Consider the following 144,179-nt stretch of genomic DNA (forward strand, 5'->3'; position numbering starts at 1 on the left):
CAACTAATTACAAATCCATCTATCAGTAGCTTTGCCTAGCCCATTTTACCAGCTTGCTTGCAAGGATGTCACGGGGCACCCTGTCAAAGGCATTACCGAAGTCAAGGATGCTACATCCACAGCATTCCCTTCATCTATCAAATATGTCACTCTATCAAAAATTTGAGGGGGTGGGGGGGGAGAGATTAGTCTGGCATGACTTGTTTTTGAGAAACTCATGTTGACTTTTAGTGATCACGTATTCCCTTCTAAGTACTTACAGTCTGTCCCTTTAATGATCTGCTCTAGAATCTTTCATGGTATTGATGTCAGGCTGACTCGGCGGTAATTGTTTGGGTCCTCCTTTCCCCCCTTTTTGAAGATGTGGACAGCATTAGCCCTCCTTCAAGTCTGCTGGGACTTCTCCTGTTCTCCCATAATCTCAAAGATTATTGCAAGTGGTTTTGAGATTACTTCTTCCAGTTCTTTTAAACCCTTTAGATCAGTTTGTTACAGTAGTTCATCAGGCCTTGGAGATTTGAATTCATTTAAAGTAGCCAGGTATTCCTGTACTACCTCTATATTCATTCTATGCTGAATTTCCCCCACTGCATCTTCTGTTCCATTTCCCCCTTGTTGAGCACTGTTTTTCTTTTGGGAGAAGACCAAGGAAAGACTAGTTTGGTCTTTTCTTCATTCCCTGTCAGCATTTTGCCATCTTCTACAAGCAGTGACTCTATCATATGTTTTCTTCCTTTTGCTAGACATAACCAACCCCCCCCCCCTTTTTATTGTTTTTAACCTGTCTGGCAAGTCTGAGTTTGTTCTGCACTTTAGCTTCTCTGAATTTGTCCCTTCACATCCTGCTATTTGTTTGAATTCCTCTTTGGTGATTTCCCCCTTTTCCCATTTTTTGTACGTATTGCTTTTAAATCCTAGCTCAGTTGAAAGGTCTTTAGACATTCTTAGACGCCTCCCATTGTTCCTTCTCATTGGAATGGTTTGAAATTGTGCCTTCAAGATCTCACTTTTAAGAAACTTCCACCCATCATGTACTTCCTTCTCTTTTAATATTCTTAACCATGGGATCACACCCAGTAGTTTTCTAAATTTACTGAAATCAGTTTTCTTAAAGTCTAGAATGTATGTCTCGCTATGCTTGGCATCACTTTCCCACTGTATAACAAACTCCAGTGGAACATGATCACTCCCACCTAAGGATCCTACCACTCCCACCTCATTGACCAGGTCATCATGGTTGGTTAGGAGCAGATCCAAAATAGCCAGTCCCCTTGTGGCCTATACCACCTTCTGGACCATGAAATGAACTGTTTTCAAGCTAAGAATAGGTGAAGGCCATAACATTCCCTCTGACTGAGAAAACGTATTCTGAGCATCTTAGATCTCAGTTGCTTGTTAAATACTCACTTTTTGAGGTGTCATAACCACCACTCTTGGGATTACACTTGTACTCTATGAATGCTAAAAGTAGGCACTTTTATTGACTGATTGGTGAAGCCTTTGGCTATCTGCAATACTAGCCATTTCTCTTCCCCGTAACAGCTTATTATACTTGGATATTCTGCACAATCAGATCAGTGACAAGATGAATTCAGATTTGCACAAAAGCAAGGTGTGTGTCTGGATGGGAAAGGAATAGCCGGGTGCTCTAGAAAATAATGTTGCTTTGTATGTAATTACTATGTCAAAAGATAAACCTCTGGGTTGTCCATGTTGAGCAAGTATGCAGTTAGCTTATCTGAACTAAGAATATGTGAGTCATTTCAGTGCTGTTCAGTATCCCACATAAATTGGGGGAGGAGGCTTGCATTCTAGTGAGTCAGAATTAAGTCTGACCTCTGGTTAACTTCATCCTCAGAGCGACTACAGAGCTCTCTGGCACAGCATATCAAGAACCTGGATAACTTCTTCAATAAAAGTGCACAGAAAGTGAATCTGGCCCCAGATTCAATGCAAGAGGGTGGTGATGAAACCAATCGAGACTGAACATGGGAGATTTTAGTAGCATTCTTTCAAGTCCCCCAGTACAGCCCAGTTCACATTTTACAGTGAATGCTTGTGTAATCTATGCACACTGTGTACTTTTTTCTTTTTAAACGTGTTGAATACTCGTATTCAACGCACCTACAGTTGCATCCGTGAGTTAAAAATTTAGCCAGGCTAGCCTGATCTCCTCAGATCTCAGAAACTAAACAGAGTTGGGCCTCCTCATTATTTGGATGGGCGACCTCCAAGGAACGCCAGAGTTGTGACACAGAGGCAAGCAATGGCAAGTGTCTCGTCTTAAAACCCTACAGAGTTGCCTTAACTCCACTGTGACAACTTGAGGCATCAAAAAGAGAAAAAGAAAGCAAATCCAGGTACTTGTCCCCAATGTTATCTTTATAATGTAAATGTGCTCTGCCTCCACTGTAACATGTGAACAGGGTTACTAACTAATATGAAACACTGACTAGTGTGCGTGTGATAAGTTATAAAGCTGCATCCTTCCATCTGAACAAATCCAATAATCCCTCCGACTTTCTGCTCCCTCCACTCAACAAACGGAGACGGATTCAGCCTTTGCCCCAACCGTGCGTTCGACTCCCCCCTCCCAGTTGCAAGAGGCGCCCCGGCACCACGGAGCCAAATTCCGCTGGTCACATGACCTTTCACCCTGCCTGGGTCCAGGCGCCAGCGGGAGTCCGCCCCTCCCCCTTTCCCTCCAGGGCTTCGCCGCCCTCGCCCTCTTCCCAGCCAGCTCCCCATCCCCCGCCGGTTGCGTAGCAGGGGAGGGGGCTTCGCCTCTCCTTAAGCCCCACCCACGCCGCCCTCCTTCTGGGTCAGGGTCCGAGCGCTCTTAAAGAGGCAGGCTGCTTGCCGCGGGACGCCCAGCTGTCGATGGGAAGCCGCCGGGCAGAGAGTGGGCAGACCCGCGGGAGGGCGAAGGATGGCAGCAGCAAGGAGGAGGGGGACTGGGCAGCCCAAGGGCAGGACAGGCAGCCTGCCGGCGGCGGGCACTTGGCGAGGCGGGGGGATCGGGCGGCTGGGCGGCTGGGCACCGGAGGCAGCCTGCTGGGGGTGGCCGCGGGGGCATCGACGCCGCTCGGGCTAGCTCCACCACCCCCGCCTCCCCTTTCCCCGCCGGGGCGAGTCTGGGGTCCCCTCGAGTCCTTCTAGGACGCGCCAGGAAGACTCGCAGCCCTTGGGGCGCAGACTGCCTCTTGGCGCCCCGGGGGATCTTGGGCGTGCCGAGCCTTCCAGGGGGCCCCGATGGCGAGTGACGCCCCCCATGCCCTTGGAGGGCCCGGGCTGTACTGAGATGCTTCCACGAGGGGAGCGCTGGCGGGGATCGCACCGCCTCCTGTCCTGGTGCCCTTCCTCTCCCGTTTGATTTGGGGGAAGCGGGAAAGTGGCGAGACCCCCCCCCCCCGCCGCCCGCCACTCCTTGCGGGCGCACGGAGACCAAAGCCAGTGGCCTCCTCCAGCCCTCCTCCAACCCTCCTCCTCCGATCCTGGAGCGGAGCCCGCCCAGACGGCTTTAATTGGTGCCACCTGTCCCCTCCCTGGCACTGGCCGGCAGCCTCGGCGCCAAGTGGCAGGACGGCAGCGGAGGGGAGGGGATGGCAGCCCAGGCGGCCCCGCGCAAAGCCGAAGACATCTGGCCGCCGGGGCGCTGCGCCGCCCGCCCGTCCGCCCGTCAGCCCGCCCGCCTCCTCCACCTGGGCCGGCCAGAGGGAAGAGTGAGCGAGTGAGGAGGAGGAAGATGAAGAAGGGCGGGGGGAGGAGGCGACACTTGCTGGCATCCCGAGCGGGCAGCCTCCGCCCCGGGCGTTTATTCCCCACCGAGGAGCCCAGGCGGGAGCCGCCTCCGCCCTGCCCGGCGCTCGGGATCCCGCCGGCCCCCCTGTGAAGGACGCGCTTCTGACAGCAGCAGCAGCAGCCGCCGCCAGCCCTGCCCGCCCGAAGGAGTTGCGCCGGGGCGCGCTCGTGTCTCCTTGCCGGGGAGCCGCCAAGATCACCTTCGTGCCGGGAGCGAGACAGCCGGGGATGCAGCCCGCCACAGCGCTCGCCCGCTGCTAGTAAGTAAGCCAGCCCGCCGCGTTACCTCCTGCGCCTCTTGCTCGCGAGGAACCCCAGCAGCGCGGACGTGACCGGCGCCGTCTCTTGTCCCAGATCCCATCTCAGAAGCGCGTCTCCAACTTCGGAAACCCCAACGCAGAACTTTTGAGAAAGGCCCGGCACCCCTCGCCCCCCCGGTCCGCCCTTGGGGTCACCTCCTAGCCCCGCTCCTCCAGCCCCTCGCCCCGCTCGTCCCGGAGCACGAGATTAGCCGCGATCTCCCCCGCGGGTCACGTTAGGGTGCCTTTCGGTGCAATCCGAAGAGGGGCGAAGCCCGGTCTGCGCTCGCATGTCTTCATCTTTTTAATCTCCGAGTGTCAGTATTTACATCCCGATCTGGCACCTTGCGTAACATCGCATGAGGCAGGACACTTTGCATGCATTTTGGGTTAATCCAGAGGCGACCTTTCAAAGCTGCGCTCGCTTCCCCCCTCCCCCTCCTCTTTTTGTGCCTGTCTGAGCTTGAGCCCCGCAGGGAGGGAAGCCTGTCCCGGTGACAAATGTTTTTTATTGCTTCCCCGCTTCTGGCCTTGCTCTCCAAATGTCTCTGGTTCTGCGTTCTCAATCGGTATTGATAATGCTTTATTTTTGTCTCCAACTGTTGCTGCCGGAGGAACTAACTGGGAAGGGAAAGGACGTCCTCGTGATAATATTTATCTTCCCCTCAGAGAGATGGCGCGGGGAAAGAGGGGGAGAGGGACGTTCACCCTCTTCCGTGGACCTCCCTCCACCCTAGTTGGTAGAACTGGCAAAGGCCAGATGGAGTGATGGAGAAAGACATCTGGGGGGGAGGGCAGGTGGCAGTACAGAAAAGGGAGGACAGTGGTGGTAGTGGTGGGAGGTGCAATGTCCAGTAGCTTCACCCTCTATCTCCCTTGCTTAGCCATCCTTGTCACTCATCCAAGTGAAGACAGAAGTAGGTTTGAGGCAGTGGTGGGATTCAAATAATTCAACAACCGGTTCCGGAGGTGGGATTCAAATAATTTAACAACTGGTTGTTTGCAAGCACCATTTTAACAACTGGTTCTGCCGAAGTGGTGCGAACCGGCTGAATCCCACCACTGGTTTGAGGAATGGGGGTTGCCCGCCTTCCGCCTTTTCACCCTTTGAATTCTCTTTTGCATTTTGCAGGCATAAATCTCCGCAACTCTGCCTCATGTCTTATACGGTAGTTCTTTTCTAGATGATAAAATGAAATAGCAGACCAGTGGTAGCTCAGAGACTAGTGGGGGAGAGGGGTTGATGTGACATCTCTTTGTCACATTCCCCTTTCCACGGTGACTATGAGGGATAGGTACTCTAATGCATCTGATAAAGTTAGCTCTCCCACTCACAGACCGTTGACACTGAAGCAGCTGTACTGAGAATCCTACTCAGGTCTATCTATTCGATGGGGCTTGCGGTCAGGAAAGACTACACTGATAATCTCCCTGCCCATGCTTGCTTTTCCGTTATGACTATGTAAGCGTTAACCCACTAGATGCTCACTTCAGTGCCCCTGATAAAGTGAACTCTGACTTACCGAAGCTTTTCTTGGAATAAATTGTGTTAGTCGTTAAGGTGCCCTTGAACACAGAGTTTTATAGTGAAATGGTGGTTTGATCATGACTACAAAGTGAAGCAGTTAAGCCCCATTCTTTTTTAGTGGGGGAGTGAAAAACATAACACTCTCAAATCTCTCCCACTGAAATCAGTGGGACTTAAAATGACAAAGTTTAAGCTGGCCCTGAACAAATATTTAAATGCTGTAAGGAATTCTGTTTGTTCCTCAGGCCACAGAGGAATTTCCACAAAGGACTGTGACTGACCTATATGAAGTCCTAGAGTAGGATTGGAAGGCATATTAACATAGCAGCCCTAAGAGAGTAAAGTAGCCCTGGGAAAAATTCCATGGAACTGCATGAGTTCCATGACGGAATAAAGGCTGGTAAGAAAGAATCTGGAGGGGCCTATTGGGAGAAGATGGCCATCTGTCTGGGCTGAAATGGACATTGCAGAAGACAAAAGCATGAAATGGCTAGCTGAACAGCTATCACTTTCAGAGGGGCACAACTCCCATTCATTTCAATGTTCAGGAGTTATTTCTGTAGCAACTTTCTTCTGCATAAATATGTTTAGGACTGCACTGTTGGTTTCCTTTTCTCCTATCCTTCTTTCTTTGCAATCTTTGCCAGTCCATGCTACCAGGGGCGTACCGCCCACAGGGACATAGGATCAAATGTCCCTGGGCTGTGGCCAGTTAGTCACACGGGGGGTGAAAAATTACCCCCACACCTTCCTCCTTCCCTGATGACGTGGTGCAAAAAAGTTGTTTGTTCATGGTGGGGGAGGGTGGCTGGCCATATGGGGTGGGGGGGGGGGATGAACTCAGATTTTGTATTGGGCTACATTTTCCCTAGATACGCCCTGCATTCTACACCTTGATAGAATGACACATGAAATTTTTACAACAGCACGAGTAACATTATGGTTGCTAACAGAGATGCTTTTTAAACAAATCACAACATGCTCATAAATTACCCTCCTCAAACCATACTTTGCATGCAGGACGTTGGCAAAGGTACATGGTCTGATGCTTTTTATTGGAAAAAGAAATACTGCCAGACATACCAGAACAGGTTGCTGGGTTCCCAAAATGTAATCAACACTTTTAGAAGACAAATCTTGGGTTCTGATAATAAAAAGTATCCAGAACTCTTCATTTTCTGGCTGCCTCATAAATGTTAAGTGCTTGTATCTAACTTCCCCTCTAATTTCCATGGCACCAGAACTGGGACCATCATCTTAAGAACATAAGAACATCTTCGTTATTTGGGAAGGGAAATATTAGCAAATGTTCATCCATACTTGAAAAGTACAAAAGTACTTGAATATATTCTGCCTTGTCCCAGGGTCTGGACTATTTCAGACTGGCCACACTAAACATAGCAGCACTGGCTGCCCAATCCATTCGGCTGATAATCTCCCTTTTAAATAATTTCCCTAAATAAGTACTTATGTGATGCTTATTTAGAGGGCTTTAGGAAATATGGATTAAAGAGGTTATATTTCCTCTCTCTTTTTAATACACTTTTGAAAAGTACCATCAGGGGAAAAATGATTTGCAACATACAGAACATGCAGGCCTGGGAAACAATGTCAGTTCAACCCCCCCCCCCCCCACACACACACAACACACACACTTGTATTTCACTGGAGAAGGAAGGAACTGGCAGAATTGACTGTGTGTTGTTGGAGCCACCTGCCATGGCTCTTCAGTGGCTAGCAAGGAGGGAAATGGACCCAGGGATTTCCGATCCTCCTGAACTGAACTGCGGCTCAGGCATCCACCTGCCTGCTGCTTTTCCTCTTAAAAGCTTCCTTCACAGGCTGCCTCTTTTTTTGACAGTGCTTGTGTCACTCAGCACTCAAAGTGGATTGATTTAAACAGAGGCAATTTGCATCATTGATTATTAATCAAGTTTGGATTTTGAAATGCACGGATTTTCAGCATAACTATGCATACTGATTGGCAGTAGCAATTAAGACACATTGTGTGGCAAATAAATGGAACTTTTCGACAGCCTGCGAACGTAAACCGACATTATTGCTATGCAGTTCTATGGAGAGTGGGCATAAACCAAAGTAACTCTACATAGGATTGCACTGTTAGCCACACAGCCCATATGCCTTTTGCGCTGCAGAAATATATCTGCTTAGAGGCAAGAGACAGATTTGTGGTTGGTGTTCTCTGCAAGGATACTTAGCATGATCACATCCTTGAAAGTGAAAGCTTATGAAAATTTATTTGGAAGTAAGTCCTATTGAACAAAGCGGGGCTTACTTCTGAGTTGAGATGCATAAATCAGACAACTACTTATCCAGAGGTTTCCAGAAACAAGGGCTGGCAGTTTTTGGTAAGTGGTCAGTTGGAAAGTTAATATCCCAGCTACTTGGTTGGCGGTCATGGCATAGGAATAAAAAGATAATTTGGATGATGCAATGGATGGTCCTGGTTAGTTATAGGATGGTGTCACCAGTATTGAATACCTGTGATGACTTGCCTAGTCTCTATGTCACTCACAATAACAAATACTGTACATGGCAGAATGTGTTATTTGCAATCCTTAATCCCAGAAGCTGAACATTTCTCAGTAGTTTTCTATTACATACAAACGTAGCCTCTAACTTAATATATTGATAGATTCAATTTTGAGGAATTTAAATTTAAAATGTTAGTAGTAAACTCAGTTTTTCCTTTAAAAATGAGATGCTTATGTTAATTTTAAAAGAATCTGATTTAAGGAAAAATCCAATGCTACTACTAATTTTCTGTTTTTTAGAGTATTATCCACTTTGTTGGCATATCAGTAGAGCATCTTTGAGTTAAACACAGTTGGAGCCTCAGAGTTCTAAATAACTTTCTGTGCTCAGATTTAAATCACATTCAAATAGGGTAAAGTCATCCAGGTGCAAGAACAAGCAAACAGCTTGATCTTAGTTTTAGATTAGGTTTAAATCAGCCTAAGATATTGACTATATATGTGACTTTAGGAATGCATCTTTAAGTTTCATTTTGCCCAAAGTTATTTTTGTGTGTGGACACACAACCAGTTTTACAGTCTGCAGCTCCTGGTTTTTCCATTTTCCCTGTTGCAGCTTTTTTTCAGATAATGATATAATGGCACATACTTGTTATTACTCAAATTTAACAACAAATTCAGGTAGCTAAAGAAAAAAACAACTCTGTTTACACTCATTGTCATCTTCCTGAAGACTTAATTAAAGCACAGGTTACTTTTTCAGTGTTTTGAATGTTCTAAGGACATAAATCCCAGTTGGTGGCATGGGGCGCTCCTAGCAGAATGCTTCAGTAAACAGGTTGCTGTTTTCCTTGATCTCATGTGAACAACCTACATTTGGTCTTTTCTTAAGGGACATTTGATAATGCCGAATATGGACAGGTGAAAACCTGGAGTGAACACAATGACCTATTCACAATCTTATTATTGTTTTAGTTGTGTTTTCCTCTAGCTCATAATGGCATTCAAGCAAGTTAATGCACCAGCGAAAAATAGGTGTATTTTCTATAATGATGGGAATCTACCCTTTTGTCTGTCCTCGTTGTGTGCATTCCATTAAACAGGCAGGCTGGCTGATGGGAAGAAATACCTTCCCTATCTACTTTGGAAGTACTAATTCCATTCCTGAGTTTGTCTTTTGTCTATCAGTGGGATAATTTATCACCTGTGAGCTTTAGTCCTGTCCACACCACTTCACAAGCACTGGATAAGCTTGCTCTAAAATTCCCTCTCCCACTACTTGATAAAGGATGTTAACAGAACACAATTATAATGGTCCATGTTAACAGAACAGCAACTATAATGGTCTATTTCACATGAGATCCATTTCTTACATAGCAGTCAGTTCATGTACAGCTTGCATGTAGCTCATTGAGTGTGATGCATGCTTAGTGTCTGTTTTGATAGGTGTACGTGCTGCAAGAGTCTGTAGTTGGTAATGGTTTCCTTCTTCATGTGTAAGCAGTAAAATAGAACCATCTTCTTCACACATGGGAGCTGAGCAGTTTCCAAAGCACAGAGGAATTCTGGTTTGGCAGATCAGGGAGCAATGTTAATCAGGCCTGCTGAGGAGAAAGTCTCATTTTATTTGAGGGGGTTTACTCCCAGGAAAGTATCCTTAAGATGGCATCGGGTCCTTCTAAAACCAATGAGACTTCAGTATCTATGTGAAACTGGACCTGACTTTGGGGGGAAAAATCACTAACTTGTCATAGGCAGGTTATCGCAGACAAAAGCTCACAGTAGCCAGAGGAAATAAAAGTCTTGCCTCTCCCCTCCCCCCGCCCATACACACAATGCCATAATACTTTTCAGTTCTGTACAACTACACTGGCTTTAACCACTCAACTATCCTTACTTTCCATATACAGCAGAGCAGACTTAGGCAGGAATGGATTGATAATGTCCTGAGGTGATAGCATGAACAGTACCACTTCACACTGCAAGTGGGAGGAGCCATTTTTAAATGTTCCACTGTGTAACAAAACCCCTTCCCCATGGGGAGAAATGCAAAGGAATATAGAATCTCTCTCCGAACACTATTTTTTTATTTGCTGGGAGGATTAAAAAACAAACATGGGGATCATTCGGGAACGGGATTTCCTCCCAACTCCACAATCTCAGAAATCTACTACTTCCTCATGTTGCCACATGTGTAGCCCAGACATGATTTTCACAACAACCTTGTCTGCCTACTTGTTTCCTATTTTACAGGAGAGGAACTAAGAATGACCTGGTCTTCTTTCCAGTTCATCCTCACATCCAAAGTCAGCTGCTATTGAGTGATGTATTTTGGCTATGTATGTAGCGGGGGTTGGTGGGGGGGATGTCCAGTGACGCTTATTTTTTAGAACATTAATTAGCTGCCTTGTGGAAGTCAACAATGATAAAAGCAGCCAAAAGATCACAATTTAAAACCTCAGTTAGGACTACCACTAAATAAAAACTGAATAGTCAAAGAAAGTGCTTAATTAAACTATTGTCAACTGCCTGCTGAAGACTGAAAGTTAGGAGGCCAAGTGCACCTCTGTGGGGCTATTGTTCCACAATTATGGGGCTGAGGTTTACAGTGGGCACTGTCTCCATGAACTTGGAAAGCCTTGACACAGCATTATAGACTTTACTAGAGGCTCTTCTGTATTGTATGCACCACTAGTTTTCCGCTGGCCTTCTCAACCCGGATTGGATAGAGCCACTCAAGTGGCTCTTCACCTCTAGCTAGCTCAATAGGCAAATCTTACATTGCAGAGGAGTTCAGGTTTAGAACTGCTGTGTGATGAAGAATGTCCCCTTGGTGTTCTACTCTGTTTATTTGCTGGAATGATTGGCAAGACAGAAAGGTTTTTTTCGATACTAGAACTGGGGTTCTGTAGACTGTTATGAGACTTGATTGAGGATAGCTGCTCTAAAAGGGAATGACTTTGTTTGGACTGTTGGGGTGACTACACCCACTGTAAAGCTGAAAAATTAGAACAAATGGATTCTCTGGCTAACTAAACCAGGTAGGCTGATTTAGTTGTAGTCAGTTTCTTAAAGAGTAACTAATCTGAATAGTTCTCTGAAGCAAAACAAGTTCTGGTCTGGTTCGACTTTTGAAGGTAGCTTTCAGAACATATGCCACATGTCACAAGTCTCTATGCTAGGTGATCACCCTAGGCCAGGGGTAGGGAACCTTTAACACTCAAAGAGCCATTTGGACCCGTTTTCCATTGGAAAAGAAAACACTTGGAGCCGCAAATAATTTTTGACATTTAAAATAAAGATAACACTATATATATTGGGGGTTTTTTTACCTGTTGCTCCGCTCATTCTGAGAAGCGCATGGATGCGCCCGCCCTGCTGCCTGCAGGGCAGGCAAGGATGAAGCCGGTGGCTCGGCCTTGCCGGCCGCTGGGAAAGTGCCCACCCTGCTCCAACGGGGCGGGCGAGAGGGGAAGCCCGCAGCACGGCCCAGCCGATTGCGGGCAGTTGGTGCGCCCGCCCTGCTGCCTGTAGGGAGGGCAAGGATGGGGCCGGCGGCTCGGCTCGTGGAGCCAAAGTGCAAGGGCAGAAGAGCCGCATGCGGCTCTTGAGCCGCAGGTTCCCTACCCCTGCCCTAGGCTGATTTTCATGCTGTGTTTTTGTTAATTGAATCACTGTTGACTGAAAGGAGTAGAGTAGTTGATGATGGACGTTAACCAAGATGAAGAAAGTAGACATCCTTCTGCTCAGGATGTGCTTTCAAGAGTTTATAGTAATGGTCCTGAGCTTTATCCAAAGAGGACTGTTCTGGATTAATTTAAGCTTCATGTGTAATTATACCTCCATTAATTAAATCTCAGTTATCCGAACATGTAGATTATTTCATAGTCAATGCATGTTTTCTGTATGAATCAGATAAGGATCACCACGTAAAAATGTCATTCATGCCTATTTGATTTTCCATATTCAGACATTTCAGATATTTTCTGGGATATCTACTTTGGACCAAACGAAAGAGACAAAGGATGTCCTGTAAGAGAATAATTCACTCTGATTGGTCCAGAAACCACTTCAGCTCCTGTTTACCAATCAACCATCAGCTTTTCTGTTTTATTTTGTGAACATACATAGTGCAACCTTGTGCTAGGGTCAGATTTAGGCCCCTTCCCACATGCAGAATAATGCACTTTCAATCCACTTTCAATGCACTTTGAAGCTGGATTTTACTGTGCCGAATAGCAAAATCCACTTTCCAACAATTGTGAAAGTTGATTGAATGTGCATTATTCTGCATGTGCGGAAGAGGCCTTTGTCTGGAAACAATCCATTTCCCCCCCCTTTAGGTTATTGGAAACTGGGAACAATTGCCTACTTAGTGTCCTTCCTTCTTCCTTTAGTTCTAGGTGCTGTTGAAGATCACCTAATGTAGGTACCACTGGTTTGTTTTCAGTGAAAATGAAATATCTTCTTTGGTTGCTTGTCATCCAGACTATACAGTGCATATAGCACAATATCATACTTCTAGGCAAGCCACACTTCTTTGCACTCTTGTTCCAGAGGATTTTAAAGGTATCTCTACAATAGAATGCTCTGTGTTACACCTTTCTAAATCTACAGAAGTTAATGAGCTTAGAATGGTGTAGGGTGTAACTTGGCTTATAATGACACAGTAAATTTCCAGGACTTTGGGAGGGGAACATGGCAGTTAAGGTAGTAAAAGGAATGTAAGTTTATAATGAAATTGCTTCTTAGCAAAAAGATTTTTTTGTGTGTATGTGGGGGGGAATTATAATTTTCAAAATCAAGACATTACAGGAGTGCGTGTTCTGAACAAGGCAGGAGATACCAGTGAGATCTGGAATGTCTGTGATATTATGATGCCAGCTCAAGGTGTTCCAGCTAAGTAATATAGTTTGTGCTCCTGAGTCAGAATCCATGTATCATCTTTATGTCAGATTCTAACCACATATTGTCATTAAAGGTTCTCATAGATCTCTTTAAGAATAGTAAAGGGTCCTGGCTGAATTTCAGCAGAAGTCACTCGTATGATGTTGACCTCAGTTTTTCATTTTGTACTGACAGTCAATGTGGTATAGTCAGTGGCGTAGTGCCAAGGGGGGGGGGTTGCGCATGCAGGCACGTGCCAGTGCGGGGGCGTAGGCATTCTGGAGCAGGCAGGAGCATGGCCGGTGTGCAGTTCGCACGTGTGCCCTGGGCGCAGTTCCCTCTTGCTCTGGCCCTGGGTATAGTGGTTAAGAGTGGTGGACTCTAATCTGGAGAACTGGGTGTGCACTCCCACACATGCCAGCTGGGTGACCTTGGGCTAGTCACAGCTTTCCGGAGCTCTCTCAGCCCCACCCACCTCACAGGGTGTTTATTGTGAGGGGGGAAGGGCAAGGAGATTGTAAGTCCCTTTGAGTTTCCTACAGGAGAGAAAGGGGGGATATAAATCCAAACTCCTCTTCTTCTTCCTATTCCTCCACACGAGTGGCGAACTCTTCTTTGGTGAACTGGATTTGTTTCCCTGCTCCTGTGCACTAAGCCTGCTGGGTGACCTTGGGCTAGTCACAGTTCTTCAGAACTCTCTCAGCCCCACCCACCTCACAGGGTGTTCGTTGCATGTGGGGGAGAGGAGTTTGCAAGCTGTTTTGATGCTCCTTGAGAAATGGTGACTTCCTTCTCCGATCCTGTGCCTGGCATTTGGTGGTAGGGCTTGGTGTTCAGATGTTCAGCACGCAGCACATTCTAGCCATAGTGTGAATGTGCATTGATCCGTGGACTTTATCTGTCAGTACTTACCTTTATTTCAAGTTAAGGTGGATCAGATACAGGGATGGAGATGAGCAAAAAGGTGAACTCTCTGGCCCCATCCCAGCAAAGCACTCAAGTATGATCATTAACATTATGCCTTTGAATAATCCCATTGAAGTCTGTGCTTACTTTGGGCACATGCGTAATTGCTTTGCTGGATTGGAACCAGGGTTCAATGTCAAAAAGTTGAATGAGATCTTTTAACTATGTTGACCTTTCTGTTTACAACCAGCACAAGAATATTGAATCCATGTGTGATCTCAACAAAATTCAGATGCCAAAGCAGGCACTTTAAAGTCTTTATATCTCCCCAACAGCATACAGACACCCAGAAAATATATCTACATTATACATCAATATCAGTTGTATATCAGTTGAACTGTCATGGCATTGCCAAGTAATTCCTGGCATTGTGAGGATGTTAAAAGTTTGACTAGAAATCTCTTTATCTCTCTGGATAAAAAGTATGATCATTAACCCAGCTATGCCTGCAGAGTAGGTACAACTGTACACAGATTATGTGCCATATTTGATGTGTTCAAGGAAATTATACTATTATCACATTATGTTTCTTTCTGGTTTAAGATGAGCTCCATTTCTTAGGTTTCTGGTTCTGGTCCAGAAACTGACTTTAAAAGCCACACACAAGATTCCCAACTCCATTTCCCCCCTTCTAATGGTAGAGTCTGCATTGGCTTGCTCATTGCCTCTCCTCTGGCTGCCCCAGTTGGGTTTGAGTTGAGTGGCTGTTTGGTTGGATTAGGCGAGTGGTGAAAAAGACAGGTGTGAGTTTGCAAGTCAGCTCCTCTTGTACTCCCACCAGATAGGCCCAAGCATAATGGCCCTTGTCTTGGACATGGCAGTCAACCATTTGAGAGGAGGCGACAGGTACACCTACACCTATCACCATTGTGATATCTATCACATGGCAGGGTGGGATGTTAAAACAGCCCAGGAGTGAGCAGAGCTGGGCTACCATCTTGGACCCAGGCAGGGTGATGCAGAAAGAGGTGTACAGCTAACCAGTTCCCATCATCACTGATGCCATGAGCTATCTCTTAGTGCTGGTGCTTTGTGATTTCCCTGCCTCCTGTTTCTTCTCTGCAAATACACTTTAAATCATTTCTTTTCCTCCACCAAAGCTCTGAAACCAAGTGAACCATAAAAGGCAGGGGCATGGAGAATGGTCTCAGAAAACATTTGCAGAGTAAAACTGAAACAGGAAATTAAGCATCCCCTTTTTTTTGACTCGCCCAATTTCCTCTGTTAGTATCTCTTTCTGTTCACCTTCCTTGTCACTTTGGTGAACTTGGGTTAGGCTGTTTGAACCATGGGGTGCCCACTATAGATCAGGTGACTCTTTCTCACCACCGACACTGTTAAAAAACCTTGTGTTTGTCTTCAGATCCAGCCTTTCTGTTGAAGGGAGGAGATAATTAAACTGATGTTTTCTCCCAGCATGGAAATTCTTTGCAGTCTAGTTGCGCTGACCCTTGATACAGTAATCTTGGGGCAAGACTACTGAGACCCTTGAAAGCAAACCAGAACATTCCGTTGGTCCAAAATGCAGCAGCTTCACTACTGTCGCGGGTCAGTCACTTTGTACACATCACACTGGCTGCCTGTTTGTTTCCCATTTCAATTCAAAGTACTGATTTGAAGCCTTTCATAGCCTGTGGACCCATAGGCTTGAAGAATTCTCTCTGTGTGTATGAATCTTTCCATATGAGGCAAGGCTGCTTGGCCAAGCAGAGTTTTTTATCAGTCCCCTCCGCAGATATGTTAGAATAGATACTTCCCAGCCTCAAGCTTACATTGTGGTTGTTTCCATGTTGTGGAGCAGCCTTCAAGAGGTTCTCAGAAGGGCCCCTTCCCTTATGGTACAAAGCCGAACCACTTCAGAAGGCATCTGAGGGTGGTTAAAGCAGCAGAAAGCAGAGTATTATCCTTGTCTGCCTTTCCGTGTCTTTATAGATATTGTTGCTTGAACTGCTGTTTTTATGTTGGTCAGATACTTCTCTGAGCTGTTTGTGTGACAGAAGAATGGGATAATAGTATTTAAATAAATAAACAAACCTCAAGGGTCAGGGGAAAGGCAAGTAATTGTTTTCACCCTGCTAGGATTTTTCGGATTCTTCCAGTGCCTAGTGCATTCTGTCACTTCAGGCAGCTGCTTACATTGGCTATTGGGCTGAGCTGGTCCTGACCCCATGCTATCCTGCCCAAAAGCCCCTCCCCCCAAATTAGGGAACCATCTGGAGCAACATACGACAGAGCAGAAGGTGGTGAAGGAAATAAAGGATGCTGTGGTGCACGCATTCAATTGTGTAGATGCACCAGAGCATCCTTTAATTCCTTTTCTGACGCATGCATGAGGATCCTTGGATCCTGGCCATTATTTGCATAAATCCTTCAAAATACCGTCTTACTATATTTGACCACCGAGACCCAAATTCTCTTTTCATACTGATTTCTGCAGTAGGACAGCAAAGCATTTTCATCACTTGTTACTGAATTCGGATCTCATGGCATTTCTTTCTCTCTTGATAATAAATAATATTATTTTTGACTCTGTAGAGATGATAAAAGGGGTATAAGAAGAAAGCTGTAAGTTTCTGCAGATTCCCTTTAAATTAGAGCCTTTAGGCTTCAAATTGAGAAGTGCCTTAAAATCATTACCTCAGTTTGCAGGACATTTGTGACTGAAAGAGCTTGTCATTTGGAATTGAAAGCTGAAGACAAGGTAATCTAGCTGACATGTTAATTAGGATTTTTTTCCTGTTCCTCTTTCGAGACAAGTGGCCGTAGCCACTTCTGCTTTCTAAGTTTTTCTTTTCTAGTATCTACTTTTTTGGTTGAACAGTCTGTAATCCGCTGACATTGGGTCAACTACAAAAAACAAAAAAACTATCTTAAACTTGTTTATTTAAAAATTTTCAATGCCTCCATCACTACAGAGTGTACTTAAAAGAACTACACTACATAGTTTACATTAAAAACAACCTTGCATAATTTATTTATTTAATTTATTTATTTATTAGATTTTTATACCGCCCTATCCCCGAGGGGCTCCGGGCGGTGTACAACAATAAACATAATAAAATGGCAAAATCTTTAAAAGCTGCGATAAAACAGTAAAAGCTAAATCTTATAAATACAATACAATAAAATACAATAAAATACAATAATAAATATAATACAATAAAAATACAATAATAAATATAAATGGCATCCAGCTGCTCCGTATTTGAAATCCTCGCCCCAAGAGGGAGGAATGGCAGGTCCCAGATGTAGAGGGCCATGAGGCAGAGGGCCATGAAAGGGGGAGGCACCATCAGCGGCCGGTTCCTCCAAAGGCCCGGTGGAACAGCTCCGTCTTACAGGCCCTGCGGAACTCACCAAGGTCCCGCAGGGCCCGGACAGTTGGAGGAAGAGCGTTCCACCAGGCCGGGGCCAGAGCCGTGAAGACCCTGGCCCGTGTGGAGGCCAGCCGCATCACCGAGGGGCCAGGGACCACAAGTAGGTTGGCCTCAACTGATCGAAGAGGCCGTACAGGGACATTTACTATGTTATACAGTGTGACATCGGCTGCCAGAATTGGAACCACCTAGCCTATCTGCTATTACTTTGAGGCAGCCAGGGCCAGACTCCTTGCATGCCCAGTGGTTGAAATGCAATACTTCAGGGCACTAATAAACCTTGCACAATTGCAGCAGGTACCCCCCCCCCCCCAATTAAAAACCCTATGGCAACAGCTCCATTAGGGCAGTCCTGCAGGAATCCTGTGATCAGGAGGAACTACTCACCTTGCCCTTTGGGTTTACAGTGTTGACAAAGAGCCAGAATTAGCATTCCCTGAATTATCCCTTTGAGTTGTCTTCTCCAAAGGCATCCTGGAAAATACAGTATTTGAGAACAGAGTGACCACATGGAAAGGAGATCACATGCATCTCCTGTACCTATAACAACGGTGTAGAACACTATTGTGCCATGTGGCTGCAGCTCAGGAGGTCCTGTGCTGCATCCTTGTAATTGTAAGTTGGTACCAGATCTGGAAAGGAAGAAGACCATTGGTGCAGAAAAGAGGATTTTAGCAGGTACAGCATAGTACTGTGAAGAAGAGAAAAGTGGCACTTCCTGAGATTCTGTGGGAGGTTCAGAAGCCCCTGTCCTCCTTTGTATCTGGTCATTCATGTGATCTTTACCACATTGCAAAAGAACTTCCTTTTTATTGAAGTACTTGTTTTGAACTGGTTATTCGTTTCAGAGGATTAAGTTGGATCCAAAGTAATAAAGATATTGAGATGTCATTTCAGGCAAGTTCACTAGGGCAGTGGAGGATGAGAACGGCTTTGAGCTAACCTAACCAAGAAACCCTTCTTATATTTAGATTCTGTAAAACTTTGCCAAACATGCAAGTCTTAATGGCTATCCTGAAGTCATTTATAAAAATTCAGTTTTAGGGTTTTGGCCCTAAACAAACTCTTGTAGGATATAAACACATGCTTGATTTGTCCTAAGGGTCTCTTGAGCCAAGTCTCCCAGAACCTGTTTTGAAAACCAAGGCATATTGTGGAACACTGTTACCATGAATGGGTTCCATGGATATTCCCAGCAACACAGAGAATGATAGTAAGAGCCTTCACAGAAAGGATTAGAGGACAGAACTCTTAAGGTCCTAGGAAGCCTTGAGCACTGGCATGTCTTTCCAACAAAATTAATTCCAGAGGGGTAACAATGTTAAGTCTTTTGCAGCAAAGTAAAAAAGAAGTCTTGTGTCAAGAAGAAGTCTTGTAAAAAAATAAAAAAGAAGTCTAGGTCTTTCATGGTCTAGTAGCGCTTCATCGGCTGAAGTGAACATCAGTTTCCATGCGCATGACAGGGGTGGGGGAATGCTGAAAAACTGTGCTGCTAGCAAGCCATGAAATGTAAGATTTCTCTCTGCCTCACTATATGCATGAGTGCGTGCATACTGGTATTCATCTCTAAAGATGAAGATTTCATTTAATATACCTGATGAAGTGGACAAAGAAAGCTTATGCTTCGTTTTTAAGATGCCAGAAGACTCTGTGTTTTTGATAAACACTAACCTATGGTACCTAGTGCAGTCCTCAATATGTTTATTCAAAAGACAAAGGTAGCCCTGACCAATTGTGGAGCGGCATCGTGTCCCAACCCCAAGTTTCTGATACATTAGCAACATGTGAGATCTGTGGCGACAAAGCTTTGCCTACAATGTTTTGAAATGTCCTTGAGGAGAAATTAAAACTGGCCTATCACAGATTTAAGAGACTGAGTTTTTTTTCCCTTTGCTCAGGTAGTTGATGCCAGATCCCCTATAAATTATTGATCACAGGACTAAAAATACTTGGAAATTCACAGCAAGAGTGTAAAAGATTCTTTCTCTAACGGGCCGGAACAGTACATAGGGAGTCCTCAATGTATGCTGTGTGTTTGTATGTATGTGAGATGTTATATGGCCTTCCAAGTTTAACCATGAACCTCAATGGGAGCTAGAATTGGGCTTCTGTTTGTATTTGGGCCTTCTCCATTTACCTGTACTGAGGATTAGGAAGATCAGGGAGTTTCTAGGACCTAATAACTACTCCTAGCTTATAGCCCTTAAGTTACTGTGCATTTGAGTTGACACAGAAGAAACAGCAGTTCGTGGGCTGTATCCTTCTCCCCCCACTTTTTTTAAAAAAGGCTGCCCAATCCTATCTCCTCCTGTCCATTATCAAGTATATGCACAACTCCAGAAGCTCTTCTTTTATTCCAGCTATACACTTAAAATAAAAATTCCTTAGGCATAGGACAAATTATGATGACTGTGATACAATGCCATAGATACAATGTATAATACAATATCCTGCAATATTTCTGGGTCCTCTGGTAAAGTATACCATAATGAGGAATAGTTTAAAAGACAGCTTAATACAAACAGCAACAAAAACATCTTGTGCAGTGTTGTTCTAGAACTAAGGTCATGTGATGTCAGGGCAAGTCTTCAAACACTGTTAAGTATAAGGGAACATGTCTGGCAGCCCCATCTAAAGGGCTGGGTGCCTGGATGAGGTGCTCCACTCCACCCCACCATTCCCAAGGGGGCTTCCTAGTGGTGTCAGGAGGCAAAAAGCACAAAAAAGCCTCTGGGCCACTGGAAAGCCTCCACTGGGCTTAGTGGCCTTCAGTCCAAAGCCCCAGACACTGTGGGGGTGCTAGAAGGCTGGCGCTGTGGTCTGCACCACATTCAAGTGCCTTGGAGGCCTGTGGCGGCCACCCACAATTGGATCTTCTGCCCCTCTGCTAGGGCAAGTGCCCCAGGAAGGGCAAACTCACGGGTGCAGCCACATGCCACCTCCAGCAGTGAATTCAGCTCCTTCTCTTTGGATGGGGTTGTAAGTTATAAAGTCTATCACTGTATGTCCTGATTGCAGAATCAGTTTTCTGACAGTTTCTCTTTGTGTTACAACTGTATTTATTTGGAGCACTGTTTATCTGCCTTTCTCCACTGAAGGACTCAAAGAGTGGAGTGTCAGTAATTTCTACTAACAAGAGGCTGTACTTCAAGCACGAAAGGTAGGCTGCCAACTCTGGGTTTGGAAACTCCTGCATATTTGGGAGTGGAGGGTGGAGTTTAAGGAAGGGAGGAACTGGGGTATACTACCATAAAGTCTACCCGCCAAAGCAGTCTTTTTTTCCAGTCGAACTGATCTCTGCAGTCTGGATATCAGTTGTAATTCCAGGAGAACCATAATAAAAGTGGGGTAGGTCGCTCAGAGGTTAACAATCCAAGCAAGCACCTGTATGGCTACTAGTATTATTGTACCAGTGTCTCTAATATTCAATAAACACTTAAACAATTATACAGAAGCTTTTAAAGGTCTTTTTCTTTGGCTAAGGGAAAAGTTTTGGGGACTAGGCCTGGTGGCAACCACTGGGTGACTTAATGTAGGGTTTCCAGCCTCCACATAGTGGCTGAAAATCTCCTGGGGTTACAGATAATCTCCAGAGACAAGGGAGATCAGTATTCCTTGAGAAAATGGTTACTTTGGAGGGCGAACTCTAAGGCATTATATTCTGCAAAGGTCCTCCCCTCTACAACCCCCCCTTCCCAGGCTCCACCCCGCCTCAAATTTGCAGATAATTCTCAACGAGAGTTGGCAACCCTAGACTTAATATCACATGGCTTGCATAATTCATCCAGGCCCAGCTGCTGGCTGTTGAACAGTTATCACCCCATAAAAGCCAGTGTGGCTCAGTGATTAGAGTTTTTGACCAGGATCTGAGAGACCCAGGTCTGAATCCCCACTCTGACTTGAAAGCTCACTGGGTTAGTTCTCCACCCAACCTACCTCACAGAGATTATTAAGAGGATAAAATGGAGGAGTGATATAAGCTGCTTTGGGTCCCCATTGAGAAGTTAATGAAGCAGATAAATACTAAAACTGAAGATGGGGGCAGGTAAAATGTTGGTTGGTGGAAACAGGGAAAGGTGAGGCTATGGGGATTGTCAGGAGAAGAAATGGGATACAGAGGAAGTGAGACATCTCCTGCGAGTCATTGTGAGTTCTGCATTGTACAACAGGGCTTGCCTGGCTGCTAGCACTGTGTGGAGTTTTCTAAAGGAGAGGCTGCCAAGAGGAGGGAATGAGGGAAAGCTGAAGACAGGGAAACATATAGAGGTAGATTGGATGGTGGGTGGAAAGGAGAGAGGAAGCAGGAAAAGAGGAGAGACTATGGGAGTTTCCAGGGAAAGTAAAGAAGAAATAATGAGGCTGGATTTCCAATCTTCAGGTGGGGCCTGAAGCTCTCCTGGAATTATAACGCATTTCTAGGTGACAGAGATAATTTCCCCTAGAGAAAATTAATGCTTTTGAAGGTGAACTTGATGGCATTGTATCCCACTAAGGTCCTTACACTGAGGTTAATTAAGTATTCTGCAGCAGGTTCATGTCTACAGTAGGTAAATGTCTTGTCTTGGAGGTTTTCTCCTTGTTGTTTGACAGCCAGCTTTTAAAGCAAATCCTTAACACCAGATCAGCCATGCTGTTTTCCTTCTTGGAGAGCTGTCAAATGTACCTGCCATTACTGGAAGACTGGATTGCCAACTGTGCAGAGGCATAGCTGGGCCAGAGTGTGCCTGGTACACACTCTGTGTTTTCCACCCCGCCCCCCTCCACGGTGTCCTGCCTCCCACCCCTTGCCCCACACCCACCTACGCGCACGCACGCGCGCACGCACACACACACACACACACACACACACACACACACACCCTTAGTTTAGCCTGGAAAAGTGGCCTGCCCCGTTCAGGCTGAAAATGGCCTGGTGGGAACTATGCTTCCCATGAGACCCCGGGGCTCGCAAGGTCTCCTTGGAAGTGTAGTTCCCACCAGGCCGTTTTCAGTCTGAAGGGAACAGGCCGCTTCTCCAGCCTGCACTGTTACAATAAGGTAAGTGTGGGGGTGAGGGGTGCCTTGGGGGGGGGGCAGGGGAGTGGGGTGCCACAGGGAGATTGTCCACCCCCCAGGCATGCACCTGGTGCAACGTGCACCCCCACCGGCCCCCTGGTAGCTCCGCCTCTGCAACTGTGTGCAGATAACAATTTCCAATAGAGGCTTAGTGTGTAGAAATAGGCAGTTTCCATGGCATGGAAGTAACCAAAGGCAGTTGGCAGCCCTTCATGAAGATGGTTTTGTTTTTCTGAATAAATAAATCCAAATCTAAATAAGATCTAAATAATCTAAATCTAAATTCATATCTAAATTAAAAAGGCATGTTCAAAGGACCCACAACTGCTGGGTGGTCCTTTAAAAACAGGTGGGGACAGAGAAGGCAGAGTTGCATTTTGTGCTTGAATTTCAGGATATGGAGAAAAAATATCTGGCCGTTTTGGTAGTGGCTTGTTATTTAAAGGGATGCCAGTCTCCAGGTGGGACCCAGGGACAGAGGCATAGCTAGGGGAAATGGAGTCTGGTGCTGCCCCCCACCCGCTTCGTTTGTGTTTTTTGTATTTATTTATTTATTTATTTATTTATTTTTCAGATTTTTAGACCGCCCCATCCCCTAGGGGCTCTGGGCGGTGTACAAAACGATAACCATTGTATACAGATAAAAACAGTTAAAACCTTTAAAAGCAGCAGTAGATAAAGGACTAAAAAGCATAATTAAATTAATTTGTAAGATGGCGTCCGACAATCTAATTTCACCCTCTTTCAGAGAGGGAAGGGCAGCAAATCCCGAGATGGCAGAGGCACAGATGTAAAGGCCACGGGAGGGGCCTTTTTTAGTTTTTTTAGTTTTCGGCCTGCAGGGGGCGTAGTTATTAGGCTAGCAGTATCAAAATTTCAGGGTATCTTTAGGAGACTCTCCTGATGATACCTCCCATAACTTTGGACTTTCCAAACCAAACTTCACCAAACCTGGCTGGTATCAGCAGGAGACTATCCTGATGATACCACCTAAGTTTAGTGAAGTTTGGTTCTGGGGATCCAAAGTTATGGACCCTCAAAAGGTAGCCCCATCTACTATTAGCTCCCATTTGAAACAATGGGGGATGGGGCACCTTCTTTGGGGGTCCATAACTTTGGATCCCCTTAACCAAACTCCACCAAACTTGGCTGGTATCAGCAGGAGTGTCACCGGACGATATCCGGAAATTTTGGTGCCACTATCCTAAAAACTGCGCTCCCTGCTGACCGACAAACACTAAAAATATCACAAATACATTTCCCCCCCCCCCAGGTGCGCACCTGGTGCGATGCACACACCCCTGATCTGTGGTAGCCACGCCTCTGCCCAGGGACCTGCTAGAATTACAGCTCTTCTCCAGACTACAGAGATCAGTTTCCTTGGAGAAAATGGATGCTTTGGAGGGTGGACTGAACGGCATTGTACCTCACTGAAGTCCCTGTCCTCCCCAGGTTCCACCCCCAAATCTCCAGGTGGCCTTTTTCTTTAAGGGAGCAACAAGGAGATAGTCTTTCATGCAGTTTAATATCTACCAGGAGCCTCTGGGAGAGGTCATTGGAGATTTGCAGTGAAATGTATCTGATCTGATTAGGCACATATTGGATCCAGAAATGATGATGGACATAGCAAGCTTCCTTAGAACTCTTGATCAGTCTGGATTGTCAGTACAAAAAAAGAAAGAGTTGGGGAGTGAAAAGATATTCCATAGCATGGTAGAGAAATTCCCAGTCTGCAGTTTGAAAAAGTTTCAAAACAGATGTGTTGCAAACATAATTGGATTAGGTATGTTGGGTACAAAGGAAGATACAAAATGCCCCAAAGGCTAATTGGATAGAAAAACAAACAGTGGTTGCCCTTTGAGAATGTAAAAGACAGAAGTTAATTAGGTATCTACTGAGTACTAATCAAAACACACAGATCCCTGGTAAGAAAGATCCAGAACAATGTGTTCAGCTGGTTTTGGATACATTTCTGTTTCCTCTGAAGGATCAGTCAGTCTCCTGGATGGTCATCCCACTTTGCATGTAGAACTTGCAATTTGGACAGAAATAGAGGTTCTTTTGAGAAAACAGCCATATAGTACAGAGGACCTCACCGGTGAATATGTCTCTTGGCACTCACTTGTTTCTGGAATCTTGGGGCCAAGATCCAAAAAATCTTGAACAGAACAGAAAACATACAAACAAAGCAGGAAGCAAGCTGTTTAGCAAAGCACTGAGCTTCTCCTGGACATGCATGTCACAGACCCGCACCCTTAGCTTGGCCTTGGACCTAGACTTTCTTATCCTTCTTGGCAGCCTCTCCTTGAGGGCCCCTGTCCTCAGAAACTGAAACCAAATGGTATTTCTTCCTCAAAGGAATCAGCTGATTCTGCCCCCCTACTTCCCCATGGAGTTGTCAGCAGTGGGTTGGGAAATAACTGGAGATTTTAGGGGCAAAGCCTGAGGAAGGTGGGACTTCAATGAGGTATTGTGCCATAGGCTCATTCCGCACATGCAGAATAATGCACTTTCAAACTGCTTTCAATGCTCTTTGAAGCTGTGCGGAATGGCAAAGTCCACTTGCAAACGAGTTCTTGAAAAATTAGTGGTTTTGAAAGCAGCGGCCTATTAGCTGCGTGTGCTTGGAAGGGAGCCATAAGAGTCCAACAACTTCCAAAGTGGTCATTTCCTCCAGGTGAACTGATCTCTGTTGGCTGGAGATCAGTTATAATAGAGGGAGGTCTCCAGCTATCTGGAGGATGGCACCCTTGTCCATGCAGCCATTTTGTGTTATTTCTAAAATTCCAGAAGAGCCCACAGACTGAACAAGGTTGGGGCCCCCCTGTTGCTTCTGTTGGTAGAAACCAAACATCCAGTCTGCTCTCCCTAAGTGGCACCTATTTTGGTGCCACTGAAATGTCTTTCATTTTAAACACATTCATTTATGACCGCACAGCACAACCCAGCAAAATCTTGGTGATGGGATAGCGGAGGTTGCAGCTTTCTTTTCCTTGGTCTTTGGTGCATGTTTAGCCGTTACAGCCGCTTGACATGTAGCCATTAGAAGATAATATCTCCGTACCCGAAAAGCTTAATGTGCTGGATTCTGCTAATCAAATGATGTTGAAGTCATAAGAACAGGAAAAGCCAGATTTTTCCCCCTGATGGTGTACTGCTCTTGTAATAGCAGCAACTGTGTGTTTCATACTTAAATAAAGTCTCGCCATTTATTATTTGTAAAATGAATCCCTCTCCCCCCCACCCCCCAAATAGGTTAGCTTTGTACTAAATTGAGTCTAGTGCCTCATTTAGTAATTGTGGGGTATTTTGGAATGTCGAGTTCCTTCCAGTTGGAAGTAAAATAATATGCCCATGACCATTAAACGAGAAAAGTACCATATTTAATCCTAATTTAGAGAGCAGGTCTTCTCTGAATTTGGCTGAAGTGGGGATTCAGTGGCATTTCCTCCAAGGAAAGTATTCTGAGGACTGCAATTTTAGTATTCTAGCCTGCTGAGTTAGGTATAACTGTCATGCCCTCACAGAGGCTTTTGTTATTTCCCCATTAAGCTTTCGTTTCCCCACAGTTAGCATGGTTTTAGTTCTTTGTTAAGTCTTCTAAGGGAGGGTATTTTAGTTAACCGCTGTCCCTTTAAGACATTTCCCAATAGGCAGTTTCCTTTCTTTACCCAGCGATCCCCTGTTTTAGTTGTAGCCAGCCAGTCAGAGTAAGGTGCAAAGGGTAGCTGGAGATCGGAATATTCGTGACCTCCATATTATTATATGGTGGTCCTTACAGCACAAGTTAAGTTTAACAGTAATTAGATCATGACAAAGACTGAATGAACTGAAAGGAAGCAAGACACAGTGGACTTTCTTGAAAGCAACCAAGGCCGCTTCCGCACGGCTACGCTGGGGGTCGGGTTGGCGTACATGACGCCGACCCAACTCCCCTGGGACCGTTCGCATGAACGGTCCCGGTAATGACCGGGAAGACAGCTCTGTGCTGCGCCGTCGCCCGATCAACTTACCGTCCCTGCGACCGTCTGGCGCATCGCCGAGGCCAGGGGACACCCCCCCCCTGCCATTTGCACGGCAGTGGCTTTTCCCAAATGGGAAAATGGCGGCTTTGCACCACTGGGGAGGAGCAAGGGCGGCGCGGCTGTGAAGCATCTGCGCCCCCCTTGCGAACAGCTCCCTCGGGACAGCATTTTTGCCATCCCCAGGGCACTGTAAAAGGCCCGTGCGGAAAGGGCCCAAGAGAAGACACAGTCTACAGCTTCAAACCTGCTCAAGACAAGCAAGTACTCTGACTTAAATAGACCCAAGGGAAGAGTTAGGATCTTGTTCCTCTCAAGTAATAAACCCATTGTAAGAACTGTTGAACCTGGCTTGTGTCTCCCCCACTCTGTCCTAGCCAAGTACAGGGCACCAAAAATAGATTCACTTGGGGGGCAGAACAATAACTCTTAACTATATTGCAATATAACCTTCTTTATCCACTCTGTTCTGGAGTTCGCTGTTGTCTTTCATCGTAAAACTTGGTTTGATTTCTTTTTCAAATGATGCAAAATAACCCCCCCTTTCCAGACCTGATCCTTAATTCTTTAGAACAAGTGCTGTGGCTCAGTGGCTCAGTTGGTATGCAGAAGGTCCCAGGTTCAATCCCTGCCACCTCCAATTAAGAATCAAGGAGTACATAATGTGAAAGACCCCTACCTGAGACCCCAGAGATCCACAGCCAGTCTGAGCAGGCAGGACTGACCCTGATGGACCAAGTGTCTGATTCAGGGCAAGGCAGCTTCATGTTACAAGCATTTCTACATCAAAACCCTTTAATCTTTGGTGAAATAGAAGCAGAAGTAATTAACTCCAGTACATTCATTATGGCTGGTATTAACAATGCAGAAAACATTTGCAAGAACATCGGGATTGGTGGGGGGGGGGGCGGCCCTAGCACTGTAATTGTGAATGGTCTGGGTGTTTTTTTATATGAACTATCAAAGAGGTAAAGAACGAGACTTGGAGGACAAGAGCCTACGAGGCTGGCTTGCCATTTGTTCATCATTTTTCGTAATTGTTCATATTTCAGTTGTATGGCCCATAATGCGAGGAAAATTATGCTGCAAGATTGGCCATCTTTTTAATTGTCCTGGGCGATTTCTCGGAAAAGATACAATCACAATGGAAAATGCTAACTTTGAATAATGGCAGGCTGTGCAACTCGGGAGCAGGCTACATGCTTTGCATATGTAAAGGCTCAGGTTGAATTCTTGGCGTTTCTTGTTTAAAGGCTCCTAACACAGTGCTGGGAACGACTCTTTTGAAAAGCTCCGGACAGCCAGAGTCGATACTGAGTTGTCTGACTTGGGATGTCAGTTTCGTACAATGAATCACAAACTGCGTATTCCCCTCTTTGGTGAATCATCTATCAATTTAATATTATATTAGTGGCCTGTTTTCAGCGACGTAATTAAAGCGATATTACTAGATGCCCATAACTATAATGTGGTCACAACAGTCACTTTGATGTCCTAATTTGTTTTGCCTTACTGATGCAGAGAACGTCTCGGCACAGACTCTGGTTCGAACACGGCAAGCTTTGTTGCACCCGAAGTGTGCTTTAGAGGCTAGTTAATGCCTCTGACCTTGCGTGCTTGTGAAGTAGCTAAGCAGGGTGGGCAAGTGCTAAATAGCAGGAGGCGCCGAAAATGCGAGGAGGTGGACCCCTTGAATGCAGCATTTCCCCCTGTCGCTTTCAAGACAGCTTCTTGCATCGGTCTGGCTAGAACTCAGTAGGGAAGGGTCCACCCAGCAAGAGGTGCATCTTGCTGCAGAGCGAGTGTATCTGGAAATCAAGTTTTTAATTACAGTTGGTATTTCCAAGGCTCTTGCTGGCAGCTGACATCTTGCGGCAGCAAAAGGAAACTGGCATTTGTGACTGCTGTGGAGCAGGAGTTCACCGTTCCACAGCAGAAGTGTCTCCTGCCCTTTCCAGGTCCATTAAGGTTTTCAGGATGGATTTTACCGTTACAGCTAAGCATCTCATATTTCAGTGATCAAATGTTAACATTCAGGTCTGGGCTATAAAGCCAGCATTGGAATGGGAGAGACAACACAAATGCTGCTTGTGATGCCCAAAGTTGCCAATATATATTTTAAAAAGCAGCTTTTAAAGTAGCCAGGCATCCAGAAATTTGGCACATGAAACTTTTCCGAGTGTTGAGGTAAAGTGATGGGAAATGCTTCACTTGCTACGTTTCTGCCTGCCTCACTGCAGTTAAAAGCCCCAAAACTGAGCTAGTAAAAAAAGTTGGCATCTCCAATTATAACTGGCTCAATTATCAGTCACTGTTTTTATCCTTCAGCACCGCCCCCCCCCCCGCCCCAATGGGGAATGCTTTAATAGTGATATGAGACCAGAAGAAACGATGCTGTTCTCAGCCTGCAGATGTAGAGATGGGGAAAAGTTTGACATGCTGAATTTCGGCTTGGTATGCCACTTCAGAAGAGACTGAAGTCCTTCCAGAAAAAAAAAAGACCACTGTAATTAAGATCTCTGCTGATCTCTCAGACTGATTGTGGAAATTAAAATTGGAATGTGCTTTGATAGCCTTCCAAAGCTTCTATTACCATCAAATATTGGGCAGAACTGAATCACAGAGCGCTGTCCAGTTCCTGTTGATACAGAAGCCTCTGGTGGCCCATTCTGCACAGCACAAATAAGACATCCTGGGGAGTCTTTAAAAAAACGTCCTCCTCAATTTTTGTCCGGACAGCACAGACAAAAAAATGCATCATAGAGGCTCCCCCCCCCGCCATTTTTTCTCACTCAACTTTATAGCTCTTGCACCCAACATTTTACGGTGCTGCAGTGATTCTCCATGCCTGCAGCTATTTGTTGAAGGTTTCACCAGGGCATTTGCTCTGCAGGCTCCACTGCTGGGGGCCTTTTCAGTCTGAACAGTACATGGTTGTACTCAGCTCATTCTCCCAGTTCTGGCAATATGTAGTCCCCCCCCCCCCCAACTTTAAAAAAATGTTCAATGAGCTGTCTTCAAAGACATGCAGACATTATTTCAGGATTCATTCCACTTTTCCTGTCGGGTCTGTGTGCCTTCAAAGACAGGTCGTTGAAAATAAAAAAAAGGGAAAACTAAGTATTGCTGGAATCGGCTGGACGAGCTGAGTACAGCCATGTACTGTTTGGGCTGAAAAGGCACCCAAGCAGGGCAGCCTGCAGAGCAAACTTCCCTGGGAAATCTTCAGTAAATATACCCTGTTCAGGATAAACATGCCCTGTTCAGGAGATCTGTGAATTCATCTGTTAATTCCTGGATCTTTTCTGTTGTGGAATAGTCTGCTTGGGTCTTAATGCCTTGGGGACAGAACTAGGTAAGCACTGGGACCCCAGCGGAGCATTCTAGAACAAAGATGGTCCAGGAAATAACGGATGAATTCACAAATCTCCTGTCCCCTTTATCCTGAACAGGGTACAGCTGTGGGCATGGAGAATCCCTGCAGCACCATGAAATGCTGGGTGCAAGCAGTGGAGAAAACTGACAAGAGTTTTAACGGTCAGGTGGGAAAAATAAGATGCCTCCTCAGTTCCTGAGCTCTGCACAGCCAGAGGAGATGACTTGCATACAACTTGGGGGAAAAAAGGTCAGTAGTTTTGTGTCCTCAAAATAGGGTGGCTTGAGCTGAAATAAGACATTCTGAGGACATCATGGGAAAAAGTTAAGTGGAGTTCCTCCGCCAGATGCGTTTCCCGATGTTCTCAGGATGTTTTATTTGTGCTGGACCCTTGAGGGTTTTAAACAAAAAAATTACATACATTTCTAATAATTTTTGGTGAACTACCTTGAGCACAATTTTATTTACAGTGGTGAGTCATAAAACCATGTAAATAATGAATGGGATGAGAACCCCCCCCCCCACATGTCAATGATACTGTGTTTGTAATGGATGCTCAACTGAGATCCACTCGATACTTTTGAATATTCTAGATGAACAATTCTCCCAATCCCATTTTCATGCCTTTTTATTAGAGTTTTGAGCATCAGGAGATTTTGTTGTCGTAAGTAAGATTTCCAGTGCATTCCTAAACAGAGTTACATTCTTCTAAATTTAGACTCTATTTACGATTGCACTGCAAGGCTGTGGATATGTTGGATGGAACATTAGATTTTGTGCATGAAACTTTTGTTTGGTCACATTCTGCCTCCAGACTCAAAAGAAAAACTCCTGCCCCTTGAGACTATTCTCAGCATTTCAGTTCACTTTAGCACTATACATATGATACATTGATGTTCATTGTATGTATGGAATGGATTTGAATCACTCCTAAAAACTCTGCTGTATGTGTGCAATCAGCATGTCATGCACACAGCCTACATATGCGCCCTCATTACTGACTGATCCTTCCTTGTGGCTGGTTTGTTTTGCTTCTGGTGGACTTTGTGAAATTGCCCCGCTATTACTCTGAAAGGGCCTTCTGGGGTCTGCACCAAATGTCCCAATTGACCTTTAGGGAAGACCTGCAAAACTGTATTATTTCAGAGTATACTTGTGCCCTTTCCACACAAGTTGTGGCTATGCTAAACTCCGCTGCTTCATATTGATGTATTTGGGGCTATGTAGGGATGGGTGGAGGATGATGATGTATGAGTCTGAAATTGCATGAGTCTGAAATTGTATGAGTCTGAAATTGTGTGCATCGAGGAATGCTGCTGTAAATTTCGTTGTGCGTGCACAATGACAATAAAATGCTTATGCTTATGCTTATGCTTAAGTTGTTTATTATGCATCTTGTGGCCAAGTACTACATTTTTTCCTTTTAATTCCGTATGGTTTTTCCTTCATTTGGTTCTGGATTTTTCATTTTTCCACCATTTTTCCCAATCACTTTTACTGTGATTTTTCTTCCCTATCCATGTTTGAGCCAGTTTCTTTTGAGCATGTGATCATGCTGAAATGGTATTTATTTCTGCAGCTTTCCAAACCCTGGGCCCTTATCCATGACCCCATGTAGCTGCCCATCTCCCCTTCAGCCATTTTCTCCTCCCTCTCCTCCTCCATTTTTGAAAGGATTAAAAAAAAATCCTCATTGTCATATCAAACTAGTAATGTAATGTTCAGGCCGAGAAACACACAAGCAGGGTCGATTAGATCAGCTTTGCCAATAATTGAACTTGCAGTGAAGAAGATAAGAGTTTGAATTTCTATGCTTTTCTCATCAGTAACGAGTTTCCAAGCACAATGCTTCCCTCCCTCTCCCTACAACAGATACCTTTTGTGTTGTAGATGGGGCTGAGAGAGCTCTGAGAAAACTGTGACTGGTCCAAGGTCACCCAGCTGGCTTCATGTGTAGGAATGGGGAAACAAACCTGGTTCACCAGATTAGAGTCCACCATTCATGTGGAATAGGAGGAATCAAACCTAGTTTTCCAGATGACAGTCCATCACTCTTAATCACTACACCATGCTGGCTTGTGAAATAACGGGGGGTGTGTTGGGGGGGGGGGGACAGCCACTACTCTCACATGGCAACAGTGGTTTTGCATACTGATAAGAATGGCAAAGCATCGTTAGTCTTGGGATGTCTTCAAATAGTCCTTAACATTTTGAGAAGCCATTCTAGGAAGCGTAGGTTCTCCTATTCCTTTCAAAAACTAAATTTGGACTATTAATTCCTGTTGTCTTTGAATTTATGATAGGTGAGTCATTTCAACAGGACTAGGGAATCAAATCCAGTTCTTTTAACCACTACGCCATGCTGACTTTAGTTCAGGCAGAAATGCAAACAAGCAGGGTTGGTTTGTGTGTGTGTGTGCACATGGGGGCTCTACAATGTAATATTAGGGTACAGAGACAAACCAGGTTGACTGTATGAGCTTTGTCAATTTTTTCTCTAATTAGCAATGTAAAGTTGAGCTGAAGACACACTGGGTCCACAGTTAGGAATGAGTGAAATTGATAAGTGAAGTTGCTTTTTCAGGAGGAGGTTGACAAGGGACTGCTGCGTAATAATTGAATGTTAAATGTATTGTCAAAGGCTTTCACGGCCGGAATCACTGGGGTATTGTGTGGTTTCCGGACTGTAGCATTTTCTCTTGACGTTTCACCTGCATCTGTGGCTGGCATCTTCAGAGAATCCTCTGAATATGCCAGCCACAGATGCAGGCAAAAAAATCAGGAGAAAATTCTACTAGAACACAGCCTGGAAACCACACAACACTCCAATTGAATATTACTGCAGCTTTAATTTGGCCAAAAATATGGTACTTTGTGAATGGGGAGTGGGCTTCTGTTCTTTCAGGTAATGGTGCCTGAAATTTTTTTTGCTTCCATGTTCAAACACCTTATTCACACCCAAGTACAGTTGCCGAACTTCCCTTTCAGTCCAATGTAGTTGCTGAACCTCCCCTTTCCTTCCTTCCTCCTCCTCTCCTTCTTTTGCAAATGAAATTGAAAAGAATGATCTTTGTCATATCAAACTAGTGATGTAATATTGAGGTAGAGATATCAATTAGTATGGTCAATTGGATCAGCTTTGTCAATTTCAGATCAGACTACCAATGTCATGTTAGTGCAGAGAGTGATTTTGAAGCTGGGGGCAATTGAAAAGAGTACTAGGAGTAATTGCTGCATGTGATCAGGGACTGCTGCATTAATGATTGTGCATAACTGCAGATCAAATTTGGCTGAAAAATGTAGTTCTGGACGGGGAGCACCCTGCATGTTTCTGTTCCTTCACTTGCTCCAGTAGTTGTTTTGACTCCCATTTTGGGATGGTAGTTCTCAACAGTAGAAATGAAGGATCAGACATTTTTGAAATGGTGTTTCAAAATGCAGCTGTGCAGTAACGCTAGAGCGCCTGTGCAAAAGGAAAAAGGGGGGAGGGTTGTTTTGTGTCATGGATGACTTCCCACCACCACCAGCATCATGGATAATATGTTTTCAGCAGTAGTGTGTGGAATAACTGCAGCTGAATAGACTGAGAGAAAAAACCCAAAACGACGGAGGAAAGGAGGTGTGTGGAATGACTTTACAGACAACGTTTCCAAGGCATTCTGGGAAAATCTATAGTAAGCTGCGCATGTGGAAAAGACCTTGGTTAAAAATGTTTACATTGTTTTTGTACAGTGAAGGTGCTGGAGTTTATTGCGATTTGAGGTGTTCATTGTAGTAGTTTTTTTATGTGGTTTACAAATAATCGTTATGTTTTTAAATATTATTGTTAGCCACTGTGGGCCTTTTGGAAAGGTGAGATGCAATTTGTAAAAAAACAAATTAATAAATGTTCTGGTAGAATGCTTGATAGATGCAAATTAGTTCAACTCATCACTTCCTTTCGGTAGTTTGATTGACAAGAAATGTTAGTCCATGAAGCATGTCATAGAGAGAAAAGTTGCATTTGGTAAAACGTCCTCTCGTATGCAAAGGGATCCCCTTTATCTCTGGTTGCAGTGGTGGGATCCAAAAATTTTAGTAACAGGTTCCCATGGTGGTGGGATTCAAACTGTGGCGTAGCGCCAATGTGGGAGCTGGTAGGCGAGGGCACGACAGGGGCGGGGCTGGGGCATTCCTGGGCGGGGCTGTGGCAAGGACGCAGCCGCTGCGCCGGTCCTTGGGTGGGAAATGCACGCAGGCGCAGGCTGCCACGCACGCTGGTGCACCTCCTGCTAGACTGCTTCAAGTTCTGTGCGCTACTGCTGAGAGGAGGGGCGTAACTAAGGCAAAAATCACATGGCAAAATCACCAATTAGTAACCCCCTCTCAGCACACACAAATAATTAGTAACCTACTCTCGGGAACCTGTGAGAACCTGCTGGATCCCACCTCTGTGTCCAGCGCCTTGACCCTCTCTAACTATCTGACTCACTGATAAGTCCTCCTCTGTCACTGAGGCAGGAAATAGCATACAGTCCTTCATTTCCAACAGCAAGAGGGCAAGTACAGTGGAAGGAAAAGAAGAGTTTGGTTTTATCCCCTGGTTTTCTTTCCTGTAAGGGGACTCATGGTGGTTTACAAACTCCTATCCCTTCTTCTCCCCACAACAGACAGTCCCCTGTCCCCCCCCCCCTTTCCTACTGCCTGTGGCCAGTGGTGGGATCCAAAAATTTTAGTAACAGGTTCCCATGGTGGTGGGATTCAAACTGTGGTGTAGTACCAATGGGGTTGGGCGAAGCACGACGGGGGCGGGGTGGGGCAGTCCGGGGGTGGGGCATTCCTGGGCGGGACTGTGGCAAGGACGCAGCTGCTGCACCGGTCCTTGGGCGGGAAACGAATGCACGCAGGCGCAGGCTGCCATGCACGCCGGTGCACCTCCTGCTAGACTGCTTCAAGTTCTGCGCGCTACTGCTGAGGAGCGGAGGAGGGCCGTAACTAAGGCAAAAATCACGTGACAAAATCACCAATTAGTAACCCCCTCTCGGCACACACAAATAATTAGTAACCTACTCTCGGGAACCTCTGAGAACCTGCTGGATCCCACCTCTGCCTATGGCTCCTCTGAGCAGGTGATGGAGATTTCCCCCCCCCCAAAAAATGTAGTACTTCTTCCAATAAAAAGTGGCAAGTGGCATAGGATCGACCTAGGAATTGCTGGAAACTCTATGGTAAAACCCCTAACACAAATATACTGCTGAGTAATGGCCCTTGTGAACATGGGCTTTTTTGGATCTAGAAGAGTTGGGCATTCTCTCAAGACACGTCCCTGATCTTGATTCTCAGAGGTTGTCTGAGGAAAAGAGGGGGCCACACTTATCCAAGGGCTGTAACCAGAGGTGGGATCCAGCAGGTTCTCACCAGTTCCCCAGAGTGGGTTACTAATGATTTGTGTGTGCCGAGAGGGGGTTACTAATTGGGTCCGCTTTTCCATCTCCACGCCCTCGCCTCCCCGAGAGGCATACTGCCTTTGAACGGGAAGGTTCCATATAGCAATTGCGACTAATAATGTAACTCCCCGAACTGGGTTAATCCCTTTCAGGTACTGCAATTCATTGATTCTCAGCCTTTCGTACTTTTATCTCACCAGTCTCTATCAAAGAACTTGAGTGTTTCACCATTGCTGTGTTCAGATTTGTGAGTTGGGGCATTTTCTATAATGTGATGATGATTTAGAAATGACCTGGTGCAAAAAAAAAATTTGGGGGTCATGGTGGGGTGGCTGCCCATGGGGGGGCATCCAACTCAGGTTTTTCCCAGGGCTCAGGTTTGCCTAGGTACTCCTCTGCCCCCTTTGCTGGTGAGGGAACCTGTTACTAAAATTTTTGGATCCCACCACTGACTGTCACCTCCTTCCTTTTGAATCAGCACCAGTGGTATTGGGGAGGGAAGGAAGTCGAATTTGTTGCTGTGGCAACCACTGAGGTGGGGCAGGTAACTAGATGTGCTTCCAGAGAGCCCCCTGGGAGTTAATGGAACCCATCAACTAGAAATCTCTTGGCAGGGAGGAAAGAGGGAACAGATTATATTATTGGCCACATTCTATTACAGAAGTAAAATGTACATATGCACAACATTTCCAGAGGGCCCCTCTTGACTTAATTTTTTTTTTAAAGAAACGTGTTCTGGTTGATCAGTTGACATCACTCAACTGGCTTCCTGAAACTGACTTCTGTTGGGATCGAACTCAGGTCGTGAGCAGAGCTTTGAGTGCAGTGCTGGAGCTTACCACTCTCCCCCATAGGGCTCCTTACCTTTCAGACTAAAAGTGCACTATAAATGGCACGACTGAAAGGCCAGTTTGTATGCTATATTATTTTCACATATTTTGAAAGTTTTATTACCAGTTTTAATCCCTGTGGAAATGTTCCTGATAGTTTTTCTTGTCCGAATTTTAAAGTTGTGTTGTTTTTATTGTCCTGCTGGTTTTTTAATGCTGATTATCTGCCCTGAAACTCTACAAAAATGTAGCGGTGCCTCGGTTTTTGTCGATAATTCGTCCGAAAGGAATCGACGAAAACCAAAATCGACGAAAACCGAGGCACCATTTCCCATAGGAATCAATGTAAATCCAATTAATCCGTTGGAGGCACTCCCAAAAGTGCCTTGAACGGATTAATTGGCTTCCTCAAACCCCAGCCGGGAGGCAGAGGGAGCTCCTTATTTGGGCAATGACATCAGGGGGTGTCACTGCCCGGTTTTCGTGGACTTTTCGTCCGTTTCGGTTTTCGTGGGCTTTTTCTGGGCAAACTTTTTCTGCGTTTGAGGACGAAAACCGAGGCAATCGACAAAACCGAGACAAATTTTGCCCAGAAAAAGTCGACAAAAACCTAAGTCAACTATAACCGAGGTACCACTGTACATACTTATATAAAAATGTGATATATAAGTTGATAAAATTAGTATGAAATATTTAAGGCCCCCCCCCCACCCCCCCCCCCCCCACCACCACCACCACCCCCACCACCCCCCCCCCCCCCCCCCCCCCCCCCCCCCCCCCCACCCCCCCCACCCCCCCCCCCCCCCCCCCCCCCAAACACAAAACGCCCCCCCCCCCCCCCCCCCTGCGGCGCCCCCCCACCCCCCCCCCCCCCCACCACCCCCCCCACCCACCCCCCCCCCCCCCCACCCCCCCCCCCCCCCCCCCCCCCCCCCCCCCCCCCCCCCCCCCCCCCCCCCCCCCCCCCCCCCACCCCCCCCCCCCCCCACCCCCCCCCCCCCCCACCCCCCCCCCCCCCCACCCCCCCCCCCCCCCACCCCCCCCCCCCCCCACCCCCCCCCCCCCCCACCCCCCCCCCCCCCCACCCCCCCCCCCCCCCACCCCCCCCCCCCCCCACCCCCAACAGATGCAGGCGAAACGTCAGGAGAGAATGCTGCTAGAACACGGCCATACAGCCCGGAAACCACACAGCACCCCTGTGCAGTTCATGCTTGTGTTATTTTGTAATTGCTTATAGTGGCTTTCATGATCTACTGAATCTGAGTGGGGATATTGGATTAGCATGCCCTCAAACACCTTGGCAGTTTTGGGCCTGTTCATAGGCTGTGTGGGTAGGAAAAATGAAGAGAACGAAACATATTCCCAATCTGATAATTTTAGGGACATTCTGGGCCAGGCTGGTAGTTTGGCGGGAGGGCTGTATGGCTGTCCCAGAGACCTTCGGTCCCTTTGTGTAAACTGATCCAGATCCTATGCAGGCAAAGTTAAGCTCTTCAAATTACAAATGTTGTGGGAGGCATCCATCTTGCACCAGTATTTTCTGTAGGAAATAAGGAAAGCTTTAAAGTAAAATATTCATGTACACACACAGTTGAGCACCAATGTATATGTGCCTGGGAAACTTGGGTTAATCAGGTTTCCCAGCAGCATGTTTAAAGATGCATGTACATGCATATTTTACCTTGACACACTCCACGCTCGCAGCAAATGATGCCACTGTAAGGCTGATGTTGTGATTGGAATGCGTGGTGCTGCTCTATGTTCCAGTGAAATCAGTGGGTCTCCCATGTGGTGTCCTTGAGGTCAGGGTGCCAGGGTCGTGCTAAAATCTCTTCTCAAATTGCAGGACTTTTTTTTTTGTCCTTTGTTGTATCCTCCAACTGCCACAACTACTTTTGCAAAGCAGTTAGAGCTAATTTCGTTTCCTTGAAGTGTTTTAAATATTTTATTGTTATCCTTGGTGCTTAATCTTTAGAGTGGATGGATCTGAAGGGTTCTATCAGGCTGTGGGATACAGTTGATTATTTGAAAGGGGCTGCAGGCTGCGTTGGCAGCTGACAGCAGAGGAACATCCAGAGTCATAAAAGGATGAGGAGAGGGGAAACAATATTGCCACACGACATCATTTTAAAAGAATATGAAAAATGATCAAGGACACTTGGAGTATAAGGTCAAGAAGAGGAGAGCAGGATTTCGGTTAAATGCTTACAGAGTGGGAAAGAGCAAAGGGAGTGGGTGGGATTAAAAGGTGAGTCTATTTTCTATGAAAATGGAGAAGAACCTGGCAGATAATTAATCTTCAGGGAAAGTCCATCACCCAGCATATATCAGATTCTATTTAAACAGGTTCTACTTTCACATCTGCCTTTTATTGGAAGTGGAATCTAGAAAGGTATAGAGTGACGTGTAAAATGAAGTTGTGTAGTTTTCGGGCTGTATGGCCGTGTTCTAGTAGCATTTTCTCCTGATGTTTCACCTGCATCTGTGGCTGGCATCTTCAGAGGATCTGATGAGAGTAAAGCAAGTCGAGTAAAATTCTTTTGTCCATGAGTTTTGTTTGTTTTTTTCAGTTATGATTATTCAATGTTTTTTGTTGTGTCTATTGTTTTTGATACATTAGTACCATTTTGGGGAAGAACTTCTCACAGGGCTCTTCCCCAAAACAGATTCAGCCCTTTTGATTTCCCTCAATCTGGGTTTTACAAAAAATTGCTAAACTAGTGATCTTTTTGGAGAACCTGAGTAGAAGTGGCTTCCGCTTTACTTTTCCCACCTGCCCCTTGATTTTCGTGCCTCTCTGCAACTGCCCACAAACTTACTTTCATTTCTGCTGCCGTCTGCCATTGGAGTCTGCCATTGCTGTTTGCTGCCCCTCTTTTTACCACAGTTCACCAAGCACGGGGTGGGGGTGGGGATTCTCTGACTGAGCTCCCTTTAAATGTCCCAAGCACGGGGGGGGGGGATTCTTTTTAAAATTTTGGATGAAACCAATGGATTGCCATTGAGATACATGAGGATTTTTACCTCTAGCTATGCATTCCTTAGGGGGAAAACAGAGGCGTAGATCCAAGGGGATGGAGGTGCGATGCACCAGGCGCGTACCCCTGTGGGTGTGTGGCAAGGCTGTTCCAGGATATGCTGGGGGCATTCTGTGGAGGGACGGGGGCATCCCAGGGCAGGATGGGGCGGAGGATGCACTGGTGCACCGGTTGCTTCCCCCCTTGTTATGCCTGGGGCGGGGGGGGGGAGTGTTCTTGTGCACAGGAGCCACAGCAACCTGGGCTGTTCGCAATTGCTTTCTAGAGGGGTGAAATCTCTAGTGCAAACGCAAACAGGGGAAAACGGGTTCATTAATAACAAGTTGCATATGTTATTAATATGCTGTGAAGAAACCACCTTGGATGAAAATCCCTTCATGTTCAGTAGAGGTTATAATATGTGCATAGGATTGATGCCTAATAGGCCTACCCTCCAACTTCCCTTTCTTGTGTATTTGCTTCTCCCTCAAAGCTTCTGCCATCCTAACCTCTCACTGTTCTGGCAAATATCAAAGATGTTAACAAAAATGCAACCTCCCCAAAGTTTGCATTTGGTAAACATTGGAAAACGTAATAACGTTTGTACAGGGCTTTGCACAGTTTACTGTGACCACAGGAGTTCAGTTTTCTATATGCAGAATAAGGAGAGCTGAGTACTCTCTGTTTTTAAAATTCAGAACTTCTGGATATTCCCTCCCCCATAATCTTTTCCCTCTTCCCCATACTTTCCTTTCTGTCCTGTGTAGTTTCCACTGTCACTCTCTATTTCTTCATGCCTTTCCATCCCATTTCACTCCTCATGAGCTCCGGATTCCTCGGCACTCTCTTTCTGTCAGGTTGAGCTCCCTATCATTTCTTATGCACGCCACTGAGGCCTTTTCATTCTCCACATCCAAACGAACGTCTCCTTTTTGTGATAAGTGCCACAGTTGAGAGATACCTTCATCTAATGCCTCCATTTTGTTCCCAGTTGTCCCCCGTTAGCCCTTCCATCCATCTCAACAGTTTTAATTACAATGTCTATCCTACATAATAATATTTCTCTCAAGTTGTGTAGTATTCTTCTTCATGCAGTTGTACTGGACTATATATAATAATCGCCTCCACAAGAAAGTGTGTGCAGTTTAGCTGAGGTTGTATAAACTGTTCCAATTATTCTTAACCTCTAATCCACTACTTCCTACCAAGTACTTCCTACCAACATTATACACCCACCATAAGTTAAAAAAATTTTTAGACATTAAACAACCCTCCAGAAAAGGCAATTATATGAATATAAAAATATTTATATCCCTAGTAGTGTTAACAGCCCAGACAAGTCCATGCTTGTAAGAGTTTAGAAGCGAAGGATGATTGGTACTTGAATGGGGAAAAAGTCTTCATATGTAGAGGAAGGTGATAGCAAATAACCTGTGCTCATTTGATGCCTTGGAAGTTTCATGAAGTTCCACTTCATGGTTTTGTTGTCAGTTCCACTTCATGGTTTTGTTGTCAGTTGGTTGTGATTTGGTGGCATACTTTACTGTATGATATATGCACATACATTTAATGAGAACCTGGTGCCTGATGGACAACTCCTTTATGTTAGGTTTGGCTCATTCCGCACACGCAGAATAATGCACTTTCAAACTGCTTTCAGTGCTCTTTGAAGCTGTGCGGAATGGCAAAATCCACTTGCAAACAGTTGTGAAAGTGGTTTGAAACCGCATTATTTTGCGTGTGCGGAAGGGGCCTTTGATTCCCGTTTGCTGCATGCTGCTTTTTAAAGGGTCTGTAGTGGGCTAGCCTGATCTCGTTCAATCTCAGTAGGTAAGCAGGGTCGACCTTAGCAAATATTTGGATGGGAGATATGATATCCAAGGGATTCCAGGGGCATGATGTGGAGGCAGACAATGTCAAACCACTTCTGAATGTTTCTGGCCTTGAAAACCCCACCAGAATCTCCACAAATCAGGTATAATTTAATGGCGAACATCTGGGATTTTATCCTCTATGCGGAAAATAAATTATCCATCTAAAGCAACGCTCATCTAATGACTGTCAGATACTGTTGCAAGTTGGGGTGTGTGTGTGTGTGGAGGGGAAGAGACTGCCTGAAATCCTGAAGCCCACCACCCACACACTTACTGCCGAATATCCAGAATGCCTCTGGAGATTTGAAGCTTGTCCCCTGGGGACTGTATAGCTCCAGTTAAGAATCACTGGTGCATACAAGATTAGAACACACTTTCCAGATTACAATATACCATGAGTGGTAATGAAGAGCACAAAAGATCCGCTATGCTTTGAAATGCCATGGCCTGGATAGCGAAGGCTTGCCTGATCTCAAAAGATCTTGGAAGCTAAGCAGGTCAGCCCTGGTTGGTACTTGGAGAGATGATAACCAAGGACTGGAGATAACCAGTGTTGCTTTTCAGAGGCAGACAATGGCAAACTTCCTCCAAATGTCTCCTGCCTTTAAAACCCTACAAGGTTGCCATAAATTGGCTGTGACTTGATGGCAAAAATGGGGAGGGGTCTGCTTGAAGCACCAAAGTCACTGGTGTACCTAAGGGGGTAGGAGGGGTCAAATGAAGAAGAAGAGTTGGATTTATATCCCCCCTTTCTCTCCTATAGGAGACTCAAAGGGGCTTACAAACTCCTTTCCCTTCCCCCCTCACAACACCTTGTGAGTTAGGTGGGGCTGAGAGAGCTCAGAAGAACTGTGACTAGCCCAAGGTCACCCAGCTGGTGTGTACAGGCTAATCCAAAATTCCCCAGATAAGCCTCCACAGCTCAAGTGTTGACCTTTAAGGCCTTATGTGGCCTGGGACCCTCGTACCTTCGGGACCGCATTACCCCATATGTCCCTGATCTACTGGAGGTCCCTGGCCCCTCAATGATGTGACTGGCCTCCACTCGGGCCAGGGTCTTTACGGCTCTGGCCCTGGCCTGGTGGAACACTCTTCCTCCAGCTGTCCGGGCCCTGCGGGACCTCGGTGAATTCCGCAGGGCCTGTAAGACTGAGTTGTTCACTGGGCCTTTGGAGAGACCAGTCGCTGAATTGTGCCCCCTCTGTTCTCCTGTCTGAGGGTCCTTTTACATTCTTTGGACCCACCGTGCCCCCCTCCTCCTCGTTAGGAGGATTTTTAAGTAAGGTTTTTGCGGGTCACTGTTTTTATGTATGAATCGCTGTTTTTGAATTAGTATTTTAGAGTTGAGTGAGTGCTTAATGCTAGGTATTATTTATTGGTTGTTGTTTACTCGCCCCTCTTGTTACTTGTATTTTATGATGATTATGTTGTACACAGCCCAGAGCCCTTTGGGGATGGGCGGTATACTGAAATTGAATGAATGAATGAATGAATGAATGAATGAATGAATGAATGAATGAATGAATGAATGAATGAATGAATGAAGTGGCAGAGCGGGGAATCAAACTCAGTTCATTCAGATTAGAATGAACCACTCTTAACCACTGTTCCACTGCTGCTCCCAGGTGTCATTTGCCTAAGTCATGTAACGGGGCATTTTGGTTCCCCGCATCTTCCCCTTCCCTTAGCTTGCCCCTCTCTGAAGCCACTCGCTGCTGCTTTCCCCTGCCCCTGCTTTCCCTGCTCTGTCCAGCCCATTGTTGCTTTTCCCCACCCCCACCTGTCCAGTCTTTCCTTCTGTGTCCAGCCCTCCACTGCTTTTCCCTGCCCACCCTGTTTTCCCTGCTCCATCTGGCCTGTCACTGCTTTTCCCTGCCCCCACCTGCCCACTCTTCCTTGCTCCGTCTGGCCCACTGGGCTTTCCCCCACTGCCATTCATCCACTCTTCCCTGCTCTGGCTCACTGCTGCATTGCTTTCACAATGGGGCAGATCACCAGGTAGTTGACTGGCCCTTGTTGGGAGTGCTTGACTCACCCTGGCTGGGGAGGATGGTGCAGCACCTGGTGTTTGCCCTGGGTGCTGTTTTATCAGAGTACGCCCCTGATCAAAGTGCAGCAAGGGGGGAAGAAGAAGAAGAAGCAGCAGCAGCAGCAGCAGCAGCAGCAGCAGCAGCAGCAGCAGGAGGAGGAGGAGGAGGAGGAGTTTGGATTTATATCCCCCCTTTCTCTCCTGTCAGGAGACTCAAAGGGGCTTACAATCTCCTTGCCCTTCCCCCCTCACAACAAACACCCTGTGATGTAGGTGGGGCTGAGAGAGCTCTGAGAAGCTGTGACTAGCCCAAGGTCACCCAGCTGGTGTGTGTGGGAGTGTACAGGATAATCTGAATTCCCCAGATAAGCCTCCACAACTCAAGCGGCAGAGCTGGGAATCAAACCTGGTTCCTCCAGATCAGAGTGCACCTGCTCTTAGCCACTACGCCACTGCTGCGTAGGAAGAGTGGGGGGGAGGGCTGGAAGAGTTGGGGGGCAGGAAGAGTTGGAGGGGGGGCTGGTACTGGCCTTTCCTCTCTCTGTAGACCTGCCTAACTGCTAGCATTTGTAAGCAAAGCATTTGTACCTTAACACAGGATGGCATTTAATCATATGGGAGGAGGAAATGTAGCCCAAAGTCCTCACTGCCCTGTCTTACAGCATGTACCAATCGTGGCTTTCTCCCAGCCTGTCAAGCACTGCTTTGGAGAATGAAATAGTTTACACTATCAATCAATCTTGGGGTTTTTTTTTATGATCATAGCCCAGCTGAGATTGACACACAGAGAATCATAGTAACTTACACAAATAAGACCTATTCTTATAGAAAATTAGAAAGTCCTGCCAACGTCTGAGACGTGCAATGATTGACAGAAAGTGGAAAGCACAGAAATGCCAATTGGGGTGATTTTGTCTGGTACAAAGATGGGTTAACTGTTCTTGCTGGATGATGTCCCTGTCACATACAGTTCTGCGGACTCAGTCACTTTGCTGCCCCCACCACCTCCTGTTGCCCCCAAAATGAAACCCAGCAGTGAGGTGCCAAAATAACAGACATATGCTGAAGGGTTGCTTCCTGATGTTCCCAAACACTAGAAATTAGAAGAGTCAGCATCATGTAATGGTTAGAATGTTGGATTAGAACCTTAGCCTAAACTTACCTGCAGGGTTTTGTTACAAGGATAAAGTATGTGTGTGGGGGGAGAATAAGGGAATAAGCTGTTTGGGGTCTCCAGAAGGGAGAAAAATGGGATATAAATTTGTGTGTGATGTGTAAAATAATACTGTGTGGGTCTGGAGCATTCATGATGATGAGTAAGTTTATGTAAGATCTTGATTAGTAAATGTATGGCTGTTCATCCCTAGTGTATTCTGAGTTTAATAGATTCTAATATTATGTTCTTTGTTCATATAGTTAAGGCAACTATGTTTTTACTCTTCTAGTGGCCAGGTGCTCTTTAGCTTAACTTAGTTCAGTTTCTAAGCATCAGCATGGATATCAACTTTTGTAAACTGCTGTAAAATGCACACAGAAATGTGTTATTTATATAACGTAACACATGGCATTTACATTTTGCAACTATCGCATTTTTATCCTTTTCTTTCTCAGGGCACCCCCCCAGTGTTCTCCCCTTCCTTATTTGATTCTCCAAACCACCCAGCGCAGGAGGTTAAACCAAGGAAGAATCTTCACTACCATAATTCAAGTTGCAGTAATTGCCTTGCCCTCAGAAGCTGGATCAGGAGCAGCTTCCATAGTTATAAATTGCACGATCAATCTGATGTGAACTGAAGGATTGGTGGACTAAATGTGGGTTAACTGGGACAAGGATTAGAAAAGGAGCAATTGCTGCACCACTTTTTCCCACGGAAACAATCCATATTTCTAAAGGGATGGCAGGGAGGCATCTGCAGCCTAATTTTTTTGTAGGTAGTTTGAAAATGTTGGAGAACGTGATGTACTTTCTGCAGGGAGACCGAAATCTAAGATTTATGCTACAGCGTACTCACTTTGCATATTTGCAGTAAATTACCCATTGGACACCTGATTACCTGATTGCAATATTTAGGGAGGGGGCAAGTGGCCAAAATGTGCCACCCCCATGACTGAAAGGAAGCGTTTGGATGAAGTGGCTGATGCAATGGTGGCAGGGGCATGAGGAATAGGCAGTGGCGTGCCTTTACAAAACAACCCTCCCCCTGCGCCCAGCCTTCAGCTGGACTCCCCTGCCCCTGTTGTGCTCCCCACTGAACTCCCCTTGTCCCCTGCTGTCCTCCCCCCAAAACTACAAACTTTTCTTCAAGCTGAACAAGCCAAGGCCGGCAGCACACTGAGGGCAGGAACAAGGCCCGGGAGGGTGCTCTGGCCTGGCCTGCAGAGGAGGAATGAGGGAAGGGGCGAGTGGCCAAAATGTCCCCCCCACATGACCCAGGGGAATGGCACATGAGTCATGTGCCCCCTCTTGTCCCCTAGACATACCATTAGGAATAGGGTTTGCACAAATTCTTTTTTTTCCCTTCAAAATTGCACAGTCTAGAAATGTGTTGGGCTTTTAAATCTGGCAAACCTCAGAAGCCAACGGTGTGACAGATGTTGGGCTTTTGTTCTTATGACACATTAAAATAGGAAATTTGGGGTGTGTGGTAAAAATATCTGCTCTAATTAAATCATGTATTAAACATCCCTTTCTGCCTTAATAAACAGGTGTACAGTATGGTGTATTGGGACTAAAATGCATTTGGTCAGCAAGGCAAGCAGATTGTTCCTATAAATTTGGAAGAGGAGGCTACAAAGGCTAGGAAAGGATAGTCTTCTTCAATCTATGCCACCAAAAGACCAATGTAATGAAGAGTTAAAAGCTTCATTTGAGCGGAGAGGTTCTGTTAGCGGGATAAGAAGCACGGATCTTCCTCTCTACACTGTAAAAGCCGGAAAGAAAACCTTGTCAGTTAGGTGACTTGCCAGCAGTGATGTCAGTGAATGTTAAGCACAGTGGCGATAATCTGTTGTGTGGAAGAATCACCTGTAGAATGGATAGGATGGGAAAAATTTTTGCCTCTTAAATATTTGATTGTCAACTATATGAAGCAGCGGACAATGTAGCCTCAAACCATTTCCGTTTGTTGCCTCTGGCTATTATGTATGTTAGAGGAGTCATTCCTAATCCAGATACTGAAGAAGAATAAAACTGAAAAATACAGCTGTGTCACTAGAGAATGCAGAGGCAAAGTCTGAGCTGAGGCTGAATTAGAATAACTACAGTAGGTGCTTAAAAAGAAAGAATAGTTTGCAATGGGAAAGAATGGAATGAGGAAGAAATGGGAATGGCCACAGGGTGGCAGTAAAGGGTAGCTGGGCTGAGACAAATGTAGTGGAGGACTGTTTAAAGGGAAATCTTGGAAGAAAGAGGTTGTGGGCAGGGACAGAAAAGGGGAACGGGAGGCTAGAGGCAGGAGAAGTGATGACTAGAGCCTAGGGATTAAGGGATGCAGCAAACATTTGAGGAAAAGAGAATCTTGGGGCGTCCATAACAAAGTTCTGGTAAGGATGGATGGTTGAGATTTGGGAAGAGTGAAACTGGTAGGCACATGGGGTAGAAGATGAAGATGGAACTGAGGAAAAGAAGGAACAGACGAGGTTGGGTTAAGAAAGAGGAAAGTTGTTATTGGGGTTCCCAACCTTTTTGAGCCTGTCAGCACTTTTGGAATTCTGACACAGCTCGGTGGGCTCAGCTGCAAAATGGCTGTCACAAAATGGCAGCTACATGACATGGAACTAGCTACAACAAAAGGCTGCTGTAGCTTGCTTTCTGTCTCAGAGTGTAGATCATTGGGCTGTTCTCGCAGCTGCTGCCAAAGCAATGTTTGTAAAAGTCTGCCCAGCCTATCAAATATCCAGTGGCCAATTATAAGCCTTGCTTGGCAGAGGGCCCACTTTAAACCCTTCCACTCACTAAAACTCTTAGTGGGCATCAGGAAAGCAGTTGGTGGGCATTATAGTACCCAAGGGCATCACACTGGGGAACCCGAGGGCAGAGCCAAGGGTAGAGTTGCCAGAAGATCTTGTCTAAATAAGGGAAGCAATTGCTCTGTAGAGCTGTACTAACTTTATTAATATAGGACCACACCCCCATAACCATTGTAATGGTCTCCATCATACTTTAAAATGTAAAGATAAAAAGTAAATGCAATGAAGAGGTGTTTGAACACAGTGTGCAGAGCTGGAAACAACTCCTTGGTAACGAAAATTGTTGGTGCTGAATGTATGAAATGACCTTGTACTCTGAGTGCTGTCTAATTCTCATCTGCTGGAAAAGCACTTCTTTTGCAGCTCCTTCACATTCTGTTGTCAGGCCTTTTTGTTGTTGCCTTGTCTGATCCTGGTTTATTTTTCTTCTGGGTTGCAGGGACTCCGTGGTGGACATGGGCAGAGCTCTGACAAACACCCTGGTGCTGTCCATGGTGCTGGGCAGTTCAGCTGTCCTAATGGATACGTTGTCGCCAAGCCCTGGGGAACCAGTGGTAAATGTGGCTGTGGTTTTTGGAGGCTCTTCGTACCCTCTCCACGTACGCAGTCGACTGACTCAACAGAATTTCCTGGACATTCCTCTGGAGATCCACCCTGTCACAGTGGTAGTGAATGACACCAACCCAAGTACTCTCTTGACCCAAATCTGTGACATACTTGCCAGCACAAAGGTCCATGGAATTGTCTTTGAGGACAACATTGGCACAGAAGCCGTGGCTCAGATCCTTGACTTTATCTCATCCCAGACCTATGTACCTATCATCAGCATCAGTGGAGGATCAGCTGTGGTCCTGACACCCAAGGTGAAACCTCTTCATTGTTCTGGATGATTGGGTTGAGAATGGGAAGGGTAGGACATTTATAAAAGCATGGCATAGCGCTTAAGAGCAGCGACTCTAACATGCAGAGCCAGGTTTGATTCCCCACTCCTCCACATGAAGGCTGCTGGGTGACCTTGAGCCAGCCACAGTTCTCTCAGAACTTTCTCAACCCGACCTACCTTTCAAGGTGGCAATTGTGGGGTGCGTAGAAGGGAAAGTGATTGTAAGCCACTTTGAGAATCCGTGAAGGTAGAGAAAAACAGGTTATAAAAACCAACTCTTCTTCTTCTTCCACTTATCCCAGTGCTGTCTACCAGCTTCTAGAAATTTGTACCTACTAAATATCTGGCTCCTGTTATACAACTTGCAACTGTTCAGGCTTCCCTCCAGTCTGGCAACTAAAACAAACAAGATGAGCAGCCAGTATTATGGCAGAGAACTCTGCAGACAACGGGAATCCATTCAGCTTATTTAAGCTGTAGAAATTCCAGCAGGTAATGGGTTAAGCAGGTAGTGACATTTGCAAGACAAGCAAGGAATCCAGGAACAAAGCTTTGGCATTGAGAGGCTGAGCTAGGATGCTCCATCAGCATCTCCTGCCTTTATGGTGCTTCAGCTCAAGTATGGGCTGTGGTTCTACCTAATGGCAACGGTGGTTCTGATTCCACTCATGGTGCTATATTTGGTAGACATCCAAATGTAGCAATGGGCCAGCTTTTTCCCGCCTTCCTTTTCATTAGGGGTAGCAACATCCTTAGTGGCTTTGCTTTTGTATTTGGAACAGCAGCCAGAAATGCAGGATTACAGCAGGCGAATACTTTCTGCGATAGAGATACAGCAGTCACAAAATTCTTATCTTCTGAACTCCTCCATGTCGGGCAGCTGCCCAACGGTACAAGAACAGTGCAAAAACAACAGTTTGAAATCCTCATGCCCATTGGTTCAGATGACACTGTTTTGTGAGGGCACTGTTTTCTAGAGCACTGACTGTGAAAAGTGTTGAAGTCCACAGGAAAGACATCTTTAGCGGGAAGTGCTGGAAAGGTTCTTATCTGTCTACTTATAGAGAGGGCATGTTTGCAGTGAATCTCCTTCATTCAGAATCGAATGGACTGGAAATTTTATGAATGGTAGTTTGCTGGTCCTTGACTTTGGCAGATATTTATAAAAGCATAGCGTAGTGGAGATCCTTCGAAGATCTGCCTGCACATTAGGCAAGATCATCGCAACAACACATGATGCTTAGGACACACTTTGTTCTTGGTATAAATTCAATAGCCATTTATATTGGTTTACTGTACTTTTGCCAGCAAATAGATTCCTCTGGCATGGTGTCCCTTCTTTCCTTCTCTTTGCTTGCAGTATGTTATAAACTAGTTGACTTGGATTAATTTCTAGGGAATTGGTTGTGTGGTGTGCACAAATGTTTATACATTCATCCACAACTGGATCTAGTAGGAGGTGGGAATAGATTATTTTGGTATCAAATGGTGACCCAGATCCTGCTCTTGCTGCTGAATTTTGTTGGTTTGAGCATTACTGCCATCCATTTAAAATGCTTCTATTAACTCCTAGAATTCTGTCAGATATACCCTTTATAGACCATAATTCTCCATCCAAGCTGACCCAGGCTGCAGACCAATTTGCTATTCAGGCAGGGGCAAAGCGAGGGGGAACTGCGCCTGGGGCATCCACGCGCCACACCCCTCCTGCAGCACTGCCTGCCCTGCCCCGCGATGCCCCTGGAACGCCCCTCCACAGCCCGGCCACACCCCCGCTGCAGCACTGCCCAGGGTATCATGCTCCCCATCCCGTTGGCGCTACGCCACTGTATTCAGGTGTAATTTTTCTTAACTGTTTTGTCCTGCAGTTCCTTACAATCACGGGATACTCTAAATTTCTCAACATATGGAAGGATAAAGATCCAAGTCCTGACATTGAGCATTTTGCTCTCTTATGCTCTCTTGGTCTTGAATGGTTCTTTCTGTGGACATAGGAGCTACAGGTTTTCATCCCATCATTCAACCAAGAGCATCATTTGTATGTTACTACGAAAACTGTCTTGGCAGGAAAATGAAAATCAGAAAACCCCCTTCCGATTACAGAATGTGCAGTAACTGTCTTGTATAGTACTGAAGTGGAGAAAACAGAAAGTCTTGGTTCACATGAGGGAAGGAAGGTGCATGGCCAACGATGTTGCCAGTAAGAAATGTTTGTTCATTGACTTCAGTCAGATTGTGTAAGTGTATACCAAAGAAATTAAACATGTATTTCCAGTGCCGCCAATTCTAATGTTAAGAGCAAGCCATCCTGCAGCCCTTCAGAAGAATTCTGATGAGCTTCAGGCAGGCAAGGGTGGATACAATCCCATGTTTCATCCCAGCCAAGCCATGTCTGCATTTTAAATAATCTGCTCAGGGCACATGCAAATAGATGGCACTGACTGCTGTGGGGTACTCTGGTTTCTTACAGGTGGAGTGCGCACTGGGCTATTATTTTTAGTTTGCTTGCCTGTCACAGAATGTCAGCTGCGGTTACTGTCATCTGCTCATAGGCGAATGTGCAAAGTGTTTCTCTCTCTCTTCTAAGCCATGTTCACAGCCACTGCAATTTGGTTTATTTGTGTAAAACTGACTCTGGATTGTTATGTGTGATATTTATCTGAGGAAAGCCCTTTAAGACATGATTAGGAACAATCAGGGTGCGCTTGGATCAGCCTTGTCTCTTTTGTCAGCCCCCGCTGATGCTCATCCTCATGTCAATGTTTGTGCCACAGAATAATCCAGGGAAATGTCCACAAGATGACTGATAATGAGTTCTGTCTCTCCAGTTGAAATGGTTCTGGATTTTTAACAAGACATTGCTACTGAGCCTTGCCAAATTAAACCAAGCCTTCTAGAAGAGCCAGTGGCTAATTCGCTCACCTCATTAAGGTGACTTTAAATTGATTCCTGTGGTGGCTGCTTCTATGTGCTAGCAATTAATTCACCACAGCCTGTCACTTGAGGTTTTATTGTCACCATGCCACCACAAATGCCCTAAGGTGTGAGTTTGTGGCACTGTGTGGACAGGTAGTTCCTCTGTGTGATCAGCCCCTTTGGATGAATGATTTACTTATTATAGATGCCACAGTGACTGCAACATGACCAGTTTCACATGTGTACCTGTGGCGCCTGGGTTATGTCCAGAGGTGGGATCCAACCAGTTCTCACCTCTTCTCTAGAAGTAGTTACTAATTTTTTCTGAGTGCTGAGAAGGGGTTACTAAAGCAACCTCCCTGCCCAATAGGGACTGGAGGTGCGTGTGTGCGGCGGCGCCACTGTTTGAATCCCACCACCATCAGAAACTGTTATTAAAATTTTTGGATCCCACCACTGGTTATGTCCCTTTCACTCAGCTGCCCAGATACGTGTTAAGTTTGTTCTCCCCTCCCTTGTAACGCAGAGTAATGGAAGGGTGCTTCTTGTCACTGGCTGCTGCTGAACGACTTCAAGGAAATGCAAAATGTGATGATGCCTTCTCACATTTTCCAATCACTGCATCCAAAAGCAAAGTGAGAGGGGAAACTCAACACAGGGTTGCGGTTTTCAGGAGCAGCCCTGTATACCTTGTCACATCTGCCCTGCCAATGTGTTGTGAATCATTCTATACTGATAGAGGATCCAGCATCAGCATAGCCCAAGTCTGCAATAGTGCTCTTCATGGTGCCTCATGTACTAAATTGTTGGGAAGCCTTTTCTTAAAGAGAACCATCGGTTATCTTTAACAGGTCTGACAGTACCCATTATTGAAGCCTCCTTATCATTTGGCTTCTTCAAACATCTCAGCAACATACTCCAAATGATGCCTTTGACCTACTGTTCATGTGTGCAAGAGAAAAGTTAATGCAGTAATGGCCGTATCATATTCCCTCTCTCCAGCCACCCATTCATTACATGCATTAGTAGCAGGTCACAAGCAAGCACTTCATGGATTACACACAGGAGAGTCTTTCTGCTGTGTACCTTTTTCAGGAGGCAAATGGAAATACTTTAATGCATGTGAAAGCATGCTCAGGTTTCCCTTAATCTATTTTTATGGGGAAACTTCATTCAAGATGACAGTTTGGCACTATTAAGCTATGAAGAGAACTGTCCCAAAATTATAACTGTTCTTCTTGAGCTATTTCCCCCCCAAATAATTATTAAATTATTTGTTGCAAGGCCAAAACAAAACAAAAAAAATCCCACACTCATGCTAAAAGCATGGCTTTTAGATATCTCAATGCTTTATTTCACTGTGTATGGGTTGTTAGCTACCTTGGGCACCCTATTATGGTACAAAGGCATATTTTTGATAAAGACTAATATTATGAATGATGGGGAAAGCTTTTCACTTTTGTAATTTTAATATAAAAGGTCACTAAAGATATAATTAATTTTATAGGTTTATATTCTATAGCACAAATTGAGGCTTTTATAATGATAGCATAAATCATCATCTACGAAGTGGGTGGTTCCTCTCTGCAACTTTTTTACATGGCTGAAGGATTCCTTTTCTGTAGTCATGTGCAAGTAGAGTCAAAAGATGGGTTTCCCAGTGTAACTATATTAACCATAAAAATGCACCTCTACAGGCAAGATCCGGCTATATGTCTACTTGGGAGTAAGACCATTTTAATAAAGTGGTCTACTTCTTCACCTTTTCTTTTTTCCTTTCTTTTCATTCCAATTACATACCTCCTATTCCGTTTCATATTGGCTAGTTTTTTGTGGGAAAATTGTGAATTATCAGTTTTTATTGCTTTAGGGAGATGATTGACTTGACTTCTGTTCACTTTTATAGCCATCTAAATTTGCTGCAAACTTTCCTTTTAATTTTATTATTATAAATCATCATAGCATAATCTTTATAAATCCTAATAACATAATCAGTGGGGGGGGGGGGTAGCGGCAAATAAGAATCTTGTCAGTTGCAGCCCCCCAACTTTGGAACATCCTCTCCTTGGAGACCAGTCTGGTATCAGTGCAGGTAAAAACATATCTATATTCCCAGGCTTTTAGTTAATAATTTTTCTGCTCTCCCTCTGCTGGTGAATAATTGTTTTATATCTGACCATCGATTGCTGATTGACTATTGCTTTTTAAAAACCTTAGCAACTTAGTTTTTTTTTTATTTCTCTGCTGTTTTGTTTTTAACACTCTGATTGGATTATTATGTTCTGATTGGGTTTTATGCCCTAATTATTTTATTTATTTATATGGATTTAATGTGTTACCCCTTCCCTAGGTTTTAGATTTAATATTTTAATTGTAATGTATATTACTGTGTATTGAAAACTTTTCTATGGTTCGGTTTTCAGGGTATAAATATTTTAAATGTTTTCAGCAAATAGAGTGTGAAGTAGTAATTTATATATATATATATAAAAGGCTAGTCGTGGTGGCGGCAACTCAGATTCCAGCCAATTGTCATGCATGATGCTTCCAGCCAATTGCCATGCATGACTCACTTCCAGCCAGTTACCATGCACACATACCTTGGGATGGGGCTTACACAGAACTGGTAATAAAACAACACAAAGAAAACAGCAGAATGTGGCAGTTACTTGCTCTATGCACAGCAGATTGGTTAGATTTTGAAATCTGATGAGACTGGGCTAGCTTGGACCATCCAGGTCAGGGCATGCCAGGTAACCCCAAAGTATAACTGGGGGGAGCATTTTGAGCTGTAAGGAGGTGAGAGAGTGCCCTTCTACAATGCTTTGAAAGGAGAAGAGAGTCCACTAGGCTACATTTAAAATATAAAATAAATAAATTTTACTGTGTAGGTTGGTCCCCAAGCCCTGTGTGTGTGTGGCAGTTGGCTGGAAGTGAGCCGTTGTCACCATGACTAGCCATTTACATATATAGATTCCTTTTTGGTTACCCCTGTGTGCCCAGTGCGATCAAGAACAGCAGCCATCTTGGGGAATATGACAGGTGAAGGTTAATAACTAACACATTTACATGATACATGAATAGCTCACTCCAAAGAAGCTTGTAGTATAACTCATATGTATTTAACTCAGTATTAAAATATTCTCACAAAGCAGCATTTGTACAAATTCATAGGACTACTCTGAGAAGTAAAGAACTCCCCAAAATTTATGCTTGTCTAGCTGAAAGCTGATAAATAAAGGCCTAGGATTTTGCCAACCAGTAAAGAAAGCCTAAATTTCAGAACATACCCAGTTTTTCACCACTGTTCTCCAAAGTAATGTTAGGGCTACACCAATTGTTCAGACATATTCAGTGATGTGGTCCTTGTGAATTCCATTGAAGTAGCTATATTTACGTTTTGGATTAAATGCATTCTTCCTTATGCTTACAATGTGTAAGGTTTGAGTTTAAGCAAAGGAATAAAAACCAGGATTCACTGCAGACTGTGCTGCTTTTTAATACCTTCTCATCTTTGTGGTCGTCTTCTGTGCTGTGCTCAGGGTTGCAAAGCCAGCAGCATAGCAGCAGAATGCCTCGAGTCTGGACTTATTTTATTTTATTCAGCGTATAGGTCACCCATTCCCCATGGGCTCAGAGTAGCTTACAACAATGATGAATAACAATACAACAATGAAACGTCCTTATCCCATATCTGGCATTATAAATCTCTATAAGGGATAAAAATCAAAAATTTAAACTAATCCCCATAAAATCAACATTCACACTCCATACATTAAGGAAAGCAAGGGGAAGGAGGAAAGGGAAAAATGGAAGCCAGCTAGATGGAGACCTTTGCTGTTGTCAACCTGCAAAATTCTATTAAGTCCTGTAAGGCCCGGGTCTCACTTGACAAAACATTCCTGGGGCCAGAGCAGAGAAAGCACTGGCCCTGGTCAAGGACAATTGGGAACCTTTTGGATCAGGAGCCACCAATAAATTAGTATTTGCCAAGCGTAAAGCTCTTTGGATTGCTCATTTTGCAAGGAAGAGTCTTCAAAACCTTAACTGACCTACACTGGATCACAGTTATATATTTTGTTCATTTTCTATAAGTCTTCTTGGCTGCAGTTAGTTGTCATAGGATTATTTTATTACCTTCCAAATGAACATCCTATATTTTTAACATTTGCACAAGGAACATCCATCTTCTCTTGGCATCTCAAAAGCCAAGACAGAGCCTCACTACCAATTGTTCTCATGCCAACTCTTTGTATGGGATGGCTTTTTTCTTAAAAAGCAGTTTATTTGGAAAGAACCATAATTTGCTTTGATTTTTTTTTTTTTACTAAATGTCCATACAGCTTTCTGCAAAAAAGCAGGTAATACAAATGTTTGGAGGATGGATGCAGATTAGTTAAAAACTGATGATGCAGATGAGAATAAAAAGCAGAGATACCTGGTTCAGGGGTAATGTGAATAGATGGCAAGAAGAGACTGAAAAGCAGATACACTCCACAGGTGAATTGTTCCTTTTTTATTTCAATACTGCAGGAATTAAAAATTATGACCGATACATAGAGAGTGAGAACATACGACTTGGTTGTTTTGGCTAATTGGTGACAAAAACTGTCACAGTGTAGAAAATTTTGAATACTGGGAAATGTGTAAAAGTTTGTGTTGGAAAAACTTCGGAAAGGATGAAGGTTCATTACTGGTTTGTGGCACTTTATTTTTTAAAAGTGTGCATTGGATGTTTGAGCAATGATTCCAAGAAAGATCTTGCCTTTCATGTAGGTTAATATGCCAGCATAGCATGGGATAGATGGTCGTGAGAAACCAAAAGCATCAGGAATGGTATTTAGGAATTGGAAATAGAACACCCAACTTTAAAGGAACTGCCAATGATACAGGACATGGGGCTGATTCAGGATCAGAGACTGGCAGAAGTTTTTCCACCCAAGGAACACAAAATGCTAGATTCCCTTCCCCACTTCCCCAGGATCAGCATTTGGGAAGGGGTTTGAGCTGCAGCAGGATGGGAAAGGCAAGAAAGTCATTCTCTGTGAGTGGAAATCTCACAGAAACACTCCAGAGGATCCAAGCCAAAGACGTGATGTTCAGAATTGTCATGGATTGTAGTGGTGAATGTGTTTCTCTCAAAAAATGGAAATGGATATGAGGCACAAAATGGGTTCTGCAGAGCTGAGCAATCTCATGTGGGGAACAGGTGTCAAATCAGCAAACCAAAACCCAGTTGCTGGCCTCTTAGCTGTATGCCGTAGCAACCAGTCTTATATTGAAAGGGCATGGAGATCAAGGCTATTTTAAAAAATTGAAACTGCTTATTTTTTTAAAAAGAAACCCCTTATCTATACATTTCTACTTGTTACTTCATTTTCTTCTCCTCTTGTAGGAACCCGGCTCTGCGTTTTTACAGTTGGGTGCCTCAATCGAGCAGCAGATCCAGGTGATCTTCAAAGTCTTGGAGGAGTATGACTGGAGCTCCTTTGTTGTTATCACCAGCCTATACCCAGGATACAATGTCTTTCTGGATGTGATACGGTCCTTCACAGATGCCAGCTATTTTGGCTGGGAGATGCAGGAACCCCTGACCTTTGAGATGACTCAGGACGAAGGCGATACTAGAATGCAGAGGATGCTGCGTCAGATCGATGCTCAGGTGATGATTGTGTACTGCTCACGGGAGGAGGCGGAATATCTCTTCCAAGTGGCAGAGCAGGTTGGCTTGATTGGACCTGGTTATGTCTGGATTGTGCCTAGCCTGACTGTGGGGAACATGGATGTCCCACCCAACTCTTTTCCTATTGGCCTCATCAGTGTGGTCACCGAGAACTGGAAAATGAGCCTAAGGCAGAAGGTCCAGGATGGTGTGGCTATCATTGCCCTGGGAGCAGAGAGCTATTTCAAGACCTACGGCTACCTCCCTACGGTGGGCAGAGACTGCAAGACATCTCCTAGCACTCCTGCAAACAACACTTTTTACAGGTCAGAATGGGTAGCAGCCAATGAAGGGGCACAATTTCAACATGTCGCCGTAGGCACGCATCAGAAATTAAAATTCAGCTTGCAGAGATTTTATGTAATTAAGCCTAGAGATTTTCCCTCTTGGGTGGTGCAGTTTAATAGCTATGGGTGATCTAGGTTTCTGTCCTGTTGAACATTTTGTGTCTAGAAATGATCGAAATTCTGCCATAAAACTCTCCAGCATATTTACATAAGCGTATTAGACAGAAAGGTCAGAGTTGGAGGAGAAGAAAGGCTGCGTGGAACCACAGCTGAGGAAAGAAACCATGTGTGGCAGCAAAGGGGAATGCAGCTGATCAAAACATAGCAGGAGAGGCAAGAAGGTGTCGCAGGCCAATATAGCCTGACGCCTAAAGGCCCCCAAAGCATGTTTTCTGAATTTTCATCACAGACTTGCTGAGCGTGTTCATCTTTCTCTGTGCAGCCGTTTTATTTTCTCTCATATTTGAACTCAAAGGCAAGAATCTAAGGATTCTAAATGTGCCACCAAATCCTGCAACAGACTTCTACCGTCTCGAATGCAGGTAGAGAGTTTTGCCGGATTCTTTAACCATGTTGGAGGCATAGTTGTCCAGTGCAGTTAGTGATCACAGTGTTTTACAGAACGACTCAAGGAAAAAAGAAAGACCCCTGGCTGCCTTAAGAAAAATGACAAACTAAATATTTTTCCTGTGTCTGAGTCCGATATATACTCCAAAAAAAAAAAAGATTTACTGTTACTTCTAGACAGGCCTTGTAATTAGTGTTGCTAGTTCTGGATTGGGAAATACTTGGACATTTTTGGGGGTGGAGCCTGAGCAGGGTGAGGGTTGAGGAGGGGAGGGACCTCATCAGGATACAGTGCCATGCATAGGTGTCAAACCTGCAGCATCATGCTGGCAGGGGATGATGGGAACTGTAGTCCATAACATCTGGAAGGCCACGAGAGGCTACCTTCCACAGTGGCCATTTTCTCCAGGGAAATGATCTCTATTATCTGGAGCTGTAATAGTAGGACTCACCACATGTGCAATATTCCAAGTTTTTTAAAAGGACAACAATCACCGGAGGCTGCAATCTATAGTGGAGGAAAAGCAGGTAGACAAGAGGTGATTAATTTCCGCCCTACCTGAAATTTTGCCTCTCAAGCCTGCTTTCTAACTTGCTTTTGCCCTTTCAAAGGGATAGGATACATTTCCCTGTCTCTTGTCTCCTATAAAGGGGGAAAGGGGATTTTGAGGAGAAATCAGCCAACAGAGAAAGCTCTCCACCTCTCCCTCCAAAAGTCAGTGGAAACAGGCTGTCCTGGGTTTTCTGTGTGGCCATGGTCTGGTAGTTTTTGCTCCTAATGTTCCACCTGCATCTATGGCTGGCGTCTTCAGAGGAGTATCCCGGTGAGAAGTTTTTCCCCCCCCTGTGGCACACTTCTTTCTGTGACATGCCTCTAAAGATGTCAGCCATAAATTCAGGTGAAACGTTAGGAGCAAAAACTACCAGGCCACAGCCACAAAGCCTGAAAATCCCCCAACAGTGAGTTGATTCCAGCTGTAAAAACCTTTGACAATACAATTCAGTGAAAAGTTAAATGGAACTCAGACTGTTGCTTGAACTATTGTGGAACACTTCCATTGAGAGAAAGGATTTTCACTGGTACAACAGACCATCTCTGCCTCTCCCCTCTTGCTGTAGTCCCTATATGCTACTCCAATTGTGATCTTGGAGGACAGGGAATCTTAGAAAAAGCATGGAGGGATTCAGAGGTTTGCAGTGAGATGAGGGAGTCACTGTAAATGGCTTTCCCCCTGCATTTGTGGAAATAATTTGTGGGATCCTACCTCTTGTAGTTTGGTTCACAGAAACTGGTATTCAGAGGTGTACCGGGGAAATGGCACACGGGGCAACTCCTGCTCTGGGTGCCTCCCCACCCCCCCGCGCCCCTGGGCCTTACTTACCAGACCTTCAGGGGCCAGCCTGCAGGGAGGCCAGGGGGCGGGGTTCGATGGCAGGTGGCAAGTGTGCAGCTCTTGCCCTCCAGGGGCCTGCCTGCCACTGAACCCTACCCCCCGGCCTCCCTGCAAGCTGACTCCTGCAGTTCCAGTAAGTGGGGCATGGGGGGCACGGGGGCCAGCCTGCCACCGCCGGGCCTGCCTGGGCTTCCCGCTGCCAGGCCCTGTCCTCCTTGGCCTCCCTGGGGAGGGCAAGGGCCGGGGGACAGGGCGCAGCAGCGGGTGGCTCAGATAGGTACTGTGGCGGCAGGCTGGTTCCTGCCCTCCCCATCTTCCTGGGGGAGGGGAGCCAGCCTCCAACTGCGGCAAACAACTCAGCCAGTGAGCGGTGCCTTGGCACAGGGGGAGTAGCTGCACGCTGGCCTGGTGCCACACCACGGGAGACGACGGGTGCGGGGAACTGGCCGGTGCCTAAGCCCCCCCCCCCACCCATATGATGGAAATGGTGTGCTCCTAGAGACATGGGATACCCCATGTCCCCATGGGAGGTACGTTCCTGCTGGTGTTTCTTGATTGTATAATCCCAAATATTCTGGAAATGGTTTGCAGATGAGTTTGGGCAACAGAAGCTGGCGAAGGGGCTTAAAGTTACAGAAACACCATTTAGGCGAATGTCATTTCCTGTGCTTTAGCCACATGCCCTTGTAATGAAATATCCCTCCTGGTGCTCATCCTCTGTTATTTGTGGTTATCTTGAACTGCTGACCACAGAGCTGGTTCTGATAAGGTTATATCTTTGGTTTTCCTTCCTTCTGTCGTGTGACCCTGCTGTCACGTGCTTTCAGATCAGTGGATTCTTGGTCTGGAAGGGCTGAAAATTACTAATTTGCAGGATCAGTACAGGTGCTAAAAAAAGGAGTACTTTAGCAGACTTACTGCAAAATTAGCAAGCTCCCATCAGCATGAGAGAGACTGATGAGAAGCACTTGCCTATCAAAGGAAGTGCTGAATGTCTTATACTTGAGATCCCAGGCAATCAAATGCTTACCACTTTCCCCTCAGCAGTCCTTTTCATTTCCTCTCGGCAGGCATTTGCTGAACGTGACTTGGGAGCAGAGGGATTTTTCTTTCAATGAAGGTGGTTACTTGGTGAGACCCACTATGGTGGTGATTTCCCTGAATCGGCATCGGCTTTGGAAGATGGTAAGGACTCCTTGCTCTTTCTTTTAATTGTCTTGTCTGTGCACACTGGAATGACCACACTAGAATACATCTTCCTTCTTCTGCAGTCGTAATTCTGTATAGTTCAATCCTCAGATTCTCTGCCATTAGGATTCCTTGGTGACATAGGCCATACTGACTGGGCATGGCTCAGTAGTTGTCTGCATTGCATTGAACAGATTCCAGGTTCAGCCCCCAGGTAATCCTCAGGTAATGGGAAAGACCTCTACGTGAGACCCTAGAGAGCCACTGCCATTCAGAATAGACAATACTGAACAGTGGCCTGTCTCAGTATAAGGCAGCTTCATGGGTCATGTATCTACATAGCAGAGGGAAGCGGGGATAAGATACAAGGAAGGAGGGCATAGAGAGTTGAGATGTAAACTTAAGAACTGTATGGAGGTCCCCACCTGCTCCTTTCCCTGTCCTTTCCAGTATGCTCATCAGCCTTCATGCTACTGCCGTTGATGAGGTGGTTCAACTGACTGATAGAGTTGTGTAGAGAGCTTTTTTCAAATCTGCATGACAATTTAATTTAATTTCATAAACAAACTGAAGTACCATGAAATGAAATTCTGGATTCATTTATTCAGTGTTATACAACTAATTTATTTAATTTGCAATGCCTTGGTAATATATCACATGCTACAGGGCACGCAACTCAGTTGGACGAGTGCATCGCGATGTCCTTGTTTGTGCCAGAGCACTTTGCAGTTTCCTTCCCTCGCGTGGAATTGAATTAAATTAATAACTGACCAAATTATAGAAAGGCAAATTGTTTAAACAAGTTATATTTTTGAGGTGTAGTTCTAAAAGACCTTGTAGATGACTCTGATGACTTGGCAATAAATCATATTCTTTCGGTTTTGGAATAAATGGAAAAAGCCCCATTGGCATGAAGGCAAATTGAGTTGTCTTAATATAGTTCACATCCACTGTTGGTCCCCTTGTTGTAGTATCTATAATACACACGGGTGGACCTCAGCATTTCTGAAGATGATACTGGCTTTAGTGGATGGACTAGGGATACTTGTCTGTCTGCTCCATGGGTGGGTGGACGGTGGGGAGGAACAAGGTGCAAATAATAGATGGAAAGTTGTAAATATGGAATCTACGAATTAGCATGTGGGAATCCAGAAATAGCGTTCTTTTCAAATGAAATTATGACATAGCCCTGGGGCTTTCTAAAGTGCCCACTCACAGGTAGACAGGACAGAAGATAGAGCATTGTATATATGTCCTGACACAAGCACTGGATGTTAATTAATATTCATATGAAGATTCAATGTCCAGGCTTTATGCTTTGGTCTGGTCCACACATTTCCAATACTCAGTGTTAATTTGTGGTCCTCTGTAGTAAAAGGGCTGATTTGCCTTGGCATGTTTTTTTTTACCTGTTAGGTTCTGGCATGCCTAGGCTCTTGAGTTGAACCATATACTTCGTTGTACTGGAATGTTCCAGAAGGTTGACGTAGTTGAGCTGCTGTGCCATTCTTCTGGCTATGTAATAATTTTGGCCGCCTGAGGCATTCAGACCGTAGCCTCAGCTTGGCTGTGCTGGAGTCCATTCATATAACCAAACACTATTTTAGTTAAGTGAATATCACTGGTTTGCCTGGCTCCCTGCAGCTGGCTGTTTAAGCCCTTGCTAAGTTTTTTCTGTCTTTCAAGTGGTAGTACCGTAAGGAAGACAGCCAATCACTTAAGATGGCTAAGCATTTCATCACATACGTGATGAGATTGTTTCATGGGTCCTATTCGATAAATGTGTCTTACTAGATATCTCTGCTCAGGATTCCCCTTCTGTTTGGAAGACTGCCATGAACTGCTCTGGAAAAGATAAATACTATCAGTGGAATAATACTGGTTCTTATTAAGAAACCGTGCTACTTCTGTAAATGTTTTTTTCTGTTGATGCTTTTTAGTTATCATATGATGATCACATTTAGTTGTCAAAATGCTCTCCTGTGTGTCATAGCAGTTTTTACCACTGTTCAGTGAAGAACAGCACTGTTGTATATACACAGTCAAAATGCAGTTGTATTTGAAATGGTGAGGTGTCCTTGTGTGATCTGTTTCCCCAATATTCTTTCAGCAAAGAAGTGAGGGGAAATGCCTGATGGCAGAGGTTTCCAACCCTTCTGACCCTGATCGGCATGTTGGGAATTTTGAGGCGGGGTGATGAGCTCTGCCTCCAAATGTCTGCTGTGGGAGGCAGAGCTAAACCCAAAATGACTGCCACATAGGGTTGCCAGTCTCCAGGTGGAGGCTTCTGGTGTCCTGGAATTGCAACAGATTTCGAGACGACAGTAGTTACTTCCCCTGGAGTAAATAGCTACTTTGGAGGGTGGACTGTATGGCATTATACCCTGCTGAGGTCCATCCCTCACCCAAACTCTGCCCTCCTCACGCTTCACTTCAGATTTCCAGGAATTTCCTAACCCAGAGTCGCCAACCTTACTGCCACAGCAGGCAGAACAAAACACAATATCTCTTTCCTCTCTTGGCCCAAAAGAATTGCAGCAGGAGAATAAAAAAAAAAATGAAGAAAAACTCAAGGGCAGGAAGGGAGGAAGAGGAGGGGTAATAAAATGAAGGAAAGTCTGGAAAGGGAGTGGAATAGAACCATCAGCCTTATTTCTTATTAGTCCTCCAGTGGCTGCAGCTGTGAAAAATCCTTCCACTTGAACGATGGTAGCCAATAACAAACTCTGTTGCTTTCTGAAAAGTTTGCTTCATGTCAGGGAAGTACTGTCAAGTGCCGCTGACACCCATATGTCCACGGTGAGGAGCCCTGTCATATGGCAAAGAAAGAAACAAGTTTACCTCCTCAAAGTACAATTACTTTTTCTTCCTTAATAGTCTTTTAATAACAGTAGCATTTCGTTTGTGAACAAAATCTAAAGCGAGTTTGAAAGGTACAGTTTGAATTACCTAGTTTGCCTGCCTCAAATTAAACCTTAATGCCCCTGATATTTTGAAAAACAAATATGGAAAACTCTAATTTCACATGGCATTTCATGTCTCAGTAATGAAAAACACCTGGTAGCAAAGCTTAAATGTTTACAACCCTAATTTAGACTGTATCGCATTTGAAAGGCTTATCAGGTAATTCATATTTTAGGTTTATTGATATCCAAATGTCACAAATCACATTTCGTCTTCTGGGTTCTCTCAGCAGCAACCTGTGCAACCTGAAGTGGAATTATACTGTTCTGTCTATTGAAGACAGTGGACTCAGAAAGACACAACTCTTTTTATGATTGCAGCATTAGTACTCTGTTTTTCTTTTGTTTCTAACCTTTGAAGTTTCTAATTCTGTTCGTTCTATTCCTTGAATCACATCTCAGCATTGCATTGAACTCCCTTACAGTGAACTTCAACCAGAGGTGTAGCAGGGGGGAAAAGCACCCGGTGCACTGGTGCGTCATCCCGCCCCGGAACGCCCCCGCCCCCCTGGAACGCCCTCACCCCACCTCCACAAGGGCGTCCCCTTGGAGCTACGCCTCTGGCTCCAACATGTTTATTTGTTTGTTAGTTTATTTGGATTTGAATCCTGCCCTCCCCAACCACGGTGGAGCTCAGGGTGGCTTACAGAGTTTCAAGCATGGTAATACAAATATAAATACTATAACAGTGATGGCGAACCTTTTTGAGACCGAGGGCCCAAATTGCAACCCCAAACCCACTTATTTATCACAAAGTGCCAACACAGCAATTTAACCTGAATACTGAGGTTTTAGTTTAGAAAAAATGGTTGGCTCCGAGGCGTGTGTTACTTGGGAGTAAACTTGGTGGTAGTCGTTGGCTTTGCTTTGAAGCAACCATGCAGCTCTTCGAACGGGTGAATCACGACCCTAGGAGGGTTTACTCAGAAGCAAGCCCCATTGCCAGCAACTGAGCTTACTCCCAGGTAAAGGATCGTGCTTTAGTTCTTCACATGAAAATCAGTGGAGTTTAACAGCGCTTAACAAGGTTACCTACACTGCTTCCCCAAAACTAGGTCTTAGAATTAATGCTAATAATCAAGCCCAGCGGCCCAGGCCAGCCTAGATGTGGCGGGGGGGTGGGCACTCTGTTTGCACATGCCCACAAAGAGGGCTCTGAGTGGCTCTGAGAGGGCTCTGCTGTATAATGTCCCTGACTTTGTTGCGATTTTGATCTTGCCGGAATTTTGATTTTTGCTTCTTATACACGCCCCATTATGTGTTCATAATGAGGATAGCCAAAGCATGATTAAAAGAGTCAGATCTGCCTTTGTTTGTTTGTGCATGTTTGTGTGGAGTGGGCACTTCATTTTGCAGTAAAATTCTTGCTCATGGACATGACAAGGAACAGGGTCTTGTTTCTCCAGGAAAACATTCCAGTGCCAGCCTTCAAGCTCTCTGGGAAAGGCATGAGTCAGCTGTTGGCTCCAATTTCTCAGTATCCAGGACTACAGAAGAGGTAGCAGATGGGGAGAAGCAGACCTGGGGTTAACAGCAGGCTCGTGTGCATTCTGCCTAGTGGCTGGAACTAGGCAATTGTTACAAACCAAAGAAAATCTTACCGCCCATGGTTCCATTTCAAACCCAAATTCCTTCTGCCTGGGGTTATAGCCAGTTTATGTTCAATCACTGTAAAAATTCCATCTAGCCAATTTCAGTTTAGTCACTTTACAACCCACCGGGTTTAAAGCTAATATCACAAAATCTTTCTTCCCCCTCAAATAAGCAATATCTCCTAAAAACCAATTGCAGAATGAGCTTTAGTCCTAAAAATTGTCTTCATTTAATCAGAGGGAAAGAAACAAACATCTGTCTTGCGTGTCTGGACAAAACAGACTGAATGTAAGATTGCCCATTGACCCATTATTATCAAATTGTGTGGCAGATTGCTCTAGGTTATGATTGTCTGGCGGTTGCAGGTGTTTTTGTCCAGGCTGGGTAAAGGCTGTGGCAGCAGCCTTAGTTGCTCCATGCAGGGGCGTAACGAGGCAGCCCTGGGCAAACTGTAGCCCTGGGCAAAACCTGAGTTGGATGCCCCCCGCCCCCCATGGGCGGCCACTCCACCACGACCAAATTTTTTTTTGCACCAGGACATTGGTGCCTGCAGGGGGTGCATTTTTAGACATATCAGCACCAAACCTTGGGGGTGCCATCATGACAGTCTCCAGATGATACCCTGAAATTTTGGTGCTGATACGTCCAAGAATGCCCTCCCTGCAAGAACATCCTGAAATTTGCCCAAGAATCTTTGTTCTGCATTGAGTTTTCTGCATTGCTGTCAATGGGGGTTGCAGGCTGGGCGGGGGGCACATTTTTGAAGGCACAGTCTCAAAACTTTCAGGGTCTCATCAGGAAACTGCCCTAATGATTCCCCCCAAGTTTGGTGCAGTTTGGTTCAGGGGGGCCAAAGTTATGGACCCTCAAAACTGTAGCCCCCATCTCCTATTAGCTCCCATTGGAAACAATGGGGGATAGGGGCACCCCCTTTGGGAGTCCATAACTTTGGACTCCCTGAACCAAACCTCACCAAACTTGGGGGGTAGCATAAGAACAGTCTCCTGATGATACGCTGAAAATTTGGTGCCGCTAGCCTAAAAACCCCTGCAGGCCAAAAATGGAAAACCACTAAAATACCCAAAAACGAACCCAGCATTTTGATGCCCCCCACAAGGTGATGCCCTGGGCAGCTGCCCACCTTGCCCAATGGGCATTACGCCAGTGGCTCCATGGTTTGTATTGGTTTCCTGCAGCCTTCTAGGCATATTTCATAGAGCTAGTTTTCTTTGACCTGTAAAGTCATAAGTCATATTTGGCTCTTCGAGTCTTCTTCCCATCACAAGTGTTCACCAGGAGTAAATTACCATTTGGCATGACACAATTTGGATGACGAAGATACCTTGTAGTGGAGGGCATTTCTTACATGGTTTTAAAGTATTTTTATTCTCTACAACAGGTAGGGAAATGGGAAAAGGGGATCATCCGGATGAACTATCCAGTATGGCCACGCTATGGATCTTTCCTACAGCCAATGGCAGACAATCACCACCTCACAGTGGCTACCCTTGAGGAGAGACCCTTTGTGATTGTAGAGAACACAGATCCAAACACAGGAGTGTGTATCCGCAATACTGTCCCCTGCCGGAAGCAGACCAACTACACTGAGAGGTAAACAAGGGCGTGGGTGGAAGGTCAGTGTTAGCGCAGGCTCATTAACTCTCTTTACATTAAGGCTGATTTATTTGCAGGAGGGAGGGCTTTGGAAACATCTTACTGTACTTCTTCCGGGTAGCCTTCTCCCTTCCTCATTTTCCTGTTGTAACTGGCATAATGGCATAGTGTTTCATAGTGATTTTGGCATTGAAGTGCTGAAGTCCAGATCTTTCTGGAGTTCACCAAGGGAGGTCAAAGCCATAACTCCCTAAACAAGATGTTAATTGCCGCAGGGTTTACACTTGAGATAAAATGCTTTGCATGACAGATCCAGTTGTTATGGGTATTGTACCAGGATGTGCTGTAGCAAATTCTTAATGGTCAGATAACATAAACAGTTAAACACCCATGTCCGTGCACCTGAGAACCCCAGTTGGTTCAGGCTTCTCTAGCTAAGTACATGGATAACTAAAAAGGTGTGTGTAATAACCGCACTTTATGTATATACTGTAGGAACACCAGCTCAACATTAGCATATCTATGGCAATCACATCAGGATTAAGCTATAGATATTAAGAACTGCCCTAGTTCTTGAACTGAATGTTTCTGCTAAAAAACTCAGAGCCAAACTACTTCTTGTGCGGAATATTCATGATCATAGCTCCTGAGGTTTCCTTTAAGAAAAAAGAATAATAGTCAGATTGGGGGGAATCAGATTTTGATCAGGACTTGGTGCTATGGAGAAGAACTAATCTTCCCCTCTGTGTTGTTTCTTCCATCAAATTTGTTCCTAATCTTAATCTGTCATTTCCCCTACCCCACAGTTAACGGCATTTTGCGGGCAGGAGTTTCTATTGGAGAAACGGTATGAGGAGATGGGTTCTTACCTTCCCTAGCTTTCAACTCCACCTCCCAAAGTTTCCTTTTAGCCTGATGGAAAACATCAGGCAATATGCTGATTGATCTCCCATGCCATGCATAGCTTGTCCTTTATTTTACGATTTTCAGTAATGGGAGGATTGCAGCCACAGACTCCTGTCTGGATGTGGAAGCAAGGCTGAAACCAATTACATTTGCTGGTCTTGCTCTCCTTTGGGTGAAGACTGATGTACCATAAAATCAGGAGGCTCTGGTGTGAAATTGCTGAATTAAAACTTGTCAAGAAATGTGACTGTTTCCTCCAATCGTTGAAAAAAGACAAGACAATACAGGTTTTAACTTTGCAAAATTAGGGAGACCCTGTTAGCTATCTGCAGTTTCTGCTGTTGTGAATTGTTATAATGCTTATCTTGAATATGTTTTAATTTTACATGGAAATACCTCAACCAATACCTCTTGAATTTCATGGCCTTTTGACCAGTGTATATATATTTTTTCTGGATACCTGTGGCATGTCTATCCCACTCTTTCTCCAAGGAGGTCAAGGCAGCATACAGAATTCTTCTTTTCATTTTCTCCTCACAACAACCCAGTGAGACAGGCTAGGCTGAGAGAGTGTGATTCCCCCAACATCACCCAGTGAGCTCCTCTTCTGAACAGGGGTCTGAACTTGAGTCTCCCAGGCCCAAGGCCCATATTCTAACTGCTATGCCACATATATAGTGGATGATTCTGCCAGCTAAGGTGATGCTTCAGAGGCTGGTGAGGTAGGCTCTAGTCTGCAAATGTGTATGCTTCAGCAAATTTGTTCATCTTTAAAGGTGCAATAAAGCGCCTATGTGTTTTTTCATCACATGTATGTCTGAAATGGAACATCCTCTTTCCTTGAGTCTGTGGCATGTTGTCGTTTGTATATGTGAGAGAGAATAAGTGATCCTCATTTCTGCAGCTGTGAAACGCTTACTAAGTTTATTTAAATTTTAGGAAACAGCAGGAGTACCAGTGGATAGGTGAGTTCAGCACAGGAGACCCTGTGAGAGTCAACCTGGCGTAATGGCTTGAGTAATGACAGAATGAATTCTAGTGGGTTACATAAGATAAACTAACAGAACTTTAATAGAGTACAAATAGTAAAACAATTCACCCTTCGGTTTTGTTTTTGGTTCTGACTGGAGTGTCAAATGAAGATCTGAGAGATTGAGTTTCTGTCTTTATTCTGCCCTAAAAGCTTGCTGACCAACCTTTGGCTCATCGCTTTTTCTCTCAGCCTTACGAAGTGGTTGTTGAGAATATAAAATAGAGGAGCAGGAGGAGAGGTTGGTAGCCACTTGGAGTCCCTGTCAGGATGAAAAGTATGGCATAAACATCTAAATACATCAACGGAAAGCATGGTAGGAAGAGGCAAGGCTGTTTTTTTCAGTTTACTTGTCAGAGCTTCTTTCAACTCAGCTGCAAAGCTAGTAGGAAGATGTTCATAGAATCATAGAGTTGGAAGAGACCCCAAGGGCCATCAAGTCCAACCCCCTGCAATGCAATACAAGAACACATAATCAAAGCACTCATGACAGATGGCCATCCAGCCTCTCTTTAAAAACCTCCAAAGAAGGAAACTCCACCACACTCTGAGGTAGTGCATTCCACTGTCAAACAGCCCTTACTGTCAGGAAGGTTTTCCTGATGTTTAGGTAGAATCTCTTTTCTTTCACCTTGAACCCATTGCTCCTGTTCCTAGTCTCTGGAGCAGCAGAAAACAAGCTTGCTCCCTCACCAACATGACATCCCTTCAGATATCTAAACATGGCTATCATGTCACCTCTTAACATTCACTTCACCAAACTAAACATACCCAGCTCCCTAAGTCTCTCCTCATAGGCATGGATTCCAGACCTTTTACCATTTTAGTTGCCCTCCGGTGGACCCGTTCCAGCTTGTCCATATCTTTCTTAAATTGCGGTGCCCAGAACTGTACATGTTGTGAGACGTCTTCTTACATCAGGCCTGTTTTGCCGCTTTTGGGGACTGAGTATGTGAAAAGATGTATTCTCCCATCTCTGCCCTACAGAGAAAACAAGAATCTGCCACAGACTGAAATCCAGAGAAGCATGATTATCAAAACGAGAAACCAAAAGCCACAATAGAATTGCAGAGGTGGAAAATTGAAGCTAATTGTCATATTTTCATTTGCGTCTGACAATTAATTGCATTTGCATAAAAATTCAACAGACATGATGGATGCTGGGTGCCGGTTGGTGGAATAGTTGCCATTAGTTTGCCGTGCCATTTGTTTCCTTCCCAGGGTGACACTTGAAGAGGGAGTTGCCTTGATTTATGGAAATTATTATCAGTCAGCGGAGATCTCTGTTTTTCCCCTCTGAAGGATTTAGCAGGGAAAATGTGTGTGCTGACAAAGACAGAAGTTAGCTGTAAGAAAGAATTGATGGTACAGTTCACTGGGTGAATCTTTGAGGAGCTTGTGGCAGGGTTTTTCAGTCTGGGATGAAATACTGTCCAAATACTGACAGCTGGGTGACTCTAGACAAGACTGGCTTAGATCCAGTGCCCTCGGCAGGATGTCTCCAGCCTGTATGAAGACTCCAAACTCCTGATGCAGAGAGGAGTCCCTGGAGCAGAGTGCTCTCTCTCTATTCTGTGCCTATAAATGGAGTTTTTCCCCCCAACAGGCTAACTGGTGAGCTGGCCCATCAATTATACTTCCAGGGCTGTATTTATGTGGTGACCCAACCTGCAGCTTCCCGGCTGTGGCAGCTCTGTGGAGTCAGCTAGCTGGAGAGGTGGTCATGGCAGTCAGCCTGCAACATGTCCCTGTTGGGACTCAACCTGGAACATTGTGCCCACTCTTATTAATCACCTCCCCATGGCTGACCTCTGCTGTTGGCGGATCAAGGTTATGTCAGCTAACCTGCTGCGGAAAGGGACAGTGACTTTCTTCTCTTAAATACTGTCAGTTGAAACCTGGCAAAATAGATATTCTGCCATTCCAGGAAGAAAGATTCCGAAACTGCATCAACAGGGCACAGCTGATCTAATTAGTGTGAAGTAGAAATATCCCCAAATCCATCTTTAGATGATTGCATAAAATCTTATAGCCTCATTGCTGAAGTATTGAACGCCATGGAAGCGTGCTGAAACATTTTCTGGGTTAGGAGCGTCTTTGTTCTGAGCCAGGTTGCCCCTTTTATTCCCAAGGGGCTTGCAGGAATCTTGCTTAAAGGAGACTTTTATTTCCAAGGGGCTCGCAGGAATCTTACTTAAAGGAGACTTTATCCTACTGCAAGAGTTCATGGGTGAGCAACAATTTCTCAAGTGGTAACTTACCATACCACATATCTAAGTACTTGATAAGGCGGTTAGAAATATGTGCAGCTGCTTTTGACTGACACAGACCACTGGTCTGTGTCATTCGCTCAGGCCCATCTGCTTTGAGCAGCTCCTGGCATCTCAGACAGGGAAAGATCTTTGTGAACACTTTCTGTTCTTTAAATTGAAGATGCCTGCATCTAAACTCAGGCCTTTTCACTTGCAGAGTACATTCTCTGCATTTGCAAATCCCAGTGGGTGTCATCCTGGCTAGAAATGTTGAGAATTTTTTACCACCCTCTTGCTTTCCTGGATTTCTAGTTAGGCACTGAAGCAGGCTGCCTCTTGGATACATAACTTAACATGGTGAGGGGGTTTGTGTGTGCCAGCAAAGCTAAGAGAAATACAAGGAGTTTGGACTTAGTCAAGAGGCTACACCAAAGACAGAATGGTTGCAGCTGAAACACCAGACTAAGTGACATGCACTTCCTTCAGGAATCAATGGCCACATCTGCATAAGAGAACAGACAGTTCCAGTGGTTATGTGGCAGAGGAATCCTTAAAGGCCAGCTATTGGGCAGCCGCAGTAGTGGAAAGTGACACTAGTGAAGGATTTTTCCTAGACAATGGCAGTACCACTTCAGTCAACCCTGGTTAGTACTGCACAGAAGAAGGCAATAGTAAATCACTACTGACAGTCACTTACCTTGAAAACACTATGATGAGAGAATCCAAAATGGATAAGATATAGTTCTGGAAGGTGGAACTCCCAGGTTGGATGGCACTTAATCAGTTACTGGGGAAGAGCTGAGGACAACTACTATTATTAATGATGCAACTAGTCTAAAGCTAGAAAAAAGTTCAGTTGTTGACCTGAATGAATGTATAAAGGAAATCCAAAGCTACTCATGTAATAAGAACATGGAATGAGAGAAGTATGAATCCAGGTAAACTCAAAATTGTAAAATGAGAAATGTAATGTTTAAACATTGCAATCCTGGGAGGGAGTGAACTCAAGTGGACTAGATTAGGACATTTCCAGTCAGAAAATTACAAAACTTTTTACTCTGGAAATAACAAACATGGAAGAAACAGAGTTACTCTGATAGTGAGGTGAGATGTAGTATAGACAGTCAGGGGCTATGGCCGTTTCCGCACGGGCCAAAAACGGCGGCCTGGGGACGGTAAAAACGCCGCCCCCAGGCCGCCGTTCGCACAGGCGGCGCTGCTGAAACGCAGCAGCGCCAACCTGGCTCCCCTTCCCCTCCCTCAGGGCTGCGTCAGGCCGTCCTCAAAAACACCCCTTTAAAGGGGTGTTTTTGAGAAAACAGCGTGTTCCCTGCGGCGCGGTGCAAACGGCACCGCCGGGAACACGCTGTTTCCCCCTTCCCTCGCGTACTTGCCTTGTCCCCGTCGTCACCCTGCTGTCTTCCTAAGCCCCGCCCACGCTGTCCTCCGACCCCTGGAGGTCGGAGGGCAGCATGGGCGGGGCTTAGGAAGACAGCAGGGCGACGACGGGGACAAGGCAAGTAAGCGAGGGACAGGGAAGAGGCGGCTCCATGCGGAGCCGCCTCTCCTGAGCCGGCCTCTGCGAACAGCCTCCACCCCCACGCCGGCAGAATTCTTGCCGGTGTGAGGGCGCCCGGAGACCTGTGCAGAAAGGGCCTATAATGCAAAGTCAGACTGAATAATGTCAGACTTCATAAAAACCTATCAACATAACTGTTGTTTAAGTTTACGGCCCAACCACAGATGCTGATGAGGAAGAAACTGAAAGCTTGCAAGTGTCCAGGAGGAAATTGATCACACATCTGAACATGTGCTGATGATTATAGGTCACTTGAATGCAAGAGCAGGAAATAAAGCAGACTCAATTCTTATTGGAAGATTTGGTCTGGGAACAAAAAATGAAGCAATGGAGCAACTCATAGAATCCTGTGAAGATAATAATTTGTTCATTGTGAAAACACGTTGTAGGGACAAAACAATTGCTTGTACATGTGGACTTTGATATATGACCAATATAGAAATGAAGTAGATTACATAATCAGGAGCAGAAGATGGAGAAGCTCTATTCTCTCTGCTAAAACAAGACCAGGGGCTGATTGTGGCACAAACCATGAACTGAATAAAGAGGAAGAAGAAAAACACCAGAACATTCATAGTGCCATGATAGCAATGTAAAAAAAAAACTTCCTTAAGAGTTTATAGATCATGTAATGAACAGATTTGTATTACTAACTAAGTAAATGGGAACTAGAAGATCTATGCATTAAAACCAAATATATTATTAAGGAACAATGTGCAAAGACAACTGAACAAAATAATCACTACTGAGGAATTATACAACATTATGACTGACAATGAAGAAATTGCAATTGTTAGGCAATTCATGCCACAATATTCCCCATTACTATGTATGGGTGTGAAAGTTGGACAGTGAAGAAAAAATGTCGATTTAAACAAAATGTGTTGTTGAAGAAAACTTTTATGGATATTGTGGACTGCCAAAAAGACAAAATAAATGGGATCTAGATTAAATCAAGCTTGAACTCTCCCTAGAAGCTAAAACAATTAAACTGAGGCTATTGTATGTTGGCCTCATTATGAGAAGATACAAACTGGAGAAATGATATGATGGAGTATGTAACAATGGCAAAATTAAGGAGCCTGATCAATGAAAGACCTAATCAAGAATTTCAACACAAATGAAAAATGCCCTTCTCAAATTATTCATAAATGTAAGGGAAAAAATTTAAATGAAAAGTAAATGAGAAAATGTAGTATTAATTTATAGAATCACTAGTCAGTGTTAATATTGCAATACTTGTCATGGAGCATAAAAGAAATGCATAATTTGAGATTTCATTTCAATGTTAGATGATCAATCTATGTTTTATTTAATATCATTGGCTGTCTCATTCACAATTGGGATTAAGATATGTTTTGTTCTCATTTCCTATTCGTTTGTCGTTTCTAAATAGTGCTTTATGAAAAATAAAATACATAAAAATATTTAAAAACATCACGAGAAGACAAGAGTCACTGAAAAAGACAGTAATGCTAAGAAAAGTTAAAAGCATCAGGAAAAGGTGTCGAGCCAACATCAGATGAAATGACTCGGGGGGGGGGGGGGCAGCCCTCAGTTTGCAAGACATGAAAAGGTTGTTATGATAGGATGTTCTGGATGTCATTAATTTGTAAGGTTGTCATAGATCAGAAGCAACTTCACAACTTTTAAAACACGTCCTGAAGCATGGTAACGTTCTGTTCATCACTTGGTAGGATGTGACTTATGACTGGCTTATTACGTATCAGCTTGCTCCACGTGGTATCTTACAAGGATTTTTTTCCCAAGTTGTGATGGAGGTGGCAGTAGTGGGAACTCCTTGTTCCCCAAATCCTTCCTTGAGCCCTACGAAGGCAAGGAGGAGGGAGGCCCCGGGAACAGGGGCCAGTGAAAGACCAACAAACCGATGTGCCCAGAGGTGTGAAATTGCTTGCAGGGAATGAAACTTCAGTGTCTGATATGGAACAGCATTTGAAGCATCTCTACTTTGAAGTTGTTTTAACCGAAAGCTTAATCATGTAGCTGCCAAGTGAACAGCTGTGAGGAGGGAGTGCCGCTGAAAAGGCCTTGTTCTCTGATAACTGTCCTTTTCATCTCTGAATGTGGGGGAACTCTGAACTGTGCCTGGTGGGCAAGCTGATGTGGCAGCAATTAGTCCTTGAAATAGCCTGGCCTCAAACCGTTTAGGCCTTTAAAAGTGACACAGCACTTTGAATTGTGTCCAGAAGTGAATAGGCAACTTTTCAAAGACATTCTCAGTAACTTCCAGAAGTGAATTGGCAACTCTTTCAAAGATGTTCTCAGTAAAATGTGGCAATTAGAATGAGCACATTTAATGATTCCAGGCAAATAAATATTTGTATTTTGCTCTTTAGAATTCCCAAGTGTGGGTTGTCTCTGTTGATCTTCCCATTCCCAGTGATGTTGGCCATGTGCAGCGCAGCTAGGATATAGAATGTCACAAATTCTTGTAGGACAATAGAAGAAAAAGTGCCTGCTGACAACTGGTGCATGTAAGAATGTTTGTGCGTGGGACTGACTGCTGCATGGAGATGCCCATGAGGTGTGGTAAAGGGAGCCATCTTGCCTCCTTGGGGCACTGATTGCTTCTGATTAAGTGACGCTCATTTTCAAGAACATGCTGTGTCCCACGCATCCACCATTCCCCGTTTTTAGTGCCATTCTGATTTGTAGTTGATTCACAAGATTGTTGGTCTTTTACAAAGACAGCAGTGATACAAAACTATGTCAGAATGATTGTGCATTGTAATCACCAGAAGCAAAGCATTGGATCCAGGAGCCATAACTTTGTATACAGTGTGGTGTACAGGTTGGACTAGAATGTGGGAAATCGGGGTTTCAATATCCACCATCCCATAAAAGCTTGCTGGGTGATCTTGGGTCAGTCACATGTTCTCAGCCCAACCTCCTCACAGAGTTGTTGTAAGAATAAAATGAAGAAAAAGAGAATGATATCAGCTAGGAACCAACCCATTAAAAGGTCTAGGGATTTAGGAAGAGGATGCCACACAACCTGAGAGAATGGCTCCAGCATGACAATGTGGTGGTGAGGGGCCGGGAGAAAGACAAAGAACTAACCAGCATGTCTCTGTGTGATTGAAATCTCTTTCTTTCAGTGGTGATGAACCCCCTTATACCAAACTCTGCTGCAAAGGCTTTTGCATTGATATTTTAAAGAAGCTGGCGAAAACGGTGAAGTTCTCCTATGACCTCTACCTGGTGACAAATGGGAAACATGGGAAAATAGTGGATGGTTTCTGGAATGGCATGATTGGTGAGGTAAGAGGAAGAGCATGGAGTTTAACATTTGGCCGTTTAACCTTTGGCCGTTATACTTCAGTATCTTTTGACCGGGCTGGCAGCAACCCTCCCATGTCTCAGGAAGGGGGATCTATGGCTGCTAATTCCATCTTAGGAAATTCCTGGAGATCTGGTTGTGGTTTCTGGGGAAGGCAGCGCATGGGGAAGGGGTGGGGGGCAGCTCAGTGGCAATATATCACATTTTTGATATCACTTGAATTCTGTGCTAATTTCTCAAGTGTACCTGGGCCTGATTCAGATTGGAACTGAGCAGCACAAGGAGAGGGTGTTTTATCCTCTCCTCCACACTGTCATCTTGATCTGAAATTGCCCAGAGAGCTGCTGTTTGCTCTGTTGGGAAAACCTGTCTATGGGAAACTATCAGTACCTATAGGTTTTCTTTTGAAGCAAGTAACAGTTCTCTGGAGCTATTTGAGACTGGGGGAATGGAATGGAGAGGGAGGCTTAAGGATATTTCTTCGCATACCATGGCCCTGCTGTGAACTGAGGCCATGTTCACTTGGAAATAGAGTTTCTAGCATGGAAATCATAAAGCATCCCTGACTGAAAGTTCTTGCTTATCCAGTGAGGATAAAGGGGTAATTTCATAAAATGTGCCATCAGGCCTTTGTTTTTACTGGTGGCAATGGATAATTTACACTGCGACCATGGACTTTAGAAGAGTTTGGATTTATATCCCCCCCTTTCTCTCCTGCAGGAGACTCAAAGGGGCTTACAATCTCCTTGCCCTTCCCCCCTCACAACAAACACCCTGTGAGGTAGGTGGGGCTGAGAGAACTCCGAGAAGCTGTGACTAGCCCAAGGTCACCCAGCTGGCGTGTGTGGGAGTGTACAGGCTAATCTGAATTCCCCAGATAAGCCTCCACAGCTCAGGTGGCAGAGCAGGGAATCAAACCCGGTTCCTCCAGATTAGAATGCACCTGCTCTTAACCTCCTACGCCACTGCTGCTCTCTTTAAGCCTCTAGACCTCAACAAAGAGTTCATCTGTTTCGAACCATTATCCCACTCAATCCCATTTGTCTTTTTTCACTGCTGCCAGCACAGGCCTCAAACAGAACTGAAGTCTGTCAGCCTGAGACGGACCCTCTTTAAAAATGTCAGGATTTCCTCCTTACTTCAGCCAATGAGGAGGTTGGGGAAAAGTTTCAAAACCTTGCTTATTGGAGAGGTTCTCCACAAAGCAGGGGCTCCTTGATTTTCTCTTATAATTTGAAGTGTGAGAGGATTTTCATGGCTGCAGAGACCAAGTGATGACAGTTTCAGAAAGAGATGTTTACTGTAAAAAGTACAGCATGCAAAGGCTGGCAATTATTATTATTATTTTCATTTTTCTGTTCATATACATTTATTCCCTGCCCTTACCGCAGTCTCAGGGTGGGTTACTATAAAACTATAAAATCACAACAATAAAATCACCATCCTAAAACCCCATCCTAAAAACCCAACCCCCATCTAACATCTCCAGCACCCACCCTACCTACCCAAACGCCCAGGTGAAGAGGATAATCTTCACCAGTAGCTGAAACTCCAATGGGGTGCACACCTGGTGAACCTCTGGAGGGGGAGGGATAGCCAGGTGGGTCTCCCTCTCTGATCTCAGCGCCCAGGCAGGAATACATGGGCAGATGCACTTTCTCAGGTACCTAGGACCGAAACTGTACAGGGCTTTGTAGGTTAGCAACAGCACTTTGAACTGAGCTCGGTAGCGCATCAGAAGCCAGTAAAGACTCCTCAGAATAGGGATGATATGATCCCGGTGCAAAACACTGATGGCAGACAAACTGCCATATTCTGCACCAGCTTGAGCTTCTGGACCATCCCTAAAGGCAGCCCCGTGTATAGCGCATTACAATAATCCAATCTGGTGGTTATCACAACAATAAATCACAACAATAAAATCACCATAAAACCCCATCCTGGATCGGGATGGCCTGGACACAGTTATCTATAACTGTGTCCAGGGCCCTTTCCCCTCTCACCTTTGCCCGAGGGTTGCTGCGGGCAATTCCCGGCGCGCGCGATTCCTGGCGCGCGCCCTGGCTTTGTCAAAAGGCACCATTTCAAAAGGCGCCAGGAATTCCGCGCGTCGAGGGGGCAGGAGAGAGGCAGCGATGGGGCGGCTGCGTTCTCGCTGCCCCTGAAATGGGGAGGGCAGCTGGACCCTGCACTGCTTGAGGAGAGTAGCGCTGGGCTTAAGGTAAGTGGGGAAGGGGCCCAGGTCATCCCGGTCCAAGAAAAAGCAGAGTTGGTGTACCAGGCAGAGATGTTGATGAGCCCTCCTGGTCATCGCTGTCACCTGGGTTTCCAGAGGCAATACCGCATCCAGGATGACCCCAAGATCCCACACCTGTTTTTTCTGGGGTAGAACCACCCCTTCCAGCACCAGGTTTCCCTCAATTCATGGGACCTGGAAGCTCAGCACACAGAGTACTTCTGTCTTATCAGAATTCAACTTCAATTTTTTGACCCTCATCCAATCCATGACAGCTGCCAGGCAGCAGTCCAGCACTCGGGCAACCTCATCTGATGCAAATGGAACCAAGAGGAACAGCTGGGTGTCATCTGCATATTGGTGACACCCCATGCTGTATCCTCTGATGACCTCCCCAATGGCTTGATATAGATATTAAATAGCACAGGAGACAGAACAGAGCCCTCAGGAACCCCACAAGAGACCTGCCAGGGACTCAAGCACCAGCCAACACCACCCCCAATTAGATTTAATTAGCCATGATGGGCAAGGATCCAAGAAACAAGTGGTCAGATGCAGCCCTGCAAGCAATTTGCTCACGTCCTTGGGTAGCAACAATTAAAACTGATCCCATACAACCTGACCAGACAGTTCTTTGGAGACCACTGCAGGATCATTCAAAACCATGGAGTCCAACTCCATACAAATCTGAATTATTTTGCCTTGAAGATATTTCACAAAATCATCACAGCTGACCTCTGAGGGCAGAGCTGGTCGTCCCATCCTGTCCTCCCACCCACCTGGAGGTAGACACCAACCCATTTACCACACAGAAGAGTTCAGCTGGATGGCTACGTGAGGACCATCTGGTGGACTCAATAATGAGCTCTCACCAATTTCTGGTCAGCTTCACCATGAGTTTTCCTTCATCTGTGCTCAAGCTGCTGTCCTACCTACATAACCCTAAGCTCCCCCATATATCAGGGGGTTGTATGAACTCTACTTGTAGGCTGAAGGCGCTTCAGAGCAATTGTGTCAACAGCTCTGGTCATCCCACCATTCCACCGTATGACCAGGAATCTTCTTTACACACACAAAACACAGCATTTTCTGCCAGTTTCCCAAGCTGGGGAGTGAGCCTAGTACCTTTTGTTTAGCTTCACAGTTGGGTCAACTCAACTGTATTTATTCTCTCTCAAGCAACTCACTGCCTAAGTCCATTCTGCTCTTTGCTTGTGGCTCGCTATATGTAGGATAATATAGGCATATTGCTTAAATGTTTTTTTGTGTAGAGAGAATGGACTAGGAAGGTAGTGTTTATGTGTCTTCCAGTTCTGCTGATCAATCACTTGAAGGTTTGTAATTTAAAGAGGGATATGTTTATGGGAGGGGCTGACAGGTGGGATGGTAATATATAAACATTTCTCCAGACTTGCTTCAGAGTACTCCTGCTGCTCTGTGTCACCCCCGGAAGGAGCCATAAATCCATCTAAACCTGCTTCTGTGAACATATTTCAGTGTTTCATGCTGCTTTTAGTCACTGGAGTGAGTGTGATGGCAAATATGGTTTAGCCACCTTGAGAGAGAAGGTGGAGCTTCGCTTGTCGTCTCATGGGAGTGTTATTAGAAGAACAGCTCTGTGTTTGAACCGAACTCTCATTTTCATATTTAACTATTTTAGAAACAGGAATTATTTCAGTACCAAGTTGCAGCCTTTTAAAACATCCAACAAGTGAGAAAATAATAAGTTTTCTGCAAAGCCTGGGAAGCTTAAAGCAGCACCAGAAACACATTTGTGGTGAAATTTTCAAGCAAATACTCCTAGCTCAAATTTGAGTCTCTTTTCAGTTTTTTCTTCCCAACATTACCAGTGTATGAATATTGTTGGACTTACATTTAAAGGAGGGACAGGCTAAGGTATACAAGTTTGGCAAGCTGAGGTTAAAAAAATGTTGCTTGCCTGATCCAAACCTTCCTTTGCAACTGCCATTAGTTGGACCCATAAGGCGACTGCTGCTAACAGGGAGAGAAGATCAGACTTAAAAGGACATGCAGGAATCTCACTCCTTCCTGCACATGGGAAGGCAAGAAAGAGGAGGTTGTGTACTGAGCAGCCACTAGAAGCCATCTTGTCCAGCTCGCCCCAAAGCCCACGTGTGGACAGTGTACGCAGGAGGGGGATGAGCAGATACAGTGGAGAACTGCATTATCTCTGTCGAATTTTATAACATGTCCTTCAAAATATAATTTCCAAAACAAAGCTGCAACATCCCCCAAGCTGAATTTGAACGCTGTGATTTTGAAAGGGTGCATGATTTTTACTCATTCCTCAGACCTCCGGCCCTTGCGTCAGCACTCTGCTTCGCTGCTGCTACCGTTTAGCCTTGAAGCTTTTGTGCTCTTGTTCCCCAAGTCAAGCCCTGCCTCCAAATCTCATAAATTAGCATGGCCGTATTCCGTGAATATGTTGTAGAACTGAGGGATTGTGCCATTCCAAGAGCTGTGACTGATTCCTGTGGTGTAGCCATGTGAGTATATTGTAGCAAAACCCACAAAAAAATCCTTAGGGCACAAAAACTTCTGCATCAATAACCCTGTTAGCCTTTAAAGCACCACAAGATTCTTTTTTTGGTTTTCAGGCCTGCGTCTGATTCAGTCTAAGTGAGCTTTCTTCTCTGATTTGTGACCTCGGTTCCTGTGATTGTGGGAAATGAGTCTAAGCCTGATGGGCCATGCCATTATCCTACATGGTCCCCAGAGCTGGATTGGGTCATGGGGAACGTATAGAATCTTGATACACTTATGTTAACAGTAACTTCTTCTTTCTTAAAAAAATTGTCATAGTGGAACAAAATATAACTATGTAGCTGAGAATCTGCTCACAGTGTTCTTAAGGCAGAACAATGCTAAAAAGATTATATTTTTGATAGGAACGAAAGGAAAAGAAGATAGCACTAGGAAGGTTTTTTATAAACATAAGTGAAGTAACAAGCATGTGATTGACCCCTTACAAGAGAGCTACATACAGAAGCCAGTCCAAATTTACCAAATCACTACAAACTACATTACTAAGCATTTGTGCAGGTGTGCTAAAAATGTAATCTGGGTAAATCATGAGTATGGAGGCAGATGGACACAGCCAGCTAACACTGGGGGGATGCAGCTAGGAACCAACCCAAGCATCCATACTAGGCGTGAGCAGAAATGTAGCAAAATTTGGGATTGGGTTATATTGGCTTTAAAATTATCAGTAAAGCTGATATAACCCAAAGACCAGTATTATTCGGGTTTCCTGAAAAACCTGAAAATATTTGACTCCATTGTAGCTCATGGGAATTTGGGAGGGTTTCTGGAGTGGGGTATTTTTTTTAAGCTAAAGGTGCCAAATTTGCAGTGTGGCTGCAGGAGACTCTCCCGAGAAGAGCACCCAAGTTTGGTGAACTTTGGTTCAGGGGATCCAATTCACCAAACTTGGGTGCTCCTCTCAGGAGAGTCCCCTAAAGCCACCCAGCAAGTCTGATGACTCTAGCTTGAAAAATATCCCCCTCCAGAAACCCCTCAAAATTCCTCATAGGCTGCAATGGAGCAAAATCACATAGCATCAGAGCATCCAACGATGTGAAAAAAGGTTCCCAATTTTTGCACCACAGACTTACAAGGGGCTTGCTGTTTTGCTTCAGTTGCATTGTGATGGGGATTTGGTGGGGGGGTCCTCTGGTAGGTGTGCTCTTCTAGCTACGGGCACCAAATTTGCAGCACAGATAGTGGTGACCCAAGCGATTGAAACATTGGGTGACTATGGAATTGGGCCTCCCCACTCAAACCTCACTAAACTTTGGGGTTTCTTCTGAGGAGAGTCACCAACATCTGTGCTGCAACTTTGGTAATGCAGAATGAGGCAGGGAAGACACTCTTCTCGGTTGCACAGAACTAGATCTGTTGTGTTTTTGGTGGGTATGTGTGGGTTTATTTATGTCATTTCATACTGACTTTGTCCTCCTGCCTCAGGTTTATTACAAGCGAGCAGACATGGCCATTGGGTCCCTCACCATAAATGAGGAGCGCTCTCAAATCGTGGATTTCTCCGTGCCCTTTGTGGAGACTGGCATCAGCGTCATGGTGGCAAGAAGCAATGGAACTGTCTCACCTTCTGCTTTTCTAGGTATGGCCAACAGGTCTGATGTGGAAATGATAATGAGTGTTGGGTTCTGAGTTTTAGCAAGAATGTTGTTGACTTATTTTTCAGGAGATTCCAGCTCATGGATACTAGTGATAATGGAGATAATTAACACTAGTACTAGTGATAATGGAGATGATTCACAGGTGTGATATTTATGTACAATTAAAACTGTGCCAGATATTCTCCAGTGTGTATTTTCAAGTGGAAAATAGAGGTTTTTAGGACTTAGTTTTGTCTTCAACGTATTGGAAGCAATCCTTGTTTTATCCGATGCAGTGCTATTATTTCCTCGATTGCTGCTGTTTGATTCAGTTTTTGATGATTGCCTTTTTCGTTTTCTTTCCTGAATCAGTCACTTGGGAAATTTCCATACAATCAGGAATCACATCGCCAATGCGATGACATCACAGTGCTTGATGTAGCCAAACAGATTTGCTCGTAAGATGACGTTACTGAGAGCAAATGAAGTCGTTTGGCAGTGTGGGCAGGAAAGGGCAATGCTGGTGAATAAGCGAAGAATTTTCACAAGTAGAATCTAAAATCATAAAAACATAAGACTTTTTCAATTAAAATATTTAAATAAAACCATGAATAGTTTTGACTTAGGCCTAAGCACAACCAGTCACAGAAGGTGGATTGATTTAGAAATGTAGTGGGTTTTTTTACTGTTAGTTCCAGATACAGAAGACATGGCTGAGAAAAAAAGATTGTACTTGGCATAAGATGTGTGTGTGTGTGTGTGTGGGGGGGGAATACTAAGGTTAGCAGCTGATTTTAAAATGATGAGTTTGAAAAGAGTATTTTGCAGCTTGCTTTGGAAATTGACAGTAGAAGTCATGTAGGTGGAAATATTAAAGGGAAAGGGTATCAAGAAGGGCTGGCAGCAAAAGACACCGTCAGAGACAAGTTACAAGCTATTCTCCCTCCAGGACAAAGATAGCAGGGTTTGGAAGAGGCAGAGCTGTCAAGATATATGATATTCATTGCATTCCTCTTATCTACTACATGAGCTTATCCCATCAGTGAACCAAATTCTCTTACCATGGCTTGATTTGCTCTTAACAAATTCATACCAAATACTAGCAATCACCCCATGTAGGTTTAGATACTTGGAAATGAGTTGCTTCATTATTTGTTGTAATAACATTCTAGGGTTATAAATTAGACTAAAGAGGTAATGATTTCTTTGGTATCCCTTCTTCTTTTGTAAAACATTTTTGCCCTTTTCCAGTGGAAGCTCACATTTTTCAAGAGGACCTATGAAGCTGTAGCATCTCCTCCTTGGGATCTTTTAAGGATGCAGTCATCTCCAAGTAAAGTCTTGGGGATCTTTCCATTCATTAGAGTCAGATTAGAACAACTACTCTGCGATTCTGTGTTTGGATTAGTATAGAACATTCTGAGTTTCATGCAAGAACTGTATCCTGTGTGGCGAATGAGTCTCTGCAAGCACTCTTTCTGGTGGTTTCTATGTGGGATCTTTTCCCTGTGTGGCCAGAGGATGCCCCCACATTTTGGGGAACTTCCATATGACGTCATGCACATTTGAAATAGGACTCATGGGGATCCCATGTCCTCTTTAAAACAGAGCAAAGGGGAAACCTGCTTTGTTATAACTTAGAGGGGAAAAGATAGGATGGCTGCTTTCTCCAGGAACGCCTCCTCAAATTTAAATGCCTCTTCCTCCTTAGGCTGGAGGAAGGCTTCAAATTTTGCTCAGAAGTGGTATGATAGGGGTTGAATCCACTTCAGAGCCTCCATGTAGAAGCTCCACCCACAGCCAACCTAAGGAGGGTGTGGGGCTAAGGTCTGCCTTCAGAGTAGCCCTTTCATATGTGGAATATTTTTTGTGTCTCTAACCGTGGCTCAGCTGTGAAGGGGAACGGGGGTTGACCAGTGGAATGTGCCTGGACTGTTGTTACCTTGGTGCTTCGACATCTGTGTGACAAATCACAAGGGATAGGGGTGAGGACAGGCCAGTGAAGGCCATTCCTCCTGCTTCTGCCCTTGCATAGTGAAGCACCTTTTTATGCCTTTGTGCGGTATGCCAAAAAACCTGATTATGCCTTGATCAGTTAAAACCAATTGAGTCAATGGAGATAATGCTGTCAGTGACTTGAACAAGCTTCCCTCCCTTGTGTCTGTATGAACTACATCTCTCTTGTCCTGGAAAGACCAATTGATCTTTCCAGCCCTGTGATTTTCTTCAAGTTGTCAGTGACTTACAGTTTGAATTAATGCAGGCCACCCACACAATTCCTGCTCTGATCCAAAGAGGCACTGGAAAACCAGAACACTGGGAGGTTTCATCCCTTCATGCTATCTGGATGAAACATACTGTAGGATTAAAATTTATGGCTGTTCTTATTCATCATGACTGACGGCTGCTCCATCCCAGCTGGACTCTCTGTCAGCTGCCAAATGCATCAATCACACTGTAACATCCCAAGAGTAATTCTGAAAAGACACCAAGTGGAAGGAAGCATGTTGGGTTAATCTTCTATGTAGGATCAACCAGATTGTCATTTTAGCTTTCATTTTTATTGTGGGCTAGCAAGTTTCCTTGGCACTCCCTCCAGCACGCTGGTATTCAGTGCTGAATGTGTCTCTCTGGTCAATGCTTCAGTTTACTCTGGCAGTTCCCAGAATTTAAAACAACCCATTTGGGGGTTATGGGGACATCCTAAGGAAGTCTACTTCGACGTAAACACAATGTTATTTAATGGTATTTACTTTCAGGAATCTTTCTTTATGATTGCAGCCTAAGTATCACACACAGAGAGACACTTTTAAAGCCTCATTTAACACAGTCACACGTATGTCTCTATTACACATAGCATCTGGTGACATTGATTCTTTTGTCAGGCAATTTTCTTGCTATTTATAAGGCTCTGAAGCTTCAAAGGCAAAGATCAGCTTGGGTGATCTGTTCTGTGGTATAGATGCTCAAATATAAGATGTTATATAGCATGTGTCAGGACTAAACTTGATGTGATGGGGTACCTTGATGTGAACTTGATGTGATGGGGACTGACCCAGGTCACATTGCCAGTAAAGTCCAATGAGGCTCTTAATAATATTGGGAGGACCTTATCCTAATTGGCACCACAGGGCGGTGGTATGAGGAGTTCTTATCTCTCCATCTGTTTTCAATATGGAAAAAGGGGAGGGGCAGCTGTGTGTATCCATTTTGGCGCTTGTAAAGTTGTGGAAGAAAGACAAGAATGTCTCAGATTGCATCACTGTGGCATTTTTAAAAACTTTTTAAAATCGTGGTGGCATTCACAGATCAAACCTGTTGTGACAGACTGCACAGTATAAGTGAGTCTAAGAGGTGCAGGTCTGTCTTAGGCCAGGCTGTTTACATTGCAGAGTGGGGAATAAGCTCTCTTGTCCAGTGGCTTAAGTTGGAGAAAGCCCTGAAAAGCTTGGGTATCCAAAGTTCACGACTGTTTGACAGGGACAAGTAAATGTACCTGGGCCTCTCAGTTATGTTTTTACAAGTTCTTTAAACACTGTGAAATCCAGTCAATAAAGGAAGGAAAATTTCTTCAATCACTGCTCACTGGAGAATCCACTCTGGATAAGGAAAGCTTCCATTTCCTCTGTTGGCATATCAACATATACTTAGTCTGCTTACACTGTGTAATCCTCCTTGAGTCTCAGTGAGAAAGACAGGCGATACAGGATGTAAATAAAATGAATCTCATTTATTTCCGTGGGGTTTAAGCAACCTTAACTGTTTCTAGGGCTGTAATCTTTGGGATCTGGAATGCAACTGTATGAAAAAGTGAATATTAGATCATGCACACATGGGGAATTCAAACTGTATATTTGCTTAGATTAGCATTAACGGTAGATTAGATTTGTATTTACTGTAGATTAATGGATAATAATAACAACATTTATAAAGCACATTTGAGGCATCAAAACACTTCCCATATGATCTCAGTGATCTTTACAGCAGCCTAAAAGCAGTCAGTGTTATCCCTCTGTTGCAAGTGAGAACGACTGTGAGGCAGAATCTGTGACTTGTTTAAAGGGTTGAGTTTGTGGCTGGGATAATATTTCACCTGGAGGCTTCCCAGACTTTGCCCTTCAGCCACTGACCTCCGCCAGCTCCTATACCTGAATTCCTCACTGGGCTCCTTTTTCTGTTTAAGCACCTAAGAGGCGAGGGCCAGGGGCCAGGCCAGACCTTCTGGTTCCAGTGTCTTATGGTACAAATCTCTCCTTCCCCTCAAAAGAAGGATGATGCCAAGGAAGTGTTGCCTTCCACTCTGTACAGTTTCCCCCCGAGACTACTGCTCAGTGCAAGGTGAGGACACTGAATTCCCATTGGCTCTCCTGACAGTTCCTCTGAGGCAGACAAGGCATTCTTAGACCTCCTCCTCCTCCTCCCTGTTGTGAAAGAAAAGCTGTCACTTTCTTTCTCCTGTTTCTCTCCAGCACCAACCTTCATCTATGCCAAAAGCTTCAGGCACTAAAATAAACAAAAGGGAGACAAGTTGGGCACAGAGGATTATCCCGGCAATGAACCAAGTAGTCATCTTAGGGGTTTTGTGGGGAATTGCAAAACAGCAATTATGGAAAACAGGAGCTTTTCAAGCAGATAATATCCATGGGGAAAATAAATTAATGCCCCTTCATACAAGAGCTTTCTGTGAAACATTACCCTTTGCACATAGGTACTTAAGCTGACTTTATGCAAGAATGTGTTGTGCCTGCTATCATTTGGTTGCTTAAAAACACGTGCACATGTTATATTATGCAATTTAGCACTTCACGGTGGGGTATGGAGCAAGTGAGCAGCGTCTACCATGGGGGAGCTGGCATCTTGCTGTCATACTCCAGATTTGCAAAGCTATGCTTGATGTATACAGCTGTGCTTGCCTTTTGACACTGTACATGATTGATGGGTCTAAGTTTCAAACTCAAGTATGGGCTAATTCTTGGAATCATGGAGATTTGCCCAGCCCTCTGCACAATTGAGCATGAACAATGGGTACTTCTGGTCATAAATTCCATAGTGTGTGCATCATATATATCTGAAGTGTGAATAAATACATGTGAAAAATATGATAACAGCAGGATTTGCTATACCTTGTGTCTCCCCTCCCCCCCATTATTGATGCTTTGATCTGCTCTTGGTGTGTCATATTGGGTCATGAAACCCAATTTCCATGACAAAAGATAAAGTGGGTAGGGCTGCACCTGACACCATCATGCTAAGTGGAGTGTAGAATAAGTCTGTCTCAGTGAGAAGCTTGCCTTGCCCAATATTGGGCCATCAGCAATCCCAGTGATTAATCAGCACACTTTTAGCCACAAGAGAAACCTGCCACATTACATGTCACGTGCCTCATTTAATTAGACTGATCTAACTTATACTACATAGAGTGGTTCCCCACTCACTGAACAGTACTTCAGTGAGTGGGTAATCCAAGATCCACTAGTATACATACTCCCTGCTTGGATACATCCCTTCCTAGGACCCTAAATCACCCTTTTATCTCCTTCAACCAGACAGATGGCAAACATGGACACCTCTCTTTCCAATTCTGGAAATAAAAATAATATTTTGTTTGTGAACCTGGCTGCTTGCCCAATAACTAGCATCAGAACCAGTCCCCAAAGCACATTGTTAGCTACCTCCAAATCACCCATTTCTATGTAGCATCTTAAGTCCACATTCTTTGCAATGTCATCTGGATTGTTCCCTAGATGTTTGAACCTTTACCTTTGGAACTGGACTTCTGCAAGATCAGTACCTTCTACAACTTTGGCCTCTCCTTGCTGGTATATAGTCACTGGCGCAGTGTATGGATATTTTAAGTGAGTGAGTTACTCCTTTTGTGGACTTTCTAGTATTTGGTGGTATATTGGATTCTATTGATTGCTGAAGGAGGAGGAGGAGCTTGGATTTATATCCCCCCTTTTCTCCTGTAAGGAGACTCAAAGGAGCTTACAATCTCCTTTCCCTCCCCCCCCCCCCAACAAACACCCTATGAGGTAGGTGGGGCTGGGAGAGCTCCGAAGAACTATGACTAGCCCAAGGTCACCCAGCTGGCATGTGTTGGAGCGCACAGGCTAATCTAGTTCCCCAGATAAGCCTCCACAGCTCAAGTGGCAGAGCAGGGAATCAAACCCAGTTCTAGAGTACACCTGCTCTTCACCACTACGCCACTGCTGCTCTTGAATTAAGGTTGTTAATTCCTCAACCCATATATTTATAGTAATGTACTTCTGTAATCTTTCTTTCTGTGTTTCCTGTATCCAGATTCTCAGTTTGTAGAGGCATCTCTCCACTTTGTCAAAGACCCTTTACAGCACAGTCCAGATTGGATTTATTCTGGTCCTTTAAGCCAGGTGTAGAATCTAAACTAACAACTTCTTTGCTGCCTGAGGGAAGTAGCTAATACCCTCCTACCTTTTGAGAGAAATTATAAATACAACAAACATTTGTGTGTGGTAAAAAACATTTTATTAACAAAATTGGTTCAAGGTAAACAAAAGCGTTAGGCGCAGCATGGGGGTCTGATCTTCTGGTCTGTGTACTGGGCAGCACAAGTGCTGTCCCCCAGACACCTAAATTTTTCTCAGCATGCCTGCCAATGAAAAATTATCACACGCACTGGAGCAGCTGTGAGATTCCAGATCGGCAGTCGCCACTTCCTGAAGACTCTTTGCTGCTAGGGGCGCAAGCCATCTGAGCCCACGGCTGGGCAGGTGACCCCTTGGCTTGCTCCACCCCAAACCTCCTGAGGAGGTTCCACTAAAGCGGGTATTTTGCCTGCTGCCCCCCAGCTAAAGATCAGTCCCTCATGCGCAAACCACCAACCCAGTAACAATAATGCGCATGCATTAACACAGACCAAAACAGGGAGAGGTGGGTGGGAAACACGCTGCTCCGGCAAATGGGGAGGTGAGAAGGCCTGGGCCCGGCTTAAATAGGCCGCCCGGCCTCACCTCCCCCCAGCGACGTTAGGGCGCCTTGCGTCATTGCTTGGCGCCCTGCGGCCTGCGCGGCCCGTGCTTCATGCACTACAAAGCCGCTGGGGAAGGAGGCAGCATCACGGAGGCTGTCCCTTCCCCACCAGCAATGGTCGCTGCAGTCAATTGCAGCTGCTCTTTAGCACAGGAATGAGAGGTGGTGGAATGAGGATTTTCCTTCTCACTCTCAGATGATTTAATGTGATTTTGGGCTCATAATGGAAAGTGGGTCACATTCATAGATACGTGGATTGAACACATGATATACTGAATCAGACCACTGCTCCATCAAAGTCAGTGGCTGTCCAGCATCTCAGGCTGATGTCTTTCATATCATCTATTTCCTGGTTCTTTTAATGGGAGATGCTAGGGATTAAAACTGGGATTTCTGCATGTCAGGTAAATATTCTACCACTGAGCCATGACCCCTTCCCATACATTTTTAACTTGGGTCCTATAAACAAATGTGTAAGATACATATATATCTTCTTAAACACACAGTAACAATTACATACATTGATCTCAAAGTGAAGATCATTAACCAAAGCCTTAATAGTTACCTCAGCATGATACACAGCTCAAAAGCCAAGACACCAGAAGTTGGGAAAGCCAGTAGTTATCAGCGAGTATGTGTCTAATGTATAAGCGCTCCTGTTTGCATTTTGTGGATCTGAGCTGAGTCCCTTGGAAGTCCACAGCTAGGATAATTAACATGGGCAGTGGTAGGATGTTACTTGGTATAGAAGTATGTATATGTGCACAACTGTACTTTCTTTTAAATGCCTATGTACACTGTTGTGCCAGAAACCTTTTCAAAAACTTATAAGTAACCTTTCAGCAGAAGGAAAGGATCAGAAATTTTTAAACAGTCCGCTCAGGTAAGTACAAAGGGAGAGAGTTCTCTGAACTGGGGAATAGTAGATCTCCCAAAAGAGGGGCCCTTCCATGTTCCAGACACCTCATAGAACATAATAGCTGCCTGCAACTTGGCCTGCCGTTCTTTAGCTTGAACGGGCATCCCTGAGCCTATAAAGTCTGCTGGAATCAGTGGAAATTTCTCAGTCTCTCAATGTGATAGTGCTCCATGAATATTTAATGTGGGGAACCTAAACAAATGAAGAGGACAGCTCTCCTCTGCCAGTCTAAAGCAATTTGTATTGTTGGTGCGAGAAGGTAAAACTGAGCCCAGCGGAAAGTGGGGACTCGTCTTTTTCTGGTCAGATTTCACTCCCTTTGCTGTCTTCCTCTCATCTTGTCTCAACATTCTAATGAAATGCATCTGATGGCATCAGATAAAGTTTCTGTCCTCCCTGACAGGGAAGGACAAGCTGACAAATGGGCCTTGGTTGCTGTATTTTGAGGGCCTGAATTAATCCCATCCTTCAGCCTGCCCTTTAATGCTGAACCTCCCTCCCTCCCTTCCTCTGTCTTCCTCTCTCTCTATCTACTGCTATCATTTGACAACTGTTTGGATACAAACTCTCTCTCTCTGTTTGCGTCTCTCTATTATTATGTATATCTCTTAGTAATAACCTGGCTCTCATCCCGTTTTGATCGTGCACCCAAGGCTCTTACATAGTGGATGATATTTGGTATCTCAGCACATTCAAGTCTTTGAAGTACTGTGAGCAGCCTCTCTCAGCCCTGCCCACAAAGCCACTGGGACTAGTTCTAGAAGGCCCAGGGTAAGCCATGCAGCATGTATTCTCCCTCACCAGGCCTCTCAAATGACTGCTTGGGGGGAGATGCAGCCGCTGTGGTTTTTATCCCTTTCCCCTGCCAACAAATGGTTTGACCCACTCAGTCCCCGCCTTCTATCAATTTCTGTTTCCCCATTGCTGCATGCATGCCTGAGGCAGACAAGGAAGGAATAAGGGGGAGAATCTGAAGTTCCAGCATCTTCCACCTAGATAGTTTTAAAGGCCCACAACAGGAAATCCCTGGGGAGCAGCCCAGCTCTTTTTCCCTATAATGGGCTTAGATGGGAATGACTTCCATGCAGCGGTGGGATCCAAAAATTTTAATAGCAGGTTCTGATGGTGGTGGGATTCAAACAGTGGCACCACCGCACACCCGCACCTCCAGTCCCTAATGGGCAGGGAGGTTGCGTTAGTAACCCCTTCTCAGCACTCAGAAAAAATTAGTAACCACTTCTAGAGAAGTGGTGAGACCTGGTTGGATCCCACCTCTGCTTCCATGGCTCCCAGTGCAAACAGCCCTTTGCAGTCATGGGTGCAGTTTGAATAACCATTAGCTGAAATTTGGAAAATAACTTCAACATGATCTTGTAACGTTTATTACCATGGATTTTCTTTTGTTGCTCTTGAAAGTGCAGCATGAAGCAAGGGAATGTGTATTCAAGCATTTGGTCACAGCAGTGGTGTTTCATGTTTGTCTCAACCTGGCAAAATACCTTTTTATTTGTATACTTAAGTGCGTGTAACACATTTGACAAGTTGCTTGATTCGGTATTAATTTTTCCATTATCAGTCTCATGATGAGGGGAGACAAGTAGCTTTGAGGTGTACGTTTCTTGAAAACTACCACTGTGACTCAGGACTTGTTCACATTTACGGCTTTAAATATCACTTCGGTTACCTGAATGCTTCTGAAAACATTTCCCCCGTAGTTCCTTGACTGATATATTTTACTGACAGTCTTGCATGGGGGGCGCATGCCTATTCCCCTTCTGCCACCTCCGCACATTAAATGTTTCTCAGTGGAGTAGCTTTTGGGTGAGTGACAGCCCAGTTCAGACAGCCGGTGTGGCTGGGGACAGTGCAGCCGAGGCAAAGCCATTTTGCCTCCAAAGAGGTTTTCAGTGCCATAGCAAGCTAGAAAAGAGGGAAACATCTCCAACCACACTGCAAGCACTCTGTGCAACTGCCTTAAGTGTAAGTGCCTGGTGGTGAAAGGAGGTATTCCCAGGTTGAAACAGCTCAGGAAGCTGTCCAATCAGCTCCACCCCCAGTAATACCCCCATTGGCCCTGGCTCCTGTGCCAGAGGAGCACTGGTGCTACTGCTGCCTTGGTGCCCTGACATTACGTAGCCACCAGAGGCATATCTAGGCAAACTGGAGCCCGGGGTCAAAACCTGAGGGCCCCCCCCCGTATGGGTGGCCACTCTCCCCCTCCACGACCAAACAATGATTTTTTGTACCAGCTCACAAAACACCTCCCACCCCTAGCAAAACATACATGGCTCTCTCCCCGTCAACTCTCTTTCCTAATTTTGTCCTCACACCAACTCTAGGAGGTAGGTTGTTAGCCTGAGAAACGGCTTCAAGCCAGTGCAAGTGGGTATTAAGCATGTAAATCTCTCACAAATCACCCCCAGCAAAACATTTACCAAACAAATGTCAGCATCATCTCTCACAAAACACCTCCAGAGGAATCCACCCCAAACAGGATCACTTTCAATGGTGTTTAAACTAGGGAGTCCAGATTCTTCTTTTAAATCCACCTTAAAGGGAAAATGTGAGGTCCCCAGTTAAAACTGCATTGAAAGTGAATCTGTTTTGGGGTGGATTCTCCACCACTTTGAAACGGCATCACTTTCAATGTTTAAACTGTGGACCTCACATTCTCCTTATAAGTCCATGCTGAAGGGGGTAGATTTAAAAAGAGAATCTGGGGAAATTTGGAGTGTGCCTGCTATCAGGGGTGCAATTGTTAAGGTAGCAGCAACAACATTTCAAGGTATCTTTAGGAGACTTTCCTGATGATACCACTCAGTTTGGTGAAATTTGGTTCAGGGGGTCCAAAGGTATGGACCCTCAAAGGTGTAGCCCCTATTAGCTCCCATTGGAAACAATGGGGGATGGGGCATCCCTTTTGGGAGTCCATAATTTTGGACCCCCTGAACCAAACCTCACCTAACTTGGGTGGTATCATCAGGAAGGTCTCCTGAAGAATCCCTGAAATTTTGGTGCTGCTAGCCTAAAAACTGCACCCCCCCAGGCCAAAAACTGAAAAAAACACTAAAAAACATTAAAAACACACAAACAAACCTGAAATCTTTGTGCCCTCCACTAGGGGGCGCCTGGGGACATGGGTACCCCATGTCCCTAGGCAAATACGCCACTGGTAGCCACACATCTCTCTGGTACCAGCATAAGTGCCCCTTCCCTGGCATAGATGCCACTTATGTCAGCATGAAGTGGCATCTACATTGGTGCTGGGGCTTCCAGAGCTCTTTGGCGCCCCCTTTCAGGATTTCACTGAGAATGTCTCTCCTTTTTTATAATAAATCTATCTTCTATTTTCTCTTTTTTAATTTTGTAGAAAAGGTCCCAACTCAGTAGCAGATATACAAATTATTCTAAACAAGACTTACGCTTTCATGGTACATTCAGGTTAGAGCTAAAGTGTGTGTGCCACTATATCGCTTCTTGCAGTTGAAACTTTATGCTGAATTTGTAATCTGGATATTCCCCTTTAAGGATTCTGTTCTGTTTAACAGACTCTTTCAACTTAGAGCAGGGGTAGGGAACCTGCGGCTCTCCAGATGTTCAGGAACTACAATTCCCATCAGCCCCTACCAGCATGGCCAATTGGCCATGCTGACAAAGGCTGATGGGAATTGTAGTTCCTGAACATCTGGAGAGCCGCAGTCCCCCCCCCCCCCCACCCCCCCCCCCCCCCACCCCCCCCCCCCCCCACCCCCCCCCCCCCCCACCCCCCCCCCCCCCCACCCCCCCCCCCCCCCACCCCCCCCCCCCCCCACCCCCCCCCCCCCCCACCCCCCCCCCCCCCCACCCCCCCCCCCCCCCACCCCCCCCCCCCCCCACCCCCCCCCCCCCCCACCCCCCCCCCCCCCCACCCCCCCCCCCCCCCACCCCCCCCCCCCCCCACCCCCCCCCCCCCCCACCCCCCCCCCCCCCCACCCCCCCCCCCCCCCACCCCCCCCCCCCCCCACCCCCCCCCCCCCCCACCCCCCCCCCCCCCCACCCCCCCCCCCCCCCACCCCCCCCCCCCCCCACCCCCCCCCCCCCCCACCCCCCCCCCCCCCCACCCCCCCCCCCCCCCACCCCCCCCCCCCCCCACCCCCCCCCCCCCCCACCCCCCCCCCCCCCCACCCCCCCCCCCCCCCACCCCCCCCCCCCCCCACCCCCCCCCCCCCCCACCCCCCCCCCCCCCCACCCCCCCCCCCCCCCACCCCCCCCCCCCCCCACCCCCCCCCCCCCCCACCCCCCCCCCCCCCCACCCCCCCCCCCCCCCACCCCCCCCCCCCCCCACCCCCCCCCCCCCCCACCCCCCCCCCCCCCCACCCCCCCCCCCCCCCACCCCCCCCCCCCCCCACCCCCCCCCCCCCCCACCCCCCCCCCCCCCCACCCCCCCCCCCCCCCACCCCCCCCCCCCCCCACCCCCCCCCCCCCCCACCCCCCCCCCCCCCCACCCCCCCCCCCCCCCACCCCCCCCCCCCCCCACCCCCCCCCCCCCCCACCCCCCCCCCCCCCCACCCCCCCCCCCCCCCACCCCCCCCCCCCCCCACCCCCCCCCCCCCCCACCCCCCCCCCCCCCCACCCCCCCCCCCCCCCACCCCCCCCCCCCCCCACCCCCCCCCCCCCCCACCCCCCCCCCCCCCCACCCCCCCCCCCCCCCACCCCCCCCCCCCCCCACCCCCCCCCCCCCCCACCCCCCCCCCCCCCCACCCCCCCCCCCCCCCACCCCCCCCCCCCCCCACCCCCCCCCCCCCCCACCCCCCCCCCCCCCCACCCCCCCCCCCCCCCACCCCCCCCCCCCCCCACCCCCCCCCCCCCCCACCCCCCCCCCCCCCCACCCCCCCCCCCCCCCACCCCCCCCCCCCCCCACCCCCCCCCCCCCCCACCCCCCCCCCCCCCCACCCCCCCCCCCCCCCACCCCCCCCCCCCCCCACCCCCCCCCCCCCCCACCCCCCCCCCCCCCCACCCCCCCCCCCCCCCACCCCCCCCCCCCCCCACCCCCCCCCCCCCCCACCCCCCCCCCCCCCCACCCCCCCCCCCCCCCACCCCCCCCCCCCCCCACCCCCCCCCCCCCCCACCCCCCCCCCCCCCCACCCCCCCCCCCCCCCACCCCCCCCCCCCCCCACCCCCCCCCCCCCCCACCCCCCCCCCCCCCCACCCCCCCCCCCCCCCACCCCCCCCCCCCCCCACCCCCCCCCCCCCCCACCCCCCCCCCCCCCCACCCCCCCCCCCCCCCACCCCCCCCCCCCCCCACCCCCCCCCCCCCCCACCCCCCCCCCCCCCCACCCCCCCCCCCCCCCACCCCCCCCCCCCCCCACCCCCCCCCCCCCCCACCCCCCCCCCCCCCCACCCCCCCCCCCCCCCACCCCCCCCCCCCCCCACCCCCCCCCCCCCCCACCCCCCCCCCCCCCCACCCCCCCCCCCCCCCACCCCCCCCCCCCCCCACCCCCCCCCCCCCCCACCCCCCCCCCCCCCCACCCCCCCCCCCCCCCACCCCCCCCCCCCCCCACCCCCCCCCCCCCCCACCCCCCCCCCCCCCCACCCCCCCCCCCCCCCACCCCCCCCCCCCCCCACCCCCCCCCCCCCCCACCCCCCCCCCCCCCCACCCCCCCCCCCCCCCACCCCCCCCCCCCCCCACCCCCCCCCCCCCCCACCCCCCCCCCCCCCCACCCCCCCCCCCCCCCACCCCCCCCCCCCCCCACCCCCCCCCCCCCCCACCCCCCCCCCCCCCCACCCCCCCCCCCCCCCACCCCCCCCCCCCCCCACCCCCCCCCCCCCCCACCCCCCCCCCCCCCCACCCCCCCCCCCCCCCACCCCCCCCCCCCCCCACCCCCCCCCCCCCCCACCCCCCCCCCCCCCCACCCCCCCCCCCCCCCACCCCCCCCCCCCCCCACCCCCCCCCCCCCCCACCCCCCCCCCCCCCCACCCCCCCCCCCCCCCACCCCCCCCCCCCCCCACCCCCCCCCCCCCCCACCCCCCCCCCCCCCCACCCCCCCCCCCCCCCACCCCCCCCCCCCCCCACCCCCCCCCCCCCCCACCCCCCCCCCCCCCCACCCCCCCCCCCCCCCACCCCCCCCCCCCCCCACCCCCCCCCCCCCCCACCCCCCCCCCCCCCCACCCCCCCCCCCCCCCACCCCCCCCCCCCCCCACCCCCCCCCCCCCCCACCCCCCCCCCCCCCCACCCCCCCCCCCCCCCACCCCCCCCCCCCCCCACCCCCCCCCCCCCCCACCCCCCCCCCCCCCCACCCCCCCCCCCCCCCACCCCCCCCCCCCCCCACCCCCCCCCCCCCCCACCCCCCCCCCCCCCCACCCCCCCCCCCCCCCACCCCCCCCCCCCCCCACCCCCCCCCCCCCCCACCCCCCCCCCCCCCCACCCCCCCCCCCCCCCACCCCCCCCCCCCCCCACCCCCCCCCCCCCCCACCCCCCCCCCCCCCCACCCCCCCCCCCCCCCACCCCCCCCCCCCCCCACCCCCCCCCCCCCCCACCCCCCCCCCCCCCCACCCCCCCCCCCCCCCACCCCCCCCCCCCCCCACCCCCCCCCCCCCCCACCCCCCCCCCCCCCCACCCCCCCCCCCCCCCACCCCCCCCCCCCCCCACCCCCCCCCCCCCCCACCCCCCCCCCCCCCCACCCCCCCCCCCCCCCACCCCCCCCCCCCCCCACCCCCCCCCCCCCCCACCCCCCCCCCCCCCCACCCCCCCCCCCCCCCACCCCCCCCCCCCCCCACCCCCCCCCCCCCCCACCCCCCCCCCCCCCCACCCCCCCCCCCCCCCACCCCCCCCCCCCCCCACCCCCCCCCCCCCCCACCCCCCCCCCCCCCCACCCCCCCCCCCCCCCACCCCCCCCCCCCCCCACCCCCCCCCCCCCCCACCCCCCCCCCCCCCCACCCCCCCCCCCCCCCACCCCCCCCCCCCCCCACCCCCCCCCCCCCCCACCCCCCCCCCCCCCCACCCCCCCCCCCCCCCACCCCCCCCCCCCCCCACCCCCCCCCCCCCCCACCCCCCCCCCCCCCCACCCCCCCCCCCCCCCACCCCCCCCCCCCCCCACCCCCCCCCCCCCCCACCCCCCCCCCCCCCCACCCCCCCCCCCCCCCACCCCCCCCCCCCCCCACCCCCCCCCCCCCCCACCCCCCCCCCCCCCCACCCCCCCCCCCCCCCACCCCCCCCCCCCCCCACCCCCCCCCCCCCCCACCCCCCCCCCCCCCCACCCCCCCCCCCCCCCACCCCCCCCCCCCCCCACCCCCCCCCCCCCCCACCCCCCCCCCCCCCCACCCCCCCCCCCCCCCACCCCCCCCCCCCCCCACCCCCCCCCCCCCCCACCCCCCCCCCCCCCCACCCCCCCCCCCCCCCACCCCCCCCCCCCCCCACCCCCCCCCCCCCCCACCCCCCCCCCCCCCCACCCCCCCCCCCCCCCACCCCCCCCCCCCCCCACCCCCCCCCCCCCCCACCCCCCCCCCCCCCCACCCCCCCCCCCCCCCACCCCCCCCCCCCCCCACCCCCCCCCCCCCCCACCCCCCCCCCCCCCCACCCCCCCCCCCCCCCACCCCCCCCCCCCCCCACCCCCCCCCCCCCCCACCCCCCCCCCCCCCCACCCCCCCCCCCCCCCACCCCCCCCCCCCCCCACCCCCCCCCCCCCCCACCCCCCCCCCCCCCCACCCCCCCCCCCCCCCACCCCCCCCCCCCCCCACCCCCCCCCCCCCCCACCCCCCCCCCCCCCCACCCCCCCCCCCCCCCACCCCCCCCCCCCCCCACCCCCCCCCCCCCCCACCCCCCCCCCCCCCCACCCCCCCCCCCCCCCACCCCCCCCCCCCCCCACCCCCCCCCCCCCCCACCCCCCCCCCCCCCCACCCCCCCCCCCCCCCACCCCCCCCCCCCCCCACCCCCCCCCCCCCCCACCCCCCCCCCCCCCCACCCCCCCCCCCCCCCACCCCCCCCCCCCCCCACCCCCCCCCCCCCCCACCCCCCCCCCCCCCCACCCCCCCCCCCCCCCACCCCCCCCCCCCCCCACCCCCCCCCCCCCCCACCCCCCCCCCCCCCCACCCCCCCCCCCCCCCACCCCCCCCCCCCCCCACCCCCCCCCCCCCCCACCCCCCCCCCCCCCCACCCCCCCCCCCCCCCACCCCCCCCCCCCCCCACCCCCCCCCCCCCCCACCCCCCCCCCCCCCCACCCCCCCCCCCCCCCACCCCCCCCCCCCCCCACCCCCCCCCCCCCCCACCCCCCCCCCCCCCCACCCCCCCCCCCCCCCACCCCCCCCCCCCCCCACCCCCCCCCCCCCCCACCCCCCCCCCCCCCCACCCCCCCCCCCCCCCACCCCCCCCCCCCCCCACCCCCCCCCCCCCCCACCCCCCCCCCCCCCCACCCCCCCCCCCCCCCACCCCCCCCCCCCCCCACCCCCCCCCCCCCCCACCCCCCCCCCCCCCCACCCCCCCCCCCCCCCACCCCCCCCCCCCCCCACCCCCCCCCCCCCCCACCCCCCCCCCCCCCCACCCCCCGCCCCCCCCTCCCCCCTCCCCCCCCATTCCCAACCCCCCCCCCCCACCCCCCCCCCCCCCCACCCCCCCCCCCCCCCACCCCCCCCCCCCCCACCCCCCCCCCCACACCCCCCCCCGCCCGCCCCCCCCCCACCCCACCACCCACCCACCCCACCACCCCCCCACCCCCCCCCCCCCCGCCAGCATGGCCAACTGACCATGCTGGCAGGGGCTGATGGGAATTGTAGTCCATAATATCTGGAGTGCCAAAGGTTTGCCACCGCTGCCCTAAACTCTGTAAATGGCTCCACCTGCTCACAGCTTCCAGATCATAGTGAGCTGGAGAGAAGATTTCCCACAGCCTCTTTGAGAAACTGCCAGCCTTGGGACAGCCACATTATCCTTGTCCTTAACAAAAGCTCATTAAAATATATACATCCTTACATGTGTAATGAAAAAGCTTGTGAAGTGACAAGCATTTATCCCTCCTTGCCCACTGCCACCTTGGACCAGTCTACCCCCCCACCCCACCCCCGAGAGCTCTCTGATTATCTCACTATCGACCTTGGACGGCTTGCTGCTGAGGAGGGATCAAATATGGGGAAGGATGCTGGAAGTCAGGAGAAAACTGGTAACTACTAGGAAAGAGCAGCCAAGAACCCAGAGTAAAAATATACGGCTATTTTTAGCATTCATCATCCAGCTCCGTAAAGACTCTGGCAGGATGTGTTTTGCTGGTACTCTGCTGCATTTCCCCCTGCACTTAAGTCTCATTTTTTGAACTACTATTTTTCCCCCCAATTCTGGGTTTCAGGGGATTTTGTTTTGTTTTTTATCTTTGCTTTTAAAAATATATTATTGCATTCCTGATGTAGAAACTATAAAAGAACCTGTTTCCAGTGCAAACTAAGCTCACGCAAGGGTGGGAGGTGGGATTCATCAAGTTCCCCTTCTTGCTCCACCCTTCATGCCGCAGGGTTCTAGATGCTTAGCAATGGTGTAGTGCATGTACGTAAGTTCGTGTGTTTGTGCAAAAGCTGGGACCTGCTGAAGGAGAGACCAATTTCAACAGACTGTATTGTTAGAAGCCTGGACTCAGTTTAGCGTATTTAACTTCTTTGCCTTTCTATAGTCTGTAAAAACTTAACATTATCACCACATAGGCTCATAATGTACTGAATTACAAATTGAATTAAAAATATTAAAATAACAGTTTACATCAGAATGTTATTGATTACCATTACAAAAATTAATAAAATGCATGCAGTTTCAAGCAAATTTGTTCATTTATTTTTCCCCCTTCACACAAATATAATTAGCCACTTTAGACATGGAGGGATAGTCCAATACTTTATCAAATTACTCCTTAACATTTAGAATTTTGATTGATTTCCAATATTTAGCTTGTAGAAAGCTCAATCAATTATCAAATAGGAAACTAATTCACTCTGTCTCTAGAACAAACTCTTTCCTTTAGAGTTTAAGAGACATGACAGTGGATAGCAATAGATCTAATTGTAAAGTATATCATTAACTGTTTCTCCGTTGTTATTTTTAGCTTTCCTCATTTCCACCATAGACAAGAGAAGAATGTTTCTTTCTTTCTGGCACTCTACTCACTTAACTGTGAAACTGGCAAAGAATACTTTTCATTTTTTCATGAAACATATGCCGCTCAATTGTAAAGACAGCATCTGAGATTGAAGTAGCATAGTATGCCTAGCGAAGAAGTCATGTGACTCTCCAACTCTTTTTCCTTTTAGAATCTGGAGGCCCTTCTTTCACTATTGGCAAATCAGTCTGGCTGCTCTGGGCCCTGGTCTTCAACAATTCAGTGCCCATTGAAAACCCCAAAGGCACGACCAGTAAGATCATGGTACTCATCTGGGCCTTCTTTGCTGTGATCTTCCTGGCCAGTTATACAGCCAATCTGGCAGCGTTCATGATCCAGGAGCAATATATTGACACAGTCTCTGGGCTGAGTGATAAGAAGGTAAGAAGGACTTGCAGCAGGGTCTGGGTAATAATTCTGAGCTTGCTAAGTGTGGTAATGCAATAAGCCAGGGGGTCCAACTCTGGTGCTTCAGAGGTTCATGGACTACAATTCCCACCAGCCCCTGCTGGCATGGCCAATTGGCCATGCCAGCAGGGACTGATGGGAATTGTAGTCCATGAACCTCTGAAGCGCCAGAGTTGGACACCCCTGCAATAAGCATATCAGGCTAGAGTAAGAAAAATTATGATGAATATGAATACAGAGCTCCATTCTAGGATTGGATCTTTCCAGCAAACCCCTCTCTCCTTTTCTAGTGCAGCTCATTGGAGAGCAACTAATAGGGGCTGAGGGGGCCCTCTAAGATGCAACATGGTAGGCAGGAACTGGTAAAAACCAATGGGAAGTAGGCCCTTTAATAAACAGAAATGTCGTTCAGCTAATGAAAGAGAAAATTAAGAGTCATTCCACTGGCAACAGGTGAGTTCTTGTGGCACAGAATTCAGTTTGCAGACTTCAGGTAATAGCTAGATGTCAGGTGAGATTGACCGCAGAAGGTAAAACATTGTGTTATACCCTGTTTCTCCGAAAATAAGACATCCCCTGAGAATAAGATGGAGTAGAGGTGAAGTGCTAAATATAAAACATTCCCCGAAAGTAAGACGTAGCAAAGTTTTTGTTTGGAAACATGCCTGTTGAACAGAAATACCATAGCATGCAGCTGTGGAGCGGAAAAATAAGACATCCCCTGAAAATAAGACATCGCGCATCTTTGGGAGCAAAAATTAATATAAGACACTGTCTTATTTTCGGAGAAACACAGTACCTACCTTGTGCAAGAGATTTTTCTGGGATCCGCAGGATGCTAAGATTCTAGCAGCCTTTAGAAGGCTGGAGACAATACAGCAACTTTGCTTTCTTTATTTGAATGCATCAGGCTTCACTGTTTGTTGACTCCTGACACAGTTTTGTAATGTGGACAATGCAGTGTAATGAAATGCAAGTGAATAAACATTTTAAAAGCCATCTTGAGCTGGGAGGAAAGGTGGGATACAAATACATAAATAAAATAACGACATCAGGCTGAAATGCTAGGGATGCATCACATTTAGCCAACCAACCCGCCCAACTAGAGGATTCTGGTTCTTTGGGGGGTTGCATTACAGATGTTTTGTTTGTGGCTTCCTTTCCAGTTCCAGAAACCCCAAGAGCAGTATCCCCCATTCCGGTTTGGAACAGTTCCCAATGGCAGCACGGAGCGGAATATTCGGAGCAACTACCACGACATGCATACCCACATGGTAAAGTACAACCAGCGCTCCGTGGAGGATGCCCTGATCAGTCTCAAGATGGGGTAGGCATCTGCTGTTCCGTCTAAGAATGTCATGTCATAAATCTTCATGTCATACATCTTCAAAGGATATAGGCTAAAGTGAACTTTCAGTTCTTAAGGAACCACAGCAAATTTTGAATAAGGACAACAAAATTGGTGGTGGGTGGTGGTAATGTCCTGTCCCTTTCCGCTTCTATGTATTTCTGTAGATGGAAGATCTTTCCTCTGTGGTGGGTGATGCTCTCCCCACCCCCTGCTGCCGTTTCTCTCTGACGATGCTGTTCTGTGGCTCAGAGGAGACTGAATGGCTGTCTTCACTCCCTCCCCTGCCCTCATGCATCAGAATGCCATTGGTTCTTATATGTAACTGTATATCTCACCTGGGCCATGCCACACATGGTACCATATATACAATTGGTGAGGTGCACACTCCTTCATTACCAAATGTACTAGGTCCGTCACAAAAGTTTGGACTAGCCCAGTGGTGGCGAACCTATGGCACTCCAGATGTTCATGAACTACAATTCCCATCAGCCCCTGCCAGGATGGCCAATTGGCTATTCTGGCAGGGGCTGATGGGAATTATAGTCTGTGAACATCTGGCGTGCCATAGATTCACCACCACGGAACTAGCCCCTGTGTGTCAACATGTGGGTGTAAAGTGCCGTCAAGTTGCAGCCAACTTCAGCAAAAGGGTTTTCCAGGCAAGGGATTAAGCAGAGGTGGTTTGCCACTGCCTTCCTTTGCATTGTCTTCTTTGGTGGCTTCATTCCAAGTACAAATGCTGCTTATCTTCTGAGACTTGATGTGATTGGGCTATATTATGCACCTTCCCTCCCTACACTAGTTGCTGCTTTACATGAAATCTCTATGACCCATTAACCACACAAAGCTCGTTCTATAGATGCTTCTAAAACCCTCCCCATGCTATTGTTTCCACACCTTAGTCACAGTTCTCTTAGAAGTTACTGAGCCCCACATACCTCACAAAGGGAAGGCAACTGTAACATGCTTTGAGATTCCTTAAAGGTAGAGGAAACAGCAGAGTATAAAAACAAACTGTTCAAATTTTGTTCATTCATATGTAAACTTGCAGAGTTCTCTTGGGCTCCTTTCATTCTGCCTCTTAAGTTGCTACAGACGCTGCTGAACAGAAATCTGTTTTATAAAGCTGTTCCCTTGTTTTCTTTCTTGATTCCAGGAAGCTGGATGCCTTTATATACGATGCTGCAGTGCTCAATTACATGGCTGGCAAGGATGAAGGTTGCAAGTTGGTGACCATTGGCAGTGGAAAAGTCTTTGCCACCACTGGCTATGGCATTGCCCTCCAGAAGGATTCCAAGTGGAAGAGGGCAATTGATTTGGCCCTTCTGCAGTTCCTGGGAGATGGTGAGTTTTGCCAGTCTCCTTCCCCAACAGGTGTTCTGAATTAGCGGTGAAAAGATTTTCACCAATAAGATATTTTTAAAAACCAAGTGTACCTTTTCTGTCGGGTCAAGTATTCCACATGATTGCATCTCTGGGATCTAAAACTAGCTGTATTGGGACGGGGGCAGAGGGTTCATCACTGGCAACATTCAGCATGACACCTGGGCAAGTAACCTCCTGCTCACAATTGTCTGGTTTGCTTGGATTCCCTATGGCCCAGGGTCATCATAAATAGGCCTTGCAGCATTTGACACCAGCGTCAGATCAAATGTACGTACACCTGTGGAGTCCGTGGCATTCATCATGTTGGTGGGTCCTCAGAATATATAGGACTGAATGACAGGTTCTGGGCAGCACGCAAGATATTTGTGAATCAATTTAGAATGTTTGGTAAACATGCTCAACTATGGGAGTCAGGAGGTCAAAAGTGGGCCGGGCTGGAATACCAAAGACGTGACTAGAGGCGCCCCCATTCCCCAGCAGAATGGAGACAGCTAAGGAATGCACCTTTTTAGTAAGCTATTTTTTTCCTGTTAGGTGGATTGGGTAGACAGCAGAATGGGCAGGAGGCACAGGGAAAACAGTGAGGAAGCGGTGTGAGAATACATACGCATAAAGCATTTTTAGGATTATTTAGATCCAGTGTGGAGAAGGGAAGGTGGCATGGTATAGTCCAGGGGTCTGCAACCTGCGGCTCTCCAGATGTTCATGAACTACAATTCCCATCAGTTCATGAACATCTGGAGAGCCACAGGTTGCAGACCCCTGGTACAGCCTGATCTCATCAGATCTCAGGAGCTAAGCAGGGACCAGTAACTTGAAAGGGAGACTTCGAAGGAAGACTCTGCAGAGGAAGGGAATGGCAAACCACCTCTGGTTCCACTTGCATTGAAATCCCCTTGCTGGGGTCGCCATACAGCTGTGGGACTTTACACAGACAGGTCAGGTGTGGGTAAGAACAACTGAGCATTTTTGGCTGCTTGAAGGTGCACATTTTGTGATCAAATTGCAAGTTGAGGTTTACTTATGGTGGTTCCTGGACACACTCTGCCTCTTGAGTCTTCAGGGAAGTCTCTTATGTCTTGCGCTTCAAAGTAGTCACAGAACAGAGTCAGGTTTCTGTCCAGTGTTGCAGAAACAATATTGTCACGGAAATCTGACAAATGCAAAGCAGAACTGCTGTCTCATCTCATTTTTGCTCCTTCTCCTTCTTTTCTGTCCTTCATTCTTGGGCAAAACATACACCACTTTTGTATGTATTTAAACATTTCTTTCTTTCAAGCTTGAAAGCACTGCAGAAAAATAATCCAAGAAGCATTCAATAGCCCATCATGACTACAGCTAAAATTAGAGTAGCTGGAATAGGGGCTTGAACGTGGATTGTATCCTTGAGTTCTGCCAATGTTTCAGCAAAGGCACTATGACACTGTGAATCAGTCCCTCGGTTCTATTCTGCCTCCCATACCTAAGAGCTCTTGCAGTACATCTGAATTTTGGCTAGCCTCTGCATAGTCAAGCAATCCAGCTGTGTCCCTAAGTTCCCTTGTCCTTAGGGAGAATTTTGGAGAAGGCATTAGAAATTTGTTGTTCTTGGCCACCTTGTTTGGCCTTAATATTACATCAAACACAGCATCTCTTGTCAGGTGTCTGGAAAGTTTTCTGTCCCTGAAATCTCTCTCTCTCTCTTCCCTTCCACAGGAAATAAAAATTCTCTTGTCACTTGGAGCCCTTACAAGTCATCTGTGTGCAAAGGGGTATATATAAAAGTGCAGGGTTGGGGAGTTCAGGAGAAAATATTTTAATGGAATGCAAACCGGAGAAATGTCAAGCGTAATGGGGATCAGAGAGTCAGACAGATGTACAGGAAAAAGAGAAGAGAAGGAAGGGTACATGCAGTTACAAGAGCAATAGAAATACAATTAAAGGGCTGACTTGGGAGCCGCGGTGATATGTTGCTGACACTCTCCTTCCTCTTCACTCAGTAGTGTTCTCTGAGGCTTGAAGCAAGCAGGGAGAAGAGCAGGACTGTCCATAACCTGCTTGTTGGTGGAGGTTCGTTCTAAAAAGATTGCTGTCAGGACTCAGGCTGTACCTTCTGACCTGGACACCTATGCCTCTGATCCCAGATCTATGGATACAGGGACTGTGATCATAGAAACATAATATGCACACGTGCAATTTCGTTTTGCATGTGACAGAATTGCCCCTTAACATTTGAAACAATTTTCAAGGTCAAGGGCTGGTTCAAATTTAAACTCTTTGTCAAACTGAGACTTGATAATGACTGACCTCCAGAAATGCTTTGTCCTTTCAAAATGTATGGATCCGCCAGATGTTTCAGTAATCAGGAAAAATCACATTTCCATCATAAGAAGGCCAGCGTGGGGTCAGGGATCTCCGTAGTTATAGGGTGAGGGAATACAGCTGTGAGAAAGAGCCGTATGAGAGAGGCTGAGGGCCGTTACACATGGAATGCTTACCTCAGGGCTCTTCACTGCACAATGGGCTTGCAGTGGGATCTCCTTTCATTTCTCTGTTTACCTGCAAGGAGGCACTTACTCCTAGTTTCCCAGTTTTCTTTCTGAGAACTCTCCCAGGCCTGCTTTTTTTGGTTCTCTGAACTTTGTCCATCAACTTATCCTTAAAGGTACAGATCTCATCACATCCAATAGGCTCAAGTTTGCTGACTTTGTAAAAACCTTTTAATTACTATTATATCAATATTGCAGTTATATCGATATTGTAGTCCTTTCAAAAAATAATCCCCCTCCAAATGAAACAGGCAAAGCAATTCCCTGAACCACATGCTGCTAAAGAAGGGGGTTATTCCTAGAACTGATATTTTCTCCCTTTCCTGTCCTCTCCCCCGCCCCTTTCTCTCTCTTTTTCTGTTGCTGCTGTTGCCACAGAAGCAGAGAGGCTTGTTTTTTCAAAACAATCTCTGTTGTTGTTATTATTATGTTTAAACACTGTATTTAAATGGTTTTAGTTATTTTAAAGTTATAGAGCCATATTTCATTTTATATTTGTAATTATGATTGTGCTCTTCCTGTTATGTTGTGTTTTTCTTTTTTATGTTGTGCACATATGTTGTGGACATTATTTATACAACAACAACAACAACAACAACAACAACAACAACAACAACAACAATAATAATAATAATAATAATAATAATAATAATAATAATAATATTTCAATATGGGAATTTTGAGTTCCGAATTTAGAGAAGCGGGGAGTGATAATGGATGTCTTTATCATTGTTTTTGCTTGTGGAGGTTGTGGAGATTATTCAGGCTGAAACAACAGCAATAAGCCTGTGTGGTTGAGCTACTTTTCTTTGAAGGGTGAAGCTAGCTGTGGGTGTAGGGAAGATGTCTGGGGCAAAGCTGTGCTCACTGGCAAATCTGTCCCACTCTAGTGACAAGGCAAATTAAAGTCACACTAGAAGTGATGTTTCTTGCTGCAGAGAGAATGGAAACTTGAGAACATATGCCCAAGGAAGAAATCTTACAGCGATGGACATTTACCCCCACCATGTAGTAGACACCTTGCACATAATTGGCCTTAGATATAACCTGGTGCATTCTCCTTCTGACATTCATCCTATCCCACAGCATGACTGTGGAGGACCTAGGAAAAACTACCCTTCTCTGACACTTATGTTGTGTAATGCCTGGTCCATTAATCTCAAGACTGCAATGCTGCAAAATTGTTTTGCAGCATATGATGTGGAGCTGGTGTGCATGACCAAGACCAGGGTACAGGAGAGAGAAACTGTCCCTCTGAAAGAATTAACCCTTCCTGGGTTCTCTGTCCTCCATCAGTAACAAGGGCTGGAGGGAATGTGGCAATGCTCATTTGGGAGGCTTTCCCCTTCAGGGCAGTGATCCATGCAACAGTCACCTCCAGGTTGGATTACTGTTACTTGCTCTATACAGACTTACCTTTGAGACTCCTGCAGAAATTCCAGAACACAACAGTGAGGGTTGTTACTGGGACTCTGGTAAAAGCACATATTTGAACCTGTGCTCTGCCAGCGGCACTGGTTATTGGTTGAATTCCAGGTCATGTTCAAGGTTTTAGCATTAACCTTTAAGACCCTGAGGGATCGCATCAACCCATACTGCCCTCAGAGTGGTCCCTGGCCAAGACTGTCCAGCTAGCCTCTATCACAGCTATGGCTTTTTCAGTCCTGGCTCAGTCTTCAGAGACCAGGGCCCTGTGGGATCTGCTTCATTTCTGCAGGGCATGTAAGGCAGAGATGTTCCACCAGCCCTTTGGTTGAGCTAACTACAGTTCTTCCAAAGTGCAGTTCCTGTTACACAACTAGACACTCCTGTCAACTGTTGCATGAACTAGAGAAGTGTGTTGTCCAAAGACTCAGAAACTCCACTTATCCAAATGTATGCCCCAAACAGTACTTGAGGAGTTATCTATAAAGTGCCAAATAAGACAAATGCATTTCATTCTGATAGCAGAGGTTTCTTCAGTGTTTGAGAACAGAAAAATGTTGGGAGCTGAATGGAGTATGTGTTCGTGGCTGTAAATGGTTGTGGCAGGTTCTAGCCTCAACAGCTGGGTAATGACTGTTTCACAGTCATAGATATTGTCTCTGCCCTGCTTTTGGATAATTTGTCTGCTCACAGCCAAATGACAGCATGCGAATAAATAGCCTTCCTTGCAATACCAAAACTACCATTTAGTAGCAAATCAAGAAAAACACTTTTTCTCTTTGTATAACAATGCATATTGCTTGATTGATCTTTGGGGATTGTAAGAGTGTAAACAATAAAAAAATATTTGGGCAATGATTTGGGCAATGAAGAGGTGTGCATTTCAAGAAGAGCAAATGAAAGTTCAACCCAAATAATTCCCCTTTTAATATAGTTAATATCAATAATAGGACATAATACTGTGAGGAGGAAAAGTGATTCAGTAGAAATGGGCCTGACAGGGCTGTCATCTCCCCTCAACATATTTGATGTTCCTGTCATGAAATGCTCTCATGAGTCTTGCACTTTCTGCCCATCATTGTAATACCAGTTGTTATTGCAATGAATAATCTCAGTGACTCAGATGTGTGGAGGCCGTTTGCCGATAGCGGGTCTAGACATCTGTCCTGGTCAACATGCTTGCTGAAGGACCTAAAGTGAACAAGTCTAACAACTCCAAAGGCAGTCTGTTCCACTGCTGAACAGCTCTTACTAGAAATATTTAGCCAAAATCTACTTCCTTGTCATTCTTACCCATTACTGCTAGTATTGACCTCTGGAGAAAAAGAGAACATCTGCCCTATCTTCTGCGTGACGGCCATTCAAGTAATTGAAGGCAGGAAACAACAAACAAACAAAATTTAAAAATGGAATAAATATAATAAAGTCAACAAATACAACTGTTAAGATTTTCCAAATGCTGTTTTGTACGCAGCTCTCATGGTTAAATGTCCAAATTCACAATGAGTTCTTAATTAGGAATTTACTTTATATTTGTGTCTGTGTCTGTGTGTCTCCTAGGGGAAACCCAAAAACTGGAGACTGTGTGGCTGTCTGGGATCTGCCAAAATGAAAAGAATGAAGTGATGAGCAGCAAGTTAGACATTGACAACATGGCAGGAGTCTTCTATATGCTGCTGGTGGCCATGGGACTGAGCCTGCTGGTCTTTGCCTCGGAGCACCTGGTTTATTGGAAGTTGCGACATTCTGTCCCCAAGTCTCACAAGCTCGATTTCCTTTTGGCTATAAGCAGGGTAAGTGCTATGTCTGCACTCCTGGGCCTTCTCCGAGGAGGCACATGGGTTCCCCTTGAGAATATTTTCGTGTTTTAAATTGGAAGTAGCCTTCCTGGACTGGCCCAAGGATTTTGGTGCCCCAGGCTGTAAATGAATCTGCTGCTCCCTCCTGTACAGTGGGGAAGACACTACTTGCTGCCCATCTAGGCATTGTGAGATGGTGGGAAGTGATTGTCCTCCTTGTTGTAAGCAGCAGTGAAGTGAGAACCTGCTTCCTGTCCACCTCACGCAAACCCAGAATCATGAAGAGGCAGGAAGCTGTTGTTCAACCTGCTTGTCGCCCACACTATGGTGAGGCAGATTACCACCATGAATTGGGAAGCTTCCATCCACCTTCATTTTCCTTGCATTATGAGGGTAGGAAGGAGAAAGTGCGGGGGGGAGGAGAAGACACCCTCACCAGAATGTGGAGTGCCTCCTGGGACAAACCCTGACACCACGAACAAGGGGACAACAGGGCAGATAGGCTCCCTTCCACCTCTGTTGACTTAGGTCAGGGGTCTTCAACCTGTGGCTCTCCAGATGTTCATGGACTACAAATCCCATCAGCCTCTGTCAGCATGGCAATTGGGGATGATGGGATTTGTAGTCCGTGAACATTGTAGTCCATGAACATCAAGGGTTGAAGACCCTTGACTTAGGTGATCACATAGGTGTGCGTAGTGAATGGGCTAGTCCAGCTATTTTCTGAGAGGCTTCAAACCATATTCTAAGGGCTAGATGAATCTCACCCTTCACAAAGATTCTTCTCACCAGCTGCAGAACCTGTATAATCAGATGATACAAGGTCACTGATTGGGGGTGGGGGATTGAGGAGCTAATCCCTACCTAAAATATTCTAGAATGGGCCTGAGAAGATAAACCTATCAACAGTATGAAAAACACATGGACCCTCCTTGCTCCTTTTCCTTACAAGTCAACCTATGGATAATCTTGTTCTCACACCTTGAATAAAATCATTGCTCACTGAGGATCAGATCAAGTTTCTTCAGAAGCTGCATTTACGCCATCACTAGAAATAATACACCATCACGCTAAGTTAATGTACATGCATTAGAATTATGACAAGATTTTTTTAATTTTGCACTTTAAGATGTGGGATCCCACCCCTACCCCCCACCGCCTTTCTTTGGGACATTAGAAATAAAGATATCCACTGAGATAATTATCAGTTAAAGAACCTTAAGAAAGTTCTTTCTAGATTGTGTCATCATGATTTTAAGATGTGGGAGTTTTTGGAAACTGGAAAGAATCATAGCATGGTTTTGGCATCTGCTTTTCCCTACAGCATGAGAGTTGCTTGTTTGTTTAGGTTTATTTAAGCAGACGCCTGATCAACAAGTTCAATTTAAATAACAGGTATGCGGGTGCAGTCTTACAATTTGTTTTAGAATAATTTCTGACTTTGATCTAAAAACAATCCTCAGTGCAGAAAATAGGATTTTCTGCCTTTGAATGAGGTTCAATATGTCTGTGTTGGGGTTAAATCTATCACCTGGGCCCTTTACAATGCCAAATGCTACATTGTTTTCTTTTGATTCCTAGTATGTTGGTAAGACACGTCCTTGTTTAAAACAACAGCAACAACAAAACAATCCTGTTAGTTACAGGAGGTTAAGAAGGGACTACGTCCTTTCCTGCAAGAATATTTTACCATAGATTTTCCCAATGGTGAAACCTTGTCTCTTGGAAATATTTTCTATTAAATCATTCTGCACACCTCCTTCCCCCCTATCACTTTGGGACCCCCCCCCTCCTTGTTTCTTCAGCTGCATTTATTCTACATGCTTCTGCTGAAAATGTATTATTCCTGTTGCTTGTGGGATGTAATCTGTGATGCAGAAGAACAAAATCCTCTCCCTTTTTTTCTTTTGCATAGGCACTCTAGCATTATTACACAGTTACATTTTGAAGCAGCAATTAAAAAATGTCTCAGCCTCATATTACACACAGAAGGGAAGAAGAAGAAGAGTTTGGATTTATATCCCCCCTTTCACTCCTGTAAGGAGACTCAAAGGAGCTTACAACCTCCTTGCCATTCCCCCCTCACATCAAACACCCCTGTGAGATGGGTGGGGCTGAGAGAGCCCCGAAAAGCTGTGACTAGCCCAAGGTCACCCAGCTGGCGTGTGTGGGAGTGCACAGGCTAATCTGAATTCCCCAGATAAGCCTCCACAACTCAGGCGGGAGAGCGGGGAATCAAACCCGGTTCCTCCAGATTAGAATGCACCTGCTCTTAACCACTATACCACTGCTTAACCACACACACACAATTTTTTTGGCCATATCAGAGCAGAGCAGACCCATGATCATTACAGCAGCAGTCCCGTGTCAATTTCCTCCTGCAAAAGCAACTTCCCTTGTAAATTTCACTGGCGCCTAAATGCAGGCACAAAGAATCTTCACTTAAGAGCAGCAGTGGCGTAGTTGCTAGGAGCAGTGGCTAAGAGCAGGTGCACTCTGATCTGGAGGAACCGGGTTTGATTCCCAGCTCTGCCACTTGAGTTGTGGAGGCTTATCTGGGGAATTCAGATTAGCCTGTGCACTCCCACACACGCCAGCTGGGTGACCTTGGGCTAGTCACAGCTTCTCGGAGCTCTCTCAGCCCCACCTACCTCACAGGGTGTTTGTTGTGAGGGGGGAAGGGCAAGGAGATTGTAAGCCCCTTTGAGTCTCCTACAGGAGAGAATGGGGGGATATAAATCCAAACTCTTCTTCTTCTTCTTCTTCTTAATGTTCCACAGCTAATTCAAGATGAAATTGACAAAGCTGATCCTGGCTTGTTTTTGTGCCCTGGCTTGTTTTTGTGCCCTCATGTTAGATTGCTAATGTAATATGACAAAGAGAAAACAAATGTAAAATTGGAGTGTTTTGTGGTTTCCGGGCTGTATGGCCGTGTTCTAATAGCATTTTCTCCTGACGTTTCACCTGCATCTGTGGCTGGCCTCTTCAGAGCATCCTCTGAAGTTGCCAGCCACAGATGCAGGCGAAACGTCAGGAGAAAATGCTACTAGAACACGGCCATACAGCCTGGAAACCACACAATCACCCAGTGATTCCGGCCGTGAAAGCCTTTGACAATAAATTTAAAATTCCTTTCAGAAATTGAGAAGGAGGAGAGAGAAGAAAATGGCTGAAAGGGAGATTGAGTGACTACACAGTGGCATGGATAAGTGCCAGGTGTTTGGTGGGGTGGAGAAATAAATACAGTTTTAACATGATTGCACATTCTCGGGAAGCTAGCTCAAAAACAAATTGAGAAAAACATCTCAATAAAAGTGCTCAGGAAAACTACCGGGGGGGGGGGGGGGGAGGAAGGGAAAATATTTTTGGAACCAAATGGAGGAAAAAACGTGGAATTAAAAGCAAAAATTGTAGCATTTGTCACCAAGATACTGTAAACGATTCATGCAGAAAAAAACCTATTTCTCTTCAAAAGGTGAGTGGACATGTATGCAGAGATTCCACAACTTTGCACAAAGACCTACCAGGGTTAAGAGTTTCTCTAGGCAAGCAGATGATCCAATCTGACTTTCATCTGTGATATGAAGGTCAGATTCACTGGGAAGACACAGAGGTTTAGAGACATTCTACATTTGGCGTGTTCCCTGCATGGCTAGGTATGGAGATATTTGCCATGAAGATGCAACTGACATACGGCAATCTCAGTCAGGGGCTTTCAAGGCAAGTGAGAAGCAGAGGTGGTTTGCCACTGCCTTCCTCTGTAGTCTTCTTAGTGGTCCTCCATCCTAATGCTGAACCTGCTTAGCTTCCAAATCCTGCATGTTTAGACACCAGCATTGGGGGTGGGGGCTGTGTTCACTATCATGGGTGAAATCCACACATGGGCTTTTTGATGTGGGCTTGGTTCCACTGGAAACCTACCAATTGCAGCACCCAACGTTATTTATTTGTTTGATTTTAGTATACCGTCCCATCCTCAAGGGGCTCTGGGCGGTGTACAACATAGTCATCATACAGTACAATAACAAAAGGGGCAACTAAACAACAACCAATGAATACCTAACATTAACTAAAACAGTATAAGCTAATAGATTAAGCCCCATAGACTTTAAAAGCTAATTTAAAACAGCGATTAGTACATAAAAACAGCGCTCTGCAAAACCCTACTTAAAAATCCTAACAAGGAGGAGGGGGGCACGATGGGTCCCAAAGATGTCAAGGGACCCTCAAACAGGAGAGCGGAGGGGGGCACCATTCAGCAACTGGTCTCTCCAAAGGCCTGGTGGAACAACTCGGTCTTACAGGCCCTGCGGAATTCCCCCAGATCCCTCAGGGCCCGGACAGCTGGAGGGTGAGTGTTCCACCAGGCCAGGGCCAGAGCCGTAAAGGCCCTGGCCGAGTGGAGGCCAGTCGCATCATTGAGGGGCCAGGAACCTTCACCAAATTGGCCTCTGCCGAACGCAGTGGCTGAGTAGGGACACATGGGGTAATGCGGTCCCGAAGGTACTATGCAGTTAAGATGGTGGAAAGGAACTGAAAAGGCCCGCTCTGAACCCAACAGGTACCTTCCCTGCCTTCTAGGCTGCAGGCCATCCACATGAGTCTTTAAAGAGTGACAGGATTCCTGCTCATTTTTGCTGCAACAGGTCACCATGGCTCTCCTTCTGGGATTCACATTAGATTTTCTGCAAAGTAGCCCATATGTGCATATCTAGTGGGTAGAGAAAATTGCTGTGATCTGCAGCTTCACCAAGCATAGTAAACATGTAAAACATGTTATCTTGCATATGCCAAAAACACACTGGTGTATGGGAACTTTTCTCTGCCCCACTGGGAAAACAGTGTCTAAAGTAGCTCCAGCAGTATGTGTCATCACCCCAGTCTATGATATATCTTTCCTTAAGGAGACATTCTCCCAAGCCAAGGTGAGATTTGCTAGACCAGAGCCATGGTCCTCAACACTTATGGGATAATCTCATCCCTCTATTACAAAAAGGCTCCTGCCTAGAAAAGAAGTACATAGGTTTTACTTGTAGTGCTCAATATTCATTTTGTCAAAATTCAACTGTCCTCCCCCTCAAACATAAATATATCACATATATGGCACTTAGTTTGCCATGCATTCTTTTAAAGGAATGTTGTGAACCAGTTCTGCTGACAACTGTACCCATTACTACCATTACTGACACTGTAACTCTGCCTTACCATATCAAGACGTTATTCCAGGTCAACAAATACACGTCATAAGATTTCCAGGTTCTACAAGCAATTTGTATAGGAATGTATCACTCATGCTTAATTCATGTGAAATGTACCTGAAATTAAACCAATCAAAAAACAATTATTCCTCAATTAGAAATGCACCAGAAAAGTGAACAGGGAACTGATTTGCCAGTTCTCAGCATGGTTCCATTTCCATTCGCAAACAATATTGTTTGTTCCTTCAAAAAACACAGATACCCACCTTGGCTGGGTTTTTTTTTCTCACTACCTTATCTAATCAAAGTAAAATGCATTTGGAACTGTGAAATATAGGGTGGTTTGATCTGAAGCAACAGAGAAAGGATTTGTTCATAGAGAACTGGCATTGGATTTCTGGATATTAGAATAATAGCAGCTTTTCTTGTTTGTATATTAGCAGTGAACTGCTTCATATGAAGTGTGTTATACTAACAGGGGCTTACCTACAGAAAATGGAGCCTGCAGCAAGAGCTGATTTTGTGCCCCCTCCCCTTTGCAAGTATCCATCACCCATCTTTTTAATAACTGCATAATAATATTGGCTCAAACATACAAGTCAATCTCTTTAGGTGGCAAAGAAATCCCAGGCCTCCCAAACTGCCCCCAACACCCCAAACAATGGCACAAAGAGGCAGAAAAGAAACCCCAGGCCCCCCAAACCACCCCCAGCCCAGATGTGGCCTTAAAAGCAGTCCAAATGTCTCCCCTGCCAGCTCTGCGGCCTGTCTAGGGGTCCTACAGAGGTAGCAAAAGGCTGACACCACTTCCCTTCCGATGCCACAGCATTACTTACCTCAACGGCCAGCATGATAATTCCTGCAGCAGCAGCAGAATGAAAAATAAAAGGGCTTTTAAAAAAAGAAATCCAGGCAGGCAGGAACAAACACAGCCATGCACTGGATCAGAATGAACGTCCGCCCAATTCAAATTTGCAAAGCATCACAGGACTGGCTCCTGTCCTGACTGGCTGGCTGGCTGGCTGGACAAGAGCCCTGGAATTGGACAGATGGGCCTTCAGGTCTCTCTCTGTATGCAAGGTGAGGGAGGGAGGAGCCAGGCAGGCAGGCAGCCGAATGCACGGTGAGGGGGAGGGAAGGGCAAGTGGCCAAAATGCACCTCCCACATGACCCAGACGAATGGCACTGGGGAGAATCCCCTCTTCTCCTCCCGCCCCAGGTACATCTCTGTATACTAAGAGTTTGGGAGTTATTGCTCCAGCTTCTACACTTTTTAAATCTGCATTTTCTGAAATGTTTAGTGTTAAGGACCTCAAGGTAATGGCACTTAACAGAAAACCACTGGAATTTCACAGGTTTTTTTAAATGGGATGAGAACTAAGGAGAAGTGACACACCTGAAAATAGTGTCCAAAATAATCCCTTGCCAATAGAAACACATCTATTTCTTCGGAAACCACATCTGAAAATATCAGATTGAAATGCAGAGTAGAAGGAAATTGGATCAGCCAATGTTTGAGATGTCTATAGGGGAAAACTTGTCCATCAGTCACCTCCACTAATATAACCCAACCTTTATTTTAATGTTAGGTTTTGATTGTGGATTCGAGATCTACTAGCAGAGACCTGATACCTGTTGTGTTCCTGAACAACAACAAAAATGTCACAGTCTTCTTTCCCCCTTAATTTTTTTAGTAGCAAAAAAAAACCCTTCTGACTTTCACAGACATTTTTAAAAATTTTATTATTGTATGTATATCTTGCCTATTCCCCAACCCGAGTTGGGCTCATTTACTGAAGTCTCTGACAACAGAGTGACTAGTCCCAAGATGGCATGACTAGCAATCAGACTAGCTCTCTTTCCCAAATATTATTACATTTTCCTGGTTGTTGACCTTTGTGGGGCCACCTTGTATTTTTCTTATCTTTTATGAACTTGGAGTCTGAACGTAAATCAGCATCCCTCCGCTTATCCTCTCCTAAGATATGCCCATTTGCCATTCTTTTCCCCATTCACTTGGGAGTCATTTTGGTCACTGCATTCTTTTTCCTGTTGTGTTTTCTTTCCCCAGGGCATCTATAGCTGTTTTAATGGAGTCCAGAATCTGGAGAGTCCTGGTCCTGTTCACAAACCTGATGTCACTGCTAACTCTGCTCAAGTCAACGTACTGAAGATGCTGCAAGCTGCCAAGAACATGGTGTCGACAGCTAGTGTTGGGAACTCTTTAGAGAATGCCACACGCACCATTGAGAACTGGTCAAACCGGAGTGAAAACCTCCAAACAACCTTCTCTTTAAGGACTCCTCAGCTTGTGGTTCAGAACACTAGTGGTGGTCCTAACAGGTCAGACCAGCTCTCCAGTGCAGCGACAACTGAGAAGCTTGGGAGGCCTATCACTCCATTCCTTCCCACACCTCAGCAGCCTTTAGTGCCAGCCAGTGAAAACTGGAGAGGGACAAGTGAACAGCCACAGATACTTCATCCAGTGAAGTTCCGAGGGAGCTTTTCTGAGGATAAGGTGCTTCCAGGTTCCACTGTGAACAGCTCCCCACACTACTTGGTAAGAACCACGCCTCAGACTCATATCAAAAATCATGTGCCGCTTGGAAACCACCTTAGTGCTGCTACTCACTCTCCAGTAGGGTCTCTTAGGGAGCTTCTTCCACCTCAGCATAAGCTACCCATGCCTCGAGGAAAGGAAAGGTCCCAACAGAATGTTCACTTGGTGTACGGAGAAGGCGAGAATAACAGCTCAGCCCAGATGGCAAGGCTGGTGTCCACTTCTGAGAAGAGGAAGGATTTGGAAAACCACTTTTTGCCTCACGCATGCGTACACAAATCCTTCCCCAGAGTTGACAGGACTTGCAGACCTTCAGTGTACAAAGAATCTGACACAATAGAGCAAAGGAGGAAGAAACAGAGCCACAGACATAACCTCCCGAGGTCAACATGGGAGCATTATGAGAGACCACAGTCTCTAGGCACCTGGAAGCATCATGGAAAGTCCTCTGTCTATGGGGATGTGCCAGACCTATTCCCCAAAGCTGGTCTGACTCCAAAAACATCATCAGTGCCTGGAATCCATCACGGAATCCACCACTATCCTCCCAATGCCCTTAGGCCAAGTCATACATGCAATAGGAAATGTGTGGGGGCCAATAGTTTGCCTTGGAAGGACCAACGGTTACTGCATTCTCAAACCGCAAGGCTCCCCTCCTACCGGGAGGCCTGCCTACAAAACACCTCAGGCATGCACAGGGCTTCTTCCACTGTGGTGCACAAGCAGTATGCCTACATGAACTCTTACACAAACCTGCCTATTTACTGGGGCTTTCCTCGACTGTGTGAACAGTCCAATTCTGCTCATCACTGTTTCACTCGAGCTCCCTGGTCCCCTTGCAGCAGGGACTTCTTGGTTCATGAGGATGGTCCAAGCAGCATGTACTTCGGTAGCACATACAGAGATTGCAGGGACCAGAGCAGGGTGGATCCAGCATTTCTCCAGTTGGTCAACACAGAGAGAAGGGACTTCCTGGCCACCCAGAGGATGAACAGCCCTTACGCAACGAGGTCTTGGAGGCGTATCTCTAGCCTAGAGTCTGAGGTCTGAGATGGAAAGAGAGATGATGCTAAGGATGTTGATACTTAAGAGTTCATACATGCTGAGGACTGCTTGTTGGGGACCAGTAGCCCTAATAAGGGCAACAGATGGACTCATACAGTCTGCTTCTTCCTACTTAGCTGGCATCAACTGGAAGATCTTTGTCTCTTGTCTGCCGACCTGGATCAAAATAAGAGCAAGTGACCTTTCTCCTTCACCAGTTGATGGAACGAAACAAAAAGCAGCGGCAGCTGAAGGCACTTTAATGACTGATTTCCAAAGTCTTCCATCGCTGGGCACTGGGACACTCATCAAGTGCAAGAAGACGCTCATGGTGGTGATTCACAGTCATGCTGTCTCTGTGGATAGCTTAAGTATTAATTTCAGTGTCAACCATTTACATTTCAGTGCCAGTTATCTTTCAGAGCATGCTCTCTGTGACACAGCTGGAGATGCCCAACAGCCTACTAAGAATTAGGATTATCTTGCTTTCCCATGTGCACTGACCTAAAATGGGGACTGTACAAAGGATGTCCAGGCACATAGTGTGATATTTTTAGTGTTTACATTGCTTTCTGTTTCCTCATACAGAACCCCAAATGCCAAAACAGAGGTTATTAAAGACACACTTCTTAAAATGTATTCACTCCCCTTCCTTCCTTTCTTCCTTCTTTCCTTTTGGCTGACCTGGTGTCAGGTTGCTTTCCACAATGTCCTGAGTGTCAAAAGGGCTGAGGATATCTCTGAATCTTGCTTTGCGGGGAAACCAGGAGAAAAGTCCAAACTGAATTCAAGGCAATGCCTGCCGAGAGCACAGGTTAGGAAAGAAAGCATTAACCAAGTGGTGGTGGTAAATACCCCACTTCATCACTGTTCGTTGGTTTTAGAATGGGACTGACTTATCACTGTTTCACCCATGGGCTGAAGCATATGTCTCAGCAGTAGCTGCCGTCACTGCATCTAGCTCAGCAGGAAACTTTCCGGGCAAATGAAAAAACGCAGAGGCTGAGCATGCATGTACCATCATTAAAAATGTGCAAAGATGGACCTGCCATGGGCAGGCCTGCTGTGCACAAATATTCCTATAAGTTAAGTGATGAGACTTTTAAAAGCTTGTAATATCCTTTTGTTTCGTTTCAATTTATGAAGTATACAAATCAGATAGCAAATATATATACATACAATCACCCAGGAAATAAGCATGCAGCCATTGCACAGACACTTCAGTTGGCAAGCATGGTTTGCAGTTGCTGGTTCTTCTCATAGCAGGGCTGCACAGCAATCATAAATGGCTTGGATCCTACCAGTTTTTCTGCTCACTCTCACCGGATTCCACTCCTGACTTCCACCCCTATCCCATGCAGCATTTGCCCTTGTGGGTCTGAAGAGTCCTAACACAGCCAAAAGGGTGTGAGAGGTGTTCCTCCCTCCTTCACAGTGGAAATGCAAGCAGGATCGATCCCATTCTGTATACAGTAGTGGAATACAGTGCAGCACTCATGTGAGCTTTAGTGCTGCCTAGGAATGCTTATCATTTCTATGGGTCACAAAAATGCACATTTTTGATCCATTCAGTTCCTGCAATATTACCTGCCCGATATTAGGCAAACATCACTGCTCAGCGTTGCCCCACCTGGCCTCCCTCCCCTCCCCCGTACTCTTAAAGGCAACTTGACAGCATGAAAGTTCAGCTGCTTCACTGAAATACAAGGAAATGTGTTTAATTTGGCTTGAGTCTTCTTTAAGGTGGGGTGGGGGGAGAGAACTTGGATGCTCTGTCGCTTCATTTCCACAAGGCCTGTTTTGTATTCCGTTCGCTTGGTCTCATTATAGTCACAGCAGGATCAAAGACCTCCTGAGGAGTCTTCACCTAACTGCTAATTTTTCACTTAATGTCACCAGATAGCATGAGAGTTTGGTTTAACTAAAATGTGTCTTCATTTGCTTTCACGGTTAGAGCTGCCACATTGCCAAATTGGAGCTGTGTGTGCTGGGAGCACAAGAGGCCTCCGAAATACCTGGGACAAGATGGCACATCATGGTGAAAAGCGCTGGGAGCTGCTGCTCTTTGCACTGGCTGCTGACATAAGAGAGGGTTTTTTTCCCTTCTGTTTTATCGTTACACTTCCATTGTTCATATTTCAGCAGTGGGGCTAGACCAGAGGAGTGCCCCCAAAGCCAACTGGACCGGTTTCTGCACTTGCACACACATTATGCAACTTACATGCTATAATTTCACTTTGACACTGTTGGTTACACATTTTAATATGTAGGTATGAGATTTCCCCAACCTGAATTTGTCACCAGTAGTCACATATCAGGAGTGAGGGAATTTGGTTTCCAAATGCTTGGGGTCCCAGTTTTTTTTTCATGTTTTATTTTTGCAATTTAAAATAGGATAATACATTACATAGAATAGATGCATATCTGCAAAACTTCTGAACAAAAAAAGAGAAAATAACTTAACTATAGGTCTTCAATATTGTCCAATCTTGTTGCATATAATCTTAATCGATTAAGTACCTGCTTATGTTCAGCAATAACCTCTCATAGTCTTATTATTACAAATTTCGTTTAACAGTCAACTGAAAGAAATTCATGGTATACAAGACTGACTTTAGCTTAAACCTAAAAAGGAAAAAGAAAATAGCAACAGCCTAAGAAAAGGGGGAAAAATAAGGAAAGAAGAGAGAGAAAGGGGAAAAACCCTAGAAAAAGGCATCAAAGAAGGAAAGAGAGGAACAAGAAAAGGGGATGAAAGGTACATTTGAGAAGAGGAGAGAAGAAACAGAAATGAGGGGAAAGAGAAGAACAGTATAAGAAGTAATACAAGTGACTTATATAATTTATATATAAAAAAACTTGTACAGGATTAATGTTAAGGATTAATGTTAAGGAAGATGGGGGGAAGTCGCTTGTATTACTTCTTATACTGTTCTTCTCTTTCCCCTCATTTCTGTTTCTGTTTCTTCTCTCCTCTTCTCAAATGTGTGTGTGTGTGTGTATTTAGACTCACATTTACTCAAATAATCTTATCCGTAAGAGAGGGAAAAAAAGAAATATTAGAAGAAGGGGTCCCAGTTTTGACTGGGATTGTGGTGCAGTGGGAGAAGGATATTTAGCATTCCCGTGTGCCATCTTCCCAGCCCAAAACCATCCCAGGGGCATTATTTGCCCCATAGGAAGTGCATGAGCGGCTCACCAGTATGCAGCTAGCCCCCAGCGGGCCAAATAATAGTCTCTAGGGCCATTTCAGATTGGGGAAATGATGTGGGGAAAGGCTGAAGGCTCTTTCCCCCTGGTACTATGGTTCCAATTCAAACTGGGGCCAGAGCACTTGGAAATCAAGTTCCTCCACTGCTAATGTCTGCCTGTTGTTGTCACAGTCAGCTGGGGGCACCCCATCCCTCAGGGCTGAGAAATTAACAAATGGTGGGGTCTGGTGTAGTGTCTATAGAAAAATATTATTTTCAGAATGTGAGCATGGAAATTTAATCACTGAAGTGGCTGCTGATTAAAGTAGCGTGAGGTAAGCACTGAGTGTTGGGCTTTTACCACAAAGTTCCTCAATGGGCAAAACACTTACCTCAGCTCTCACTTCTGGGCACATTGAGGGGAGGTGTGCGTTTTGTGCCTTTTGTTGTTTTCCTAAACCATGCTGCAACTATTTACACAAAGTTCAATAAAATTAGCTTGGACAATGAACACAAAAAGGGCCTGCTGAAATACGTCGAGTGAAAACGAATGATAAGATATCCACATAGGAATCACCTCATAATGGGAACAGATGGCAAAGATTGCCCTCCTGACCCACCTGGGGCCAGTGAAGCTCTGTTCCCGTACTAGCTTAATTTCCACCTAGCAATTAATCCCTTCTGTATTGGGATCCTGTCCCTATCCCCACCCCCACCAACCCCGGCAACATGCACAACTGCTGAACGAAAAACAAACAGGACCAAATTAAGCTGCCTTTTGGGATAATTGCTCAAAACCTACTCAGCTGTAACAACACTGGAGTAAAGGGAACAGTATTAGGGTACAGTTGGCTCCAATGATTCCCAAGGCAGATGATTCATTGTAGGTAGTGTTCCCTGCCGTCCTCTACTAAAAAGGCTCCAAAATAGAACGTGACTCAAGGCTGCCAGTTTTCCAGTTCTTTGCAGTTTGAGAATAAATCCTTCCAGGCATCCTGGCCCCAGCCTTTCTTCTCTTACTGGGAGGATCATGATGACTACCCTAAAATGTATGGGAAAGCAGCAGCCTAAAGAACTGTCCATTGAAAACATCTTTTTGTTTTATTTATTTGTAACACTTATTTCCTATTTCTTTCCTTCTGTGAACTGCTGTTTTGACCAGCGGGCATATTTGTGTTCCAAAACACAACAACTAAGGCTTTACCGAACACAAAAGCAGCTTAACTGTGTCGGGAGAGCACAGCATTCACCTTCATGCAGGTGTGAATTATTTCACAGATGACATTTATGGAGAACAGACCTTGACATAACTCTTTTTTCATACCTATTGCCCAAGTGGCTCATGCGCTGAACAAATATGGGTGAGATGGGCAGAGATATTTAAATCATAACCCACTATATCATTAGTCTGGAGCTGTTAGATGTGGAAAAATGGAAACAGAAGAAAGGACATAGGACAGAAGAAAGGACCTTGACTGATTCTTCACTAGGAAACACACTTCTGGTGCTTGGCTTGCATTTCCTGCCCCTGGTATCGATGTCTACTACCCTCATCCCTGCCCTAGATGCTGGTAAGATAATAACAGGAATAATTCTGGCCAGCCCTATGCGGTCATATGACTTTGATGCCATGTGCTTGAAGCTCCTAGGTCTGGAAAGGATGAGGACCAGTGCACTACAGAATTTTAATCCTTTGCCTGAGCTTGTGTGCTTAAGGCTTGGGTCAAGTCTGTAACTGACAAGATATTGTTAGTTTGGCTGAGATCCAACGAAAGAGTTTAGGTGTGTCCAAGGAGAGGATTGCAAATCCTCCAGCCTTATCGAAACAGGTTTTTCAAATGCTCCTTTAGTTTCAGAAGTAGATTGCTATGAATTATATGCTGACTGCTGTTTGTCAAGGAGCCTCAAAGGCTGGTCTAAAAACTGTAAAATCTACAACAAAATAATTATATTTATTATTTGGTGTACACAAAAGTTTTGTTAAAAACACAGGGCCTGGAATACAGTCTAGATAAAAATCAGTATAAAGTGTTGCACAGAACTCAGACACTGTTGTTGACACAAATGTTATAAATGACCAGCATTCAGCTTTCCTTAGTGGTAATAAAAACAAAAGAATATTATGAAAGAAAACACATCCAGAAATACACCTTACCGGTATTTTTAACTGAAAATGGGAAACATGTCGGCTAACAGGTTTTATCACTGATCGATGTTACACACATCCAGAAACACTGATAATCAAATACCAGATTTCAGCTTGAACTGATTTGAATGATGAAAAACCATGGTTTATGTGAATACACAACATCAGAAATGTATTGTCGAAGGCTTTCATGGCTGGATTCAACTGGTCCTGGTGGGTTTTCCAGGCTGTGTGGCTGTGGTCTGGTGGATCTTGTTCCTAACGTTTCGCCTGCATCTGTGGCTGGCATCTTCAGAGGTGTATCACAGAGGGAAGTCTGTTACACCCTGCGTAAGTCTGTTACACATGTTAGGAACAAGATCCATCAGACCACAGCCACACAGCTCGGAAAACCCACCAGAACCAGTATCAGAAATGTTTCCCATTTTCAGATAAATATACCTGGATGTGTTTTGGATGTGTTTTCTTTAATAATATTCTTTTGCATCTATGGTCAAAATTTATATGGTCCTATACTGGTAATTTATAATGTTTGTATTATCAACAGGGTCTCAGATTTGTGCGACAGTTTATACTGATTTTTTAAAATCTGTATTCCAGGCCCTGTGTTTTTAACAAACTTTTTTGTGTATACTATATAATAAACATAACTATTTTGTTATAGATTTTACCGTTTTTACCGTAACCTTTGAGACTTCCTATAATTTTCTGGTTGAATTCTTTCTTTCCCATTTTCTGTAGTTTGCTCTTTGTTGAGCCCAAAACTCTCAAATGCACAGAATTTCTGGTGCAGTTCTTTAGATCCTGGTCTGGATCATCATTCATCAGCCAGACTGGCATCCATAGTTGTGATAAACCAGCCCATTCTAAGCAAGCGCACGCACACACTATGCATAGTTGCACAACTAATTAATATAGCCCTGAGCACACAGGGGAGCTTTTAGATCCAACATAGCAAAAGGCTTAATGGGACCAGGGAAATATCAAATCAGCACCATGCTGTTCACTAGGCAGCTTTATGAATAGTTTCAGGAAGGGGGGTGCGGGGGAATGCAATAACAGGATCAGGGCTGTCTGTGATATTGTTGCATTCTGCACAAGCAGGTTGGAAGAAAAGAGGAATGTTAGACTGCACAGCCAGCTGAGGATATTGCAGCAATCAAGTTTAGTGGTCACAGGGGCAGGACTTGCTACCTGCCAATGTGTCATCACAGGATAAATGAGGGCACAGCTGTTTGGTAAGAAATACTCAATGCAACATGTAACAGGATTGAAGAAGAAGAAGAGGAGGAGGAGGAGTTTGGATTTATATCCCCCTTTTCTCTCCTGTAAGGGGACTCAAGGGGGCTTACAATCTCCTTGCCCTTCCCCCCCACAACAAACAACTGGACTTCTGCAAGATCAGTACCTTCTACAACTTTGGCCTCTCCTTGCTGGTATATAGTCACTGGCGCAGTGTATGGATATTTTAAGTGAGTGAGTTACTCCTTTTGTGGACTTTCTAGTATTTGGTAGTATATTGGATTCTACTGATTGCTGAAGAAGGAGGAGGAGGAGGAGCTTGGATTTATATCCCCCTTTTTCTCCTGTCAGGAGACTCAAAGGGGCTTACAATCTCCTTGCCCTTCCCTCCCCCACAACAAACACCTTGTGAGGTGGGTGGGGCTGAGAAAGCTCAAAAGAACTGTGACTAACCCAAGGTCACCCAGCTGACGTGTGTTGGAGTACGCAGGCTAATCTGAATTCCCCAGATAAGCCGCCACAGCTCAAGTGGCAGAGTGGGGAATCAAACCCGGTTCCTCCAGATTAGAGTGCACCTGCTCTTAACCACTATGCCACTGCTGCACTGATTGCCAGCTTTGCCTGGTAAAGGGCTAAGCTAAATGGGACATGGAAAAGGTCTAATATGTTCTCTCAGACTCAAATTAGCCAAATGACTCAACAAAGATGTTTTCGGGAATGAAGAGAGCAGGTGGGAGCCCAAGACTATTAATGCAAATCTGGCTTTTGGGCAGGGGGGCGGGCGGGGCGGGGGGCTGGAAAAGTTTGGAAACAATATGTTTTCCACAGACTGTGTTTCAATTCAGACACTCGCACACATGTGCATGCATGTACACAGAGCCACTTCTCACAAATGGGTTTTCTATATGACCTTAATATAGTGTACACTGTACACAATAGGTTATGCTGTAATCCTGCCAAAAAGGGCTTCTACGTAATCTTTAACCTATTTACTCAAAGTTGAGAGGTAAACCAGGTGGAATTCTTGTTCTCAGTTTTGTTCTTATTTGACTCCCTGGTCTCCTGCTTTTGCTTACATCTGCAGTCAAACCCAATATTGTGGCTCTCAGACTGCTTTTTGTGTCAAAACTCAGAGAAACATGAGAGCTTTATAAAGAATGCACAGTCCAAAGATTCAAATGTGTCAAGCTCTCCCACCTAAAAATGATAAATCAGAGGAGAAGGCTAAGGTGCCGTTTGTCCTTTTTCTGCATACACCCATGACATTTTCTTTCTCCGTCGATGCAACAGGAATGCTCCCTTGGTTAGGTGACAAGGGGAAAGTGAAGAATAAAACTGACAGAAACAGGAATGAAAAGGAAAAAAAGATTTCAGAGGCCGAGAAGAAGTAAAATTGAGGGCTTGGGCTTTAATAAAACAGGAGAAATGGGCAAGTAAAGCAGCTTTGTCAATGTTTGGATTTATTTATAAGGCTTACTGCACTGCCAAAGTGAGAAATATAGCTGTTCACAATAGCTGGTCAAACTGATTGAATATGTGCTAGTAATAACTAATGCTTTTCAGCACTTCCTGATGAAAGTGAGAAGGAATGGAGGGCGGGGGGGAAGAGACAATGGGACACAAGGAGTTGGGAGTCTCTGACAGATCTTACGTCCTGCTGGATCAGAGTCAGGGCACATCATGTTAAGTGGGCTGTTTCCTAGCCAGGGCAGGAATGAAGGCAGCAAGAGATGCATTCATTGTCCATATTCCACTTCCTGCTCCCTGGCTCACCTGAGATTCAGTGAGACTTGGGACCAACTTTCCTCCTCTCTATTTCTGTGTTATGCAAAGTTATTATTTATTTATTTATTTAGATTTGCACCCTGTCCTTCCCCGACAAATGCCAGGCTCAGGGGAGCTAACCATTTAAAATGTAATATACAAAATACAATTAAAAGCCTTATCGAAAAAATTAAATTCCAATTGGTACCCTATCATGTTAACACTACACAATACAAATAAGGGTAAATCAGTAAGGGTGGGAACACCGAAGGAAGAGAATATCCCAAAATCAAAACAACTGAGGGAAAACCAAGACAGGAGTAGGAGTAGGGAGGCCAGATAGGATGTACACTGTTGCTGTCTCAATCTTAGGCCGGATGGAACATCTCATTCTTGCAGGTCCTATGGAATTGAGCCAAATCTCACAGGACCTGGGTCTCATTTGACTTAAAGTTCTACCAGACCAGAGCCAAAAAGGTCAACACCAAAGCCTTGAACCTGATTTGGTGCTCAGCTAGGAACCAGTCCAGCTGGCGGTGCACTGGTTATGTGTGCATTCGCAAAGACATCCCCATAAAGATCCTTTGTACTGCATTCTGAACCAGCTGAGCTTTATGGTGGTTTTTTTTAAAATTTAAAATAGAGAAACAGGACCTCCATCTCAGATGGAGAAACAAAAAGACAAGAGTCAACAGTGGAAGCAGGACTGCATCTAATTCAGTCATGCTAACTAGAATACTTACCTTAAGAGAGAAACCTCACTTGAATGAATGATTGTATTTGTCTGCAGACTTCAATCCTGGGTGCCTTTTCAACCCGAAAAGTACATAGTTGTACACAGCTCTTCTTGCTGATTCTGGCAATATATAGTTTTCCTTTTAAAAAAATGAGAGGAGCTGTATTCAAAGTTGTGCAGACGCGCACATAAGAATCTTGCTGCTCAGGTGACTGACTGAAAAGCAGTGTTTTTCAATGAAAGTCCTTTGAGCTTCTTAGATTCTCATATGTGTGTCTGCATATCTTCAAATACAACTCCTCCAATTTCTTTTTTTTAAAAAAATAGCGAAATTATATATTGCCATCAGAAAGAGCTGAGTACAACTACTGGTATGTATTTTTCATGCTGAAAAGGTGCCCAGGGCTGTTTCTGCATGGGCAGTAAACAGCACCCTAGGGATGGTAAAAACATCGCCCTGGGGTGCTGTTCACACAGCTGCCACTGCTGCTGTGCTCGCCCCCACAAACGGCACGAAAAAACTGTTTTCAAAACTCACTCAACAGCGTCTTCCACCTGGTGCTGAGCGAACAGCATCGGGTGGAAGGCGAAATTTTCCCCGCACCACTTCCCCCCCCCCCCTTACCTCTTCTTGGCTGCCGTTGCTGTAGAGAGGCCAGGGGACACACCTCCTGGCCTCCATCCCTGGAGGCATCGCTTTAGCTACAGGGCCATGTCCCCTGACTTCTCTACAGCGACAGCAGTCGAGAGGAGGTAAGAGGGGGAGCGGTGTGCTGCGTGTGAAGACGGCCCCATGGGCTGCTGGGATACCGGGTCCATTTGCAGAATGGCATGCGAATGGCCCCGGGGAGTGCACCGACTGCAACTGTGTCAGTGCAACCCCGCTTGCTCGCCCATGCAGAAACAGCCGAGGATAAGAGCCTGCAGAGCAAACGTCCTGGGGCAACCTTCAGCAAATGGAGGCAGGGAGAATCCCTTCAGCAGCACACAAGTGGAGGGTAAAACTGACCAGAGATGTTAATGATTGGGTGGGAAAAATAAGATGCCACTTGAGCTCTCAGCTCTGCATTGCACATAGCTGGGCAGGGGACATCTTGCAGGTAGCTTAGAGGAAAAAAGGTACACTTTAAAACATCCTCAAAATAGGACAGCTTGAGCAGAAATAAGGTGTTCTGAGGAAGTCTTGAAAAGAAGTTGTGTGGAGTTCCTTCCCAAGATATCGTGGGTTGTTTTTGTGTTGTTTTTTGCATCCCCAGGATGTCTTATTTGTACTGTGCAGAATGGGCCAATGACATTCAATGAGAAACCCCATTTTTCCTAGTGCTGAATGACCAGACTAGGGGTCCCCAACCTTTTTGAGCCTGTGGGTGCACTTGGAATTCTGACATGGCGCGGAGGGCACTGCAACAAAATTGCTGCCACAGGAGGCAGGACAAAATGATCGCCACAGCATAATGTCAGTAATACAGGTCAGAACCTTGTTCTATGATGGCAGCTGCTGCCAAAGCAGCATTAAAAAAAATCTGTACAATCAATCAAATCTGTAGCAGTCATTCAGAAGCCTTGTTGAACAAAAACCCAAACTATTCCCACCCACTTCCTGAAAAGATTTGGTGGGCGCCATGGTGCTCATAAGAACTATTATGTTGAGGACTCATGGGCCAGACCATTAATCAAGGATCCCCTGCAGCTGAGGTGCCTCAAACAAAAACTCTCATATTAACATTTGCAAGCTACAACATCCAAGTCGGTAAATAGACGAACTTGTTTTCTAACAAGAACTCAATTTGGACTATTAGAATTGCCAGGTAAAGCCCCACTTCATTGGCTGGACCAAGATTACCCCCAAATATATGCCCTCCCCACCAGAACCCCCCTTTCTTACTTTGTCTGGAAGTTATCCCAGAAGTCTCGTGCAAGCAGTTTATGCACCTAGTTCCTGCTTATCTATCCATAACAATTGGATGCCAATAGAACTGGCTTTCCTGTGGGCTTCTACTATTGATTATCATGACAGCTAGAGGTCTGCTACTCCCCAGTCTCAAAACATACATTATTCTCCTTCATAAGGAGAATTTATAAGCCCATAAGCTTTATCTATTTTATTCTATTTGGATCTCAGAGTTCCTTCCAAGCTTGAAATGGCACCTCATCACTTAGTTAAATATTCTTGCCTACTGTGATTTGGGCCTCTGCCTGGAATATGAGGGTTCCTTTTAACTGAGTGTTAGAACCTTGGTCAGCAGCTCCTCTGACTGGAGGGGAGATGGCATAAGAAAGGCAGTATCTTTATTATTTTAGAGTACATCTGAGCTCATATTGAAAGTTGAGCCCCATTTACACTGACCCACGTCAAGGACACACATGTCTTCTAATTACATATAGCGGAATTCTGATGTTCCTTCAGGGCAACTGCATTTAGAAGGCAACACAAGAGGAATTTCACATGGAATTTGGTTTCTGACTAGGGATCTGATATATGACAAAACTGTAGAGTTGTCAAGTCTACAGATATACAGTTCTGGAAATTGGACAATGTTTGGAGTACAGTCATCTGAGACTGAAGCAGACATAGTCCAGCAGTCTTAATGGGTTCAGGAGAAGAGATCATTATGAAAGTTCTCCATTCATTTAAGGCATGCTGCTTTTAAAGGTTTCAAAAGAAGGCAAGCAACCTGACTATGCAAGTGACCCCTACCCAGGATACTTCTTCAAAATATTGTGTTAAAATCTTAATAACTACAAATAATAAAAGTAAAAATATCATGATAAACTAAAAGAGCATCAAAACCAGCTAGAGTTCTCAGCTGGGTGAGGGTGCCGTGGGAAGGCTGGCTGATGGTAGGGCAGATAGACCACAAACAGGAGAATGAAGAAGCTGAAAAACATGAAGTAGGTGGGAAAATCAACAAGGATGATTGAGGGATTGGAGCACCTTCCTTATGAGGAGAGGCTGCAGCATTTGAGACTCTTTAGTTTGGAGAGGAGACGTCTGAGGGGGGATATGATTGAAGTCTATAAAATTATGCATGGGGTAGAAAATGTTGACAGAGAGAAATTTTTCTCTCTTTCTCACAATACGTGAACCAGGGGGCATCCATTGAAAATTCTGGGGGGAAGAATTAGGACTAATAAAAGGAAACATTTCTTCACGCAACGTGTGATTGGTGTTTGGAATATCCTGCCACAGGAGGTGGTGATGGCCACTAACCTGGATAGCTTTAAAAAGGGCTTGGACAGATTTATGAAGAAGTCGATCTATGGCTACCAATCTTGATCCTCCTTGATCTGAGATTGCAAATGCCTTAGCAGACCAGGTGCTCAGGAGCAACAGAAGACCATTGCTTTCACATCCTGTATGTGAACTCCCTAAGGCACCTGGTGGGCCACTGCGAGTAGCAGAATGCTGGACTAGATGGACTCTGGTCTGATCCAGCTGGCTTGTTCTTATGTTCTTAAAATTAAGAGGGTTAATTTCTGGAAAGAAAGTGGAATAGGAGAAAGAAAAACATACTCCACCTATCCTGAAGAAATCCAGAGATTTTTGTGGTGCGGAGGTAGAAAAAGGCCCAATGTGATATACCTTTCTGTGTTCCTGGATTTAGCTGGGCACAAATAGGGGAGTTGCTTCTATGGGCTGAATTTAATGCTGAGTTAGGCTCCATGGTGGCATTGGGCCAAAAGTGCAGAATCTGGCTGCCCACTGGTGGAATGTGGTTTGCACTGTGATTGGTGTAACTTTAGGATCAACAGCCACATCAGTGCAAGGGTCAAGAAACAGGCTTTCATAGCACAGTTCAAACTTTATGTTGGAAGATGTACCATGAAAAAGTACCAGGGTTATGTAATGGAATCCAGGAGATGAGGCTGGTTGAAGATGATTGAATTAGCAGAGGTGGCAGATTTATTTATTTATTTGGTTCAATTGGTATACCACTCTCTCACACAACAATAAACAGTACATAAAATCTGTTTAATGAATGAGTAAACAATTTAATTTTTTTTAAAAAATTAACAATTAAAACAATTATAACAAACAGTTAAAACAATTAAAACAGTTAAACAGTTATAATAATTAAAACCTAATCTAATTAAAATGCATTTAAATTAAAATCAAATAAAAGCTAATTTCAGATCAAAGTTAAAATAAGGCTGGCAACAGATGCTATTAAAGCAGATAGGGAATTAAGATCTGGGCAAGCAACAAATGCAATTACGAATAGAATTACACTTCGATTTCAGTGCTTAGTTTTTGGCCTCAACCAAAAGCCTGGCGGAATAACTCTGCCTTGCAGGCCTTGCGGAATTGCATCAAATCCCACAGGGCCCTGATGTTTGGTGGCAGGGCGTTCCACCAGGTGGGAGTCAGGGTTGAAAAAGCCCTAGTCCTGGTTGAGGCCAAGCTTACAGTATTTTGTGACTAAGATTTTGTGATTCAGATCTGTTGACAATGGCCAAGGATGGGTTGATGGGTTCCTGAGTTACCAGGCAAATTTGTATTGAAATAAAGATTTTGAGAGCTTTGTTTGTTATCCTGCAAATCTGAGACAATACTTATGGCCATGGATATGACAAGCTTCAGAGGGTCAAACAAAAGATCCTTGATGAATGTGTCCTAGGAGTATTCAGGCAGTCAAACTACTTCTTGAAAGCCCTGGTAGAAACACGTGCCTTAAGCAAGAGACCCTGTGCTAATATGAAAAGGGATATATTTCATCTATACCTCTGACTTCAGAAAGTCAGAGGATCTGAGTGCAGGTTGGAGGGAAGGCTAAGAGGCAACACACACAAAATAAAGAATCTGAATATTTCAACTAATTCGCACTATTTATGGTGTGAAGCACCGTACTTTTAAGCAGGTATTGCTGCGTATTCTTCTGCCATGGAGCAAGGCCAGCTTCTCCCCACCTTCTTCATAAATTTAATAGATGTACTAGCCAGTGAATGGAACACTGATTTAATTATCTGCCTTGCCTCTCCTTCTCTACTCAGGCAAGCCGGACACTTTGTTTTGATGGTTGGGCACACCCTTATTTTGAGCAAGTGTGGTTCAGCAGGTGAACAAGACCAACAATGGTTAATGGAGACTAAACTAGAGACTGAAGTAAAATTCTGGGGAGATGGAAAAATAGAAAGAATTTTAGCAGCACACAACTGTCTTTTTGAAATGTTGATAAAAACTGAGCAAGGCAAATCAACAGGCTTGGCTGTAAATCAATTCAGAAACAAGTTTGATCTCTTTGTGGAAATAGCTTGCTCCCTTGGGGCATTCAGAAGCTTTGCACTGGGATAGTAATGAAAGTGAAGGCGCTGTGGGGGTTTCAGAAAGGATGATGACACAGCACGAGGCATTTGATCTCTTTGTGATGGGAGCAGAGGTTTTCTGAAAACTGTCTTTTGACAGGAGTTCAAAAATGGGAACCGCCTACTCTACTGTGACACTTTTAGGTCTGGGCAAATCAAACATCCATCACTTGTTTCATTGACAGGCTTCCAGAATATTCAATACTATAATGATTTCATATGTTTATCCTGGAGGGGATCAAAGCATTCCATGTGCAGATGCACAAGTATTTGATCCACTGTGATTTGATTCACCCCCACCTATTTCAGATATAGAACGGTTATTATAAACAGAAGCGGAATAATATACACTAGCATGTATCCAACACTGAAGTCTTCCTCCAACTTAAGCTCTTCTGTTGGAGGAAGGCTTTGAACATTGCTTGGTGGAGTGGTAAGACATATGCCACTCACTACCCCTGGTCCATTAACAGATCAGCCTACCTAACCTTTGTCACCTGAGGCACATGTATTTGAAGGACCACCATACCCTGCATGTTCCCATGTGCTCTTCTCAACATACAATCTTGTCCATGCCCTCTTTGTTTGGGGCTTGTTCTGCAACTATGTGGACTCTGGCTTTCTCCATATTTATGGAACACCTCAGCTCCTAGAGGAGTTCAGGAGGGCTTTTATCCTCCTGGCTTTTCAGTGAGGCTATAATCAATAATCAAATTATTTCAAAGTATGATAGTTTAAGAGTCCCATCAAAATGTTTTCTGGCTATTTATTAAATTATTCCTGCATTTTATTTTAATGCAAGGTTCATTAATCTAATATGTATTGTATACTGTTCTTGGTTGTTGCCTACCTTGGGACCTGATGTATTAAGACAAAAGGCAGGCTTCTAAATATTTTAAAATATATCAATTGCCAAAGCAAAACTCAAACTGAAGACACACACAAGATCAGCCCTAAAAATTCAGATTGCAAATGGCAACTTTCCAGTTCATGAAGAGACAGTCTTGTGTGAGTTTGCTATTCTGACATCACATTGTATATGCAAAAAGACCACTAGAGCGAGCAGTTGTGTTTATCAGAAAAGCCAGCTGTCAGCATACTGACAGGATCATCACAGTCTCAGACATATACTGACAACATTCCTAATATTCATCAGCAATAGAATAATTATGGGTCTTCATATCCATCCTGCTTTGAATCTGAATCTAGGTGTGAAAGAACCTGGTTACCTTCATTGCTACCTTGGTGTGAACAGCCCTGTAATACTTACTCCCCATCCCACCCCCCGGAACAGCATTGCTCCCCAGGAGGGCCTATATTCAAACACTAGCATGGCAAGATATTTGAATAACTTCTACACAATTTCATGTGGAAGGTGATAGCCTATTGGACTCTGCCTATTTAGCCAGGTAGTAACACTCTGCCTAGATAGTATGTAATTCAATTCAGTTCAGTTCAAACAAAGTCCTTTTTGTCACCATGAAGACTTTGCAGATGTGCGATGGGAATTCAGTGCCTCCCAGATACACAGAGGCCTGATTCTGATCAGGAACTTGACACAGGGTGAGAAACAGCTTCAGCCTTCTCCCCACATACTGTTTTCACATTCTGAAATAGCCTTGGGGAACTGTTACATGTCATGATAAGTTTCCCCACCAGAGCAAATAGCCAGAGTCCTTTCAGGATACAGAACTGAAAAGAGGGCAATGATAAAGCTACTTCTTGGGCTCCATGCATTGGAAAAACACCAAACCCCTGTTGCACATCTGATACAAAGTCCTCATGTCAGCTACAAGTGTTTTGTATCATATGAATTGGTCTTCAGATTAAAGGATTTTGCTCAGTAAAAAGTTCTGTATTTTATAGCTTGCCTTTCAATTATTCAAAAGAGTTAACACGAATAAAAAGCAAAACACCGGAACTATATGGAATAATATGTACTAGGCACTGAGCCAGTACAACACAAAGAAAGGTTCTCAACCTAATTTTCACAGAGGGGGTGAAGTTCTGCTGGGCCAAACCCCTGCAGACTGACAATGGGGGCTCACATGATGACTTCATAGCTTTTCAAACCAAAATTGTTCTGGTCATACAAAACAAGATGTTTCAGTCTAGTCTTCTCCCTGACATATTAATTTTCCATATGCAGGAAATTGTTTGATATGAAGGAACATTTCATCATATGAGTGGTTTGAAGTCCGCATACAGATTTATTACCCTGGCATGGGCCAAACTAGACAAGATGGGGAAAATCTGTGCTTTGGATTGTCCATGTTTTTTCGAACCATTTTGCAAATTGAAGAAAGGGCACCAGGGGAGAGGGTATTTAACACTTTCATTTCATACCTCTCCCATATTTAAAATAGTATTTCTGAACCTGCAGTTTAGCCCGGGGTGTTAAAAAAAAAAAAGGCAGGTGAGAGGAACTACTGCAATTGTGGAAGAAACCATACAATGGAAGAGCTAAATGCCCCTTCCCAGGGAGCCTCCCCCAAACGTCATAGGAGCCACCTGGGGCTTCTTGTTCACTTTCAAAAACACTATTGAAGATCCTACACATGGCTGTTTCACGTTTTGTCCAGATTTAGCCCTAAGAACTAAGACAAGATGTAGAGTCGGGCAGGAACTCTGCCAAATAGATCTTAATGAACCCTGAATCGCACCACTTTTGTCAAATTAAAAGCCAAGGAGACTTACAGTAAAAGCAGCTTGCTCTGCAAAAGGCATCAGCCAATACACAACATCATTTTTGAGTATTTGTGCAATTGCATCACTTAGAACATGTAATGATTATGGGAAACTACTACACTAACTCGCTGGAAAATTGAAAATAAAAATCTAATCCATTGGGGAAAGTGTTCCTAAATATCCACTATATTTTGGGTTTGTGCGCCAATCCATCATTCTGTCAAAGAATGAGAAAATCTGTAACAAAAAGAAAAAAGGAAACACCCCCCCCCCCCATGTAATTTGTAGAATTTAAGAAAGGGAAAGTGCTGTTAAAATATAATCTTGCCAAATGGTGACCCATAAAGGTCAATTAAATGCTGAAAAGTTTCAGTTACTTCTGTGGGTCCTCACTTAGGAAGACTGAAATTGTGAAAAGGGCACTAGAACTAGAATGCACAGATCACCTTGCTGGAAGGAGAGGCCTGGAAAGCAATTAGTCCTTCTGACATTAATGTCCAGGTGATAGAAATGGTTAGAAGGGCACTTTGCCAGCACTGGCAAACTTACTTTATTAGTTTACAAAGATTATATCCCACCTTTTTTTTCCTGACATGCAAGACCTCTGAAGTTTTAACAGGCTGGCTTTCCTCAGGAGTCTCAGTGGCAGGCTCTGTGACAACTTAGCTCTGCCCTTTTTATAACTTGGATGGTTTGGGCAGTTGTCTGAATGTTAGGTTTCTGTAATTTAGGACATTGTGATTTAACATGTCCCTCTTCCTGACAGTGGTAACAGGTAATCCCTCCCGTCTTGTATTGTGTGGGAGTGTATAACCTCACAGGGTTGGCATTTGTTGGCTCAGCTTTCTCTGAGGGTTGCCAAATTCTACTTTTCTTGATGAGGGGTAGAAATGTAAACCCTTCTAAGCCTCATTCTTTCTCATGGCCATTTCTTCCACTGTTTTCATCTTTTTGTCCCTCAGGAACCAACAGAACTGTGAGGGAATCTGTTTATAGAACTGCTCTAAGCCAATAAGTTGCTTCAGTTCCTCAAATGTCTTTACTCTGCTTTCCTCTATTTACCTATTTAAGGCTCTGTCTAGCCTACATCCCAGCAGAGCAAAAGTCTCCTCTGCTTTTCCTTTTATGTCTCTAAAAGTCCCCTCATGAAGGCACAAGATTAGATGTTAGTTTCATAGATGGTTCACAGTACGTATAGTTCCTTTGCACAAGTAAAACAAATAGTTGAGGCAGATTTAAACTTAAATAGAATAACAGATTTATTTAACATATGGTTGATAGTAAAGGGAGAATAATAACTTGGAGATGGATATAGATCAGGGGTAGGGAACCTTTAACACTCAAAGAGCCATTTGGACCCGTTTTCCACGGGAAAAGAAAACACTTGGAGCCGCAAATAATTTTTGACATTTAAAATAAAGATAACGCTGTATATATTGGGGTTTTTTTACCTTTTATTCCACTCATTCTGAGAAGTGATGAGGCCATACCTGCCTCTGCCTGCACTTCTGTGCAGGGCGCTGGTGCAAGGTTGGGGCCAGTGGCTCGGCCTGGTCTATGCATACTTTACTTCACTCATTTTGAGAAGCGCATGGATGCGCCTCTCGCCCTGCTGCCTGCAGGGTATGGGCAAGGATGGGTCAGCTGCTCGGCCTCGCCGGCCACTGGAGCGCTCAGCCCGGCTCCAACGTGGGCAGGCGAGAGGGGAAGCTCTCGCTGCGCCGGCCCAGCTGTCCACGAGGCAACAGGTGTCCGCCCTTCGGCCTGCAGGGCGGCGGTGCAAGGATGAAGTTGGCGGCTTGGCCCCTCGGCCAGCCTGAAAGCTGCTCTGCCTCCGGGTCTCCAACAGGGCGGGCGAGAGGGGAAACCTGCGGCGTGGCCCAGCTGTCCGTGGGCAGTTGGTGCGCCCGCCCTGCTGCCTGCAGGGCAGGCAAGGATGAAGCCAGCAGCTCGGCTCGTGGAGCCGAAGTGCAAGGGCAGAAGAGCCGCATGCAGCTCTCGAGCCGCAGGTTCCCTACCCCTGATATAGATGAAGTAAACTAGGAAGAAGGCAGGATAAATATAAACATTATTCACAAGAGAGCTTGGCAGAGACTTATAGGGACTTATAGCTTGTAGTTTCTTCAGAACAGCATTTAGGATTACTTAGTTCAGTTTAGCTTAGATGTTAGTTTAATAGATAGTTCACAGTAAGTACAGTTCGTTTGCTTAGATGTTCTGGCTTATGGCTATTCACATACAGGGTCCTAACACTTTTTCACTGTACCCTCCCAGTTAGGTAAAACTCTCAAAAATAAAGTATAAACTCCTTACTGAGGTAAACTAAAAGCAAGTCCCTATACCCCAGACCCATTGCTACACTGAATCTCTCCTCTCTTTATCCTGGATTATGTGGCCTTCAACTTGGCTGTCTAATAAACCTAGCTCCATCAGCATACAGTGTCTATGTATGATTGCTTTCACACAGCCCTCAGGCTGATAACCAGTAAAATCAGTCATTCTCCTTGGCTGATCTACTTCCCTCAGAGTTTAGTTTACCACGCAGTTAAGGCAGACAGCACTTAACATCAGCAACATTTCAGACCAAAAGCCTCACAGCATGTACTGACAAGGAGTTTAGCATCCTCCCTTTCTGCACCATGCAGTTACTTGCCCAATCAGAGTGCAGGAGGCCACAGACAATCAGATGGCTTCCCTGTTCCTAAGCCTTTCTGTGCCTCACTGTGGAGAGAAACAATATTATGCTTTGACAAAACTGCACTTTGAAAATACACATTTCTCTGCAGTCCATCACAGTAACCAATGTAATTTTTTACATTTCATTTTATTTTATGATTTTACATTTTATGTTTTTATTACTATTGATTGTTTCCTGATTGCTTACTAGACCTATATGACAATCATTAAGTGCTGTACCTTATGATTCTTGACAAATGTATTTTCTTTTATGTACACTGAGAGCATATGCACCGGAGACAAATTCCTTGTGTGTCCAATCACACTTGGCCAATAAAGATTCTATTCTATTCTATTCTATTCTACATTTTATTTATATCAAAAGATTTAGAACTTAGGGCCTATGGAGCAAAAGGTCAAATCGCATGGGCTGTTAGTAAAGTTGTTCACATCTTTCCAACTACAAGAGCCTCTCTGTAGGTGGCCAGACCACTCCCCTGCCATATCATAAATGTGTCATAAATGGTGTGTCATAAATGACCGAGGTGTCATAAATGGCATGGGGAACAAGAACAGGAATAAGAGCAAGACGCTGCTTCACACAAAATGGATGTTTCTCAGAGAATGTTGAGCTCCATTTTGCGTGTCAAAACCTAGGTGGGAATGAAGTTGATCGCTGTACTTTTCTAACGGCTCAGTAGGCACTTGACTGAACAAAATGGGACTAACTACATTTCCATTTTCTCAAGGCGATTCAAATCAGCGCTTTGAGCTGACCTTTACCATTCTAATGTATACACCACTGCAACCTTTAATTTGCAGATTAGTTTGCAACTTGTATTTGTTTGCTCCTATTGCTTCTCTCAGCAACACAGCCATTAGTATTGAAGAAGATAGTTCAAAGCATTCTTTTGCATCCTGATAACCGTTGGTGTGAACCTCAGAAAAGTAATTCATTCTTCAATTCTAAATTTCCTGCCAGCTTACCATATTGCCACAGGACCCCTTTTTTGCATATAAATATTGGTCTTTGGCTATTCAGTGTGCTGGTGTTCTGGATCTGTGCACCCCCCCCCCCCAACTTGCATATGGGCCCCTTCTTTTGTTCCTGATTTGTTCCTGACAAACACTGGTTGTTGCCCTCTTCAGCTGCTGCTTTTCTTGGACATCACCCTCTTCAAGACTGGTAATAATCACCCATCCCTAAACCCTATCCAACTTCTACCTTTTCCTCTCTCAGTTAGCTCTTGCATGCCTTGCGGGTGTTTTCATATACTAAAAATATACAATTTTGGTTTTCCGTTATTTTATTAATAAAACTCTTGTTAATTTCACAACTCTGTTTATTTAGGCATTTTCCACAGGGGTAATCCCTGTATACGTAAGTTATAGACCTCGGTTACCCCCTCTCACACTGTCTCCAAAGCTAATTCCTTCAACTAAAAGTGGAGCCTGCCTTATCCAGGTTCTATCCCAAATCTCCAGGAATTTCCCAATCCAGAGCAGGTAATCCTACTTTATCATCCCTGCCTTAAATATTTCAATGAGCACCATCACTGTGACATTTTGCTTTGCAGTCTGATGATTTTATGCCTTATCTATTTATCACTGAAATTTTGTTGTAATTGCCTGTATGCCACCATCCAGAGCATCGCTAGAGAGAAGGATAGGAACTGAGAAAGTTGCTGAATAATAACCATCACCATCGTCCTACATTTAAAAGTCACAGAGGGTCATTGCTTTGTCGGCAACATGAGACCAGTGATCAGGAAGTTAGGTGGTGGCTCTGATAGCTAAAATAAAAGGAGACATTAGCTCAGTGATCCAATGTAAGCACTTGAAAGCGTGCCGCAGACATGAGAGCTCTTTGCTCTGATGCTGCAAAGCACTTAAACACATGCTTAAACCCTCTAGACAAGAAGAGCCCCAATCATGTGCTTAAAGTTAAGTACTTTCTTGGCTGAAGTGCTTCCTAGTGTATATTCCATTGCACACTCTGTCCTGACCTGGCAGGGGGTGGATTGGCTGAGCTGATACGTCAGTATCGCTATGTAGTTACCAGCGCTACAATGCTGGATAGATTTTTTTTGGCATAATTTTGTACAGCTGAAGTTGGAAACAAAGAAGCCAAACTCAGAGGCATTGCTGGGGGGGGGGGGGGCAAAAACAGTGCCTGTTCCATTCAAAGCAAGGAAACTGCAAGAGGGCCATTGGGCAGCTGAGTGACCAGTCCAGGCTTTGGCAGAATGATCACACTTCCAACCCCACCCCTGCCCCACACACCTCAGCTACTGTCTCTTCAGGTGTAGACTGAATATAGATGGCAAAAAACTGTGGTTATGCATTGGGCCACCTGGATATGTGGCAATCCCATTAGAATCATAGAATCGGAAGAGACCACAAGGGCCATCAAGTCCAACCCCCTGCCATGCAGGAACACACAATCAAAGCACTCCCAACATATGATAATTCTACCTCTGTTTAAAAACCTCCAAAGAAGGAGATTCTACCACTCTCCAAGGCAGTGAATTCCATCGTCAAACATCCTTGACAGTCAGAAAGTTCTTCATAATGTTTAGGTGAAATCTCTTTTCCTGCACCTTGAATCCATTACTCCATGTCCTAGTCTCTGAGGAAGTAGAAAACTAGCTTGCTCCCTCTTCAACATGACATCCCTTCAAATATTTAAACATAGTTACCATGTCCCCCCCTTAACCTTTACTTCTCCAGACTAAACATCCCAAGCTCCCTAAGTCTCTCTTTGAAAGGTGTGGATTCCAGACCGTTAACCATTTTGGTTGCCCTCCTGTGGACATGTTCCAGCTTGTCAGTATCCTTCTTAAATTGCAGTGCCCAGAACTGAACACAGTACTCTAGGTGAGGTCTGACCAATGCAGAGGAGAGTGGTACAATTATTTCCCTTGATCTAGAGACACTATACTCTTATTGATGCATCCCAGAATTGCATGGGCTTTCTTGGCTGCCATACCACACTGCTGACTCACGTTCAGCTTGTGATCTACGAAGACTCCCAGATTCCTTTCACATGTAGTGTTGTCAAGCCAAGTGTCACCCATCTTATATCGGTGCATTTTATTTTTTTGCCTAAGTGTAGAATCTTACATTTATCTCTGCTGAAATTCATTTTGCTAGTTTTAGCCCAGCTCTCTAATCTGTCCAGATCATTTGGTGTAGAAGCATCCAAAGTTTTCTATCTGATTACAGTTACAACAATGTGAGATGAGGTCAGCCATTTGCAAAAGTCTCTACCTGCCCCGTTCCTTAACTTGTTGGCTGCATTTGGGTCCACTTCAGTACCAAAAAAAGTGATACTCCTCTTCTTTTGTCCCATAATGCCCTGGAAAAGAAGAACAAATCGACTAGGACTCTTCACATGTGGCTAGATGAATATAATAATCACATACTGGCAAAGATAGAAAGAAAGGGGAATGAGTTTCTCTTTTGGTCTCAATTAGCATATAAATAAGATATGCAAATGAGACTGGCCCCAGTGTTTTGTTTCACTCTCTTGAGGCCCATAGTTTCTAAATGCAAAAGATAGGGAAGTCAAAGTCAGTTATATATACCCTGCCCATTGGGGAGGAGGCTGTTCATAAGAAAGGATCTTTTTCTTCTGATAGTATCCAGCCCTTGATCTGCAGTTAGAGTCAGTAATGCACAGGAATTAGAAGTTATTTTCTTTTCTCATGTCTGGAGCAGCCCCACTGTGGTGCATGGGCCACTCACCAAGTTCACACCGAAAGAGTGGATGGCGAAACAAAATCTGAAGCCTTTGTGATCTGAGGTCATTTGGAAATAGCATGCTCAAAACCCATTTGGCAACATACTATGGAGGTTCAAAAATGTGCTACTAATTAATTAGAGGGTCTTTGCAGCTTTCAACAGCGCAATTCAGAATGAAATTCCAGCCTCCTTTGAGTGAGGGCAACTATTAAGCTACGAGCAAACATGCTTCCAGCAGGCTTTAATACCAGGCTGTAAAGTAGCAGCACAGGATTTTTACACTTATGGAGTGGTCTTATATTATACTAATGCTATGGATGCTGCTGCAGTAAAGCTACATAGGAGGCACTGTAGAGGTACTTTCCTCTTCAACAGAGGCATCAAAGTTGAAGCTCTGAAGCAGTTTCTGCACTACCATGCTGGCATGCTAGCCACAGCTTTTTCATAGTCTTGTCCTTGCATTTCAGATCTTTCTGCTTCACTTGTTCATCTCCCCAAGAAGGAATAAGTCTTAATTCAAATCAAAAACTTTATGTCAGAATTTTTTAGCCAGCAAGATGCCACAAGATGCCACCACATTTTTTTAGGCTGCAAGATGCCTCTCTTTGCTACAAGAGAGGAAACAAATCTGCAATCCCACAGCAAGTCTGTTCACATCCAAGCAAGTCCCAGCAGGCAGTTCTGGCCAATTACATTTAACACGCAACATTTCTCATGACTCAGGATTGTCTTGCATTTGGCAAGTCTCATCTGTGGAGGATTTACCATAGCAAACCTACCTTGTAACTATGGCACCAAAAACTCTCCTTTCTTGTTCTATGCTCCATGATATTCCTTCTGCAGGAATTTGGCTTTCTTCTGCAGAACAAGGGTTGTGTGGTGCTGAATTGGTTGAGCTTTGCTCATGCACAATCAGTAATTATGTCAAGAGAGAGGTTTCTGTACCCATTTTTGGCAAGACGTGGGCTTCCACCTGGTGCATGGCCAGTTTTGAGACATGATAGTCTGCTGTTGCAGGGCTGAATCTGCCATGCCAAAGTGAGCTTGTGATCCTCCATCACCTGGACTTGGCTTCCTATCCAGGTCAGTCATACCAGAGTCTCTCTCCAAGAAGCCCTCCAGCACATCTGCCATTCTTGTTATAATCCAGACAGCAAACAAATGAACTTGATCTTCACTTTAAGCATTTGGGCCAAATAGATGGATTGGTGGGAGAAAGGTGTGTGTGGGGGGGGAGGGGAATAAAGCTTATGATCACCTGCAGAGTGCAAGTTGGTGCAGTGCTGCCTCCCTCAGCCCAAATGCAGTGGGGAAGGGAAGGGAAAGAATGTCTCATAGCTGCAATTATTATAAACTGCCTTGTCACAAAGCATGGGAAGGAGAAAGGCGTATTTGAAAAATGAAATCAGGCCTGAGGCATTCATCACAATCAAATTAAAGAAATGAGATGCTGGAAATAACTGCTTGCAACAATGCAAGCACCCGGTTTTGCTCACTTTGAAGAACAAGCATTGAAATTCATAATAGAAAGTATCTCACAGCAGCAATACCCTCAATAGTGCAATTAAAGAGATTCCCCACAGGTCACTGATCACCTGTCCGTGACCACCTCCCCATCTGTAACCTCCTTTATTACCCTCTCGTTTTCAATAATGGGCTTTCACTATATACAGCTATGCAGCTAATTTGGCCTGTCGGAATACCACCAAGCATTAGTGATCAACAGGCAACCCATTACTAAAAATCCATATTTCTGCCTCTGATTTTCACACATCACTAAGGAAACTTTCTGCTTGACTGCTATCTAGCAATCTTAAAATTCTGCCACAAGAAAGCTATCTGCAACAAGGACACACACATTTATGTTCCAGATGTTAAGCTGAGATCTGAACCACCTGACTTCCTGATCCAACCCAGCATATGTTTCCTCTAAGATGACCCTCTCCACGCCAAGGATGTAGGTAAGGAGAGGGTTCCCGGGTTCAACCCCCGCATTACATTTCCGAAGCTCCACCTCCCCGTTTGTTTGTTTTTAGTGTTTTTACAGTTTTTGGCCTACAGGGGACGCAGTTTTTAGGCTAGCAGCACCAACATTTCAGGGATGTTTTGGGAGACACTCCCAATGATACCACCCAAGTTAGGTGAGGTTTGGTTCAAGGGGTCCAAAGTTATGGATTCCCAAAGGGGGTGCCCCATCCCCCATTGTTTCCAATAGGAGTTAATAGAAGATGGGGGCTACACCTCTGAGGGTCTATAACTTTGGACCCCCTGAACCAAACTTCACCAAACCTGGGTGGTATCATCAGGAGAGTCTCCTAAAGATACTCTGAAAGTTTGGTGCTGCTAGCTTAACAATTGTACCCTGACAGCAGGCACCCCCCAAATTTCCCTAGATTCTTCTTTTAAATCCACCCCCTTCAGCATGGACTTAAAGGGAGAATCTGAGGTCCCCAGTTTAAACATTGAAAATGATGCTGTTTCAGGGTGGGGGTGAGAATCCACCCCCAAACAGCATCACTTTCAATGTTGTTTTAACTGGGAACCCCAGATTCTCCCTCTAAGGTGGATTTAAAAGAAGAATCTGGGCTCCCTAGTCTAAACACCATTGAAAGTGATGCTGTTTGGAGGTGGATTCCAGCATCACAGCAGCTGCCCATGCACTCCCCCCCGCAAAACTCAGATTTTGCACCAGGCTCCATTTCCCCTAACTATGCCTCTGCCTGGAGGGGAGGGCAGAAGGGACTGCTGACTGCCAGCTGGGAGCCCAGCCAATTGGGGGGGCAGGCAAGGCAGGGGAGTCTGCCGTCCCTGGCCTCGGGGAACTGCTTTTATAAGCACTGAGGCCAGGGGCAGGGCTTGGGGAGGTGTGGCCACGCCCCCAGGGCCAGGTGGGGGCGTGGCCCCCTGAACCCACCCCATAAAAAATCGATACCTACCTCACTGCTCCACACATACCTAAATGATTACACCATTTAATTGCCACAGCAACAGTATATATATACAACAATCTATATAGCAACAATCTATGAAACATACTTCATAAGTGAGCCATTCAGAGTTATACCCTGATTTTCAATGGATATGGAGTATTTCAAACACTGTTCCCGCCTTCGGGGGTGGGCGGGATATAAACTGAATAAACTAAACTAAACTATGGGACAAGCAGGCCACATATTTTGATGGAAACGTTGAAAGCGCACTACTTCTGTGCACGAGAAAAATGGACATACTTGCTTTTACAAAATTACATAAAACAAGCAGTAAAATGTAAAGCAGTGTGTGATGTCATTTGGACATGAACAGAAAGTTCTACTTGACTATAAGCAAAGAATGTCATTAGCCTAGTAGCTAGGTGTAGCTCACATTTATCAGATGCAATCATATTCAACAAATGATTCAAGGCATCTGGTTTCCCCATAGCCCTAGTCA

General features: G+C 46.1%; 1 protein-coding gene across 1 annotated transcript; it reads left to right on the plus strand.

Annotated features, from left to right (window-relative positions):
* The first annotated feature begins 3,931 nt into the window (after nt 1-3,931).
* Nucleotides 3,932-117,898, plus strand: GRIN2C (glutamate ionotropic receptor NMDA type subunit 2C). Its single transcript, XM_048490440.1, is given in 16 exon segments — nt 3,932-4,061; nt 47,391-47,814; nt 56,146-56,738; nt 59,791-59,905; nt 65,864-66,075; nt 74,965-75,127; nt 81,370-81,536; nt 84,453-84,477; nt 88,898-88,928; nt 89,151-89,164; nt 89,433-89,481; nt 99,712-99,941; nt 101,135-101,295; nt 102,476-102,663; nt 108,219-108,451; nt 115,727-117,898. Coding segments are annotated over 15 exon segments (4,128 nt in total). The 5' UTR covers nt 3,932-4,061; nt 47,391-47,406; the 3' UTR covers nt 117,266-117,898.
* The last annotated feature ends 26,281 nt before the right edge of the window (nt 117,899-144,179 follow it).

This window comes from Sphaerodactylus townsendi, linkage group LG03 (assembly GCF_021028975.2).
Source record: "Sphaerodactylus townsendi isolate TG3544 linkage group LG03, MPM_Stown_v2.3, whole genome shotgun sequence".
NCBI classification, from domain to species: domain Eukaryota; kingdom Metazoa; phylum Chordata; class Lepidosauria; order Squamata; family Sphaerodactylidae; genus Sphaerodactylus; species Sphaerodactylus townsendi.